This window comes from Rhinolophus sinicus, chromosome 2 (assembly GCF_057876585.1).
Source record: "Rhinolophus sinicus isolate RSI-liver-muscle chromosome 2, RSI-T2T, whole genome shotgun sequence".
Taxonomy (NCBI): domain Eukaryota; kingdom Metazoa; phylum Chordata; class Mammalia; order Chiroptera; family Rhinolophidae; genus Rhinolophus; species Rhinolophus sinicus.
The window spans coordinates 92040973-92185151 of NC_142502.1; the positions used below are offsets into that span (position 1 = coordinate 92040973).

At 41.6% G+C, this 144179-nt stretch overlaps 1 protein-coding gene and 1 pseudogene across 1 annotated transcript; one reads left to right on the top strand and one right to left on the bottom strand.

The window, feature by feature from the left end:
* The first annotated feature begins 2677 nt into the window (after window positions 1-2677).
* TNFRSF21 (TNF receptor superfamily member 21) lies at window positions 2678-69805 on the top strand. The gene is made up of 6 exons (XM_019734754.3): window positions 2678-3157; window positions 21343-21994; window positions 23765-24259; window positions 45168-45433; window positions 66527-66755; window positions 68389-69805. The coding sequence occupies exons 1-6, from the start codon at window positions 3071-3073 to the stop codon at window positions 68616-68618; spliced, it is 1959 nt and encodes a 652-aa protein (XP_019590313.3). The 5' UTR covers window positions 2678-3070; the 3' UTR covers window positions 68619-69805.
* On the bottom strand, window positions 63586-64469 carry LOC109448950 (large ribosomal subunit protein uL13 pseudogene; annotated as a pseudogene).
* Window positions 69806-144179: the final 74374 nt, after the last annotated feature.

The window sequence follows — 144179 nt, forward strand, 5'->3', positions numbered from 1 at the left end:
TTGGCAGGAATAGAAAAAGCCCAAAGCTGGGATGTGTGTGAGGAGAGGAGGAGGTTGTTGAATGATTTTATGGCAAAGATATAGCAAAGCTAATCCTTATGCATTATTGATTTTCTATCCCTTTTCCAGAAAATAAACATGTCTAAGGGGCCATCCTGAAAATGTGGCAATGAGTTAATCAATAGTTGAAGAATTTTTACAAACAGAATGAAAAGCGTTTATACATTTTAATTCAAAGTAATAAAGTTTCACACTATTTAGATTCAAATTATTCATAATCTACTTATCATTCATATTGAGGGACATTCATGTAAATGTTGGCAGGAAATTGAGTGAATTTTTCATCTCTCAAAATGGATATTCAATTTTACCTCGATGTGATCAATGCCACACCAGGAAATGGTGAAATCTGAAAGTGGTGAAAGCACAATTCAAACTTCTTTTAGGTTTCAGGAGGACAGATAGTTGAGAAAGAACTCCTTATACCTGCGTAGTAACCCAAATTCTAAACTCTAAATTTGCAAGTCAGTCAAGTGGATTAACTGACAAACTATGGCTTTGACTCTCCCTTATTTCTTGTAGACCTATGTAACTTCTGAAAAACCAAACAAAAAACTTACGATGGTATTGACCAGTCACTATCATGAAGAAATAATTGAAACTGTTATATCTGGAGACACAATGCATACACCTTACTCTTTAAATTTCTGGAAATAGCTAGAGAGATTCAGTTCTAAACATTCTCCTCTTTCCAAAACTCCATAGTTAGTAGTAATGTTTTCTAGATTTTCTTTGAATTTTACCAGATATAGTTTATGGCTTTTCTCCCCTCCAACATTTCTAGACAATTATTTTCTTTACTGAGAGATGTTTGAAAGAATGGATTGGAATTAAGCCTCATATTTATTTTTAGCATCTTCCAAAGTGTGCACAAAGGTCAAAGCATAATATATTAATAAGAAAACAAATAGTTGGCATCTGTTGTTACATCCAGGAGTACTAGGTACTGAGGCTTGAATCAGATAATTGAGGAAGTTTCTCTTGAAGTAGAAGGGACCAAGGACAGCTAGAAAATAAGCCCAGAACCACAGGGCTCCTGGTGAGTATGGATCAGATGTGCAGAGAGGTAATTTCAATACAGTATGCCACGTACTGTCAGTACCTAGATGATCTACATGCCAATACCAGAAACACAGGAGAAATAGAGAAAGGGATGCCAGGTCCTCTCATATTCAGAAATGTGGGCAACGCCAACCATCCAAGAGGATGCTCTGGCTGTTCTTGTAATGGTGACCCTGGATCTTCTATTTTTGAAATTTTAATCTCTGATGTAATTCGATTTGACTAAGATTTGGCTTGGGACTTTTTCAAAGTTTTTTTTTTTTCCCCCCTTCTTTGCTTCCCTCCCCTCCCACCAAACCTTGATGACTGTTTACCGTACATTTACTACGCACAGCAGTTCCAGTGGTTCTGTTTACTTCGGACCAGTGCACACACCTGGCCCCTTAACTTGGGAGGGTTTTTTTTGCGTCTGTGTGGGAGTCACTCCTGACCCTGGGAAAGATCAGCCTCTGGGAATCGCTTTTCCCTGCAGGTGCCCGGCCAACTTCTCCTTCCTTTGTTCTGCCCTTCTTTGCCTATAAAACGTTTTGGCGATGTTAAGAGCCGTGAGGCAGTCTTCGTGCAGGAGTCCACTGTCTTCCCTGAATGCTGGCATTTTGGAATAAAACCTGCTTCAACACCCCACCCCCCACCCCAACCTCGCCTCTGCAGTGGCTTTCGGACAGCCAGCAACCCGACCTTTTGCGCGCTAACTTACTTCTGAAGCAGCGTGCTACCTTTCTATTCATTCATATCCTACAAAGGCACTTGGAACTCAACTAAAGACCTAACACTTTTTAGGGGTAAGGGTGGGGGAACGTGGGGGCGGGGAGCTTCTTATCTCTGTGCTAATCTGATTCCAAAACTCTGGGTGCTTTAATTAGGGAAATGCACCTGCCCACACATTTCAAGGATTTCCACTGCCGATCCAGGACCGTCCATGGAGTCAACTGTACCGGCCTTCGCGTTTGGAATCCTAGTCTGGATTTCTTTAGCTGCATTCATTAGCCAGGAGGTTTTCAAACTTCGCACCACATTAAAATCACCTGGTGAACTTTTAAAAATCCCAATGCCCAGGCCACACCCTAGTACGATTACATCAGCATCTTTGGGTGGGACCAGACATCAATTTATACGGTATGTTTTAAACTCTCCAGGTGACTCTAAATGCCGCCAAGTTTGAGAACAAACTCACTGGTCTCCTTTCGGCACGCAGGCGACCTAAGTGCTCTATGGCCGTTGGCTGTTTTTAATCACTGAGTCGGAAACAATACAAAGGCGTCTATCGCAGAAATAATTTACTTAGAATCATCCTAGAAAAAAAGTAAATTTGGGTGGGGGCGTGCATGCTTTCGCTGCGCTTTCCTTGGGTCAATAAGCAGCTGCAATTCCCTCAGTGAACGCCGAGGGGCACCCTCTCCCTCCTCGGTCCTCCTGGAACGCCTTCCCATTTCAGATCGCACAAAGAGCGCGGCCTCTTCCCGGGTGACATCACAAAGGGCCGATTCCCCGCCCCTTCGGCGCCACCACGTGTGTCCCCACGCCCGGCGGCCACCGACTTAGTCCCTCGCCGGCCAGTCTGGTCAGCGGAGGAGGGAGGTTGGCAGTGGCTGGAGGCTTCGCTATGGGAAGTTGTTCCTTTGCTCTCCCGCTCCCAGCCCTCCTCCCTAGTTCTCCGCAGCCGTTGTCGGAGGAGAGCATTGGGAGGCGCGGGTTGCAGCCGCCGCTGCCTCTCCCCGCCGGAGCGGCCGCTCCGCTGGGCAGGTGCTGAGAAACTCCAGAGCTTTCGTCGCCACCTCCGTCCTTTGCCCGGCTGCCTTGCTGCCGCAGTGCATATGGGATGTTGGAGGTAGATGGGCTCCCGGCCGGGAAGGCGGCGGTGGATGCGGCGCTGGGCAGAAGCAGCCGCTGATTCCAGCTGCCCGAGAGCCACGCGCTCCCGGCGCCCCTGCGAGCCTCAGGCTCAGCTATGGGGACCTCTGCGAGCGGCAGCACCGCCCTCGCCTCCTGCAGCCGCATCGCCAGAACCACGATGATCGCGGTTTCCCTCCTCCTGGTGAGCGCTCGGGGGTACCGCGGGCGGCGGCCGGGTGGGAGCTGCAGGCGCGGCTCTCCCGGAGCTGGGCGGGTCCCCGGGCCCGGGTTGCGGGAGGCGCGGGGTCGCGCGGGCTGGGTTAGTGGGCTAGTAAGGGAAGGCAACACACTGGAGGGCTCCTACCGGTCATTTGGGGGAGCCGCAGGGCTCAGCTGGGACTCGGGAATGAAGGCGAATTGTTTCCCTTGCTGCGTTGGAGGAGGTGGCCGCCGGGCTTCCTGCGCATTTCAGGGCTTTTTCCTCTCCTCGCCCCCCTGGTGCTCCTACCCATCTCCCCCTCCCCAGGCACTGGCCACTGCCCCCTCCGTGTAGTGTGGGGCCGGAGCTGCGATGTGCGGCGCCGAGGGATGGCCGCGGCCGCCGCTTTGTTGCAGCTGCAGTGTCATGTCTGGATGCTACCGCAGAGCGAAAGAGTGGTACCGGTGCGCGCCGGACACAGGAGACCGCCGGGTGCACCCGCGCCTTGCATTACCTAGCAGGGCGCAAGCCGCTCCTCCCCTATCTCTGCTCCTTGGCTCGGGTGGATCCCAGTTTCTGCACGCCAAAAAAAAAGAACCCTAGGTCCCACTCTCAGGCGCCTCCAGAGCGTCGGCCCCCAGCCAGCCAGAGCGCTGGCACTTGAGTGGGGGCAGGGGGAGAGAGATCTGCATAAAGGAAGACGAATTTTCTCGTCTTATCCACCCCTCCTTTACCTGTGGCCAGGCAGGTGACCCTGCAGGGAGGGTCAGTTTCCATAAACTGCATTCAGCCCAAAGATTTGCCGTATAAGTAGTCCTTTATCACTTACCTGGTCAAAGCCTGAAACCACCCTTGATCCAAAACTTATCCCCAACTTCCCCAGATCCCGTCCCTTTCTTCCTGAATGTTAGAAGGAGGGGTGAGTTAGGTGGAAGAAAATCTCTTTGAGATCAAACCCCAGAGTCACCATAAGCTTCCCATTCCTATCTTTTCATCTCTCCAGGGAAGATGGAGATTCTCAGCTAAAAACCAAATAAGAACAAAAAACAAGAGTCTGTTTTCTTGGCAGGGTTGTGTAAGGGAAAGGCAGGCTTGCTGTCTCCTTCCTGGAAAGGGTTTAATGCCTGGCCAACCAAGATCTGCTTAGATCCCAGGGCATTGCAGTTGCTATGGCCTGGGAATTCATCCTACAGACACTCTGGTTCCCTGTGTGAGTGTGTGTTTTAAGGGGAAGAGAGAGACTAAAGAAAAGTTTGGTGCTGTGAGCATTTTTAATGAGGCGAATCCCAGTCTCCCTTCTCTCTTTTCTGTCCATTTGTAGTAATGGCAAAGCCAAGATTTGCAGTCTTGAAACAAGTGTGGATGGTGAGCAGCAGGGGGTCTCTTTGAGCAGTGAACTTGGATTGACAGTCTTGGTGTGGAGAGAAACCATCTAAATCCATGCAACAATAACCCTAATATCAGTGGAGTTAGATCTATCCTTGAGTTTCCTCCTCACAGCCTTAGATCTACTGCTCTACCCCACCTCATGCCTGCTAGATCTCCCCAACACATCTGATTACTATGCTCCACATGGAGTCCACTCCTAGATTAACTCTTAAGTCAGGGCGATGTTTCCTTCATTTTACCTTTCAGCGTGAGATAGGTGCTTTACATGAGGCCTTGATGTAATCGCAGTGTAGGTTGCTTTAACCAACTGAGAAAGCGCCCAGCACCTTTTCCTAAATCGTTAAACTCAGTTTATGTAAAAACTGTGCATTGGATTTGTAACTGAACACCTGAGAATTTGCATTTGGCTATCTCTTTAAAAAATGAATTATATAGTAGCGCTTAGAAGCAATCTCAAGGTGTCAACCAAAATAGGAGTCCTTAGTCTCCTGCTAACTCTGTTAGAAAGGCTCTTTAATTCATGGAATAGTTGAACCCATTTTCCTGAAGAGTGACTGAGAGGGTGTAGCAACAAGCAGGATGGGGAGGCAATGTCTTTTACTTTCTCTATCCCGACTCTGCAAGCTCCCATCCTCAGTCAGGAGCGGTGTTAATCTATAACGTGATAATGTTGTGACGTGGTCCTAAGGATTATTTATCCCGCTGGGATTCTTGGCCATGTGAAAATGACAGACACCAAGTACTGGAGCCCAGATAAATATGTCAGGCTTCTCAGAACGCTGCTGGGAGAGGTGGAGAGGTATGTGACCTACCCATATGTTGCAGTTAGATTAAAGAATAATGAACCTGATAAAATGTGCTGTTTATAATGGCTTTCAGTTAACTCCTCTTTCAAATATCTCCCTTATCATGTGGCAATATTTGTTGTCATATTTTTGACACTTTTTCTTGTCACGACAGGCTATATAAAACAGAACTTACTATAAGCTTTAAAAAAACTAATACAGGTATACTTGACGTATATATGACATATAGTATGATTCTATTTATTACATGTCAGGTGCTTTCTGTATAGTAGCTTATATACTCTCAACATCTCTGTGAAGCAGATGATGTTAGCTCCATTTTACAGATGAGAAAATGGAGCCTGCAAAAACTTCATTGGTTTGTCGTGGGCCACACAAATGACGGCACTGGGGCTAGAACCTAGGACTGCCTGACTCCTCAGCTCCTGCTTCCCCCACTCCTGAACCACACTGCCTGTTTCACAACTCCAAATTACTAGATGATGAAATGGAACAACAGAGAAGGCACACTGGGGGAAAGTGGAGAATGACGGTCTGATTTGTTGCAGAATATAAATGAGAATTGCACGAGTGCCTTTGCCAGGAAGTGTTCTTGCTGCTTGCTTCTGAAGAATTGTGTCTGCATGGTATTGGGAAGCAAACCATAAACCGAAAGACAAAATACTGCGTGTCCCAGGCCAAAAGTCTGGAAGGAAGATAAATGAGACCTTTAGGTTTGTGCCAGTGTTAAGGAATGACCTGGAAGGGCTTATCCAGTATCATACGACACACTCAGAGATGTCTTTTGCCCTCAGGGAGCTTGCTTTGCCTGGACAGGTAGAACGTTGGCAGTGGGGTCTTCAGAAGAGAAGGGAGCCATAATTGATAAGGAAATGAGGTCTGAAGTTTTGGAAACTGCTATTCTACATGTATTGTGAATTCCACATAGAGGGACATTTGCTGTAAGAGTCTGTTCAGAAGTGTGGTGGCCTAGAATGCACTACATATTAGTGTTTGTCTCTGTCATTGAGACTGGATGTCTAACTTAGTACCACCTCCTGTTTTTCCCTTATCGAAGTTAATTATCTAGTATCTTGGCACTTGACTTTGGCTGTTTGATTAGGCAGGCACAGAGTGTTCTGGTGGGGGCTGAAGTCCTGAATGGATGCGGTGGCATGTTTAAGTAGAACTTTAAATTAGAACTGATATTATATAAAAAGCTTTTCTCATTTCTGTATGCTTTAACTCTACAATCCTAGAGTGGGAAAGCTGGAGGGGAGAAAAAAAAATTAGCCTACACTGAACACCTTCTCTGAGAGAAGCACTGCCCTAGGCAGTGGGAACCCAGGTATGAATTAGGATTTGGGTCTCGCCCGCAGGTACAATGTATTATATATGGTATATAAAATGTACGTGGCCAGCAGTAGTGCTGGTTGGCTTTCATTCTCTTCTATAGAATTGGTGGATGAATGTACTAAAAGCAATACATGAAATGTGGTTGATGTTAAAATCTTTCAACTACTTGAAGTAACTTTGGCTGTTAATCTGAAAGTCAGAGGAAGAAAAATCTTCCATGTTTCAGAATAAGATACATTAGCCTCGGTAGGGAGAATGACATAATCAGCAGACTAGGGAATGCAGACTTGTACTGGAATGCAGGTTTTCTGACTTAACCCAGGAATCTCCCATCCTGTTGTCAAAATGTATAGAATGGGATCAAACTTTTTAATCTGAACAGTTTCTAAAGGCATATGGCTGAATCTACCTCAGGTTCAGTCTAAAACGAACAGAAAAACAAACCTCCGGTGTAAATAAAATACACAAGCAAACTAAACCAGCCAGAAAAAAATTCCTTGTAATGGAATGTATACTAACCTAAATTGAGAAAAAAAGCCCGAGAGTAAACAGGCAGAGATCTAACAATTGACTAAATTACATGTTAGTTTGATTAAATTTGGGCAAAGTTGATCAACTAGCTGGATACGCTAAGCACAGTTAATGCCATATTTTCCAGGACAGTTTGCAGAAGGCTCCTTTCTACAAGTATGTCCTTATTGTATAGGGGCAAGTAGGTGTGACCTACTAGACTGGCTCTAGCAGGTGGCTGTACTTTCTGCATTGTGGATTAGAAGGCAGAGACCTCACACTTGAACTTCACACTTGACTCAGTTCGTGAAGATGAGAGGTAAAGCCTCTTTGGAGACGCCATAGGCAAGTCGCAAATTGGTTTTGTACTCAGCTGGCCCTTTATAAAGCGTGTGAACTATAATTGGCTTAAGTAACTGTTATTAAATTATTTTCTTGGTAACGGGAAATGGTCAGATGCATCATCAGACTTTTTGGGGGGCCAGTATGAATTAAGTGACTTTTCACCATGAAAACTGCAATGCCTGACAAATTCTGGTGGTGCCAGATCACCAGCAACTTCCTGGCAAACTCAGGTGCTTCTCTTCTGTGGCAAGAAGAACCCAGGTTATCCGATGTGTTCGATGACCATTTGGAGCAGACTCAGTCTGGACCACCAGGCACAGGTATGTCTGTTTGACAACATGAAAACTGCAGCCTCACTAGGAGTCAACTTGGTGCCCAAAATTGAATCTCCATTTAGCATTAGCAGGATACTGGGCGTTGTTGCTGCTGGAGTAGCAACTGCTGAGCTTTGATTCTTTAGGAATAGGGGCGAGATCATGAATAAATACCGGCCTTTCCCCAGTGTTTGTATTTGTCAAATATCAAAAATAAACAGGAATCCTAAGTTGGCTTGAATCCTGCCACCTGGCTTTCCTACCACTTCCCATTTCCAGCCTGAGTCCAAGAGGAGAGGAGCTGGGCAGAGGTTATAACCCGGGAGGAACCTGGCAGATGTCTGTGAGTGTGTGCTGGACTTGGGGCTGTAGAGAGGTGGGGCTCACTTTTATTAAGCTGTTGATTCAAAGCAGTAGTGATCTCACTTTTCTTGTGGGGTGCTAAAGGTCACTAGGAACGGTTCACCCTCCCTGGATTTTGGCTATCTGGATTTTTTTTTGTTTTGTTTTTTTAACATGTCAGCATCCTGGCCTTGGAGATGATAGATGTTGGCAGTGGTGGGAAAGTTGCACTCAGACGGACCCCAGACAGGGTGGGTTGTTAAGGCACTGAGCTACAGCCCCATCTTTTCTTTAGCATATTTGAATTATGTGTAAGAATGTTCTAAACAAAAGCAGGAGTGGGGACTTAGTAAGCTAAGTCATTGCAAGGCTCATTATCTGATCTTCATATAATTTCTGCCGCCAGAACTGCTTGGTGGCTCGCTCAGTTGCTTGGAACCATTTGCAAATCTGTTTTGGGAGGAGGAACATGAGTTCAACGGATTTAGGAGAGAGGAGAGGAGTGAGTCCATGAGTCCCGGAATCCAATGAGAGCAGCCATGCTTTCAAGAGGGCTTTAGCACTGAGAACTCAAAGGGGAGGGATATTAGTGGCTGTTAATATTAATCTTTGATATTGATATTATGAGCTCCTGTTTACTGAGTACTTATCATAGATATTGTGTTGCATACCTTCTACAAATGATCTCTGTAAATCTTACACGTCCAAGAGGTAGTAGCCTTAGCCCCATTTTGTGGATTAAGGACTGAGGCTCAAGAGAGGTTACGGTCAAGAAATTGGCAACTGCTAGAGAGAGGATTCAAATCTCAGCGACTGTGGCTTCACGCACACTGCTCTTTTTGCCAAGTTGTGGGTAGGGGACGCATAACCTTAACTTACTGGAATTTTGTTTCCTGTTAAGGGAATGAGTTTACCCGAGAGTTGAACATTCTCTTTCCATCCGATGAGCACTTCTGTTCCATTATGGCACTTGGAAGTTTAGCCAAAACAGCTGATTATAAATTAAGAGCAACCTGTATGTGTGTGTGTGTGTGTGTGTGTGTGTGTGTGTGTGTGTGTGTGTGTGGATTGAAAGGGAGAGGGCGTGGAGTCATTGGCAAGCATTTTCCTATGGTGTGACTCTGACGGGCAATGGTGCCATGGTTAAGACGGAAAGATACTCTTGCAAATTGAAATGTTATAAATAGGGAATGGATACTTTGCTTTCCTGCTCCTTGGGTCATTTTGAAAAATATTTGCTTAGTGAGTAACAGTGTGACATGAGTTCTGCTTACCAATGTAGTTTCACCTCACTTATCCTGAGAAATTGAGGACCTTTTAGGGTTTTCTTTGCTGCCAATCTGATTATTTGTATAGGATTAGTGCATGGGTTGGCATCATCTGTTGTTAGTATTTCCTTTGTTAACTTTCATTTCAGGTCTCTTAGAAACTGGTTTAACTCCATGGCTGTGTGAGGTTTATCACACTCCCTTGTACAGCTCTCCTAAGCAAGCTTTTAAACCTATCTCTTCATAGATTGTAGATACTATAGAAAGGCAAAGGGTGAGAGGAAATTTAATCACTGGTTCAGGGCAAGAGGTTGGAATTCTGATCTCCCAAAGGAACTCTGAGACAAGGCCATTATCTGATTTCCTCCTTAGTATGGCCAGGTCAGCTTAATCAGGATTAAGAGAGGCAGAGGTGGGATGGTTGGGAAGGGGGACCCAAAAGCAAATGGTGACAGGTTCTCAGAATAACTTAATTGGTTATTATTCACTCCTTGCTCTTTTACTTCTAGAAGTCCAGGGCTTCTCTCTCCTCTTGGGTTAAAAATCTGGTCCAGGAAAAATACCAAATCATTCAAGGTTCGGGTGTGCTTCTTTCCTCATTTGGAATGCTCAGGGCTAATGTTGTTATTCCATTTCAACTTCTCAAAGACGACAGACAATGTGCTATTCATCTTTGTGTTTCTGGCTCAATGCCATGACACATAGTAGTTAAGCAGTAAATGATTGTTGAATGAATTCCAGAAGGATCTTGCCCTAAACTAACTCTTCACTCTAGACAAGTTAGAGGGCAGTTGGAGCTTGAGCTATATCTCACTACTGTGAGCTACAATTCAAGGGTATTTGAGTTATTAACAGAGAACAGTTTAGACATAAGCTAGTTGGCAGGCTAGGAGAACCTAGTGGGCACGTGTCTTCCCAATTCATTTCTTTGACAGTGTACACATATTTACATGTAGTTAAAACTAATGTGTGCACACTTGCTTGTAGTCTTCCTCTCTTTATGTAGGTATTTCTGTTACCTTACAGAGATATATTTCTATTTTTCATTTATATTGAATACATCTTTATGGCGCATGTCTTAAATGTCAGGCATTGCTAGACATTGAGTATATGATAGTAAAAGGCTGTTCATGGTTCCTCCTTCTTGAAGTTCATACTTTATCAGGGAAGACAGAAGGAGGGATGGGTAAGAAGGACAAGCTTTCTTAGAGTGGAGGGAAAAGTGTGCCAGTAAGAGGGAACAGCATGTAAACGGCCCAGAGGTAAGAAAGAGCCTTCATGTTCACAGAATAGAAAAAGAGGGCCATGGCTGCTGGTGCTCAGTGAACAGGGGCAAAGGATGTGTGGATTGAGGTTGAAGAGGTAGTCAGAGGCCAGGTCGTACAAGACCTTTAAAAGTGTGAAAGTGTCGGGACATCACTCTGAGTACAGTGGGAAGAAGGGTTATAAATACGGCTTCACTTAGATTTTTTTGAAGATCACTCTGGCAGCTCTGTGAAGAATGGATTAGAGGGGGAAGTGTAGAAGCAGGAGGCCTGCTGGGATCTTTTGCTGTGGGCAGGGGAGAGATGATGGTTGTGGGGTGATTACCAGATAGATCTGAAAGATTCTGAAAAGTTTACTAATGATGAGATATGAGGGGACAGGTGGGGTGGAAGGAAATCGGACATCAAGGCTGATGCCCTGGTTCCTGGGTTGAATCTTTGGTGGTCTGATTACTTTGAAGGGGAATGCTGGGGGAGGAGTGGGTGGGATTGGGGAACCCAAAGTTTAGATGTGTATTAGTAAGTTTGAGGTACACATGGTTCATGTCCGCTCAAGCCTTCAGGCCCGCCATTTTTAATACCCGCCTCTCCTCCCGTTGGCCGTGTGTTGATCCATCCCACTGTGGTCAGATGCTTGGATTGCTTTTCCCCCACTGCAGGCAAGCAGCACTAATGAAGTTGTCTCTGTACAAACCAATTGCTCTTTTTCCTTTTGGATTGTTCCCAAAAGTGAGGTGTATTTGAGGTGCCTCCCCCAAAGATTTGAGGTCACAGGAAATGAATGAACCGTTTCTATGGCTCTTGCTGCATATTTCTAGATTGTCTATAGAACGACAGTTCCTTCAGAGTGCCACCAGCAACCAATAAATGTGCCTTCTATCCCACAAGCCTGCCAGCATTGGAACTCATCATTTTAATTTATTTATGCTGCTTTGCTGTAGATACGTAAGCATCCTTGCTTGTGCAAATCCGCATTCCAGTATTTGCTAGGGATGTCATCATTTAACCTTTGCAATTTCTCCCGTCGCCCTCTGTCTTGACAGTTGAGGGGAATTTGTTGTTAACCTCATTTGCATTGATTCTTTACATTTTCGGTTATAAGCTTGTATTAGCTGTATATGGCTCATACTTTTTCATTCTACGTTTAATATTATTATATTTAATAACACAAAAATTTAGATTAGTATTCTTAAATCCATTTTCTTTTTGTGTCTGAGACTATCTTCTTTGTTGTTGGTGCTAATTTTGTTTTTAATAGTCAGGAATCGATCTCTTTACAGATGGGCTAAATAAACTATTGTGATCACTTTGCATTTTATGTTTGATCTTTTTAATGTTGGGTTTGTTGACTTTTCTGGACTTTAGCGCCATGTTGGTGGTGAGAACTACATCAGTGTCTTCTGCAGGATGTTGATACACGTTGCAGTGAGTAAAGGATCGCATGGTCAAATAAGTTTGGGAAATGCTGGGTCCAATGAGGTCACCATTTTCTGCAGCCCTCTTGCAGGGCTTCTTGGAGCCATCAAGAGGCTAATATTAATTGTGCCTCTCCAAGAGAGGGCTGTAATCAGGAGCATTTCCTAAACTTTTAGACCAGGGATTGGTAAACTTTATCTGTAAAGAGCTACAAAGTAAGTATTTGTGGCTTTGTGGGCCACGTGGTCTCTGTGGAAACTGCTCAACTCAGTCTTTCTAGTACCTTGAAAGCAGCCCTAAGCCACACCTAAAAGAACGGCTGTGGCTTTGTGCCAATAAAACTTGATTTAGGGACACTGAAATTTGAATTTCAAATAATTTTCGTGTGTCACAAAAATATTGTCCTTCTTTTGATCCCCCCCCCACACACACACCCAACTATTTAAAATGTAAAAACCATTCTTAGCTGTGGGCCATAAAAAAGCAGGCCGCTGGCCAGAGTTTGTTCACCCATGTTGTAGACCTTAGGATCATTAACGTCTTGTGGGACTAGATCAGGGAAACTCACTCTGGAAAGCGCTTACTTAAATTCTGTCCCGTTTGTCTAAAGTATACTTCATAGTAAATCCGCTCTCCTCTCTTCTGTGTTCTCATTTGCTGTGCACTAAGTTTATATTTTAAATCAGTTTTGAAACGCTCCCTTGTTTGTCTTTTACCCCATTGTTGTACGGTCTGAATTTTTTGTTTTGTAATACGCTCCAAGTCTAGTAAGGGTATGTTTTCGGATTACAGCTTTTTAAAATCTGGAGTCTTTGACACATTTCTCAGGAAGTGGAAATTGGCATTTTAACTGGGGGAATTTTAAAAGATTCCCGAAGGAATGACGCGAAAATATAGTAAAATGATAAGTAGGATGATAATTAAAATAACTAACATTTATGGAGCACTTAACTTGTGTCACACATGTACGATCCGCTTTATCCGTATTAAAAATTAATTCTGAAACCCTCTTAGGAGAGTAGGTGTTACTATTATCTCCGTTATACTAATGAGGAAACAGAGACACAGGGTTGAGTCCCTTGCCCAGCTCCCCCAGGTAGAACTGTGTCTGCTCAGCATACTCCAGGCTAAAATATTTTGTTTATGCTTTCATGCTGGAGCTGTTGCACTGGCTGGTGTTGTTAGTTTTGCCTTGGTTTCATATAAGGATTCTATAAATTCTTAGTGAGCGTAGAAGAATATTTCCCCAAACCTTTACCACTGTCAGTTAATAAAATGGGTTCTCCGTGTAGGTGAGGGTCTTCACCAATAGAAATGGCAATTGCAGTGGATGGGAGGAGATGAAGTTCTGTGGTCCAAGGACTGAATGCTGAGTGTACACACTCTTTTTTCTGCATTGCAGGTTCCAGGGAAGACAGCATGTGGGTTAATTAAGTCTTGCCCTTTTTTCCCTTTTCCCGGTGTCTCCTAAGCTTGCCTCCTTCCAGTCCTATAGTCAGCACATTCTCGCTTTGGCATTCTCTATATTTGCAGCTTTAACAACAGTCCTCCTTTTGCCCTGGCAACAGACGACTTTTCTCTCTCTCTCTCTCTCTCTCTCTCTCTCTCTCTCTCTCTCTCTCTCTTTAAATCAGAGAGGGTAGTAGGAATTGCAAGAGCCAACCAAATTTATATAACATAACTGGGGACAGTTCTGTTTGTGCTTTGTGGATGCTTTACCTTTAGAGCTTTCCTCTTCATACATTCTTTTTCTCCCTTCAAACTTAGAGAATTCCCCGTAGTCAGTGCCTTGCTGTTACTTATTTAATGTGATGCTCAAAATAAAATGGTCAGAAATTCTGGAGGTGTCTAGCTTTGCCTGGCTTTTGCCTTTTGATCATGTGTTAGCATGTTTTATCGTCACCATCTCAGGAGTCACTTGGTTGCCTTGTCTCTGTTATACTATCCATCGTAACTGAGATTCCTCTTAAAATACTAGTTTTATGCAGCGTTAAAATTTTTGTCCATATTAAACTCATAAGCAGCCTTCCTGCTCATCCGTTATGAATAGACAAAAGGTTATCACTACATTCAGTTTCAACATTTTTTATTAAAAAATGTTTGGAATTTGTAAGAAACAAGAATGACATAAATATGTTATACTTGTAAACTGCAAGAAAATTTTTTTTCCTCATTTGTTTAAAGGATGAGGTCATGGTATAAGAATTGTTAAAAGACAAATTGGCATCAATGTTCTGACATGTATTAGCACTGGCTGCTTTTTATCTTCAGTCAGGCCCATCTCTGTGCCCTAAAGCAGAAGTGAGTGACACTAGGACAGGTATGTGAGTCACCACAGTGAGTGCAGTGATCCTGGAAGCCCTTATAGCTGGCCATTTTAGAGCAACCTCTCTTCCTGCCTGTGACATTTGTTTTGTCCTAGGTTTTACCTTTTAATCACTCAATAAATATTTATAGCGTGCTTACATCCTGTACAGTTTGGATGGTACACTGTTTGCTCATTTATCCGTTATTGTTGGTGAAAGAAGTGTCCTGAATCAATGAACATTTCCAAATAACTAAAGTTTAAGCTCGGATGGAACATAGGTTACTTCTGGAGAACAATCTTATTCTACTGCTTATAATTCTAAACATTGAGTTAGTGTTTGTTTGTTTTTTAATAAAATGGAGGGGGGATGTTTTAAACTCTTCATTACATTTGTTTGTCATCTTAAGCACCATGCTGAGCATAATTCTTATAAGCCCGTTATGGTTCTGTTAAAACAGAATGATATCATCAGGGTCTTTGGAGGTGAAGCGAATGATTTGCCCTTACACCAAAGGAGCCAGACGGCTATGCCTCTGAGTTATGGAGCCTATGTGGTGGAGGCCTTTTGGTTTTCTCGCAGAAGTTGCTTTTATATCTGTGCTCATCTCCAACAATCTCATCTCCCACCACACTTTATTTTGCTGCTTCTAATTATTTACAGTCTGCAAATCCATTCATTCATTTAGTCAACAAACACTTGTCAGGTATGCCTTGAATTGGGTATTGTCCTTGAGTGCTTGGGTAGCCTCTGTATGTAAAAACAGACTCTATCCTTCCCCTCACGGAGCTTGTGGTCCACAGAGGAAGACACACTAAATGGATAAATTTAGTGTGACTATAAAATTATGGGAGTGATATAGGAAAGCAAAAAGGAATGAGGGGAGACAGTGAAACCCAATTTAAGCGAGGAGGAGAGGGGAGGGCGGGCCAGGGGTGGCATTTAGAGGATGTCCTGTCTCGTGTGAAAGATTTTTGCATTTCATTCTGAGTCATGTGGAAAGCCGTTGAGAGTTTTAAGCAGGGATGAAAGTTATCAGATTTGGTGTGTGAGTGAGAGTGGATGCCAGGAAAGAAAGCCAAGAACTGAATACCCACTGATGGATTCTAGAAGAGGCCTGAGGCTTCCTGTGAGGGAGCTCTGGATCCCTTCATTTTTTGGTATTTCTTTTGACTGATCAGTGCAGGTATTGGCAGACTTTTGTTTCCTAAAAGGGTCATATAGTAAATATCTTAAGTTTGCGGGCCATATGGTCTCTTTTGCAACTCTCCAGCCCTGCCATTGTCGCATGAAAGCAGCCATATAGGTAACACCTAAATGAATGGCTGGGTTCCAATAAAACTTATTTGCAAGAACAAGTGGCACGCAGGATTTAGTTTGCTGACCCGTGGCTCAGAGGATGCTTTATTTATTTTGATGCTCTTCATTTTGAGGTGGTTGAGCAAGGGAGGAAGTGCAATCTGCGTGGTTGTCCCTCGCCTTGAACTGCTTACAATCATTATGTGAAGATAAACACATACACTTATGAGGCCATCAACAAACATTACAAGACAATATGTCATTAGGTACCAAAATGACGAACCGAAACAGGAAATGTGATGAACAGTTTGCTCATCTGTTTGGAATCTGGGTGTCTAGGAAATGTTGTAAAGGCTTCATGGCGAAGGTGGAGCTTGACAATTGCAGTAAAACCAGGTCCAACTGATCTTAAGGCAGAGGCTGGACAGGAACACGTGTTGTGTTTTCTAACTCTTTGCCCAGGTATTCGTTTTTCTTCTTTAGGTCTGTTCCTCCCACAGGCAGAAAATACATATATCGTATTAATGTTCATACTATATCGTATTAATACTATGTCATATTAGTAGGGAAGAAGAGGAGTGACAGGTTCCAAGTTATGGGTTGTATGGAGACTTCTTTTGTCCGTGAAGACAGCTGTCTCAAAAGACAGAGCAGCATGGTTGTACCTGTCATTTGGGATGAGAAAGAAAGAAAAGAGAAACTGGGGCGGGGAGTGGGAAGGGGAGGAGGGGAATCTGGAATATAGAAAAATGCACGCATACACTGAAATATGAACAAGCAGGCAATCTGCATGTCCTCAGAAGGAAGTGTCTAAATTAAGGCATATCCATACTGTTGAAAAGAACTTGACCACTATAAAGAATGAAGTAGTCTCTATGTTTTGACACAAAAAGAGTTCAGTGGTGCAGTATTAGAAGATGAACAAAATAAAATCACAGGACAGTATGTATGGCCGGTCCACTTTAGATATGGAAAATGAAATCAAACCCAAAGCAACCGAAACAGTCAACTTAAAGTATGTGTGTATGCGTTACGTGTAAATGCTCAGAAAAGGGTCTGGAAAGATGTGCGTCAAAATGAGTTTCTCTGAGGATGGGTGGATTTGAGCAGATACCTAAACCATTTTATTCTATTTTGTAATTGTTAGAATTATTACAAGAATGTTTGTTTTTGTTATTAAAAACAATAATGAAAAAAGAACAATATTCAAACAAAAAGTGCCAGGTTGGCAAAGAGGTGGGAGGCGGGAGGGGCTCTGATAGGGGAACTGGGCTGTCTCCAGAGTGTTTCTCAGAATCAGAAAAGATTCAAGCCAAAGGGGTCAGGCCTTGGTTCAGTGGGTCCAAAAGTTGGTTGGGCATCAGAATTGCTTGGAAAGCTTAAAAACAACAACAAAACAAAATAAATTCCTGTCCCCACTGCAGACCCACATGATCTCAGGCGATGGGACTGAAGATGTGAATTTTTTCAAAAGCTTCCCAGGTAATTTTGATGCTGTGCTTGAGGCCTGAGTCTTTGGGGGAACCTCTGATTTAATTTTTCTGCCTCTACAAATGAGGGAATTAAGGCTCTTAATCAGGTAGAACTCAGCCTTGGGTGTTGTGGCTCCTGTTCTCTTGCACTTTTCGATGACCGTGTCCCTTGATTCAGGTATTTTCCCTAACAGTAGCTTCTAAGTATCAGCTAAATTTGTGTTTACATTTTATAGGGAACATTATTAAATACTGTTTTTGAACGTGGTCCCCCTCCTCCCTACTACCCATTGCTTCACCCCCAGAGTCATCTTTGGGAATAATTTTTACATTGTTTTAATTTTCTTAGAAACCAGAGGGTTGCCACCAGGCTAATGGAAAAAGCTCTCGTTTTAGGTCACGAGTCTTCAATTGACTAAATGGCCTTAAGAAAATAACATGTCTCAGGTGCCACCTGTGTCTCTGTTAAGGGACAGGGACATTGCCACCTCTTCCTCTTAACAGGGTTTCATTGAGGACGAAGAGCCCAGGGAACAGTTCCTCCAGCTTTGTAGCTCAGATGGGTGTAGCCGTGAACTTTAGAATCGAAGGAGCTCTTAGACAGGTCCCACTAGTACAGTGATTTTCAAACTTTATTTAGGAGTAACCCTTCCTCCTAATGAATTCGTATGTGGAAGTCCCCTTAGTCAATTGGTGAATCAGCAGCTCTGTTTGAAGCAGAGATGGTGAGCTTGGATCCCTACCTCCTGTCCCTGCCCGTGAACCTGAGGTACACCCTCCCAGCCCTTGGGACAGTCCTGAAAACTTTGTTTTGTTTTGTGGTCTCTTGAGTCTGGTTTGAAAACCATTGACTTCTTCCTACTTTTCCTTCCATAGGTAATCATTCCCCAAATCCAGCTGATCTGACCTCGTATCTGTTGCTTTCTCCTCTTTCTATGGCCTCCACTCTAGTCCAGGGCACCCCCAAGTCTACCTTGGCTTTCGTCGTCTAAGTGGGTTTTCTCATCTGATCTCCCCGACACTACTTTCACCTTCCACCCTCAGCCAGACAACTTTTTTTATTCACAAACGTGATTATAAGCCCCTATCCCCAACCTCCTATATAAACAAAGTGACTTCTCATCGTGTTTTGGGTTAGGATCAAATTGCAGAGCTTCTCCACGATTAACTATGGCCTGTGCTGCACCTTGAGGTGTAGAGCTACATGCGCTTTTTAATTCCTGAGCTGACTAACATCCCTTCAGCTTCAGACTTTTGTTCTGGGGCTCCTTCTGCCTAATCCCTCTCCATTCCCCTGCCCAGAGGTAAGTTGTCCTCCATCATTCAGAAGTACCCCAAGACACAGCTCCAACATTCCTCAGCTAGGAAGTGCTGCCAAAACCCCCTCTCACAGGACTCTGTTTCTCTTTCTCAGCAGTCACCTCAATTCTAATTAAGTAATTACTGATGTAATTAGTTGTTTCTGTCTGCCCTGCTTTAAAAGGTATACTCTGCAAGGGTTGGAACAGAGCTTGCAAGGTTCTATCATCAGCCCATGGTACAGTGCCTTGTACACACATAGTAGGTCTTCAATAAATATTCAATGCATTCATACTGTCTAGTTTTTGCACAACTCTCATGTCTAGTGGTCAGCCTAGGTGAGACTGCTGAGGCACCGTGGTGTGTTAGCTCTGTTTCTAGGAGCTGGAATTGCCTCCTGTAGCATGAGGTAATTTAATGGTCCAGTTTTAGAGGCACATCGTCTTAAATGGGTTACCTAGTATGGTGCGGTTTAAAGAGCCCCTGAGCCTTGCTTTAATTAGAAACTTGATCAGTTATTCTAAATGAACAAAGAACTGAAAAATCCACTTAATGAGTGGGGAAATGTGTGGGTTCGATGAGGTTTGGAGGTGGGTTTTGTGTCCTGCTAGGGGGACTTCTGGTAATTCAGTAATCGGAGGGGACAAATGCAGAACCTACATAGTAGCATACCTGATTTAGATTTAGAAGTGTGTACTCTGGGGAAATACCTGAAGCTGTAGGAAGCCGACCCCAACCTGACACCCAGACTCACACACCGTGCACTCGTTCTGCAGAGCCACCCCCTGGGGTGTGTATCTGGCTGCCTGCCCAGCCTCCTCGCACAGGTAGGGGACCAAACTCAAATCCCACAGCACATCAGTGATCTTCCCTGACCACTGCTCTCTGGCCAGATTGTCCATTCTGTTCTCGGCTTTCAGTTAGTTTGCACAAGTGTAATAACCTGCCATTTGGGTTATTTATACATCTTTCAAGCTTCCAGAACACTGCAGCTATCCAAGACTGCTTTTGCTTTTAGAAACTAGACACGCCCGAACTTGGAGAAGTACAGAGCAGAGCCTCTTTTGCAACCTCTTGGGTTGGGTCCTTAGCGTCGGGGAGATTGGGACAAGGTTTGTCTTCGTGTGCTTGCCAAATGGCACTGGGGCTCCCCAAGATGGTAATGAGTTGTCTTTCCTCAATCTGATGCATCTGCTGTGCCTGGAAGACGATGACTGGGGCTGATTTTGCAAAGACAAGGAGCCCTAAGTGAAAAGAGAAGTTATTACAGAATTTGTTATTATCAAACAGATTCATTTTCTTCAGAGTCTAAGATGAAGTTAAGGTTCTTACCAAGAAAATCAACCACAATCCTGTTTTAAAAAATCTCAGATTAAAGAAAAGATGAATAGTCTCATAAACTGAAAATTTGTTTTCAATGTTGGCATTTAACTGGAGGCAGCTCTGGGACCGGGTAAAGGACTTCAAGAGTGATACTTTTGGTTCAAATAGTTAAATTTGACTCTTGGGTTAAATTTCAGGGTACTAAGGAGACAGGAACCCTGACCACTTTGAAAAAATTCTCTTTTTATTCTCAGTTACTGGTACAGTGGCAAATTTCGAAGGAATTTACCCTATTGGGTAGCTGGTAGTTGAGGTAGCCATTATTTTCTTGGCACATAACCTTTCTCCATTTTGTAGAATACAGTGAAAACTTTCTTGTTGGAACCTCTCCATCTTCATTAATGCAGAAAAGCTCTCTTTTAATATTCATTCTTACCTCCTCCCCGCCGCATGCTGAGAAAGACCTCAGGATTTAGTACCGCAAATATAATTTCCCTTTCCCCAAGTTTTCCTTCTGGAAGCTAGTATAAAATTCCATCTAGCTGGGTGAAGTTTCTGTTCTATAAATTAAATTTAAACGTCTGTTGAGTCCTTGCTGAGACCAGCTTTATGCTTGGGCTCCTAGGTGGCTATAGGTCCGTGCTGTATTGACCATGGCCTTCAAAGGCTGAACAAATAGGCTGTGCATCTAAAAGCATCAACTCTGTTGTTTAAAGCACATTAAGATTGCCAAGGGCCTACCTCTGTTTTGCAAAAAGCCCAAAACAAACAGAAAAATACCTGGGGGGGGTGGTGCCAAAAAATGTATATACGCGACTTGTGTTCCTCTTTTGTTATCGGTATATATTGGGTATTACAATTTTAATACAGTTTTTCCTTTCTTAAAAATGTGTCTACATTTTTGGGGCACCCTCTTTATAGCTTTGCAAAGATGAAATATTTGAAAAAACTATGCCATGTTTATCAGTTAACACCAACCGGGTAGTCTGGTGCTATGGAAGTAGCAGCTTGAATATATGCCATCCTACTTCTCAGTTGCTTTGTCCTGGTATCAAGAAATGGTAACTTAACATTTGGGTCATGGAAAGAAAGACAGCTGTTCAGCAAGTTAGTTTCTTCTTGCATTCGGATGTTTGACTTCTATATAGCATTTTTAATATGAGTTATAGAGTGCTTCCATATTGATATTTTCAGTTGATGTTTATAATCAATTGAGAGGTATTGTCAGCTTTTACAGATGGAAGAAAAAGAGGCTGAGGCAAAGGTCAGGCAAGGAACCCAAAGCTTCACCGCTAGTAGGTCAGGCCCTGGGAGGGAATCGGAGTCTTTGTTTCTCTCTTTCTATTGTATTGCAACCTAGTCTTAGGAAGACACAGTACTGGTCAGATCTCTACTAGGAAGGATGATGGTGGTGGTAGAGTGTTCCATCTTTTCTTCATGCTGTTCTTACATAACGTCTTTGTTTTTGTCCGTTCCCCATTCCCTTTTATTTCTTTCAGCTTGGATTCCTTAGCACCACCTCTGCTCAGCCAGAACAGAAGGCCCCAACTATCATCGGCAAATATCACCACGTTGACCGTGCCACCGGCCAGGTGCTAACCTGTGACAAGTGTCCGGCAGGAACCTATGTGTCTGAGCACTGTACCAACACAAGCCTGCGTGTCTGTAGCAGGTGTCCGGTGGGGACTTTTACCAGGCATGAGAATGGCATAGAGAAATGCCATGACTGTAGTCAGCCATGCCCACGACTAATGGTTGAGAAATTACCTTGTGCTGCCTTGACTGACCGAGAATGCACTTGCCCACGTGGCATGTTCCAGTCTAATGGTACCTGTGTCCCCCACACGGTGTGTCCTGTGGGTTGGGGTGTGCGGAAGAAAGGGTCGGAGAACGAGGACGTGCGGTGTAAGCAGTGTGCTCGGGGGACCTTCTCTGATGTGCCTTCTAGTGTGATGAAATGCAAAACATACACAGACTGTCTGAGTCAGAACCTGGTGGTGATCAAGCCAGGCACCAAGGAGGCAGACAACGTCTGTGGCACACTCCCGTCCTTCTCCAGTACAGCCCCATCTTCCTCTGGCACAACCATCTTTTCACGCCCTGAGCACATGGAATCTCATGAAGTCCCTTCCTCAACTTATGTTCCCAAAGGTAACTTAAGCTCCTGAGTTATTTATTTGAGGAAGGCTTTGAGCCCAGTGAAGATACCAACAGTGAGTTTGTACCAAGGATGTTTTCTTCATTTTGTTTAAGTCACCCCTTGATGAAAGGGCCTGTATTTTGTAGCTAATTAAATCTGGCTTCTTTGGACGTTTTAGAAATATTTAGACTCAGAAGTTTTGCAGTTAGGGGCATCAGGTATCTAAAAACTAGGTCACATCAAGCTAGAAAATAAGAACAGAGTGAAACAAGGACAGTGTGTGGCCTTACATAAGTCACTGAACTTCTTCTGGCCTTGGTTTCAAACTTGTCCAATAAATGAATGATTTAGATGTTTAAGGTCCCTTCCAGATTAAAAGTTGTGCGACGTGGAGTTGATCCTGGGCAGAAAGCCAAAAGGTCAGAAGGAGGAAGAAGGAGAGCAAATACCACGATATCTGGAAGGGAGGGATGAGTGAATATTGGACCCAAGGTGGGGCAAAGAAGGAGAAAGAAAGTTAGAAGCTTCAGGACAGGCAAATTTGTATCACATTGAAGGTACCTAGCATTCACATCTGGAAAATAATAATTTTATTTTTTTCGAATGATTTTAACTTGATGCCTTTCATCAGGTATCTCAATTTTCCTCAGAATTCATATTGAACCTCAGGCAGAATATACAATTTAGTATTTATTTTCAAGTCCTTTTTTGTTTGAATTTAATTTTCATGAGATGACAGCCAACTTGAGTTGTGCTTTCTAGTGTAATTTCAAATGTGATCATATTTGACCATAATAATCCTATAACGAGGGCCTTCTTACAATCGCCCTTTTGAAATGAGGAAACAGGCTTAGAGAGCTCAAATGACCTGACCAGGTTTTCTCTGGGGTAGGGCTGATACAGGTGGGGTCCTGTCTCTTGGGACTCAAAATCTCTGGCTCTCACACTTGTTAATGAAGACAACTTGTGGAAACTTCTCTGAAAGAAATCCACTAAACTGCCAGCCCAAATCTTATCTATCTATTAATTGAAGATCCTAAGAAAGTTCTGTCCTGTCTTATTTTATTCACTGACCTGTCTCACCAAACCGTTCATTGGTCAAACGTGAATTTGAGTTTGAGCACTTTTCTTTGTCTTAGTCATAGTCTCAATTTTACCATTGCATCATGAAATAGTCAAAAGGTGGAAGTGGAGGAATAAAGGAATTACTGGACAAAGGAATGAAATTTAAACTAGTGCTCTGAATAGACAGAACAATTAAGAGTTGGTTAAAGCTCTGAACATACATGTGTTTGCTCCGTATGTGAAGCACAGGAGAAGCTGCTGTGGAGTTCAGATGCTGGATCCCTGAGAATGCTCTTGGTTTTGGCACAAGGAAGTGAATGAGTTTAGTTGCGAGGCTTAGTTTTTTTTGTTTTTTTTTTTTTTTAAAGTGTGTTTTTCCAGGACCTGTCAGCTCCTAGTCAATTGTCTTCAATCTAGTTGTGGAGGGCGCAGCTCACACTGACCCATGCGGGGATCGAACCAGCAACCCTGGTGTTACGAGCATCGCGCTTTAACCAACTGAGCCAACCGACCACCCCTAAGCTTAGTTTTTACCTTCCACATAAAGGTGTTTTTCAGGTCTTTATGAAAATGTGCAATATAATTTATTCTTAAGCGCCAAAGGTCATCTCTTCTTTAATTATCTGGCCTGGTTTGGAGAGGACCAGGAAGAGGAGGGAATATGTAGATCCCCAAATATAGAAAAGCTCTTCCCCCCTCCTTACTCTTTTTTCTAGGCATGAACTCAACAGAATCCAACTCTTCTGCCTCTGTTAGACCAAAGGTACCAAGTGGCATCCAGGAAGGGACAGTCCCTGACAACACAAGCTCAGCAAGGTGGGAGGAAGGTGTGAATAAGACCCTCCCAAACCTGCAGGTAGTCAACCACCCGCAAGGCTCCCACCACAGACACATCCTGAAGCTGCTGCCCTCCATGGAGGCCACGGGGGGCGAGAAGACCAGCACACCCATCAAAAGCATCAAGAGGGGCCATCTCAGACAGAACCTACACAAGCATTTTGACATCAACGAGCATCTGCCCTGGATGATTGTGCTTTTCCTGCTGCTGGTGCTCGTCGTGATAGTGGTGTGTAGTATCCGGAAAAGCTCACGGACTCTAAAAAAGGGGCCCCGGCAGGATCCCAGCGCCATTGTGGAAAAGGCAGGGCTGAAGAAATCCGTTACCCCAACCCAGAACCGGGAGAAGTGGGTCTACTACTGCAATGGCCATGGTAAGCTTTCTTTTCTCCGTGCTTACAGAACCCCCTGCCTCTCCTTCCCTAGTCCCTGTTGTCCCTCTGAGGGGACTGAAGGAGTGGGAAATGCAAAGTTCCTTGAATCTCTTTTGTATACCAAGTGCTATTTGAGCTGGCTGTGTCATGAAAAACGAAGTGGTCAGCATTTGATGTGCTGCATTCAGAGAGAATAACCACTCTGCCCTTTTCTCCCCTGGCACATTTAAAGGAGAATGTTTCAGAATGAGACCTGAGAGAGACCTTTAGGGACTTGGTTCAACCTTGTCATTTAATAAGCGAGGAGATCAAGTTCAGAGGTTTGGCTGCATCCTTGACGCAGGCTAGTTGTTTGTTCAGGACAGATGGGACTGACTCCATGTCTCCTGACTGATGGGGCCCTCACTTTTACATTACGAGGCCACTTAAAAAATAGAGGGGGGAAGAACAACTTGTCTTAAGCTTGCTGTTTTGCACCTGAACCTTGTTTTAGATTCCTCTCATGTTTTGCGTATGTACCTTTTTTTCCCCTCCTTATATTTTTAGGATCCAATTTCTATCAGGAGAATAGGAAAGTCCTTTAGACACCCAAAGCTTAATAGGTTGGTGATCATTTGAGGCTGGGCCCTACATGTTCAACATATAGGAGTCAGTGTGTGTTGATGCAAGCTGGAATATTTGTTTTTCCTCTTTTGAAGGCAAAAAATAGTTTATGGAAGTTGTCCCAGCAGCTGTTTCATCTGAAGATGGCAGAGTTTGGACTGTGGCAGTAACTTCCCTTTCTTTAAATCCTGAATGAGATTTCACCCTGAAGTTTTGATAATTCTGTTCAAGTGCCTTCTGTCCCCTTAAAGATAAAGGTGTTAGGTTCACTTTCTACAGAAGTAGTTTGGCCTTTTGTATTGAGTCTTAAAAATGCTTACACTCTTTGGCCCAGCAATTCTATTTTTGTGAGTCTATTACAAAAAGGTATAAACCAGAACTACTAAAAAATAAATGAAAGATTGAAGCACAAAGATCTTAAACTTTTAACTCAGTATTATGTATAATAAAGTTGGAAACAATCAAAGGGATAGCTTTAAGGAAATGACTAAGTAAGTTATGGCCTATCTGTAATACTGTAATATGGACTATTTTGTTGACACTGAAGACTTTTCTTGTTTGTTTTTTTTTTTTTTTTGACTTATGACATAGGAAAATGTTTAAACTATGTTATAAAGAAAAAAACAACCCAGACTGCACCCTTCATATACTATAATCCCAGTTCTCTTAAAACTTTGGAATAAAGACTGGAAGAAAATAATCCAAAATAACAATGATGTTTCTTCAAGTTTGGTGGGGTTTATGTGTGGGATATTTTTGTCTTTTTTTTTTTTTTTTTTAAGTTTTCTTTCCTTTCCCCAAATTTTCTGAAATAAGTACATGCTACTTTTATAATCAGAAATTTGGAGAAAGCGAAGAAACAACAGCAGCTCATTTTGCTTCCCTTTGCTAATTTCTGTGAGTGATCAAACCAAGTAGAAGTCAGACTGAGGTGAACATCCTATGGGGATAGAGCCTGCCAGACTTGAATCAGACCACCCCTTGCTGGCAACCCAGCTAGGGAAGGAAGGCTTCAATTCTCCTCTCCTTTTTAAGGAAACAATTTTTTTACTTGGACATAATTTCAAACTTACGGAAAAATTCCAAGAATACTACAAATACTTGTATACCTGTGCCCAGACTGACCTGTTGTAAACATTTTGCCCTTTATCTTTTTCCCTTTTTGCTTTCTTATGTGCTCTCTTATATAAAAATAGATTTTATAAATTATAAAATATGCATAATATAGAATAGTTTACATAATATTATATTATGTAATATTATATAATATATACTATATATTGTGTATATATATAACATATGTGTGTGTATATATATATATATATATATATATATATATATCCATAAAATACTTTTTTCTGAACCATTTCCTGGCCCTGTATGCCTAGATATTTCAGTGTGTATTTACTAACAATAAAGATATTCTCTTTTAAAAAACATAGTATAGTTTCAGACCTCAATAAATTTAGCATGGATTCAATATTTTAATTTAGTGTCTGTATTCCAGTGGTCTCAACTGACCCAGTAAGGGCCTTCATAGATAGTGTACTTTTTTCCTCTGGTAGAGGATGAGGTCTACGATTCGGTATTTCATTAAATTGCCCTTTAAGTGGCTAGTCAGAACACTTGCTCTGATATATTTAATTAGTAGAAAATTAGTAGAGTACATCCTGCTAGATTAAGTAAATATTTGAAACTCTCCTCTCATTATTCACGTTATCAAAGAAGTGACTCCATTCCGTTAGCAGTTCCATTTATGGATTCGATTCTAGTCAGCTATATTTCTAAACTTTCTTTTGCAGTGTAGTTTTCACAATTCTTGAGAACAGTGGCCTTAGACATTCTTATGATCATGGTAACATGTTAAACTACTATGGTTGTAGTCTTAAAATAATGTTTAATTTTGTAAAAACAATGCAGGTGCCAAATCAAGCAAAGCCCGACCATACTTTCTGTGAAAGCAGTACTTCAGCAATATGCTTTTCCAACTAAATGACAATACAGTGGTTCCCCCTTATTCGTTTCAGTTACTGCGGTCAATCGTGATTTGAAAATATTAAATAGAACATTCCAGAAGTAAACAATTCAGAAGTTCTAAGTTGCTCACTATTCTGAGTTGCGTGATTAAATCTCATACTGTTTTGCTCCATCTGGACTGGGACGTGACTCATTCCTTTGTCCACCATCTCTACGCTATAGACGCTACCTGCTCTTTAGTTACTTGGTAGTTGCCTTGGCCATCAGATTGACTGTCATACTATTGCATATTGCAGTGCTTGTGTTCAAGTCACCCTTATTGTACTTAATAATGGCCCGGAAGTGCAAGAGTAGTGATGCTGGCAATTCGGATACGCCAAAGAGAAGAGCTTCCTTTAAGTGAAAAGGTGAAAGTTCTCAACTTGATAAGGAAAGAAAAAAAATCATATGCTGAGGTTGCTAAGACCTACAGCAAGAACAAATCTTCTATCCATGAAATGGTGAAGAAGGGAAAAGAAATTTGTGTTAATTTGCTGAGAGAGAGAGAGAGAGAGAGAGAGAGAGAGAGACCACTTTCACATAACTTTTATTACAGTATATTATCATGATTGTTCTATTTTATTATTGTTGGTAATCTCTTGTGCCTAATTTATAAATTAAACTTTATCATAAGTATGTGTGCATAGGAGAAAACATAGTAATTACACATAGGATTCATTACTATTTGCAATTTCAAGCATCCAATGGGAGGTCTTGGAATGCATCCTCTGAGGAGAAGGGGACTACTGTAGTCTCATTCTGGTATAACTAGCTTTTTCAACGGTTTAACCTTTCCCCCCAGGGTTTTACTTTGGGATGTTTATATTTAAGGTATTTTTCTAAAGAAGATCTATCTATTCTTTCCAAATTGCTGTTCTCAAAGGTTCAACCAAGTAAAATCCCATTACAGAGCATGGTTCTGTTTAAAAACCAGGTGTTCAGAGAAGCCTCTGGAAACAATATCTTGTTGATCTGATTGCAGTGAGGTCTGGGCAGCAGATAATCCTGTATAATAAGATCTTTTCTGGCCCTTGTCCATTTGACACTGGATTGATCATGAGGAGGAGGGTGGGGATAAAATCGCTTAGCGCTCTGTGTTCTCTATACGAGGTCACATGAGACTTCACTTACGCCTGCCCACCTTAAGCAGACACGCCGTATACTCTTGAGTGCCATGTAGACCCTCAGCACTCTGAAGCTAGACCTCTGGTTCCCGTCTTTCTCACCAACAAGAACCTTTTTATTTGGCTCCCCTCACCCCTCTCTGCCTACCATGGATTTGGGATTTTTAAAGTTGAACTCCACAAAACTGCAATCCTACTTTCATGGAATCCTAGTGTTAGAAGCACAAGATGGGTCCTTATGTGGCTAGGAAGATGGAAAACTGAGGGTGCTATGGTATTTTGAATGCTTCCTTCTTTTCTGAAGTCAATTTTATGTTTGGTAGATTGGGACTGAAGTGTGGTTTCTTGCAATGTGTCTATGTCAGCAACAGGCATTGGAAGTCCCTTCAAAATTTTTACACACACAAATCTTTTTAAGAGTTTATTACTGGACCCAAATATCATAAAGATGTAAGTCTACTGTTAATGTTCAGCTTATGTTTTTGTCATTGAAATAAAACTATTTCTTTTTGTAATATACGCCCAACATTAAGGGGTAAGTGGGGGGTCCAAAATGTTCCATTTAATTTTAAAATTAAGATTAATGCAGGTTTGCCTTAATTGGTAGGTTACATGGAAAATAATATATTTTGTCTGATCTGTTTTGTCACATAAGGCACAAAAGTAAAGATAGTGAAACTTAGTCCATACACAACTGGCTGTACGTTGCACTGAGAAAGTCTCAAGTTATCTCAAAACAGTCAGTTCAGTCACTTCCTTATAACTATGGAAGATACAGAACTGTAGTCCAGTCCCAGTTTGAGATGGGGATGGCTGGGAATAGAACCAACTGCTGTTCTGTCGTTGCCTTTTCTAAAATGGGTCATTCCTATTGACGTTTCCTTCCTTTCTCCCCTCCTCCCCCTTCCTTACCGACTTCTCTCTCTCTTCTCCCCACCCCCTCTCCTTTATTCACCCTTCTCTCTAACTATTTGCAAAAACTATAAAGTTGGGTCCCCAGCAACCTGTTGCACTAGGGGTCTGAGGAGAAGTTTGAAAAGCAGGTAAGGAGTGGAAATTGCCCCGAAACTACTTGTGGAGGAGGTTCTGCAAGGTGATAAAGGGAGTAAGATGTGGGCAGTATATATCTCTTCAATCATATTTCCTTTTTCTTTCAGACGTAAGACTATCAAGGAAAAAAAGGGTGAGACACAAAGGAATTGGATTTATCTTGTTTAAACTGGCTTAGTTCCTAATTAGCGCATTCTTAGTCCTGTACCTTAGGGAGAAGGTAAGCATTTGATCGGGATAGCAATCCATTCTGGTTACTTAAAGTACATGATATATAAAGACAGCGTCTCCTTTAAATTGACTGCAAAGGGGATTGTGAAAGAGCTGGTGCACTGTTTTTCAAGTAGACTGTTTTGTACCTGCAGCAGCAAAAGGGCAAAAGTCTTACTCATTCTATAGATCTAGATGCTAAGATTCGATTTCTTAATTCCTTTAGCTCTTACTGTCTTTCACCATTTCATAGTTTCTGTGTACGTGAGTTGTCTCCCCCCCTTGCCTGGAAGTTCTTAGAGAGCGGACACTGGGTCTTATTGTGTGTCTCCTGTGCCTGGCCAATAGCACAGGGCTCAAGGAGGGGTGGTCCGGAGCTGACCTGGCTTACATGGTAGTCACAGGAAGCAGTAAATTTAAAACTAAAATTAACTAAAGTTAAAAATCCAGTTCCTCACTTGCACCAGCCACAGCTTCAGTGCTCAATAGCCACGCATTGCGTGGAGGTACCATATTGGACAGGACAGACATAGAACATTTCCATCAAACAGTGTTCACTGCATAGCACTGTTGTAGATCACCGTGATTTACCCACTTATCCTTTTCAAGGTTGGATTGTTTTCAAGTCATTGAACTATGGGATTTGTTCCTTTTAATTTACAATAACATGTGGTGTTAGGGATTTAAACAGAGATTTTAAGGTGGGTTCTTTAAACTGAATTGCCATATACTAAAGAAGAATTATTGTTTGAGGTTAAAGGGGGTTTCCATGACAGCAGTGCTTTGAAATATGCAAAAACTGGCTACAGGGAGATTGCTGATATCCCTCCATCTGATTTGCTTCTTTAAAGTGGAACACTGGCCCTGAACACTGGAAAGTAGGGTGATGGGAAGAGAGAAACCCGCTAATTCTCAGGCCAAGGCACCTTTGTAAATGCTTAGCATTTGTGTTTAACCAGAATGGAAATGGATTTGCTTTGCGGGTTGCCTTAATCAGAGAAGCTTGTGGGAGTCATGTGATTGGGTCAAAGGTGGGAAGGAGGGAAAGAGGGAGGCAGTGGAAGCAAGAATTTTGGGGAGGAAAGCAGCATCATAAATTAGAAATTACATCCATAAAACTGGGTCCTAAAATTCTAGATATTCCATTTCCTCACTATTTCAGTGAAGAACTTTTATTTCTCTGGGCCTCTGTTTATAAGGTTAGAAAAAAAATGTTATTAAATGTAGTTAAGAGCAAAGACGCGAAAGCCTGGTTTCATTTGCTAGCTGTGTGATAGAGGGCAAGTTAATGAACCAATCTGTGCCTCATTTGCCTTATGTATAAAATGGGAACACTAATAGCACGTAGTTTGTTGTGAGAACTAGATAAGTAACGGTGCCCAGTGCTTAGTACATTGCTGGCCACGTGACCAGTGGTCCATAGCTGCTAGCAGTGATGACGATGACGGTGGTGGAGAGGATGCATTATCATTGTCAGTCCTCCAATATCACCATCACCTCCATTCTCTCTGCTCATCTCTGGGTTTGTTTCCTGATTCAGTCACAGAAATACTGACTATGAGCAAGGCAAAAATATTCTCCTTTAAAATACACGCAACTATACCTAAAACTGCCACCTTAAAAGAGCATATTAGAAACATGAGTCTGCCGCCGTATCTAATGATTAATTATTAGCTTAATTAATCTCCTTTTGTAGGCAGTGCCCTCTCAAATGGGCAGAAAGCCTCCGAAAATCAAATAAGTGTTTATTGGCTTTATATATGGATATGGCTTTATCCTCTCCCAAATAATAGTTTCTCTAAACTCTCTGTACTGGGGGTCAGCCAACTAGGAAATACTGGGCTTTGAGGGTTGTACAGTCTGTATTACAACTATTCAACTCTGCTTTTGTAGTAGGAAAACAGCCGTAAACTACACATAAAGGTGGGCATAGCTGTGTTCCAATAAAACTTTATTTGCAGAAATAGGTGGCTTGTCCTGTGGGTCACAGTTTACCAGTCCTTGAGCTATACCATAGATTTGCCATCTTTTAGTAGCTTCTTTCTAGCCTCCTGGTGACTTGCACAACTTAGATAAGCAGTCTGGTTTTTCTTAGAGACTTGAATTCTAGCAACTGTTGCTAACCTTACTTTTAGTGTAGTAACTGTTTCCCAGTCTGCTGAAGGGATAAGTAACAAAGCATGATCTTCAGATCTATGTGGGAGGTAGGAAAAGCTGACAGTTATTCTTGTATTTTTCCTTACATGATTGCACAGCTCCTCCGTCTTCTTGTCATAGATATCTGCTTTTACCAGGAGAGCTCAATTTTACCTTGTAGTTGTACCTGCCATGAAGTTGCTACAACTTGTCTCTTAGCCTGGAGCCACAGAGAAGGAGAGGGTAGCTTGGGTACCAGTCTCTCCTCTTATCTTTCATCTATTTGCTCAAGCAACTGATGAAGTTTGAATGGAGAGAGGGCTCACGAGTGGTAGACAGATGCATCTATCTTTAGACTCCAGCTCCACCCCTGCTTTCCTTATATAGAAACTGAGAGGATTAATTGAGTTACATCAAATAGCTTCTTAGTTCAGTACCCAAACACAGAGTGCTACTTGAGGACAGTTGGGAGGAAGGAAGGGACGCAAGATCTGCTACACAGGATAAGGATATCTGAAATTCAGTCCTTTGAAGAAGTATGAGATGATAGAGTGGAGGCATGGGCGCATGCCTCAAAGGTTAGCTTGCAGTACAAAGGGGAAGCTGCAGGCAGCAGAAATAACATTGGGTGAAAAACATTGAAGTCCAGACCTGGTTCTGCTACTAAAAGGCTGGATGATCCTGGGCATAGCACTTTCTCTCTTTGAATCTCCGCTTGGTTTGTAAAATGAGGAGACTTGAACCCATCACAGGAAGGTCACCAGAGTTTGATCAAGGTGACTATTTTGCCATAACAATTTGAGTATACCTGCTGTCACCTGATGTCTGTCAAGGAAACACTGCGCTGATTGGTCTGCCATGTGCTGTAGAGCGGAGTCCAGTGTGTTGCTAGTCAGAGGTAAGAGGTCAAGCTGCATTCCAAACTTATACCAAAGATGGGCTGTGTGCTCACTGCAACACACAAGAGCTTTCCCTCGCGCTTATACTAAAGTCAGGGCAGAAAAACATGTCCACTTCCATCAGGACACACGGTTGGGGAGGACCAAGAGAAGGTGCAATAATTCTGCATGCTTTTAGGGAGAACGTGAGACATTTGTATAGTGTAGTGGAGATTGAGCAGTTATTACAGAACTAAGGTTCTGAATGTTTCAGTTCCTTCAAGTGTGTCACCTTGTTTGCAAAGGAGCTGCAAATGGCTCTCATCCATTTCTGAAGTTTTATGCTGAGGGAGACCTTGGTCTCCTCAGGTGGGCCAGGGAACCCCAACCATTTGCTTCGGTCACAAGGTGGGGCATACCTAGTAAGTGCTTCCTGTGCTTTGGAAAAGTTGCTCAGCTTTTGTCCTGGCTGACAAGTGGCCAGCAGCTCACATCCTAGAGCAGCATGTGGGATACACGTGTGCTGGGAGTACGCCCCTTCCCTTCTAGCTAAGTATTAATAAATAGGGTTAGGCTTTCGCTACACTGAAACCCTTTTTAACTTTCATAGATTCTTCTCTTGGCTCATCAGTATGAACACTGCTCTTCCCAGTAAAGCATTTCTTAAATTACATGTTTGCCACAGATCCATGCTTTTGTACTTCCTTGGGACTCTCTGCTTAAACTTTTAGAAGATAATCCTTGAGGATGGGGAAAATGTCACTCACATAAGGTTGACAGTTTGGGGTAATAGAAACCTTTAACTTTACTTCCAGAAAGGCAATGTCCAAGTCACCTTCAGGGAACAGGCCATAGGCCCTGCCAGGCACTACAGCGGTCCAGGCAAAGCTGTTGTCCACAGGTTTTGTCTTTAGCTATACAACCATGAATTTCTTCAGGGAAAAATGGTCTGACAGACATTAGATTAGAGAAGAATTATTCTCTTGTCTTAGTTCCATATTTCTCTCTATTCTTCTTGTTGCTGTTTGATCTCCTGTTTGAGTTGTTGTATAGATGTTGAATTATTTTCCTTAAGAGAAATCCAATGGTCAGTCTGCCTGGTTCCAAATTAGTTGTGCTTTGGCTGAAGAAGGGGAATAGAGTATATGAGGTCCACATGTCCCGTGTACACTGTGCTATTCTACTCGGAAATGATGGGGGATGTTTGTCACCAGGTTCACCTTTAAGGGATCCCAAGGTAAAGGAAAGATTAGGACATTTAAAAAATGAGGTGTTATTAAACTGCTTAACTTGTGTTATTTTACTGTAATTATATGTATTTGAACACTAAATTGAAGGCACTATGTCTTAGAACCAGGGCTTACTATTACTAGACTTTAGTAATATAACATGTGTTTTAGCTTTAGTTTGGGAATACTTCAAATTGGAGAGCAATGAAGATCATGGAAAATTTAGTCTTTGTGTGTGTGTGTGTGTGTGTGTGTGTGAGTCAGAGTTAAAAGAGACTCATTTAGTCCAATTCTCTCACTTTGCAGAAGCTGAAACTGAGGTCCAGGGAAGAATGGTGACCTTGGGTACAAGGTCATGTTGCCAGTTTTCTTAAAGAGGAGACCAGAATTTGGGTCTCCTGACTCCTGGGACAGTGCCCTTTATAGTTCACATGTTGTCACAAGTGCTGCAGGGTTCTGTTCAGTACAGAGGATATCGTGATTGAAAACAATTACTCGAGTTTCTCGAGAAAATGGAGAGGATGTTTGCCTGCGAGGATACCGGAGGCTGAGGCTGCAGGAGAGAAAGAACTTAGCCCTTTGTCAGGGACTCAGGAGGTAGATGAAGGAGAGGGGATTGAAAGCATGTTCAGAGGAGGAACGTCTCCTAACTTGTGTCTCCCCAGAGTGTCTTCATGATAAGGGTGATGGTCCCTAGATGATAAGTCAGTCAAAGGGGGTGTGGTCCGTGTCTACCTGGGCTGAGCATCTTAATTGGATGATTTCAGACTATGGGAGGTGAAGGAGCTGGTGGCTGGGAGATGAATTTGGAGATCTTGGCTGCAGGTGAAAGTAAAGACATTCTTAAAGCTCTTCAAGCTACACAAAACCTTTGCTACACAAAAGCATTCTCCATTTCTCCTTTCCTTACACCTTCTTAGCCTGTCCCTCCAAGGTTCAAACGCCTTTCTGCTGCTCTTGGTATTCTCTGACTTCATGTCCTTGTCTAGGATAAGTCTATCAACTATTTCTCTGGGTAATGCTTTCTTATCAACACACTAGTTTGGGGAGAAATAATAATACTTCATGTTTATTGAATGTTTACTATGTGTCAGGCACTATTTTCTGGGATTTATATGTATTTTTTTAAATTTAATTCTCAGAACAGCTGTATAATGTCAGGATCATGCCCATTTTACATATTAGGAACATAGGCACGGAAAGGTTACATGACTTGATGAAGGTCACACCTCAAGTCAGTGGGGAACCAAGCAGTTGGCTTTGGATCCTGAGCTGGTAACTAGTGTGCTACACTGATTGTCACTCTGGTCCCTGTCTTTTCAAGAAGTGGGGTGGGATGGGGGTGAGGGCAGAGAGGACCTAGAGCATCATAAATATGTCACTGTAACATTATTTTCCTTTAATTCTATGTGTCTCCCTTTCAATTACCCTGTTAATGGTGAATGGGGGTTGATGGGGAGACATATGCAAATGATTTATATTCAAAGAAGCAACCAAGACTCAGAAAGACAGGGTTAGTAACACTTTGCTTAGCCCTGGGAGGGAGCACACTGGAGTGAAAGATGAGGGCGGAGGGGTCAGATTGGCCCAGGTTTTGAATATGAGCCCTAGCTATGTAACTGTGCTAAACTCCTGAACCTCATTACAATGTTCTCATCTGTAATGTGGACATAACTTCTATGTCAGGGGGTGGTGCAGGAAGATTGAATGAGATCATATGTAACGTTGATAAAGCTGCTCGCTCAGCTTCCCTTTCTTTCTCTTCTCCCACGAGAAAGTCAGGGAGTTAAGCTGTATAGGGAGTGAAGCACTGATGGAGAGCTGAGGTCAGGGAAGAGGGACAGTTATATTTGATTTTCAGCCAAGTAGAAATCCACGAAGGGTCAAATTTCAGGGGTCCTATGGACCAGGAGAAATGTCTGCTGAGAGAACCTCTGTGCTGGGCACTGTGGCCATAACATGTCTTGGAGCCGGAGGGACCAGTACAGAAAGAACTGAACAAGAAAACGACTGTGGCACATGTAGTCTGATTCTCAGCATTCTCGAGGGTGAATGGAAGGGACTTTGCTCACCTGGCCTGCTCCTTTTTTCTAAAATGAGGTTACGAGGTGTTTACTGAGGTGATAGTGCAGCCTGGGGAAAGGGGAGAAGGGAAGCACCCATGCACAGGGGAAAATGGAAACCTCAGTAGGAGACGTGTGGAGTGGGGCAGCATTGGTGGGAGAGGGAAGCTGTGCAAAGGGCCTCGTGGGGCCTGATTTTTGCTCACTTGTATGGTGAAGGCCTTGGATTCAAGTATGGCTAACGTCTCCTTCCATTCTAAAATCCGGTCCTGCAGTGATGCAAAAGCTGAAATGTGAAGTTGAAAACAGCCCACAACCAAACCCTTTCCCATCGCTCAAGCTTGAAACCCAAAAACAAAATGAAAGTGCAGACCAGGTGGCTTGTGGTTGACCCTTTTATTTGCATAGCTTTGATGTGCCAATCTGTATGTAAAGACCAGACTGCTCTTAGGGGAAACAATGCCACCAAAGAACCAGGACAAAATTGGTTTAGTACACATATTTAAAAAGTTCAGACACTGTCCTTGAGCCAAGCTATATTTTAGAACCAGAGTTCCTGGTAACGTATTTTTTATTTCTTTCACACTGTAATTGACTGCTCCAGCAAAACAAAATGTGACATCATCTCACCTTATCTAGCAAACAAACAGAAATGCATCCCTTGTCATCTCTGCTGTCTTTAGGTTTTACTCAGTAACAAGCTTGTTCTTGGTTCAGTCCTTTATGAATCAGGACTTAGGAAAAATGCTTCCTTTCTTCTCGAGTCGTGGTTCCTCCTTTAGGATTGTTTAGGTGTGGAAGAACTTGTCTTTCCTTGGGGGCCGTGAAGGAAATGCATCTCCCAGATTCACAGCTCTGCAGACTTTGTCTTCTCCCCAGGGCCAGCAGTAAGGTCCAGTCCAGTTGTAGGAATGAAGCGTGATTGTGTTTTTTGTATAAATATTTCCCGGAGGTTGCAGTGGTTGGTGAGGTTGACAGATGCTGAGTAACTGGAAGCTGTGCCTTGGACATATGTGAACAATATCAATACAATCTTCCATTGGGTTTCAGGAATGACTGAAGAACACATTTCCGCTGAAGTATTAAAACCACCATATACAGTGTTCAGGAATGAAGGACAAATGAAATGTGTTAGGAATTTGATAATAAGTACCTTCTCCACTTCATTTTTTCTAAACTGAGGTTACGAGGTGTTGGCTACTACCAACACAGGCAAGATCGCGAGGTGATCTGAGCATGCAAAGATGATATAAGCTGTGACGACTGATACATATTTTTAACCTTATAAGAAAGGTTTCTGCTACCATTAAGCCTTCATTGTTTACTTTCCTTTAGCAAAGACTTACGTTTACCAAGTGCCATATCCTGTTGAAGCATTTTAAGAAGATTAACTTAATTTTCTTAACCTATGAGGTAGGCGACTATCATTGCCATTTTAGAGAGGGGGAAACTGATGTACAGAGAATCTTTCCCAAGTGGCAGTGCCAGGTTTTAAACTCGGGCTCCAGTCTGACTCTACACACTGCCCCTTGATTCTTAGAATCTGGATTTATAAAACTCTGGATTTTCATTTTTCCAGGTTAGAAATTTCTGTGGTTTCTGTGGTTGATTTTTTTTTTCTTTTACCATGCTCAAGCAAGAAAAAATTATCTCCCTTATTAGCAAAACCCAGCTTGCTTGTTCTGAAATGAAACAACTACAAAATTGTCACCAATAGAATGAGTTTTCCTCTGTAGGAGTCGCTCCGATTTCCCAGTTTTTCCTTGGCTCGCTGGAAATGGAAACATTCTAAAGCCAGATATCCAATGGCTGACAGCTCCGAGGGCTGTTTTAAAAAAGACGGGCTGTTTCAAAGGAGTCAGGGGTGATGGAGTCCTGCTAATCTAAACTCACATCTGTTGAACTTGGTGGGTTTCTCAGCACCAGGCAGAGGCGGTGGCAGCTGCTGCAACCAAAGAAGCCTTCCTTCCTTTGCCAGAAGCCTCCTTGACTGAAAATTCCAGACAGTCATCCTGTCTGTCAGCCCAAATTTCCTATAGGAAGTAGACTTGAAGTGTAAACACACCGAGAAGTCGGGGCTGAAGGGAGCAGATTATTCCCTTGAAGAGGCTGCTGTGTCCCCACGCTCTGCCCCCAGGGCTGCCCCAGCCACAGTGAGTTTTCGGTGGAAGGAATAGGTGGGCACTTTCCACCTCTACCCACCACCCCTCTGCTTTTTCTACCTTTGCTTCCAGCAATGCCTTTTCCTGCGGACAGCACCTTTCCGTTTAACCTCTTAGGATATTTGCGGACTATAAAGCACACAGAACTGTTGCAGGAGAAAAGCCTCTTATTTGCTATAGCCTAAAAAGCATTTTCTTGTGCAGAGTGGCTAAAGACACAGTGGCTGGAGACAAATAGCCACTGTGGCCTTTGCCCTGGGGCGTCAGAGGCTGCTGTCCTTCCCAGGCCCACCCACTGGTGATTTCTTCCTCTAGGCTTTAGAAGGAAGGTATTTATTTTTTCTAAATGCATATTTTATTCTATAATTTATCTAACCTTTCATTGAATCCACTTGGGATATTGAAAAACAAATTAGCATTTTCACCACGTAGGACTGAAATGCAAAAAAAAAAAAAAAAATCCTTAAAAATTATTGTCCTCAATCAACCTGGTCAAGTATTATGTAAGCGATTTTGCAGAGGATGAGGAATTTCTAGACTTCTGTTCATCATTCTTCAGTGTCACTAACATTGCAGTGTATGTACAGAATTCCACATATTAGGTGTGTTGATGATATATTGAATTTTAAAAACTAGGTGGGTTCAAGTTTATAAATTAGAAAAATAGCGTATTTCATCAAATCTAAGGCACCGTTAATCAATGGTGAGACATACCATTCATTATTTTATACACCACGAAGGAAAAAAACCCTACCGCAACCACGCTATGAAAAGGCATTGATTAAAATATGTGCATTCAGCTGTCTTAGAATCAGTGAAGTATAGGGAGATTTTAGGCACAATCTTGCCTCTTTTCCATAGAGTTTGACAAACATGATTCTAACTGTGTTGGATGGGTCTCAGGTGGAATGAAATAAAAGATTAAGTTTTCCTCACAGCATCAGTGATATCTGTTTCTTCCATCTGGAAAATTGTCTGCTGTTTTGTTTTGATAGTTTGTCATTGGTAAACATTCTGTCTGTTAACTTCATGAGACCTTCACACGGTGGGTTTTAGTAGCTCCCGAGTCGTCCGAGCTTACTTACAGTGATTGTCCATTGAACCTTCGGCTTCAGAAATCAGTTTTTGAGTTTAAAATGAAATCGAAACATTTCCTTTAACTTTTATACCTCAGCTAGGAAAGGAGTCGTTTTTAACTCAGGGCAAACCAAGCTCCCAGTGCTGATAAAGCAGTTTCCTGGGTGATGTGTTGGGAGTGAGCCCTGTTGATAGACCATTTTTTAACCATCCTGTGATATACTGGTTACTGCAAAACACATATACATGTGGGATGGTTGCAGGTCAGATAGACTATTGCCTGGATGGCTTATCTCTGCAGTGGGAGAACCCAGGAGAACTTAGCTTCTTGTGAGCTCTGGTCCCTGACGTGGATATGGTGGACCACCGTCGATGGGAAGAGGACATCTGCAGAAGGAGGAGAGCTTTTTGTACAAGAACTGGGTTCCTGTTCCAGAAAGCTTGGGTTTCATCCATTGGTGACCACATGATGGGCCTTCCTTGTCGTTATTATAGTATGGAGGTATTGCAGGGCCACACGGCAAGGGTGGGATGGCATGTGGCTGCTCAGGTACTCAGTGGCTTGTTACAGATGCTAAGGAGGGCATTCAAGCAAGAGGGGAGAGGTGACAAAAAAGGCTCCCATTCATTCATTCATTCATTCATTCATTCATTCATTCATTCATTCATTCAGAGATACTCTTATCAAGTGCCACACTAGGAGGTACTGGGGATAACAGTAATCAAAGAAGAAGATGGGGGCTTGGGCAGAAGTTGGTGGGAAAAGGCATCTCTGAAGACATGACCATTGTACAGGCAAGAACATCCATTCTAAGAATGCTAAAGCCAGGCTTTTATTCAAATTTCCGAACTTGACCTACATTGTTCTGTATGTTGTATGTGTTGTGTCCATCTTTGCCCTTTCATCTGTAATTTGTAAGCCTGAGGTCAGAGCTCATGCCAGTGAAGAGTGTCCGCCGGGTGTGGCGGGGATCAGGGTGCTGGTTAAAGGGGAAGTAGTCTTGAGCACAAGTAGTCTTGAGCACAGCTCTCCTCTTTTCATGTGTGTATCTCAGGAGACTGCTGTGTGTGTGGAGAAACCAGCACAGGGGTAACCATGGAGTCATCTGTCCTGGGAGAAGGTGGTGCATTAATTACCTCTGCGGCATTTTCTCATTGTTTGTCCCTCTGCTTCTCTTTCCAAAAGGATAATGAGAACTGACATTTGATGAGTATGGGAGATGCAGTAGGGATGCTTGAATCTTTTAACTGATGAGAATTTAGTACCGTGAAAAAGTGTATAAACACATCCATCTCTTCCGTGCATCCTTTCTGTGTGAAGCCCGGTTATACAGTATGGAACCCAGAGTGCAGAGTTGGGGGTTTCAGGTGGCCTTTGTTTCCTTCAGCTCTGTCATCACTGTCCTTCATATCTGTCTCATCCAGGGAAGACTTTAATATGGGTTCTTAACGATGGCACTCATTTCAGATATTTATCTCCAAAAGGAAAGAGCTTTAATACCTTCTCTGATTATAAAAGTTAATTCAGGTTTTTACAAAAAGAGGAGGAACGCTTTTTTGCACCCTGGAGCTCACACTGAGCTTTAAAAAAGATCCTCAAATTAGAGGTGTCACCCAGAGATACTATCTAATTCTGAGTTTTAGAACGCAGTGGAAAATGCCCTTTCTTCCGTAATAACCCGGTCGGTCACCTCATGCCTCTCTTCTTGAGCTTCCTCATGGCAGATCTGGGCAGTGTCAGCAGTGTGTACTCTGGTGACGCCCGGCATGAGGCAGGGGCAGCAGCAGCGTTTTTCCTTATACACTTGCCTTTCTGTGGATGATGCCCCTCTTGTGCAATGGGGCCCTTACTAGTGAGGTTCTGAAAAGCACAGAAAGCCAGGATTCTGGCGCTTGGCTTCATTGTTTAGCACCTACAATCCTGCTGCGAAAACATTTGTCTCTGCAGAGCTGCTCCCACCTTTTAGCTGCACGGCTCCCGTGATATTTGTCAATACAGAAATGGAGGGGACAGGGCCGGAGAACCAGTGTGCACTGAGGTGCTGTGCTTGACGCCATAAATCTCTTTACCACCCTATGAGATAAGAGGTGGTATTTTCATTTTGCTGATGTGGACACTGATATCTTAGAGGTTTGTCGTCCACCCAAGATCATGGAGTTGGACACCGTGTCTTGTGACGACAAAGTTCATGTTCATGATCTTTTCACTATTTGCACCTAAAACTTCACAAGCCATTTACCTGGGGCCAGGGCCACCTTTTCATACATCACTCCCGGCAAGTACAGATGCTGATTTATAGGGCCTGACTCCTTTGATGACTTGTTTAGAACCTTCAGCCATTCCAAGAGTTGGGAATGGACCTGACCTCATAGAAAAAGCAAAGTTAAGCTCCATGCCTCTATCAGCACATCAGTGGGATGAAGGTTGTTTCTTTTCAACTTAATAAAAAAGAGACTTAGCATAATATTCAGCTAAACAATTCAGGTCAATTCAACACATGGTAACTCTCCAGTTTAGATGGAAACTCTTGGAACTCTGATGCAAAGATGACCAAGCAGAGGATTGGTCTCTTTCATTTACTGTCATTTCACATTGAGGTTAATAATTAGAATGGAAACTTTTGTTGTTGTTTTGTGTATGTGTTTTCTTTTAACAAAATGCTTTTCTAAATACTTATGCTATTTTAAATTGCTATAGTTTCAGGGATTGGTGAACTACAGCACATGTCATATCCAGCCCACCATTAGTTTTTGTAAATAAAGTTTTAATTAGAACACAACTATACTTGTTTGTATTGTCTAGGGCTGCTTTCAAGTTTCAACAGCAGAGCTGAGTTTTGCCAGAGATCATACGGTTCTCAAAGTCTAAAATATTTACTGTTGCACTTTGTGGAAAAGTTTGCTGACCTCTTTTTTTTTTAAGGTACCATAGTTTTAAAGAAAAGAAATAAACTTGCTAGCCCCAGAGAAAACTTTCCTAGCATCTGCTTGGAAATAACAGGCCAGGAAGAAGCATACACACCATGGCCAACATTGAGTGCATTCACATGTAGACTAGATGGCCATGCCCTAGAAACATAATTCCAGTGAATAATGACGCACCTCCACGCCATTACATTTCCTGTTAACCACAGTAGAAGCAACACTAACTGGCTGGGTGACCTTGAACTGGACAGCAACCTTTCTACATGACATTCCTCATCAATCAAATCAAACACTTAAAAAATTATCTATATCCCACATAATAGTATGTGCATATATAAAGTATACATAAATAGATGTTATTTAAATGTGTGTTTTATATATATATATATATATATATATATATATATATATATATATATATATATATAGTTTAAACAGGAATGATAAATACCAAATCAAGTAACAAAATAAAACGAAGACCCATTTTTTTTCACCATCTAGTTTAGAAACCAGAACGTTGTAAATAGCTCTGAATTTCCTGCTGTGCACCTATCCCATAATATTCCCCTCCCTCCCCGTAACTACCTCAATTTGGTTTAATCATCCTATTGCTTTTCTCTATAGTTGTATTTAATTTTGCCTAAAACTTTTTTTCTAAAGAAAGAACACTTTCAAAGGCCATCAAATTTTGTGTTTCATTGGTGGTACCACATTTTCTTAGTGACAAACTCTTTTTGTTTTAAAACTTTATAAAGGCTATCGGTCCAGCAAACATGGTAACACAGTGGCTGCTCAATAAATTTTCTTGAAATAGTCTGCACTTTTTTCCTTTCTCCTTGGTGGTCAGGTGGGGACAAGAGGCATCAAACTCACTGGCTGGTTCAGACTGGTCTCAATTTCCCCGGCTGGGGTTTTGTGATTGTGTGCTAGGCTCCAAGGCTATTTCTCCAGAGGGAGCCATTGTCTCTGCCATCTTTAGATTTATCAACTCTGCAGTGGGAGGGGATAGTGGTTTAGAACATTACTGACCAGAGCCGGTTTGTGTGAGTTGACTCCATGTTTTCATAGTAAATGAATAAGGTGAAACTGAATTTGTAGGCCTTAAATTTAGCTTCTAGTCAATTTCATTTGAAGGAAAATCTCATTGTATCTATTCTTTGTGTTTTTCTTTTTTCCTTTATTTTGTGGCTGAAAAAAAAAAGTATAAATGCTGGGTTTTAGAAGAAGGAGCTGTTGTTAAGCTTAAACCTTTTCAACTCTGTAATTACTCTATAAAGGCTGTATATTTGCATCAGAAATGCATGTAGTCTTAAGTTATAGTACCTAGTATATGGAGCATTTCTAATGATGGGGTACTTCCAAAAATAAATCAACTCTATAGAAAATGTTAATCAGCTCATCCCCAGGGACCATAGTGAGTATTTCCATTGTACAAATGAGGAAATGGACATGACAGTTAGTGGTTTGCCCAAAGCCACACTGTCATTGGCATTATGAAGATGTAAGCAATGGACCAACACACAAGAAAACAGTCATGTTTTAATGTAAGACACTGTGGACCTTAGTCAAATTGACCTAAATTAAGATACAGGGACTAACAAGCCTTCTGGTGTTTGGCACAATCTACCACGTTCACCACAAAGAGCTGCCTTAACTCCTCAAAGTTACCTGTGGGGTTTTAAATAGGACACGGGTTCTTGAGGAGTCTGCTTGAAATCAAAAGCTCTGTATCTGGCTAAACATTGTTATAAAAACTGACAAGTAACTGGTTTAAGTATATTTTCACTGCCAAAGAAAATTGTGTGCGAAGTACAATAATGTCTCGATTTGTGGCATTCTTCTTTTACAGTGGACAAGAAAGCAGCCTCCCCTAGGAACTTCTTTTTTTCGAAAACCATTTTCAGGAGGTTGATTCAGAGTGTGTATGCAGGCTTTGAAATCATCTGCCTGATTATAATTTATGGTAGAGGGAGGATTTATATCGAAGAACCACAGAGTCCTCCATTTTCAAAGAAACTTCTAGAATTGCTCTTTTCTTAGGCAAAAATTGATAGCTCAATTTATAAATTTTTCCCTCAACAACTGATTGGAACAAAAAAAATTTTTTTTTCTTAGTTAACCTCTAGTTAATTGAAAAATTCAATTAACTGTAATAGAAATGTCCTCTTTATTCCCCTCTTTTCCTTTCTTCACTGAGCTTCACTTGGTAACATGGCCCCATTTTGTTTATTGAGTAGTAAATATTAAGACATTGTCCAGTATAATAACTCTGTTATCAGGGCCTGTGAGTGTGGCCTCACTGGAAGAAGATATGGTATTGACTCAGAGGCCTCACCTGTCTGTTGTGGTAAATGACCATTGCCCTTATCATGAGGTTACATACACACCCCATGTATATAAATTTGGGCAAGGCCAATGTGTAATTATAGAGAGAAGATGCAGTAAAGAGGAAGACATTTCAAAGCATGCTACTCAGTGAAAGCTGCCCCTCACAGAGGATCAGTCCCGGGTGCCTTTCCTGAGTTTGCAGAGTCCGAGACTTGATTTCAGTGTTTCACCCTGTATTCATTAGATTTGGGGACTGCAGACCCACGCTGAGTTTACAAGTGACTGATAAGCCAGACAATGCATAACATTATCCAGTAAACTGGGCTCAACACCCAACCCATTGTGATATTAGGCAAATTGCTAACTTTTCTAAGTTTTTTCTTACCTGTGCAATTGGAATGTTAATGCTTTATAAAGATGTTCAATGAGCGAATGCCTTAACATAATGCCTGGAATATAATAGCTATTGTTATTATAGTGTCATTTTTTGCTGTTGTCTTCATTATAACTGCTAGTCAATTTAAGAGACTGAATAATAGATCAGAAAATTGCTTCTTGAGCATAAATTAGAGTACAAGAAGTCAGAAGTACTTAAAGGAATGCCTCCATCCGGCTGAAATAGCTGGGTACTGTGTCAGCTGACATAATAGACACCCTTGCCAGAATCTGAACACCCTTTACCCACCCAGACAGTGCTGGATAAACTCCATTGCAGTTTTAACTTGTGGCTTATCTTTTTCTAGATTTCATGAAGTCACCACTTTTTAAATCTGGGAGCCTCTGATTTATTTCTTTCCAGTTGTTTTTAGCAGAATGATTCCTTTGTTTGGGTTTGGCTTCCAAAACATCTTTTAAGGGTGATTTACTATACTTTCAGGATTGCTGCTGCTTCTAGTTCCACATTCAGGAAGTGAAATTCGCAGGAGGGTCCCTAACTCGTCCGCAGGATGGGCCACCTGTGCTAAGTGCTTACAGAAGGCAGTGCATTCCCCCCCGACGTATAACAATCAGCATGCTTTTTTTAGTTCATTGAAACAGAGCGGCCTTAGATAAAATCTTCTCTCACATGCATGTATTTTTTGTCTCCCCCTTTGGTCTCTGGAATAGGTATTGACATCCTGAAGCTGGTCGCAGCACAAGTGGGAAGCCAGTGGAAGGATATCTATCAGTTTCTGTGCAATGCCAGTGAGAGGGAAGTCGCCGCCTTCTCCAACGGGTACACAGCGGACCATGAGCGAGCCTACGCGGCTCTGCAGCACTGGACCATCCGGGGGCCCGAGGCCAGCCTCGCACAGCTCATTAGCGCCCTGCGCCAGCACCGGCGCAATGATGTAGTGGAGAAGATTCGTGGACTGATGGAAGATACGGCCCAGGTAACGTAGTTCAGGTCGTCTGTCTTTCCCGCTAACTTTTTGGTTCCTGTGCTTTCAGATTTTACCAGGTATATGTAATAAGGAAAAGTAACTGGTATTTGGTGTGCGCGCGCGCTCACACACACACACACACACACACACACACACACACACACACAGCCTTCAGGGTGGTAGTTCTCAGTGGCTGTCCATAGAATTATGTAGACAACTTTAAAATGATTCTGATACTTGGACCCCCACTGTAGAACAGTCAAATCAAGATTAAGAATCTATTTGTTTATTTGTTTGTTTATTTTCCTATGCCCTTTCCCCTCTAGAGGATTGTTTTCTGTGATGTGACTTAGGAAGGCTCCATTTTACCCCCTGAGCATGCTGACGGTGCAGTCAGCAGTTAGTAACAGGATTTGTCCTCCCCTGTGGGCTTGTTCAATCCCTACATCAGGTTGGAAGTGAGGGGACCCAGGCCTGTGATTTATTTATAGTCTCTGGTCAATGAGCCATGGCTTTGGAGCCAGACAGTACCGGATTTGTATCCTGGCTTGGACACTTACTAGCTAGGCGATCAAGGGTAAGTTACTTCAACTTTTTCTGCTTGTTATCTCATTTGTAAGCGAACTTTATTTCACAGGGTTAATTAAGACTAGAAATAAAGTATACAAAATGCCTGACACATTGAAAGTGTTCTACAATGGTAGTTATATCTATGATGTAACTCATTATTTCAGCCTTTTCTTAATCATAATATGCTTCCCTGAAAGATCATGAATTAAGTATAAATTTGGGTATTGAATGATATTTCTCACAGACTGTGATTAAAGTTCTGGAACATACTCCCAAAGTAAAAAAAAAAACAAACAAACAAAAGAACTGCCACAGAGACTTGATAAAACCTCTTAAAATTTCAAAGACCATTCTGCCTGTGTTGTTTTCCAGTAATCCAAATTCATTACCTGAATGAGCTAGGACAAAAGTTTTCTTTTATCAGCTCTAATTCACTATTTTTCTGCACCAAATTTTGTATAGCAAGGGACTCAATTTTATATATTTGAAGTCCAAATGCTATTGTCTTTTCATACCAACAATATATAGTGTTTTTTCACTGTTGAAGTAAATACTCATCAGCTGGATATTTTATGTAAGTGATTGGATAAAAATTGATAGGTGCTAATTGACTCTGAAGGTGGCCTTTAAAACTCTTTGGCATATTTGTGACTTCTTTGAAATGTGAAATTTCAGAAAAAGTATTTGCTAGTAGATGCAGTGGTAAACGTTGAAAGGCACACACCAGTGTCTTGTGACTTTGTGAGAAACGAGCTGACTAATTATGATTCACAACTAAGACTAGGCTTTAAGTACCTTATTTCCCCGAAAATAAGACCTAGCCGGACAATCAACTCTAATGCATCTTTTGGAGCAAAAATTAATATAAGACCTGGTCTTATTTTACTATAAGGCCCGGTATAATATAATAAAATATAATATAATACCGGGTCTTGTATTAATTTTTGCTCCAAAAGATGCATTAGAGTTGATTGTCCGGCTAGGTCTTATTTTCGGGGAAACTCAGTAGCTGGATTTGGGGAAAGGAAAGGGAAATATTTAACTTCCAATTAAATAAAATAGCTGCAGTTCGAATAAAGGGAGTTCCTGTGCTTCCTTGGAGTTTTGGCTTTAAGGAAGGGACTGGTTGGGCGAGCAGCAGACTTGAAGAAGGATTTGGATACTTGAGAGTAAGTCACTAGATCTCTTTGGTGGTGCCTACAAGAAAGACGAAATTGGTTTGGATTTTGTTAAATGCAATTTAAGTAGACAGAAAGATTATCATCATAATGTATTGTTAAGGAAAAAGAAAGTTACTGAACTGTGTGTTTTTCATTAGGAAAAGCAAATGTAAACATGGGAAAATATAAACATAGGAAAATGAAAAAGCATAAGTGTTGAGGTTATGCTATTAAGTCTCGATGGTAGAATTAGAAGTGATTTTCTTTTTTTTAAAATCATTTTCTATAATAAAAACATTACTTTTGTGATTTTCAATATTTTTCAAAATGACAAACCTGAAGGGCGTAAGAGAACGGATAGGTAAGGCTTTGTTTTATTGTGATAAATTGAGAGAGGGAACCAGCCTCATTTTAACTTAGGGAGAGCAGACAGTAATTTATGTGACAAGCTATTCTTCCTTATTAGGACTAAATGAGGTTCGTGGTGTTGTGTCAGATTTGCCAAAAACTCACCAAAATTACTTCATTATTGGTTTCTGCAAATCCATCTTATTTCACTGTGTACACTCCGCAATCACTTAGAATTTAGACCCTGTTTTTGGAGTACTTTTCTGGGGGGAGATAGTAATGGTGGTAGACTATAACAAATGACTTTTTTATGTTTTTATGATCGTTCTGTTGAGTGCCCTCAGTGTTTATTGAGCACCTACTTTATTCCAGGCACTGTCATAGTTGCTGGGAACAGTGGGCCCAGTCTCCACGGAGGAGACTGCATATCAAGGAGAATGATTCATAACAAAAACCACTGGGTCAATGAATAGGAAAAAACACCTGGTCCCCAAGTGCCAAACTCTCGTACCTTTTAGTTCTTTCCTTGCTCTATCTCCTCTATAATACAAAAAGATTCTAATGTCTAGTTTATGTTATTTAGTTTTTAAGAAACAGTGGCACCAAAGCATCTTACAGCTTTCTCTTTGGAGCTAGTGTAGCTTATGTGTTAGGATGGAGGCCGAGAAGGCAATATAAAGCTTCTTGTTCCGTATTTTAATAATGTCCGTCATTGTCTAGCAACATTCTGAACCCAACTCTGACTCTTAATAGCCAGCGAACATGGATTTCTGGCTGCCAGCTGTTACTAATCACACAGTATGTAACTGTATGTTCATAGTTTATCTCTGAGATTTGTCGATTCAAACAAGAGAATCAGAATGCAGGGGGCATAATTGAGACTCATTCTTCCCATCTTATGATGGATTTGTATTCTTTGTGTATTGTGGTCCTGCTGGGGATTTGAGACTTTGCCCTAGGAGTTAATGGACTCTTAATGTGTAAAAACGACTGTGTGTGTGTGTGTGTTTAAAAAATGGTTAATGTTTTTTCCTATTCATGAGCCTGAGAGCACCTATCTTATGTTCCACTCAAAGGATTAGCCCATGTGCCTTTTACTTACCTCTGTCCAGAACAGCTTGTCCGTTATTAACCATGGTGGCCCATTAGACATTTTAAAAAAATTAATTAAACACATTCAGAGTCTTGACTTTTTGAAAATTTTATGCATTAAAAATTATATAGTAAAATTCACTTTTTGGGGTACTGTTCTTAGTGTTCTTTTTTTTTTAAGACTTATTTTTTTCGAGCAATTTTAAATTTATAACAAAATTGAGGGGGAGGTACAGAGATTTTCCACATATCCCATGCTCCCACACGGGCATTGCCTCCCTCATTATCAATGTCACTCACCAGAATGGCTTATTTCTGATGTCCTTATACTGACGCAATCATAATTATCCAAAGTCCATTGTTTATCTTAGGGTTCACGCTTGGTGTTATGGGTTTGGACAAATGTATAATTACATATATTCATCGTTATAATATCATACAGAATATTTTCACTGCCCTAAAAATCCTCTACACTCTGCTGTTTATCTCTTTCCCCCTCTCCCACCCCTGGCAACCACTTTTTATTGTCTCCAGAGTTTTGCTTTTTCAGCATCTGATATAGTTGGAATCATACAGTATGTAGCCTTTTCAGACTGGCGTCTTTCACTCAACAATATGCATTTAAGTTTCCTCCATGTCTTTTCATGACTTGATAGCTCATTTGTTTTTAGCATTGAATAATATTTCATTGTCTGGATGTACCACAGTTTCTTTATCCATTCACCCACTTGACTCTTGATTTGAGGTATAAGTCATATTTTTCAGTACTCTCTTCTTTGAAATTCAACACCTGAACTGAACCCAGTTTTGTAGAATTCTATCTATTCTTCCCTACCATGAGCATTTGAAGAGGCAGCAAAGCAGTCGGACAGTAGTTGCAAGTTACTAGGACTTGGCCAAAGCTATTTTAAAAATCAAAACAAAACGAAAACCTAATACAACATTCCAAATTGTATGTTAACCCTTTTTCCAGTCTTTTACTTTGATTTTTTTTTTCCTGTAGCTTTATTTAAAGAAGTCTTTTGTAAGTTGCATATATTTAAGGTTTTTAACAAATCTAGTCTGACAATTACCATTTAATTAGGGAATTTCAATGTGGTTATATTTTTAATGTAACTACTCATATTTGGATTTAAATCTACCATCTTATTTGTTTTATATTTGTCCTGTCTGTCCTCTTTTATTCCCCCCTTTCCTTTCTTGCCTTCTTTTGGAGTAATCAGGTATTTTTTTATTATTCCACGTTTCCTCTTCTATTAGCTTTTTAGTTACACATTTTTTACTTTACTCTTAATGGATACCATGGAGCTTATAATACGCACACTTAAATTATGAGAACCGTTTTATAAATGTCCACTTTTTACTGTTTCCAAACAATATAATAGCCTTAGAAGACTTTAGTCCTATTTATTCTTCTATTGCATTATGTGTTTCATTGTCATGAATTTTAACACTACACATTTCTTAACCCCCAAAAGGCATAATTATTATGGTATTATACGGTCAAGATTCACGTAGATTTACCTGCAGATAAATATGTTCTATTGTTCTACATTCCTCCCTGCAGCTGCAGCTTCTACCTGAGATCATTTTTCTTTGGCCTAAAGAATACTTTCTGTCGGTTTCCAGCAATAAACTCTGTTTTTCTTTGTCTGGAAAATGCCCACTAAATCAGTCGCATTATTTGCCCTTGGTTTTTGAAAGATAGCTAGAAAATAGAATTTAAGTTCAATAGTTATTTTCCTTCAGTACTTTTATGCCTGGGTTTACATTTCGCCTGCTTACAGCAAAGGAGATGATGTGATTTTATTTTTAAATCTGTATTACATAACCAGTGATGTGCGCAATATTGTATCATGTACTTTGGGCAATGCAAAGACAAGTGATTAAGACAAAGTGCCGACAAGGAAGCTTACAGTTGAATGGGAGAAAATACATAATTTAAGGGGTGGGGGGGCGTGCTGGGTGTACAACTAACTAATCAGTCTTTAAGGCTCCAAATCGGAACAGCAGTGCAGAGTTGTGTGCCAGGTTAAATTCATGTCCTGGCATCATCTCACTTTGGTGACGTTATGGCCTCTCTGCCTCAGTTTTTTTGGTGACGTTATGGCCTCTCTGCCTCAGTTTTTTTCCTGAGAAAGTGGGAACACCATGAGTGCGCCTGCCCTGTGAGCTGTTGTGAGAATTATGTAGGACCCACGGTCAGCATTTAGAGAATGTGGCCTATTAATAGTTGCAATTATTCTCATGCTCTGGAGGCAAGAGAGATGGAAGAATGTTCCTAACTAGCTCCACCTCACACACATAATAGATCCTTTAAATCCTGAACACCGAGGGTTACTTAGTGTCAGGTGGAGAGGTGCTCCCAGTTCCAAGACTGCTTAAAGAAGACGGTGGAACTCAAGGATTGCTATCTGGGTTTAGTGCCCAAGAATTGGAAATTCCAGCTAGTTGTAAATATTTATTCCTTACTGCCTGAGCAAATGTTCCTAGGCTGGCAGGGATGTTTTCTCTAGTGAAGAAACAGGTGATGGTATGTATGAAGATAACAGCCTGCTGCTGTCAGAAAAAGGGAAACAAAATTGAAGAACTGAATTTCTAGGTTTTCTTTTGTATGTGTGTTTTCCCCATTTCTTTTAAGGACTTCCTATATTTAGATAGGCTTAAACAGTGCAATTCCCCCCCCCCCCCCCCCCCCCCCGTCCCCTCTTGAAGGGGTGGACTTGATTTTCTCTATAGGAAACCTTGGCCAAACAATTTTGTTAATTCAGATTTTTCTGTTTAAAATGGGATTTCAATTAAATTGAGGTAAATAGCATGTTAAACTGTAAGATATAAAAAAGTGAGGTATTAATGTGATGTTTAGTGGCTAGGTTCAGGAGTAATTGTGATTTGAATTCCAGCATTCTTTTATTGTTTCATTTTGAAAAAGGGAGGAAAAGGAATTTTATGTACATTTAAAAATGATAATATTAAAAGCAACTATAATTTAAAATAATATTAAGTGTTACTTTAGCTGTCTACGTTGACCAGAGATTTACAAATATAAAGAACTCCGGTGCAGGGGAGTTGGGTATTTTATCCTTCTTCCCCTCCTTCCATAAGATTAGATAGATTAAAACTACACTGTAAGTTAAACAACTAGTGGAACTGAAGCCAATATTGTCATTGTTGTTGACTTGTGTGTACTAGAATGATTCTTTGTTAGGGGATCTTAATCCTTTCCAGAAACCATGAAGAACTCTGGGATAGAGTTCTCTCTCGTTCTCTCTCTCTCTCTCTCTCTTTCTCTTTCACTCACTCACTCTTTCTCTTGACTACAGTAGACTCTGTGTTGGAGACTGGGTGGCTTTGCTCAGTATAATCAACTAGGAGATTCTTCACAGTGAGAAGAGCATTGGGCATTCTCTTTGGGCGAGGACAAAACCACTGCTTCTGCTGCTGAGGGAACTACAGTTAACTGATGTTTTGCTTACCAGCTGCAGGATGCAGCTGTCCTTATCTATGGTCTGACTGAGACTAGCTAGTTTCAGAAATTTAATATAGTGAGGTCGAATTGAAGCAAATACCAGCTGTACATTTAACTGTTGGCTTTTTGACCATTCAAATTTGTCTTTGACTTTAATTTGCCAGTTGGTCATCTCTGAGAAAATAGGGATTCTTGTCCTAAGGGCTTCAGATGTTAGCTAAACTTGAATGTATCTAGCCCTTGCCCTCTGTTGCATTACCACATAAATAGAGGGTCATTTAAGGTCAAGTTAGGTAATTTGGAGGGTGTGGTTGCAGGCTCTGGGGTACTTCTGGGATGGTGAGGAGGAGACATTGTAAAAAGATTGTAGTCCACACAATAGGCCCAGGTACATTTTAGGATGCTTGTGTTTAAGGTGGTCATTGTGTACAAAGAAACGATGTCTATGAATAAGCCTTTAGACTTTTAATGACCTTCAGGCTGTTCTACTTATTATAGTTTAAGGTTTCAGTTAGTCAACAACTTTTTGTCACACACCAGCTGTGTGCCTGGTATTATGTAAAGAAGAAAAATGGCCCCTGCCTTTCATAGCTCACTCACTGAGATGGAGACACTTATGCAAATAATTGCACGTCAGTGGGATAATAGAAGTGTGCATGAGGAATTACAAGATAGTATCAGAAGGCAGGGATACCTGAACCTCCAAAATATACATACGAAACAAGAGCAGATACATACTTGTCGATTTGAAAGTTGTTAAAAACAAAAACAGACTGTAGTTTCTTTCAAGAATGTATTTTGGGGGGCGGCTGGATGGCTTAGTTGGTTAGAGCGCGGGCTCTCAACAAGGTTGCTCGTTCAATTGCCATCATGGGATGGTGGGCTGCGCCCCCTGCAACTAAAGATTGAAAACGGCGACTGGACTTGGAGCTGAGCTGCTCCCTCCACAACTAGATTGAAGGACAATGACTTGGAGCTGATGGGTCCTGGAGAAACACACTGTTCCCCAATTAAAAAAAAAAAAAAAAAGACTATTTTGGTCTTCTCCAAGACTTTCCCATCTGGTTTCTGCCCAGGGAGCCCCACCTGCTTTTTCACACTAAGGGATTCTCAAATCTTTGACTCTGCAAAGAAGTTCTGATTTACTTAGAACCTTGTTTTGTTTTGCTCAGTAGCAAAACAAAAGGTTATCAGAAACTTTTCAATGTTCTGCAGTAGTAAACAAAGTACAGGAATAAGGTTGTAATGTGCCACTGACGTCAAGTGCTGGAATTTGAACTTTGAATCTCCAAGAACCAATAGAAGGGACTGACAAATTGAACAATTTGATTTTGTTCTTCTGGATTGGGTTTGAATCTGCTTTTGCCACCCATTGTGTGTCCTTGGGCAAGTTCCTTTACGTCTCCAAGCCTCAGTTTCTTCATAGTTGCCTTGTAAGGGTCTGGTGAGGACTAGAGATGGTGAGTATATATACTAGAGCTAGTGCAATGCCAGCCCTGCACTTGACAGATAGTAGGGGGCTCAGTAAACCTTAGCTACTATTTTCTATGTTAGAATTTGAATTCCACTTTTGCCTTTTTTGACTCAAGAGCAAATAATACCAGTCTACTTTCAATAAATGCACATTAAAGAGAAAGGGAAGCAGCGTTTGCTGAGTGTTGTGTCCCAAACATTTACCGGGTGCTTTACATCTGTGCTTACCTCACAAGCTTCATGGTCCTGCAGAGGTATATGTCGGTAGTAGAGTTGAGATATATTTCTATGTTTTGTTGAATGCTGTGTCAGTTGTAAGATGTACCAGTATTATATATACCACTAAGAAAGAAAGAAAAACAATACCAATTATAGTTGTAAGATCATCCCTATTTCAGAGATGTTAAAATGTAAAAAATATGCATCATAGAATTAATGAAATATGGCAGTTGAGCTTGAGGTATACAGGTTATAAAAAGAAAAATCTGGGAAATAGATTCGATCGTCTTGCTGTCCCTCCCCAACACACACATACACACATGATTTTTTTTTCTTTTCTTTTTTTGGGTAGCCTTTGAGGATGAGATGGTTTAACACAAGCAATTTATTTAGCAAATATTAATGGAACACCCATTGTGTTTTGAGCCCTGTAATTGGCACTGGCACTAGAGGTACTCAGCGAAGCACACATGCACAGAAAACAAAACATAAAAACAGAGAACTATCCCTCCAGATGCTGACAGTTTCATAGGAGGGATAGGTAGGTTAGCCAAGCTTTAGAATATATTCTGTGAAACTGCTATATAGAGGAGGTGAGGTGATATTTTATTTTTTTCCTGAGACATGGTGTCTCAACATTCAGAAAAGCCTGAGTCTATTAGTGGATAACATTTTCCAGCTCTTTAATCCACACCCTTACTGGCTTTCTCAAAAAGTGCATTAGGGGGAAATCAGAATCAATATTGTAAAAAGAAGCTTATTTTCTCCATCAATTACCAGTGCTGAAGATCACATTTTCTTTTCTTTTAAGCCAAAACTCATATCTGGATAAAGCTTAGTAGCTTCCAGTTTTGTCCACGCTTCTCCATCCTATGTTTGTGAGATTGTCTCTTGATCTGTTATAACCAAAGTGCCAGTAGTGGGTACACTCATTGAAGAGGAATTGCATCACGGTTAGAAGTAGGTTTTGTTATACACCAGTTAGTTTCAACATTTTAATTGCTTATTCCTCACTATTTTCTTGAGAGAGACAGCTGTTACTCATGATTTTCCCATTAAAAAATTGTCACAGAGGCAACTTTGAGTTCTCCACATTTGGGCTGAGTCAGGGGATAGGCTAGAATGACCAACCTAAGAATGGCTTATCGCCCCCAAAAAAGGAAACTAGAGGAAAAAAAAGGAAACTTTTTGTGTGTGTTTATAATCACAAAACTTGGTAAGGCTCTTCTGAGAATAATATAAAACACAGAAATCATACAAGAAAGATTTAACTGCTTAGCAGTAAATATACAAGTCAGAAAACATGCAAATCTAAAGACAAAATAATAACGGAGAAGTTGTTTGCAACATAGGATATTTTGTTAAAAAATGAAGAGCTTTTACAAATGAATTAAGAGACCAACAACCCAAAAAGAAAAATGGGCAGTCTGTGAATAAGACAGTTCACAGAAAAAGAAAGGCTCTTAAAGGTATACAGATTTTTTAACTTGATGCAGAATAAGGAAAATTCAAAGTGAAACCTACACTGAGATACAATTTTTACCTCTCAGATGGCAAAGAGGGAAAGGTATGACACCATTCTTGTGTTGTGAGGGAACAGAAAGAACAGCATCGACTGCTAATGGGTGTGTACAGTAAGCGCAGTCCCCATGGAGGCCACCTGGCGTTATCTACCAAAGTACATGTCAGTTGACCACTTGACATTCCACTTCTAGGAATATGTCCATGTATTCCCACATATGTCCCACATATGTGCAGAATGATGCAAGTGCAAGTATTCATTATAGCATTATTTGTAATAACAAAAGAGTGGAAGCAACACAATACCCTTCAGTAGAAGATTGGTTTTGTAAGCCATAGGACATCCATACAGTGGAACAGTATGAACTTGTCAAAAACAGTGAGTCAGCTCTTTATATGCTAACCTCAGAACTGTTTTAAATGGAAAAAGACAAATGTAGAGTAGTGAGTATACTGTGCCACAATCTTGGAAAAAAAATTGTAAAAAACAAAAAAAGAAGAGCTGGGGTGGGGTAGACTATGTGTACCTATTTATTGGTGTAAGGGCAGACTGTCTTTGGAAGACTGCATAGGGAATTGGTAACAGTAGTTAACACTCTGGTGTGGAACTGAGTTGCTGAGATCTGGAAGCCAGAGGTTGAAGTCAGAGGTTAGTGAGACAGTTATTCTTCACGGTGTCCTCTTTTGTACCTTTGGAATTGTGTACCACATATATTTGAATTCTAATGGCACCAATCCAACTAATCATTCTATTAAAGAACGCTAATTTAATCAAATTTGCCAAATTCAAAACCCTTGAATCACAGATGAGCTTGAGCCTTCTTACGTCAAGGTCATGAGTTTTCCTATGAACTTTCTATCCTCCACAGTGACTTAAGATATGCTTATAAGATCCGTGCAACTTTTTCTCATGGTTAGAGTTGTCCAAAGGATTTTTTGGGGAAAGCCTTCCTAATACTATGTTTCATTGAGTGACATTTAGCGAAACCCAAGTCATTTCTAGCAGTGTTATCTCCTCATGTAAGGCTCAATAGTACATTTAAATGTGAGTGGGCTCCGGCTCTGAACCAAGGGAGCCCACGTACTAATCCGCACTTCCTTTGTTGAGAAAGCCAGGGAGTGAGTCAGCTCAGGGCTGTAAATTAGTGTTGATGTCAGCGGCCTGGACAGTTTGCAGACACATGCCCCAGCAGCTGGGCAGGGCACAGTCTCCCTTCCTCCTCCCTCCGGAGCCAGCTGGTTCTTACCAGCTTTGGCAGCTTTGTGCAGCTCTACTTGTTGTGACTTCCTGTGGTTTTTCCCCAGGCATCCAGAGAAGAATTCTCTTGCTTAGGGCAAGGGTTGGCCACCCACACCTTGACTTAAATGTGAGTGGATTTGTAGCCTTTGGGATTCTGTTTTGAAATCCTCTTACAAATGATCAGAATTAGCAGAGGACATATATACACAAGAATATAGCCACTGCCTTGATTAGGGCCTAGGGTACTGAAGGGAGAAACACGCCATGGCCAGCTAACCTAGGCTCAAGTTTAAATGTAGTCTTAAGTGTTAAGGTTGCAGTTGAAACAAAATCCTTTCATTATCCTATGCTTGGACAGATCTAGGGTAGGTAAGAGGTTTTTTTTGTTTTTTTGAAATCCCCAGTGGTTTTGGCATTTTTCAATCAAGTGAATTCTGTGAGCCTCCTGAGTGTTGTGGCTGCTTGCTGGCAGGTTGTGAAAGAAATCATGAGGCAGGTAGAAATTAAGAAGGAAGATTTGTTCAAGTATTAGGTAGAGGTTAGAAAATGTAAGAGGAGCAGGGTGGGAGGGGGTCCACAGTTCCTACAGAAAAAGCTCATCACTAGCTTGGATTAACTGCCTTCAGCCACGTATCTGTTTTAACAACAACAGAAGACAAGACATGGTCTGGAGCAAGACAAGGATCTGAGTCAACAGGTCTCCACCCATTTTACTAGGAGGGCAGGCTCTCCTGTGGAAGAGCATGCCCCAATTTTCCCGCCAAAGCAACATGTAATTCCCTGACTCCACCCAGCAAACTTTAAGTCCTTGGGACAAGGGCTCTCTGGACCTTACTCCTTGCTCTCTCCACCTTTCTCTCTCTCTCCTCCCCCACCCCCTCAGCTAGGCCCGTTCTCTTCCCTGAGAACTATCACTAATCAACCCTGCTTGCATATTAATCAGCTTGCTGACCTTTGGTTCTTCACTGCGTCTGCAAGAAGAACCGGGACTCCAGTAACAAAAGTGAGAGGAGGGTCGGCTGGGCAGAATCTATTAGAGACTACAGCCCTGAGTTTTTGTTTGATCTGAAGTTTTATATTTTCTAACCAGATGTAAATGGCTTCGGCCTGTACGTAATGAAATCTATCACGTTCAACTTGGTCCGTTGGAGTGCGGGAAGGAAGGTGTGGTTAAACTGGTTAGGGCAACCTTGGTATATGTTTTGTAAATTTAAGTTGGAGCCAAGAGTGGATCCTATACAGATGTAAAAACCTCTCCCATGTTACCATGCCAGGCTTGCAAGGCCGAAAGAAACAGAAACATTGAAACTCGTATGCACAATAAATGTATAGTAAACAGAGTCAGGTTTGGTGAAAGGAGGACAAGAAAAAAAAAAAAAAGCTTGCAAAAAGTCCCAAGCTAAATTACACTTCTTAAATGAAATTCTACCAGAAGTCCAAATCTCAAAAAGAGAAGATTTAGTACCACCATTACAATCTACCCTGTCTTGTCACTGAGTGTGAGTGAGTTCGTTCTACAGGCCCTGCTGTTGGCTCCCCGCTCACCTGGGCAGTACATGGTGTTCACTCAGCTCTGCAATCTCTGTGGTCTGGCACAGGGGTTTCCGGGGAAGCTGAGCAGGGCATCTTGGCATTGTACTCCTGTCCCTGCTTCCGTCCCATGATCTCTAATGACTCCAGGGAGATCTAGACAGCATAAGGCCAACAGTGTCTACTTGCCAATCGTTGATTTAGATTTGTGTTAGTGCTGTTCCCTACTTATGCAGTGGAAGCCCCTTCTTGCTCCTTTTCTTGTGGTCTGGGCTGGGCAGCAGAAAAAGAAGGAAAGATCCCAAAAGACTAAACAATCAGAAGACTAGGAAAAGTTTGGGGAATTTTTGTCATAAGGCTATTTGGCTCTTAGCCTACCTTTTTAATTTATTTTCCCAAGGTTTAAAAATAAGACTTACACAACAAAGTAAAGTTGAAAGCACAGTACAAGCACCACCCATAAACCTGCCACCTAGATTCAATAATTATTCACATTTTGTCATTTGGCTTTATAGACTATATATGTGAGTGTATATTTCTAGTTCATATTTCTATTTCTAAGACTTGCTCCAAATTTCTTACAACTGATAACCCTTCTTTTAAGAATTAGCATCTTCCCATTTTCTTCTTTACTTTTTTCTTTTTGTTTGCAAAAAAAAAAATTTGCTGAGTAAATTTGGATTATTCTTGCCCAAATCCCTATTCTGGGTTGCATTCAACAAGAATTCACATTCAAAAAAATAATCTAAGTCATTGTTTCCTGCCATCTGGACTTTAAAGAAACCTGCCTATTTTTTCCTTTTTTGTTGGAGGCAGTATATTTGTGTTGTATTTTTTCTTAATTAAATTTATTGGGATGACAATTGTTAGTAAAATTACATAGATTTCAGGTATACAATTCTGTATTACATCATCTATAAATCCCATTTTGTGTTCATCACCCAGAGTCAGTTCTCCTTCCATCACCATATATTTGATCCCCCTTACCTTCATCTCCCACCCCCCACCCTCCACCCCCCTTACCCTCTGGTAACCACTAAACTATTGTCTGTGTTTATGAGTTTCTGTTTCTCATTTGTTTGTCTTGTTCTTTTGTTGTTTTTGGTTTATATACCACATATCAGTGAAAATCACATGGTTCTCTGCTTTTGCTGTCTGACTTATTTCGCTCAGCATTACACTCTCAAGATCCATCCATGTTGTCACAAATGTTCCTATATCATCTTTTCTTACCGCTGAATAGTATTCCATTGTGTATATATACCACAACTTCTTTATCTATTCATCTATCACAGGACATTTTGGTTGTTTCCATGTCTTGGCCACCGTAAACAAAGCTGCAGTGAACATTGGAGCACACATGTCTTTATCTATAAATGTTTTCAGATTTTTTGGGTAGATACCCAGGAGAGGGATTGCTGGGTCATATGGCAATTCTATTCGTAATTTTTTGAGGAACCTCCACACTGCCTTCCATAACGGCTGCACCAATCTGCATTCCCATCAACAGTGGATGAGGGTTCCTTTGTCTCCGCAGCCTCTCCAACACTTGTTACTATTTGTCTTGTTGATGATAGCCATTCTGACTGGGGTGAGGTGATATCTCATTGTGGTTTTTATTTGCATTTCTCTGATGATTAGTGATGTTGAGCATTTTTTCATATGTCTATTTGCCATTTGTATGTCCTCTTTGGAGAAATGTCTCTTCAAGTCCTCTGCCCATTTTTCAATTGGGTTGTTTGTTTTTTTGTTGTTGAGTTGCATGAGTTCCTTGTATATTCTGGACATTAGCCTCTTATCGGAGACATTGTTTGCAAAAATCTTCTCCCATTTTGTTGGTTGCCTCTTTATTTTGTCGATGGTTTCTTGTGCTGTGCAGAAGCTTTTAAGTTTCATATAGTCCCATTCGTTTATTTTAGCTTTTACTTCCATTGCCTTTGGAGTCAAATTCATAAAATGCTCTTTGAACCCAAGGTCCATAAGTTTAGTGCCTATGTTTTCTTCTATGCAGTTTATTGTGTCAGGTCTTATGCTTAAGTCTTTGATCCATTTTGAATTAACTTTGGTACATGATGACAAATAGCAGTCCAGTTTCATTCTTTTGCACATGGCTATCCAATTCTCCTAGCACCATTTATTGAAGAGGCTGTCTTTGCTCCATTGTATGTTTTTAGCTTCTTGGTCAAAAATTATCTGTCCATATTTATGTGGTTTTATTTCTGGGTTCTCAATTCTATTCCTTTGGTCTATGTGTCTGTTTTTCTGCCAATACCATGCTGTTTTGATTATTGTAGCCCTGTGGTTGCGTTGTATTTTTTAAAGGGAGAAATCATGGTATACAGGTATTCTTCGGTATCTGAACATAGGAACTGAATAAGATTCAGATAAATTTTTTGAGATAGAAGTTGATAACCATAATTATCTGAACACTCATTTATATCTGAATTCCTGTAAACATAGGGACCTAGTAGATTCAGATATCAAGAGATACTTATGGCAAGGAGGATAGTACTTATTTTTATCAAAGCCCAACTGCCCATGCCTACATAAACTTATAGGAGGTCAGGAAATCTAATTTGATCTTGATTACATGAACAGCCGGGTTTAAAGCAGGGGAAACAAGTTTGAAACAGCATAATCCCTAAATAATTGTAGTTACATATTTGTGTCAATACCTTTGAGATAAACCTTTAGTGGAAATGGAATTTGTTTTTTTAAATAGTCACTGATCTGTTAGGATCTGAAATATTTAGTTATTGGTTACAGTTAGTGTCTGGAATTTACAGAATCTCCCACCTTGATCTCAGGACAATCGTCCAGCCAGAGTGTAAGCTCTGCTATTGAGCTTACCCTGCTTCTGGCCCCTTCACTCTGGCTGAGGAGCCAGGGTAGGTCCTTTCAGTCAGGTGATTGTTTATATTGAGTTTACAGGATTTGTCAATTTCTCTCAATGCAGTGGGTCCAAAAGTGACATGGCTCAGCAAAGAGGATTATGTGAAACTAGACAGTTCTGATCTTGAATCCTGGCTCAGTGACCTTGGGTTGGTTACTTAAACCTCTTAGAGCCTCACTTTTCTCATCAGTAAAATGGAGCTAATAAGTGCTACCTTAATAGCAAATAGATTACATGTTTCATGCTGGATCATTTAGCACAGTATTAATAATGGCTTATTTCTTAAAGTCCCTTTTTGTTTACAGGATCTTAGTAGCAAGCTGGTCAACTCAGATGGAATAGCAATTAGTTTCATTCAATTTAGCAAATGGGCTTTTAAAAACCATTATTAATGTGATGGAAATTTTCACAAATGTAACAGAATTCTTCCTTCTTTCTAAGTATTAGATGAGGTCTGGAGGCTTTTCACTGTGTACAGAGCTTTCTTTTTGAGTCTGTCAGGCCTAGCTGGCTACAGAGGGGGAAAAAGGGGAGCTTGGGAGAATCCAACTGGGTAATGGAGCCATGGGGTTAAGTTGAACCATTTTAGCAGATTGGCAAGGAGTATCCAGGCTGAGTAATTAATGCTTCATTTCAGGGGGTCACTGAGGCATCAAAGTTGTTAATTAGTTTTATGAAAACAGATTGTGCAACCACAGGGAGATTGTAATTGGGTAGTAATTGAAAAGAACTCAGTGGTAAACTTTAGTTGAATGAACCAGTTGGGTGTAACTTGGAACGAAAAAGGGGAGTTGGGGTAGTGGCTAGGGTGGGGGTCAAGAATGAAATAGCAATAGTGAGACAAACAATAAATAAGACATCATTTGAACAGACACGACCTAGTCTAACCTTCTTTTCATTTAGAAATGAGGAAACAGGTCTGAGGAGGGAAGTGGTTCTTTTAGACCACCACACAGCTAGTTAGTGGTATATTTCCTTTCTTCCCTTGCAATGATATTCCAGGATGCTCATGACTTCGATTTTTAGGAGTTGACTGTGGGGAACATGAAATGCATACTGAAAAAATGGCTTCTGAGGCCAGAGTTCTTTGGCACATCTCTGTTTGCAGAGTATATTCAGGAATGCTGTTAGATCATAGGAGACAAGAAAAGTAATCTCAAAATCTTCTTTCATGTATATGCCATCCTTGCCATGGGTGAAGCTCGGAAGGATTTTCCTTTACTGTTTGTTCATGGTTCTACCATCCCCAGGGGCTAGAAAAACACTTCAACTTTCCACACTGTGTCATCTGTGGAAAGACCAGGCTACAGGGAAGTGATTGGTTTTGGGTTTGATATTAAAGAGGAGACTTATTTCTGAGCTTCAGTTTTTGGTTGTGATTTGGTTGAGAACCCAGAGTGGGCACTTGGGTTCTGGGGTTCTGGTTGAGGTAGGAGTGAGGGGTTGCAAGGACACAGCCGGAAATGGCTCATTCCATTACACAACCCCCGAATATAAGTTTAATCATTGTTCTCACAAACATGCTACAAACCTGTGTAGCCCAGAAACTCACTCATTTCGATCAATAAATATCCTGTTATACTAATCCATTTGGATGGGTCTTCATACTCTGGTTCTGGGAATCAGAAAAGAAAGTAGGCAGGTCAGCAAGCGAGCTAGGTGTGACTCAGATGTTGAGTCAGGTGAACCATTTATCTCTTCTTTTATCAGTTTGGACTAATAAATACAGTATCTGGAACGACTGAGTGTACTTGCATGGAAACGAATCGGGAAGACATTTGGGGCTCATTTGGCTAAAATAAATTGCATGCTCTTGAAGTTTACACAATAGATCCATCTGTTTTTGGCGGCTCGGGGAGCTCTTTCTTCATTATTCCTGCCCCCTCCCCTTTTGGTCTGCCTTACTGTCTGTCTCTACCTCATTTCTCAATTGAGTCTTGCAAGTTAGCACGATTACCTCATGGCTATAAAACAAAAAGAACCATACTTTTCAAGTGTCTCCAAAGGGACTTCAGATATCTCTCTGGATATATTGCCTTCACTGGTGAAATTTTCCCGGAGGCTGTTCTTTTAAGTCTTAATATCTGTCTCACTGCAACAAGGGGGGGGGGGGGGGGGAAGCCTTGCTCTTTGGTGCCGGGGAACATTTAACAGAAGTATAGAGAGGAGCTCAGCCAAGAAGATGATCTTCCAACTGTCCTGTTTCTTGGCTACCGATATAAATAAGAGCGACTGCAGCCACAACATTTTCAAGTTAGCAGAAGGAAAATATACTTATCAGTGGTGACTGCTTTTAAAAATAACATTTATTGTTTTTCTAATTATAAAAAGTTAAGATGTCCCTGTAGAGAATTTGGAAAGCTCAAAGGAGCATAAGGAATACATTAAGTTACTCATTTTGTGAATGTTTTGATAACTTTATGCTCAAAGCCTTTTGTAAGACGATAAGACCCTCTTCTGTGGAAATCTGCCTTTCTTGTTTAGAGTATCTGTCTTCTCTTTTAGTATCTAAATCTTATAAGTGTTCTGCATTTGCTATAAACTCAGTACTGAACCATGAACTTTCTGAATTAATAAAATAAAAAATTAATTTATTACAAATATCCTGATGACTCAATTTCTGGTTAGAGATACCACAGATGACACAATGCTTGAGTTGCAGTGTTGCAAACCAATTTTGATGGATGTTGTAAATATTAAGGTAAAGGGAGGAAAGAAGTCAGTTTGTGGGAACAAAATTTTTTTTTTTTTGGTGGGGGGAATTAACAGTCAATTTTATTGGGCTCAGACCAGGAATCCATGGGTCTTGAGGACCTCTGTGTATCTGTGTTTTCTTCTCCATGTTCTTTTTGGCCTATTTCCGTAGCCTCATGAGCTGTATTTTTTCTTCTGGTAATGAATCTTGGCCTTCTCCTTCCTCTTCTCCTCCACAGTGGCTGTAACTGCCTGGTACTTCAGCCAACCTCATGAGCCAGGCGCCTTACGTAAGCTAACTTATGTGTAGGCTTCAGGCGCACAACCTTGAGGGCGGCAGGAACCACCATTCGCTTTTTCTTGTCATCGGGTGGTGGGATCCCATCAAACATCTTGAGGGGGTCCAGGGTGACCTAGCCCCTCTTGGTCTTGAGGGGTAGCGTGCCTTGCTCGGTCCGCCAACAGATGCGGCTGGAAGCTCAGCAGTGGTAGGGGCCTAAGGATGGGTTGGGGTTTATCCGCTTGCAGAGGAAGACCAAGTACTTTAACTAGAAATTGCCAGAAATGTTGATGCCCTCACAGCGCACGACTACCACCTTTGGGCCCGGCAGTACCTGCTTGGCCATGATGGCTTCCAGGTGGCCCAGGAGATGACCTCAGGCATGGAGCACCAGACCCTGCCCCTCTGCCATCCTCGACAGCCATCTGGGAAAGCGAGCAATTCTTTTTCTTATAGAAAAAAAATGTAAATAACTTTAGAGAAATCTGAAATTCAACCAACTACTGGTTATCCTGCATAAAGTGAGGAATACCATACTCAGTACCTGAATTAAGATTTTTCTAGAAGAATCATTTTAAATGGTTTCTGGCTGTTGCTGTACTTTTTAGCTCCAATGTGGCAATGCTCAAACCGTTCCTAGGGGCATTTTTCATATTACAAGAGAGCCATCACTTCAGCATTCTGTCTTTACAAGTTATGTTGGAAATCATGTGCTTAATTTCCATTGATAGGATCCTTTGGCAAAAGTGGGGGAAAATTAAATATTTAAAGTTTTGAACTGAGTGCAGGAAATAGGTGGGTGGACTTCTTAGTCTATTGACATGTGATTTGTGGGTGGGAATTTCTTTTTTAAGCAAGAACAGTGCACTATATTGACTGACCATGTGGTCCAATGCAATGTCCCTGAGAAACAGAGTGTAGACAAGTGCTCTTTGTCTGAGTGAATAAAAAACGTGTATTGGCATGAATGGCCATGTGCATTTTTGGGGAGGAGGGGCACATGCCCGGGCCTATTGAATTAAACATTTAAAAGCATATGCATAAGATAAAACTTGTCTGTGGATCAGAAGGGGATCCTCTGGGAATACGTGTTATCCAAGTTTTCAACTTGCACTGGAAGCATAAGCAGTGTGTGGGTGGCTGGATAGAGGAAAAACGCTGTTGGAACCTTAGACGTGTCCCGTAATCAGTGGTCTTCAGAATCTGCAGCCAGTTGCAAGAACCTCTCCGGCCTTAAAGGCTGTAAAAGAGGCCGTCATGTTTGCTTTGTGTGTTTTACAACTATTCAACGTAATGCTTTGCAATGAGGATCAATGTTTTCCTGATGGAGGAGCTTGAAGTTTCTCTTGACATGGGTGAGTGGAGTCATGAGGGTTCTAATGAGTGGTGATTAACAGCTCTGGGAAGAGTGCACATCACTTCCTGAAGCCTGCCCTGTGTGATCTCGCCACCGGGCTTTCAGATTTTCATCTGTGCCGAAGAGCCAATAAAAAGATAAAAGTCAATGGACTGAAAATGCCCCACATGCCTGCCAGAGTTCTAGAGTATAGTGTTGAACAGTAGGGCCAAGTAGAGATGTCAAGCAGACTTGAGATGAGCCCTGGCTTTCACCCTCTCTGTGCTTTAGTCATTTCACCTGGAATGGGGTGCTACCACCTATCACTTCCTCCATCTCCACTGTACACCTGGGACAGCCATGATTATACCTCACCTGACCACTGTTAACAGCATGTCAACTGGTCTCCCTGCTTTGATTCTTGTCTCCCTAAAATCCATTCTCCACACACCAGCCAGAGTGGTCATGAAGCTCACTATCTCCATCGGAAACCATCTTCTTCATTTGCTTCTTTTTTATTGTCTCTCTGGCGCCCACTCCAGAATGCAAGCTTCTCGCGCATGCTCTCCATTATATGCTTAAGAGTTGATACACTGGCTCCAGAGGGGTGGGCCTCACTCCTTCTAGCCGCTTTTGCCTCTGCTGCTCTGTTCTCATTCTTTCAAAGTTTTATTTAATTCCTGAGCTAGTTTGAAATGGGAGTCAGGCAACCAGGATCTAGTCTTAGTTCTGCCACTTACTGGTTGGGAGCATTTAGTTAAGAAAATCACTTAACTTCTCTAGGCCTCTGTTTCTTTATTTGTGAAAAGAAGGTGTATTAGTTTTCTTGGGCTTCCATAATAAAATACCACAGACTGAGAAGCTTAAACAACAGAAATATATTTTCTCACAATTCCAGAGGCTAGATGTAATACACTAGATATTATGTAAGACCTTTTCTGGCTCTACAGAGTTATATTTTAAGTTGGAGATCTTCCTCTTCGCTTCCTTGTCCAGTTCCACTCCTGTGAGGTAACAGCTTGGTACACAAGCTTCCTAATTTTTAATGCTCATACATATCCTCACGTATATTTTTAAAGGATTTAAAAGTGCGTGTGTGGTGTGTTTGTGTGTATGTGTGTATCTAGCAATAACTTAAGAACTGTCAAAATGGGAGAATTTATCTCTAAAATATTAAATGGAACAAAAACTAGCGTCTGAGAAAAGATTTTAGTTTCCTTTTTCCGTATAATTTTTAAGTATATAATAAAACTTTTTTTTTTTGTTCTCTCCTACAGCTGGAAACTGACAAACTGGCTCTCCCGATGAGCCCCAGTCCGCTCAGCCCGAGCCCTATCCCCAGCCCCAACACGAAACTTGAGAATTCCGCTCTCCTGACCGTGGAGCCCTCCCCCCTGGAGAAGAACAAGGGCTTCTTCGTGGATGAGTCTGAGCCCCTTCTTCGCTGTGACTCTACATCCAGCGGCTCCTCTGCATTGAGCAGGACGGGCTCCTTTATTACCAAAGGTGCAGACATTCTTTAAGCCTCCCCCCACCAAAGCCCCCAGGGTTTCTCCCTCTCCACTCCCACAGTCCAGTAGTAGTTGAATCATTCTAGGACAGGAAGACCTGTCCTAGACTGCAAGATAAGGCTGGCCTGAGAGAAAGCACGTCGTTAGCCAGTGGGGACATGCCTAGAAAACCTTTACAGCTCTTCACTGCCTGGCTGAGAGTCTGCCGTCCAGGGTCTCCAGTCACCCTTATCTCCTGAGCTATCAAATGCGTGTTTCAGGGAAGGTCTGATAAAAAGTAGTCTGGCAGGTTTTTTTGAAAATTATTTACCAGGCTTGCAGAGCCAAGGATTTAAAGTACTAACCTATTATGAGTATCTGAAGTACGTATAGGTTTTAGGGACTCAAAGCATAGGTTTTTTAGTGACTTGAATGCAAATTTGCTGTTAAGCTTGATTGCATATAATAATGTTTTAAACATTATGGATTGGTGCTTTGATGTATAATTTGCCACTTTCAGTTTTTAATAGGAGGGTAGAGAATTAGCAAGTACACTAGACTCATGACGTTTTTGTTAGAAATTTTCTAGTTTGTTTAATTCCAGCTATATTTTAGTGAGAGGGTTATGTTTTATGTTATAGTTTATATGTTTATAAAATCTGTTCTATTTTACATATTTATATTTTATACATTTTATACACTTCACGTATTTATATTTACTTAAAATTTGTGTAAAATGTATTTTAGTGTGTACTTTGTTACATATTATATTATAGAGAAAGCTTTTTATACTAGTAATAAAAGTTATAATTCCTTACTCCATTGTAAGGTGTGACCCAAGAAACACTGTTTTCTTGTGTGCTTTTGCTCTTAGCAGTTTAGTCTTAAAATATAGCAACATAGTTAGAAAGTCATATAAGCACATTACAAGTGACTTGGAATTTTTGAGGGGAAAGGGTGGGAAGTTTTTATTTTGTTTTAGTTTTTCAGTTTTTTAACACGTTGCGTACGGCGGGGTTTAAATCCCTCATACCCCTCTGTTCCGGCAGGTTTTTAAAAGAAACTACTTTAAAATGCACTCTTCTCTTTAAAGCGTAAATGCTTCTATGTCATTTATTATTTTTCTATAAATAATAGATTCTACAAATAAATTATTCTATAAATTATTCTATAAATAATTATTCTACAAATAATTCAATAAAATATGCAAAGTAAAAAGAGTCAACAGTAAAAACGAGAATTCTCGTTATCCGTCCTTAACGCATGGCTCAGAAAAAAAACGAAGATTCTCGTGATCCGTATGCAACGTGTTAAAATATTATAGCATTCTCCGGAGTTTTAGAAGAATTTAGAAGAAGTTCTTTAGGTGTAGCAGACGTCATGTCAAAGGACACATCAACAACGCGTTCAAGTTCAATTAGATCCTTGTCTGATCCACATTGGGCAAATCTTGTTATTGTGTGCACAATGCAAGTAATACAATGCAAGTACAATACAATCCTGTGTTGTTTGAAAGGTGCCAGAGGTCCTCTCCCTCTCTTTGGGGTGGGGTGGGGATAGACTGGGGAGGCAGGAGCTATCACTCTTCCTTCTCCTCCATGACCGCCCAGTGCAGTCCCTTTACAGCTGTCCCCTTCTCTTCCCTGCAGAAAAGAAGGACACAGTGTTGCGTCAGGTACGCCTGGACCCCTGCGACTTACAGCCTATTTTTGATGATATGCTCCACATTCTGAATCCAGAGGAGCTGCGAGTGATTGAAGAGATCCCTCAGGCTGAGGACAAGCTGGACCGGCTATTTGAAATTATTGGAGTGAAGAGCCAGGAAGCCAGCCAGACCCTCCTGGACTCTGTTTATAGCCATCTTCCCGACTTACTGTAGAACTCAAGGGATGCTGCACTCTGGAAATGACTCATTTTAGGGACAGGGTGTTTTGTTTTGTTTTGTGTGTGTGTGTGTGTGTGTGTGTGTGTGTGTGTGTGTGTAACAGAGTATATGGCCAGTGTTTTGAGCTTTCTTGTTTTCTTTTTTTTGAACCCTTCTGGGAAGTTAGTTTATAAACCTTTTCAAGGTGTAACTGTTGCAAAATACCCACCACTGACGTTTTTTAGGTTCCATATTTTCTGTTTTGCCTTACGTATTTTCAAAATTATTCTGTGCACTTTAAATTCACTTAAACGTGCCACAAATGCAGTGTGACTATTCCAGCACGCTGGATTGTGAGCCTTTTCTTTAAAAATGTAATGCCATCTTGTGAATTCTGTACGCTGTCGTCATGTCTCAGATCCACACCTACTTGTTTTATTCTTACTATTTTTTTTTTTTTTAATTATATGTCATTTACGGATTTTTCTTAAGGGTTAAGGAAATGTAAGACCCCACTGAGTTACTGTAATTCAATTAGATTTTGAGTTATCTTTTTAATATGCCTTGTTGTATAGTTCATATTCATGGCAGAAACTTGACCACACTGTTGCTGATTGTGCGGTTTTCATCTGGACACCGTGTAGAATGCTTGAGTACTTGTGCTCCTCTTACACCAATATGCTCTGGGCTGGAGACATGAAATCCTCGCGCCATCAGAACTTGCTATTTAAGTGGCTTCACAACTAGGCCACCAAAAAACTTGAACTTCATCTTTTAGGGATTGAGCTGTTTTGGAACATATTGCTGCACTTTGGAAAGTCACCATTGAGTGCCAGCGGCACCTTTTCCATAGGGAATTTGCCCAGCTTTGCTTTGAAGATGTCTTGTTTTTTTTTATACACACATAGTTGATAGGTCCAGTCTGCCCTCCGAGACCACCAGCACTTGGTCTTGGTGGATGCCTTCATTACCTGATCAATTTAAGTAAAAATGTCTGCAGCTGTAAGGACTCTTGTCTGATATATTTGCAACTATGCTCCCACTTATAAACATACTCTCTAAAGCTCAGTTGCCAGATTCTAATGCAAAGGTGGTGTGGAATCCCTTTGTGTGGGCAGGGTTTGTGGATAGTGGTAAGGGACTGATATCAGAAAAATGCCTTCAAGTGTACTAATTTATTAATAAATATTAGGTGTTTGTTACTTGAGTCGTTTGTGTATATTTATTTAATCCTTGCCTTGTACATGTGCCTAAGTTACAACTCTTTGAAAATATGTATATTCTAAAAACCTCATAATTCTAATCTATATCATGTAAATCAGCAAAGGTTTGTGTCTGAAAAAGTACCAGGAGATTCACAGAAAAAGACTACCAAGCATGAAATGACCAAGCGTTTTCTAGTCTTTGGGGGTAAGCCTGAGGCTCCTGTTTTGAGATTGTTCCTATTTTAAGAAATGAGGATTTGGGGGTGGAGAGGTACAAATGGTAAGTAGGCCTTGGAATGTATTCATCTTACTCATTTCCACCTAAGAAATTTACCACTTGTGGGACGGTCTATAAAAGTTCACAGGCTTCTCTATATGAAACCTCACTGCCCCCGAGTAATTTCAAGGGTCTTTCTTGGCAGTAAGGCAGAGTGAAATCTTATGGTAGGCTATATTACATTATATTTATTATATTTCATATGTTATCACATTGCTTAGCTTGGGAACCCTGGCTCTATAGAATTTCCAATGGCCAGAACCTTAGCAATTTTGAGTTCCTATTTCAATGAGAAACTGGAAATAGAGAACCCTGTCTGAACACCTTGAAACCCATGTCAGTGACATTACGGGGGTTTTCTGGTTTCATCCACTTCCACGTGGATGGTTTCTAGAGAACTATCCTGGTATTTGGTTTCACTGGTTCTCAGGCTAGGTTTTCCCTCTTTTGTTGACAGAAGATAGGAACTCTTCACATACACACAGGCACACACAAAGCAAACTAAAATGGGTCATAGATGGTAGTGGGAAAGACAGATTTTGTATTTCAGAGGATTTCAGGACTGCCACTTACTGTGGGCATGGAAAACAATGAATGAATGCAAAAATGTTATGGTTATTAAGTTTGTAAATTATTTGTAGCTTGGGGATGCTTTTATTAATTAATTTTTACCCAGCTTTATACTTTCCAAAGTGCTTTTTACATTATCTTACTGAATCCTTACAAGTATCCTGTAAGATAGGTACTATTACTGTACCCATACAATATGAGAAATAGGCTCATAAAGGTTAAGGAGCTTGCTTAAGGCCCCACAGCATAGTTCTAGAGATCAGACTTGAATCTGAATCCAGCCAAGGCTGTGTATGCAGGACTAAACTAGAACATCTCTGGGCTCAAACAGTGGGTGATGAGATCACAGGGATGATATTTATCTGGGTCATAAGTAAAGCCCTATAGTTAAGTTCAACACATAATTGTGAAAATATAGGAGTGGGGTGTGTGGGGACAGAGCCCCAGAAAGTAGTTTACAGGCTCTCGGCCTCACGTGGAGGGGTGCTGGCTCGGGTAGTAGATGGCCATCAGCTGCGACTGATTGGCCGTCAGCTGTAGCCATTGAGCCATTAGCCACTAATATAACTGCTGCGGCTATGAAGGAGAGCTGAGGAGAGTGGAGGAGAGTGAAAGAGAGTCGCCGGTGGGTTGCAGACAAAAGGGACAGCAGGTCGCACGTCCAGTGAACCCAGCCTCCAGTGAGACCGTAGTGGTATGACTCCCCTGCCTATGGCTCCGTGGGTGTTCCTTTTTGGCCTCACCATATCCTGCGTTCTTGTATGGGGAGCGGGACCAGAGACCCCGCAGGCTTCCCCGCACGACAGGGTGGCATCTCTTAGAGACCCAGAGGGAAAGGGACATAGGAGTCGTGGTTAAACGGAAGCTTAATACTGAGTTAACATGATACATAGCTTTTCCAAAAACAAAACGATAGAATGCAACCTCCAGCTGCAGGATTAAAAAGTATAATAATGTTCTGATCAGAGTTGATAGTCTCATTTGTATACCGTGTTGCTCACTTTGGAGGTTCTCTCTGCTTTGAGCTGCCGTACTTTGAGGGGTATGCTGGACTGGAAGGTATCCAACGTGGGGGTAACCAGAAGAGTAAGAAACAGAACGAGGAGCGATTGTTGGGGAATCTAAGCCTGATGGTAAAGATCATATAGGCAAGGGAAAGACTACCTTCAGTTCCTTAAAGGGTTAAGGAAGAGCATTTTTCTCTAGAGAGTAATATTGTTTCCTCCAGGCCAACTTAGGCTCAATGCAGAGCAGCTTTTAAACAATTAAATTGGGCTGCTTTTCAAAGGAGATAGCATGATGCCTACTCTGGGACAAGGAGAGCGTGCGTCAGTGGTTCACCACCTTTTGTATAAACAACCAGATTCCCAGAGATGATGAATCAGGAAGTTTGTGGTGAAGTCCAGAACGAACTTCACACTTCTTTTCTTGAAACCCTCGTTGGGCCACACTTTGAGAAAGTGCTGTAGATCCTTGCCACTGGGGACTGGGGACCAGCAGAATCACAAAACCTGGGAACGTGTGAGAAATGCATAATTTCAGGCCGCTTTGCTGTGCTCTTTAAACTTGACCGAACAAATGAAACACCTGGGTATCTTGTTAAACTGCAGATCCTGTTTCAGTTGTTAGGTGAGGGGGCTACCGAGGTGAGATGGATGCCGCTGGTCTCCAGATCCCACCGAGTAGCCTGGGATTATGCGTCGGTTTCACGCAAAGAGTAGAGATAATAGGGGAGCGTACACCAATCCCACACGAGAGAAGTAAATAATTCCTGATGATCCAAAGAAACTTCCAGAGTTAAGCAATCCTGGGCAAAATCTACAGCAGTAGTTCTCAGTCCTGGTTGTACGTTGGAATGAAAAGCGGGGGAGCTTGGAAAGTGCAATGCTTAGGCCATACACCAGACCGATTACATAAGAATCTCGGGATGGGACATAGGCATCTGCATTGTTTTGAAGCTCCCCAGAAGATTCTGATGTGGAGTCAGCTTGGAGAACCACTGATTTAAGAGCTTGTGATGGGAGTGTTTTTTTCTCAAGCCTCACTCCAGATCTGATGGATAAATCTTACAGGGAGTTAACCTGGAGATCTGCAATTATGATTTTCCTATAGCCAGCCCCACTCAATTCTGCAGACTTGCTTTGGGACTCACAACCCTATGGCAAATGTTTATGCTCTGTTAAGAATTGATACATTTCCAAGCACGATGGGACAACATCTTGGAGGTTAATTGCGTTGATGAACCCACCTGCAACGAATCAATTCGTGATTTTGAGCATAATGTACAGGGTATGATTAATCAAGAATATTTGGGAAGTGATGTTATTCTGATTTGTGTTTCTATATATATTTGAGTGAAGTTTTTCTAATTTTCAAAGAAATGAAGTAACATGTAATGAATTGTAAAACGGAACTGACTATGTCATGGAATCTCAGAGTTCTGTAGCAGCTGGGCTATCGGAGCATCAATCTCACCGCACAGTCCTGTAGATGCAACAGGTACCTACCTTGCACTTTGACTTGAGAAAGGTAAATGTGATCTCTTGTTTAGTAGAATTGTGGGCCTTACCTGTGGAAGGCAACTTGGATGTCATCTAGAGAGTCTGTGGTTTTTAGGTGGGACGACAGGCCTGAGCATGGTTGCTTACTCCTCGCCGTCACTCTTTTATAATTCCAAGATACTTCCTTTTGCCTCTTTTCTTGAAAGTAAGTAGAAAATATAATCAATCAGTTGAGCAGGAATTATTTGAATTAGAAATCTAAACAGTTTTTTACCCTATTTGACTCCAAGTAACTGCATATGTGAAACACATTTGGATGCTAGAGTCTTGTTATTTACAAAATATAGATATTCATAAAATTTCTTGCAAGGATATACAAGAAACATGTTAAGGGATGCCTCTAGGGAGAGGAACAGGCTGTCCAGGAGACAGGAAGAGGAAAGGAAGGACATGTTTTTTGCATGATTTGTTCTTTGGAGTCTTTTGAGTTTTGCACAATGTGTATGAAATCACAAATTAAAAATAATAAATTAAAATCATTTTTAGACTATTTCTACAGCATCCAGGGAATGTACATCCATGAAAACCAAGGTAAGAGTTACATGAACCAGACTTAAAATGTGAGTAATAGCTTTGGGAGGAGCATTTTAGTACAATCGACAAAGGGAATCAGCTCCTTACCCTGCTGCTCTCCAGAAGTGGCAACACCATTCTCAACCCCTTTGTTATTTTAAATCCTTTTCCTGGATTTGGCTCTGAAACAAAGTAATACAAAAGTCAAATGGAGAAAATTCAAAATTAGAAAGTGAGAGAGGAGCATAGCTATTTTCTGGCCAATCTTCTTATATTTCTCAACACAAGAATTGCTCACAATTAACATCTTCGTGAGGAAAAAGGTCAAAGATTTCTTAAGAGTCTTTTAGTAGTTCCTTATCTCTCCAAAGGAGATGCTTCTGCAATGGCATTGTCTTGTTTTTGTTCACCTACTGCCTTATACACAGCAAAATGATAAATACAAAATCTCATGGGGAAGAAAAAAGAGGCAAAAAGATAGCTCATTTGCAATAGTCCTATGAGAATATTTTCTCATTCTCCCAGGAAGCGTAGAACAGCCAATTTCACACCAGGTTTTGGTACATTTTGTTTGAATATAGTGTACCTGCCAACAGAAATATTCATTTTATCACTCTCCCCATCCACCTGTGAAATATTTGACCACCTACCACGGGCTGGGCACTATGCTAGAAGCAGGAAATACAAAGAATTATTCCATACACAATCAAAACTACCAACGGGAATAAGGCATATGTCTGTACAGAGCTGTGTCCTCAGCATCTGCCATGGTACCTGGGACGTGGTAGGTACTGAGTCACTATATGTTGACTAAATGAATGCATGCCGGCTCCTGACCTCAGGTTCACAGCTTGGTAAGGGAAAGAAACAAGTGGTCATTACAATCAAATGTGTCCAAGTGAAGTGATGGAAATACAAAGAGGGCATTAAGAGAGTCTGAAACCAAATATGAATCAGGGAAAAATTTGCAAAATTCCCTAGTGTAAGCCGTCCTTCTTATTAATTTCAAAGAAAATTAATGTCAAAAGTAAAGGGCTGAAAGTTGCAGTTCCATGCCTTTCAAAGCTTTGGGAAGTGAGATAGGTTGAAAAGGGAAAGAAAACCAGAAGGGAAATATAGGTATAGTGTAGAATTACTATATAAGCAAGGAGTTCATGTCATTTATACATTGGTTGTTCCACCATTTCTCAGGTGTGTTGTTAACCGTCATGATGACACAGGAAGCCAGTCCTGTGACTGCTTGTATATGTCACATATTCAGAGGACAGCATGTGTATGCTCTTCATAGAACTCCTATAAAGTATCCAAAACAATTGATATTATTCACTCTTTAATCTTAACCTGAATTTTATGATGTAGGAACCATTGTTATTCCTATTGTACTGATGAAGAAACTGAGGCACAGACTGTGACTTCCCCAGTCACACAGCCAGTAAGCAGTGGAGACAGGAAGGCTAGCTAGCTGTAGAACTGAGTCAGCCAGGCATGGTCCCAAAGGGCAATTAAGGTGGAGTAGAACCCTGCCTTTCTAGCCTCTCATCTGGGCTCCACCAAAGTTGAATTGTGTTTGTTTTCGTTTTGGCTTTCTCCTCATTCAGCAAAAGATTACTTGACTTTGAAATAAGACACAAGAAATTTCAAAAGTAATGCCGATAGTTCTTCTCTCCCCTTCGCCCAGTTTCTCCCAAGGATAACTTCTTACGTAGCCATACACATCACCAAAATCAGGAAACTGACAATGTTATTAACTAAACTACAGACCTCACTCAGTTCACATCAGTTTTTACATGTGCTTTCATTTTTGTTTTGGTGTCTAGTACTACGAAATTTTATCACAAGTGTAGATTCATGTAAGCACCATCACAGTCAGAATACAGAACTGCTGCATCACAAAGAAACTCCCTCTTTGCTACCCTTTCATATGCCTTTTCTCCTCACTCTAAATAAACCCTGGCAACTGTTCTCCATCACTGTAGTGATGGAGAGTGTTATTTATTTGTCACTTAGAGAGTGTTATGTAAATGGAATCATACAGGATGTAATCTGCTGAGATTGTTTCTTTTTCACTCAGCATAATTACCTTGAGATCTAACTAAATTGTTAACGTCTATCAACAATTTGTTCTTTGTTACTACTGAGTGGTATTCCATGATAAGGTTGCGTTAACAGTTTAATGATTCACGCATTGAAAGACCTTTGGACCGTTTCAGTTTGGGGTTATTACAAGTAAAGCTGCTATGATGACCGCTTGTGTACAGGTTTTTGTGTGCAAGTAAGGTTTCATTTCTTTAGGGTAAATACCCAGGTGGAGGGTTGCTGGGTGGTATGCTAAATGCATGTTTAATTTTACAGCAAACTATCAAACTTTCACAGTGGTGGTACCATTGTATGTTCACAGATCCTTGCTAGTCCTTAATATTGTATTTTATTTTTTAATTTAAAATACATTATTTACAATTTTATTAAAATCGTTTATATATGTATATTTTAAATGAGGTTTAGTTTATTATTATTTTATCTTACAGAGCAAAGTTTTGGTGCCAGATTTAAACATTCTTTTTTTTTCTTCTTTTTTGTTGTTATCTCACTGTTGTTTTTTTTTTTTTATTAGTTTCAGGTGCACAAGACAAAGTAATACTTAGACATTTATCTTTTATATCCCTCACATTGTGTGAACCCCTTTCCCCACCATCCACTAACCCTCTGACATCACAAAATCGTTTATATTTTTATTTTAGTCATTCTAATATGTGTGTGGTGATACAAACTTGAATTTATAAAGTGTTGAACAAATGCCAAGGAAGAATTTAAAATTAAAAAGTGCTATCTCTCTGATACTCCTATCTAGTTCCTATAATTTCATTCTTTTTCTTCTTTTAAAATTTTATTTATTGTGATAATAATACTTCACATGAACTTTACCCTCTTAATACATTTTTAAGTGTCCAGTACAGTATAATTGACCGTAGGTACAATGTTATACAGCAGATTTCTAGAACTAATTCATCTTCTATAACTGAAATGTATGCCTCTTGATTAGTAACTGTCCTTTTTCTCCCTCCCTCTAGCCCTTGGCAACCACTATCTACTTTTTGATTCTACGAATTTGGCTACTTTGCATACTTCATATAAATGGGATCATGCACTATTCATCTTTCTATAACTGTCTTGTTTCATCATGTCCTGAAGGTTCATCATGTTGTCACATATTGCAGAATTTCCTTCTTTGTTTTTTTTTTTTTGTCTGAACATATATGTACATACATATATACCAGCTTTTCCTTATCCATTCTTCTGTCAGTTGACATTTAGGTTGTTTCCATCATCTTGGCTATTGTGAATAATGCTGCAATGAACGCGGGAGTGCTAATATCTCTTTGAAATCCTGATTTCAATTCTTTTGGATAAATAAATGTCCAGAAGTGGAATGCCTGGGACATAAAGTAGTTCTATTTTTAATTTTTTGAGGAACCTTCATACTGCTTTCCATAGTGGCTGCACCAGTCTGCAATCCCACCAACAGTGTACAAGGGTTCCTTTTTCTCCACAGCCTCGTCAACACTTGTTATCTTTTAACTTTTTGGTAATAGCCATCCTTACAGGTGTGAGGTAATAGCTCAGTATGGTTTTGCTTTGCATTTCCCTGATGATTAGTGATATCAAATATCTTTTTTATATACCTGTTGGCCATTTGTGTGTCTTCTGAAATGTCTATTCAACTCTTTAGCCCATTTGAAAATTGGGTTATTAGTTTTTTTGGTTTCTAGTTTTTTGTTATTGAGTTATAGGAGTTCCTTATATATTTTGGAAATTAATCTGTTATCAGATACATGATTTGCAAATGTTTTCTCCCATTCCATGGGTTGCCTTTTCACTCTGTCGATTGCTTTCTTTGCTGTGTAGAAGCTTTTCAGTTTGGTGTATACCACTTACCTATTTTTGCTTTTGTTGTCTGTGCTTTTGGTGTCATCTCCATGAGATGATTGCCAAGATCAATGTCAAAAGGCTCTCTCCCCCTATGTTTTCTTCTAGGAGTTTTATAGTTTCAGGTCTTATGTTTAAATCTTTAATCCATTTGAAGTTCATTTCATTTTCGTGTATGGTATGAGACAAGGGTTCGCTCTCTTTGTGATATTTAGGGGACTCTTGGCTCCCTTGCTGCTTCTAAGTTCTGACAGAGAGAATTTTGTTCAGGTGGCTCCAGATGAGTATCACAGAACGGAATTGAAATCACTCAGCATTTCCCACATGGTGTTCCGGGGACCTTCTGGTGACATGTCGAATATTTCACCGAGAAAACTTCTGCAGGCCAACAAATTTTTAAAAAGCTATATACTCTGCCCCCTCCCCCTATCCCTTTAATATCACTATGCTCATTAGTAGCACATTAAAGGACTTGAAAAGTCCTGTAATGAAGTGTTTCCCAAATTCACATGATCATGAAATAAACATTTCAAAATTTAAAAAATTTGTTTTTACAAATGCCTATTGTATCATAGAATAGTAATTTTCTACAGATGAGTCTAGAAGATGCTGAGGTAGATGATAACATTGTGGCATCCTGGAAAGCACAGTGGATTTGGGGCCAGAAGTCCTGGGACCACAGCTGCTGTTGGTTAAGGCTAGGATGGTCTAAGTACATTTGAGCCAACTATCTGAATAAGGTAATATCCCAGTCGCTCAAGAGGCCCTGAGAGTTCCATGGAAGCAAAACATGTAAGACGTACGCTGTTACCATGGTCAGGTCAAACTCTGGGTCAGAGACCAGCATCCAGACATATAAGAAAGAAAATCGATACCAGAGAAAAGCAATTAGAAGTGATAATGTGAGGTGCTGATAAGTGAGGCAACACTTTGGCAGGGCCAGACATTTCACCTTCACTTTCTCCTTGGTCAGAAACCAAGTCCAGGGTCACAAGTGAGGCTTCAGGCCTGGCGGAGCTGGAACAGACTAGGGAACTGTGGGATTATGAGCCCAGGCTGAGCTGTGGAATCAAGACAGAGACTGAAGGTCCAGATGGGAGCCCAGCTGGCAGAAACGAGGTCAGACAATTAAGTTCATGATCTCATCCTTAAAAAGTGCTACCTACCTCATTATTGAATACAACTATGGTCACCTTCGAAGTACTCCCCTTCGGAAGCGATGCACTGACCCCAGCACCTAGTCCACCCTTCAAAGCAACTTTGGAACTCTTTTTCTGGAATGGCCATCAGAGCTGTCATCATATTACCCTTGATGTCCTGAATGTCATCAAAATGTCTTCCTTCCAATATTTCCTTTATCTTCGGGTAAAGAAAGAAGTCATTGGGGGCCAGATCAGCTGAGTGGGGAGGGTGTTCCAATACAGTTATTTGTTTACTGGCTAAAAACTCCCTCACACAGTGCCCTTGAGCTGGTGCATTGTCGTGATGCAAGAATTGTTGGCGAAAAGTTCAGGTCGTGTAAATTTTTCACGCAGCCTTTTCAGCACTTCCAAATAGTAAACTTGGTTAGTTGTCCAGTTAGTACAAATTCATAATGAATAATCCCTCTGATATCAAAAAAGTTTAGCAACATCATTGCAACAAGTTCACGAATTTAATTGCCCAACCTTGTGTATAGTGGCGGGATTCCAGATGATATGTGTCCCAGGGATCTAGAACTTGTAGGTCACAAGGACCATTTTCAAGGCCTTACACTTTACAATCCAGTGGCAGCTCCAGGCAGGAGAAGGGTGGGAGATCAGCCAATGCCCAAAGAGCAGAATGTTAGTATGAGAAGAAAGCTAGCAGCATGTGTTGGGCAAGCAGCCCCTGAAAGATTAGAAATAGAGATTGGCGTAAGAGTAGAAGGATTAAAGACAGGGATTTTAGGCTGTATAGATCCCTCCCCAACAGCCCTTCTTCTCTAAGATCAGCTCTATCCCTGGAGTTTTTTTTTTTTTAATCGGGGAACAGTGTGTTTCTCCAGGGCCCATCAGCTCCAAGTTGTTGTCCTTCAATCTAGTTATGGAGGGCGCAGCTCAGCTCCAAGTCCAATCGCCGTTTTCAATCTTAGTTGCAGGGGGCACAGCCCACAATCCCATGCAGGAATTGAACTGGCCACCTTGCTGCCAAGAGCTCTTGCTCTAACCAACTGAGCCATCCAACCACCCTGATCTATCCCTGGAGTTGGAGGCACACCTGAGTTTATAGATGAAGGTGAGAGGTGGAGGGATGGCAGCCAAGCAAGACAGTACAATCAGGGCATCGAAATCCATGGACCACAAATGAGGAAAACAGGTGAGTGAGCCCCTGACTCAGATGGAGAACAAATGGGTGGAAATGAAGTCACGTCTGGATGCAGGGGAACTGGCACTGTCCTGTGTCGTGTGGGGAGTCATGCGGGAGACCCTGCTCACTGCGCCATGTGTCACACGGGGTGTCATGCGGGGTCTCTGGTCCCGCTCCCCACATAAGAATGCAGGATATGGTGAGGCCAAAAAGGAACACCCACGGAGACATAGATGGGGCGTCACACTACTATAGTCTCGCTGGCGGCTGGGTTGGAGACACAGGAAGCAGGGGCCATCTACTTCTCTCTGCCAACAACCTGCTATCTACTTCTCTCTGCCAACCAACCTCACTTGCTAGCTGTAATCCATCGTGCTAACTGCAATCCGCTCTTGCTAGCTCAGCCACCATCTTCTTGCTAGCCCCCATTTTCTGCTAGCGTAGCCACGGCAGTTATATTAGTGGCCAAAGGCTCACTGGTTACAGCTGACGGCCAACTAGCCACAGCTGATGGCCATCCAATCACAGTTGATGGCCATTTACTACCCGAGTGAGCACCTTTCCACATGAGGGCGAGAGCCTGGAAACTGCACTCCTGGCTCCGTCCCCACACCTGGAACAAGATTCTTGGACTCTAAATCTAAATCTCATAAGTATGAAACTAGATCTCAATATGGTCAAATTCTCCTCTCCACCACCCACACTGGTCACTGAGTCAAAAAGTTTGGTTAACTTTTTAAAAAAATAATTATAAATTTAGCAGCTCCAGATATCTGTGGCCCAAGGGACTAGAGTATTATGCAAATAGAATGAACATTAGAGGTCATTTAATCACACTTCTCCAAAGCTCTCTATTGCATACTTCATTGCAATTCAAATTCATGACCTCTGGAATTTAAAGGCCTCGTCCCTCCAGCCCTTGAGCTCTGAAACCAGTCAAGTGCAGCAACTCAAGTGCAAAGTGTACAATTTTCACCTGGCAAACAATTTGGGGCAGTGGTGATAGCCAGAATAGATAATTCCATGGCAATGATTATCTAGCTACACCACTCCAATTCAGCAGCTAGTTGGCAACTCTGGATTTCATTATGAGTTCTACAAATCTAGCTCAAAGTCTGAGCTACATGATTGAACAGCTCTTGTGCTATGAAGTGAACGTTTCCAAATATATTTCCATAGGTGCATTGCAGATACAGTCAACCTAATAAAAATAATAGCCACAATAAAAACGATATATCTGCATTACCATCCTCCTGTCTCAATTAGCATTTGTTTTGTTGCACCAAGTGAAACAAATATATAAAAACAATAAGCTTTGGTCTAGTTTCTGTTCTGACTATTTTCCAGGAAAGCAAATGTTTGCAAACTAAATAAATGTGCGTACCCTGGATAATATTCTTAGTCTGACATATAGTTTCTATGTCAAGAAACAATCTTTGGGCGAGGTACCAGTCCTCAGTAAACTATGGAAGAGATATGTTGGTCTTGGGAGGTAATGTTCTCCTAGGAGACTGTAGAAGTTGAAAGTGCTACATTGAATCCAGGTGTTTCCATCTTCTCAGGACCCCTCTCTCCTACCAGCTCTACTCCCAACAGCCCCACCGAATCCAATCGGGATTGTCCTCCAAGGTTTGGACTGTACTTAACTCTACATTTTCAATCCTCATTCTTGTCCTGCCTTTATCACTCACGTTTGTTGGTCCAGTCACATGGTCCATTTTGAAGTTCCCCAAATAGGCCCAAATTTCCTTCACAGAGCCTGGCTGGGGCTGCTTTCTCTGCCTAGAATGCCCTTGTTGCACTCCCAACTACTTCCCACCTCCTCCTTAACTGGCAAATTCATTCTTACGCTTCAAGACTCAGCTGCACTCATCCCCCTCCTGTCAGCTCTCAGCCTCCAATGTCTGCTAAGTGTTCTCAGCTCATTTTTATTTTGTCTACTATATGCCAGGAGCTGTGCCCAGCAAACATTGATAGGATTAATAAAAGGAAGTTATTAGGAAGTTAGGAGATTGGTTAGGGAGGAAGGCAGGACATGAAGAAGAGACGGAGGTAGGAAGGTAAGCCAGATGTCATATGGAGCACTAGAACATAGAACATTAAATTCAGTAAGATGGCTCTTGCTAGCCAGATGTTTCCGATTCAATTGGAGTTGATGAGGCAAACCCAAGTGGGGCTATTAAAGCTACAAGTTACAAGGCATCATATTCACCAGCAGTGATAAAGAATAAACTGTGTAAATGTAAAGTGGAGAAGCAACTAAAATGGAGTAGAATTAGTCACTTTCTACCCATCTCGGGAACTTATTTTCCTCTTTGCCATGCTCTAGCCCTTGTTTTAGGAGAAGATTTACGTAAAATGTATGTGCCCCTTCTCTCTTGTATTTCTTTAGAAATATCCTCATCATGCAATGATACAATGTTTTGGATTTGCTTCAAAATAATTTGTGGTTGAGTAGAGAGTGAGTGGGCTATACACAAAACAAGCTTGGCTATTAATTGATTATTATTGAATCTGGGCAATGGATACACTGAGATTTACAATAAAGAATGCAAAATAAATACTCATTGGGAACCACGAGTTCTGCTTTGGTTAAATAATTTACCAGGCTAAGTTAAATACTACCTGAATGTTTGTATATGCCTTCAAGCAAATTTAATGCACATGTGAAATGTGTCAGATACTTGATAAGGCATAAGATATTTCTCATGATAAATGCAACTATCCCTGTATTTCCTGCTTCCTCCTGAACCTGAATCCAATTGTCCTGGACCCCGATTCAGTTCAGGGATGATTTATTTGAAGGGAGATGGTGAGAGTCGTGAATGGCTCCACAGCCAAGAAATGGACATAGCTTCTCCTCTCATTGGATGACACTGAGGGCCTCTTACATATTAAATATCCATTTAACATGGGGACTGCTGTGCTATATCCCTTATATGGTGTCACTCATCTACTAGCCTTAGATATGGAAATTAAGGCACAGAGAGGTTAAATAACTTGTACAATACACATGGCAAGTTAGGGATAGACTGAAGATTTGAACTTTAGGGTGTCAGACCCCAAAGCCGATTCGTTAATCACTAAGAAACACCTACGTCAGCCCTACAATGCTTTGCTGCATCCACTGAATTTGTTCTGATACGTTCCCGTCATCAAATACCGGCTTTAGGAAAAATGTTATCACTCTCCTCCCATTTTAAAGGTTATTTTTTTTCTTTCTTTCTTGTATATCTGATGCTGGATTGCCTTAGGTTAAATATGATTACTCTTAGTTCCCAGATATAATTTCCCCCCACAGCTAAGTTATTTTTGGTTCTGGGGTCATTGAGATCGCCAATTAGGGTATGTGGTAACATAACGGCAAAGGAAAATGAAGAGAAGGATGTAGATGAATCAGCTGCTCTCTTAAGAAATTACTGATGCCCCCCCCTCCTTCTTTCTGAATCCAGCTCATCAAAGAAGCAGAGAAGGCAAAAGACAGTAATAGCTAACATTTGTTGAGCACCCAATGGATTCTCATGTTAAGCACGTTACATTCATTTTCTTATTTAACTTTTCAAACAACCCAGTGGGGTAGACACTATTATTTCCATTTTGCAGATGAGGAACTGAGGCAAAGAGAAGTTAAGGGCCTGCTTCAGATCACGCAGCGAGTGAGCATCATAGGAGAGCTTTGCACCAGGGCTGCTATGTACAGTTCTGCAGGTTGGGCACACCTCTTCCTCATAGGCACAAAGTCGCCATATGGACCAGTGAACACAGGTCCCAGGGACTTGAGCGTCAGAGCATTGACTTTTGATACTGCTGCCCAGGCATAAGCCTGGGCTTTTTACAGGGCACACACTCTACACTCCTTGGTGTACATTGGATTATTACAAAAACATTTTGAGAAGCGAGAGGTCAATGTAGATGAAAGAAGAGGAATTTATGGAAGAAATAAGCGTGAGCCACAGCTTGGTGGGTAGGTAGATTATTTTTTGGCAGCAGGAGTAGACAGGATTTCTTAGGGGAAGAGTAGAGGGAAAAAGGCATCAGAGTTAGATTGAACTTAGAAGGTGCAGGGAAGAGGGAGGAGGCAGTCTTGAGTAAATCAGGTGTGTAGGTGAGGGGAGGGCTAAGGAAAGGCCGAATGGTGAGGCAGAACTGAACTGGGCCGGCCTAGAATGAAGAAGAGCAGTTTAGACTTGAAGTGGGAGGCAAGATGGAGCCAGGAGAGTGATCTGACCCAGTAAGGGGTGAGATGAAAGCATTTTATAGGAGGATTAGGCTTGCTGAGGCACCTGCTGTCTTGGTCTTAGACAGGTTCAGACCAAGGCTGACGAGAAGTCCCGAAGGAACTGTCATGTCCTGAGTTTGGCCCAGCTTTGGTTCCAAGTTGCAGTTATGGCAGCCTCTTTAGGAAGGTTGGAATTATCTAGGAGGGTTTGTCTGGTCTCTGGGACTCATCCTAACTCTAACGTTGCTTCTATGCTACCGTTCACCTTACATTTCTAGGTAATGTAAACCAAAGACCTCAGGAGGCTGGGGTTTTCTGAGGTAACTCCCAGAACCTGTTTTCCTCCCCTGCTGAGAAGAGAGATTCATTGCTAAACTTGGCCAGGGGACTTTGCAGTCATACGTCCATGGCTGACTCTTTGGCTCACCTTGCCTTCTCTTTGGCTCACCTCATCTGCCCCTCTCCTCTTGTGCGGCCCTTTCTCCCACCTGTTCATACATTGCACTTACGTAAACCTTCTCCACCCCTCTCTGGCTTCTTTATGTGGAGATTCTGAGGAGAAATTCCACTGCGAGCCTCAGTGGCAAGGTTTGGAAAGACACTGTGTGCTGCCAAGCCTTGGATGGTGACTTAATGAGAGGGTGAGCCTCATTACTCCTGCTCTCTCTCATTGGCGGTGTTTTATAGGTGACAAAGAAGGCTCCCCATGGGCATTTGTGCTCCACCCCAAGGCTTGGGTTGCGGTTCTTGCCCAGCCATAGCCTGGTCCAAGCTCTGCACCATCTCCAGCCCCACTTCTCTACTGGTGTAACGGTGGCCTTGGGCTTCTTGCTCTCTAACTCCTCTCCAGCTCCAGCCATTAGAATTCCCTGAGAACCTTCTCAGTGCATTAGCTAAGGTGGAATCCTCACTCTAATCACGACTGTGGCTGCTCAGTGAAGGCACATGAGGGCAGTCGCCAAATAGGAACCACTCCTGCAAACAACAGTTACACACGTGCTCGCGCGTGCACACATGCACACACACATCCCTTTTCTTCCTGGGACTCTGACCCCTCTCTCTGCAGAGAAGATGAATTTAAATATCATTTCCCCCAAGAAGCTTCAGGGACTGTATTACCAGTGTCCTCATTACCAAAACCCTCTTGCATCATGTTAAGGCCTGGGATTGTGACAAAGCCAAGGGAAATATCACGTTGCATGTACTTGTGTGGTCCCTGAGTCACGATCTCCTGGTTCCTCTGCTCTGCCCTAGTTCCTTGAATTTCCAGACTCTCTTCTCTGCGATTCTGGCATCACAACAGCAATAGTCAATCGGAGATGGATACACAGGGTGCTCGTTGGCATGGCTCATGGTGCTGTCCCACAGCAGCGGAGGTGAGGGCTTCAGCTTAAGGAAGATGTCAGTCTGGTTAAGGGAGACAGGTAACCAACCCGACAGAGAAGTTTATGTGGCAACTACCAAGTGAGGGAGAGGTTTTCAGTGCCACGGGAGTCTTCAGGAAGCTGGGGAGCTGATAGGTTCAGGGAAAGTTTCCAGGGGATGTGTCTGTAGGGGAGATGTGAAGGATTGGGAGCATTTGGTAAGTGGAGTGGACATGGGGAGATTTCTCCAGAGAACATGGGCCAATATGCATGTGAGAAAGAGGAGGTCCAGAAGCCTGGACTTGCTTGTTGGAGGCAGAGGTTCATGGGCAGTGGGAGGTGATGTTGGAGAGAGAGAAGGAGGCATCAGTCAAAGGCACTGGAAAGGGGGGGGGCAGGTGTGTGTGTGTGTGTGTGTGTGTGTGTGTGAGAGAGAGAGAGAGAGAGAGAGAGAGAGAGAGAGAGAGAGAGAAAGAGAGAGAGAGAGAGACAGGGAGAGAGACAGGGAGAGAGACAGAGAGAGAGAGAGAGAGAGAGAGAAAGAGAGAGAGAGAGAGACAGGGAGAGAGACAGGGAGAGAGACAGAGAGAGAGAGAGAGAGCTTGAGAGAGAGAACACACTGAAGCAAGAGGGGAGAGAGGACACTGTGTGTAAACGTTAGTGCTTAATAAATGCTGCTGTATGGAATTGGAGGGGAGAGCAGAAATCACAAGCTGTAATGTACCAGGACTACCACGCATTCCCTTTCTTGTTGGACTCTGCACCAAACAAGTCAGCACCATCTCGTCACCTCCGCAGCAACAGAAATACTGGCAAAATGAGGGAGCAATTTGGAAGTCAATTTCTTTGGAGATAGTTTGGCTCTCTCTTGTCCTAAGATTCTTTTGTTCCTCCTAGTCTTGGGTTTATTAGCTTTGCCTCGCAGCAAGGTTATACACAGCACCCAGAACCCTGAGTCAAGCACCGTATAAGCAGCAACCCTTGAGAGGACGATTGGTTCCACATTAAACGGTCACAGTGAAGACACACAAAGGTCTCCTGAGTTTGAACCAGCACTGCCATGGTCAGTGATGAATGGAAGGTGACATATACCATCTTTCCCAAGGACCTGAGCTTTCACTTCTGTTCAACTATCAACCAATTAATCAAACAAGTACGAACTGAATATCTATTATGCTGTTCAGTATTTGGAGGCAGCCTCCTGTCTGTCCTTTGATACCCCAGGAATTCTAACTCTTATTTGAGCTTGGATCTGCCTTTGTTCCAGAATCACTTAATTTTTCTTAACTATTTTTATTCCTTTCTTTGGAAACTGAAGAAATAGCTCTGACCTAAATGCTCATGGGGCAAGTAGAGAAATTGGATAATTAAGAATCAGTACAAAAGATTCTTTAGTTATTGAATTCTCTAGTGATTTTGGACTGCATGGATATTTTTCTCCTCATTTTAAAGATGTGAAATATTTCACATCAATAGAAAAGAATAGAGTAATATTATGATCACCTGGGCACCCATATCTAGTTTGTCAGATATTAACATGTAGCCATAGATGCTTCAGAATTTTCTTTTTTAAAGAAATGGAACTTTGTACTTTAATACCAATTCTATTACATGACCTAGGGATGAGTTGGTTATCTCTGTGCTTTGTCTTTAAAATGCGGTGAACAGTGGGTCTTTGGAAGCGGGGAGGTGAAAAAGTTTCAGATTTTGTTGCAGAAATTATGAAATACGCTTAAGAGAAATTCTAAAATATTTTAAAACTAGAGTTTATGAATTTTCCTATTACTAATTAAACAGTTTAAGTTGACCTTAATTTTCTCAACTACTAAAACTTCTGAAAGGTTTTGACAGTCTTTCTGTCTACAACATAATAAATTCATCCAGCATTCTAAACATTGTCCTATCTCTTTAAATCAGCCATATTCAAATGATCATCAGAAACTTAGAATTTAAGAATATGACTTATTCTTTTGGTTTCAACCCTTAGAAACACAGAAGTTCAGTGTCACTTTTCTGTTTTGGCTTGCTTTAACAATTTCCTAGGTTGGTCTTTGGAAAGGGAGAGCAATATGTGAGTAGTTAACTCAGCCTCATTAATGAGTTGCTACTTGAGTGCTCTGAGCTTAAAAACTGAGTGGGTTGTTTCACCTGAATCAGAAAGTGGGTTTGCAGAGTATTCATTCATATACAGAACCAAGCTGATAATGATTTTTTAATAGAATATGTAAAACATGTGAGTAATAGTGAAAATATTTTGAGAGGTTAAAGACTACACTAGCAAATCCTAAGATTTTTCATTCTCACTTTAAAAATCATTGTCTCCAAGGACAAAGATTATGTCATGCATGGCATGTGCTTATGTCATTGCAAGGTAGAGAACAGTCAGTCAAGTTCAATTTGGATGACAACAGTGCCCAAAGCCCTTAATTGGGGTCTAGGAGAAATTCAAAGATGATTAAATACACAGCTAGTTTGTCATCAAGTTGTATAGTTAGGGAGACAGGTGTGTACAACTAAATAGATTACAATGTAGCAAGAAGCAAGTGCTATAATGGATGTACAAAGGAAATTTCATATATCAGTGAGATGGGAACAGTTTTCTAATTCAACAAAGATTTATGTGGCAAATGCTGAATAATCCATTCTAACTGCCAGGAGTTCAGGGAAGCTCAAGATACTGTGGTATTTGATTTAGTTCTGAGAAATGTCTAGTACTTCAGTAGGAAGAGAATTGGGGGTGATGGTATAGGCACGTAGGGAAAGAAGCAGAAGAGGAGGAAACTGGAACAGAATGAACAAATGGTATAAAGACATAGCGGGGTTTTGAATTTCCATAAAGATTTGTCTACAGATCTTCAGCGCACCTTCCATTCATTTCTCTCTCCACTGTCATTTAGCTTTCTATATCACTTGCTCAAAAGGCTCTGGCCAGGTCATCAAAGATGTCTCCATTCTCAATCCAATGGATGTTCTTTAGTCCTCCTCTTATTTGACCTCTTGGCAACAAGGAGACTGTGGTTCACTCTTGCCTTCTCACTCATCCCTTGCTTCTGTAATAACTTGTTTTTCCTCCTTTTTCTCTGATTTCTATTCTCAGTTATCTATACTCTTGCCATCCCTTCTTGCCCCAAGTCTTCATGCATATACTTTTTCTGTCTTAATAGCAAACCACCTCTCTGTACTATATCTGAATACTTCTTATTTAGCCTTCAGGTATCAGCTCGATTCTTACTTCCCTCAGGTAGCCTTCCCTATCTTCCTACTTCCTAAATCTTGCCTGTTTACAGTTAGGAGCATCTAGATGAATGCTCACGGTACCCAGCTAGCTTCTTAGATTAGTACTTACCACATTTTATTTTCACTGCTTGTATCATGTAAATCTAAACACAGAAGTCATGTTCTCCATTGTATTTCCTATACTGAGGAAAGTGTTGAGCTAATACCAAGGACTTAACAAACTTCTTGAATGAATCCTTCTTGAATCAAGTGGCATCAACAAATCTGGGTTGGTTAGAACAGGGTATATATAAAAGACGGTGAAGGAAAAAGACGTTGGGGACAGAATCTTGGCTTTCAAGCTAAAAAGTTTTAACTCTATCCTATACACACAGTTGACACTTGGAAGAGATCTGAACCTGCGAATGACATGTCCTAGAGTCAGTGTAGTAGTCTGTTCTGTTAACTGCTGTAGTGTGACCCATGAAGTGAGGCGCCCAGGCTAGTCTGGTTGAGTAGCTCTAAGAACAGAAAGATGGTGATCAATTGGAGAGGCATGATGACAGAAGGTGTGTTGGGGGATGATGAAAGAGAGGAAAGCACTGGAAGCAATTCTAAGCATTTTCTTGTACTTCATTGCCCTTCACTAGGAGAAAGGGGGCAGAGGGAGAGCCAGGTTTAGAAGGAAAAGAGTGAGCTGATTTTTTTGATATAGTTTGTTTGAACTGGCACGATATTTTGGAGATATTATCAAAAGACATTTGGAAATTACAGCCTTAGCTCAGAGTAGGTTTGAGCAATACATGTGAAGTTGAGAGACTTTGAAAAGAGATAATGGTTGAAGATATGAGAGTCACCAGGAAGAGGGGGAAAAAAGGAAAAGAGTTAAGGACTGCACGTGGGACCTTGAAGACATCCCACCTTTTTGGTGGAGGAACACAAAGCCAGCAAAGAACAAATGAAGAGATTTTTCAAAAAGAAAAAGGCAGTCACACTTAAATATTATGTGGCCAGAGTCAGCATGTGGAAAAGTAACTTGGCAGTTGGTAGATAGCAGGGCAAAGATGAAGAGAAGATAACAATCTGACATAGATTTCAAGAGAGGAGAGATTGTTGAGTTTAGGAGGTAAAAATTAATGCAAAACTGGTCCGAAGGCAAGTGGGGCAGAGGGTAATGAGAATATGCCCACTTCTTGACTGGAGCAGTGAAGAAGGAGGCAAACTCTTCTGAGAAGGTGAAAAGCTAGGTTAAGGAGAAAGATAGGGGCCAGCCTGCTGGCTCAGGTGGTTGGAGCGCTGTGCTCCTAACGCCGAGGTCACCTGTTCGATTTCCACAGGGGTCAGTGAGCTGCGCCCTCTACAGCTAAGATCGTGAACAACGGCTCTTCCTGGAGCTGGGCTGCCTTGAGCAGCCAGAGGTTGGTGTGGGCTGCTGTGGGCTACTGTGTACTACCAGGAGCGGCCGACAGCCATCATGAGTGGCTGACAAAAAAAAAAAAAGAAAAAGAAAAAGAAAGATAAGCTTTCAGTAGGGGAAGGAAATGAAAGGGGGGAGGAAAAGATGGAAGTGTTCAGAGCAAAGGTCCAAAGCATAAAGGAATTTATTGACAATGGAATGAGAGCTCCTAAGGGTACAGTAGCAAGGTTCAGCCAGGCAATAAATTCTCATTGAGTCAAGTAAGTCGGACATACAGTGCATCCATCAGCTATCTGCCACAGAAATGTAAATTATGGGTCTGTTAACTTCTATCGTAGTTCACTACATGTTTCATAAAGATGACCATGAATTAGCAATCAGCATTCCACCTTCCTTATTTTTATTCTTTCAGAGAATCACCCTCCTTCTATTATTTTCTTTAAATGGACTCATTGTTTTCTTATTCTCATTCTAGGCAATAATATCCATAAAAATCACTAGTTTATACTGAACATTTTCAGGCCATGTGAATCAAATACACTATTAAAATGCAAAAGGTTTAAATAGGTGGAGTATGGGCTCTGGCGCCTGACAACTTGAGTCAAATGTCATCTAAACCACTTACTAGCTGTGTGACCTTGGGCAACTTAAATTTTCTGTGCCTCAGTTTTCTCTTACATAAAATCAGATGTAGAGTTGCTGGATAGTCCAGCCCACTATAGTCTCCTCCTTCTCTCAAACTTTTTTTTTTAAACTTCAACTTTTTTTTTTTTTTGAATTATTGGGGAATGTTGGGGAACAGTGTGTTTGTCAAGTCGTTGTTTTCAATCTGGTTGTGGAGGGCACAGCTCACTGGCCCATGTGGGACTTGAACCGTCAACCTTGGTGTTATGAGCACCGTGCTCCAACCACTGAGACAACCGGTCACCCACTGGTGGCTCAGCTCCAAGCTCAAGCTGTTGTCTCTCACTGGCCCATGTGGGATTTGAACCGGTGACCTTGGTGTTAAGAGCTCGCGCTCTAACCAACTGAGCCATCCGGCCGCCCTCTCAAACTTTTTAGTAGCTCTTTCTATCTTGTTTTCTGTGTAATTTATTTGTCCCGGATCATGTACTACCTTCACTCTTTTTCATTCCAGGAAATTTACTGAGCACTTACTATGTGTCAATCACTGGGGGTACATAACGATAAAGACCCAGGCCCCTCTCAAGGAACCCATAGCCTGCTTTAGAAGGACTTGACAGACTGACGAACTGACCACTATGGTAAAGAGAGCACCTTTAATATAAACCTCAGAGAGTAGCTGTGATCATAGGGAAGTCCTACCAGAGTTGTGATGCTCAAATTCAGAGTCAGAGGATCAGTGGGAATCAACTTCATAGACATGGAGGGTGGGATCTAGGCAGAGGGAGCAGACTATGGGATTAGAAGGCACTGAGGTTGGATGGCACAGTACATTTAGAAAACAACTAAGTGTTTCCCAATGGTTGGAGCATAGGGCAGGGAATAAGATCAGAGCAAGCAGGATTGGATTATGAGGGGGTCTTATAAACTGTATTAAATGCCCAGACTTTATAAACAGGATGGGGTTTAAAGCCCAGATTCTAGAACTATATTTAAGGGTTTAAACCCTCCTTACCCTATTTACTAGCTGGTATCCTTGAGTAAGGAACAAAATTATCTATGTCTCAGTTTTACCATCTGTAAAATGGGGATAATACAAGTAATTATACATTTACCTTTTATCAGGTACTATACGTAAAGTACTGAAGACAATATCTAGCACGTGGTAACTTACAAAATAATTATTATTGATTATAGAAGGATCATTTAAGGACCAAATAAGGGAGTAACATGGTTACATTTGAGTCTTAGAAGGATCACTCTAAGAGGAGCATAGAGGATGACTTAGAGAGCCATGAAAACCAGAGTCAGGAAAATGATAGGAGGAAACTGTAGTAATTTAGCAGTGAAGTAATGAGGGTATTGAAGAGGCAGATGGAGGAGGGGCAGACATAAAATAAGTTAAGAAGAAGGCATATAAGACTTGATGGCTCATCAGATGGGAGGTGTGAGGGTGAAGGAGAAGGTACTTAATGCTCAGTGTTTTGATGTGAACACTTGGATTTCTATTTGTGCCACTAAACCAAAACAGGGGAAATCATGGGTTTGGGAGTCAAAGTGGGCCTGGGGACCAGTCTCGCTTTTATTGAATTAGTCATGGAACCTCAGCTAAGTTACTTCACCAGGCTGAGGTTTGATGTCTCCCCCTAGAAAATGGGGTTGATAAAGTCAACTTTGCAGAGTTATGAAGGTTGAAATGAGGTTGAGTAAGAAATGGATCTCACACACCGCCTGACACACACACACAGCAAGCACTCAGTGAAATCGGGTAATGATGATGGTTTGGGGTTTGAATGTGCCGAATCCCAGGTCCCTGAAGAATATCTTTGTGGACAAAACATCTCCTCAAACAAAAGGTATCTTAGACTGTGTGCACTGATCAAGAGCTATACTTTCAACCTCATGGCATTCTTATTTTGATTTGCTAGCTCACTTCAGAGGACTTGGGACTGTCATTGACTTGTTAAAACTCCAAGGCTTACCTTGATTAATTGACAAGAAAGAAGCCACTTAGATTTGGACAAGTGGAGAGGGCAGGAGGGTGAGGAACGCTCCTTGTGCCCTGAGGAGTGATGATTCAGTAAATAGAAGGAATGTCACTATCTGTAGTTAAGACTCAAGGTGCCTTTTCACCAGTCCTTTCTTCCCAGACCAGTGAGACCTTGGTTCACATTTCAAATCTCAGCCCAAAGAGTTTCAAAGAAAAACACTCTCTCCTTAGCTCTGGTGGATAAAGGAAAAGCAGACTCAATGCTGCATGTCAATGCACTGGATGGTTGCTGTCCTTTTCCCCATGTGGAAAGTTTCTCCCCATGTCTAGAAAGTTTCCAAGCTCTGAGTGAGCCCTCCTGATTGAAGACGACATGAACTTCAAAAGCAGTGCATCACGGTCTTTGATGTTTATTGAGTTGAATTTGGTGAATTACAAGGAGCGCCATTTCCAGTTCATGCTCAGGGCAGGTCCTGGATTTTAAACAAAAAGGGGTGAAACTCTTCTGGAATCTGTGGACTGCCTGGTTGATCAGATAAGAAGCAAAAGGGAATTTTTCTGAGGGGATTTCAAAGATTTTAGTATAAACAAGCTGAGAAGCCTGTAGCTGAGTTTGAACTTTCCTTCGACTCCTGGCCTGCATGTTGCCTTTTGGGTAAACACCAGCTATTTCTCTGACTTAGCTCTGACATATAAAAGCCTTCTGAGGGTCTGTCTTCATTGCCAGAATTATATAAAGAGAAAGTAATGTACACTCTCTGTAGCATTCAGGAGCTGGGTTTCAACATATAATGAGTTGATCTATTTTCATTTTATTTTGTATATCAATAATATTCACTATAAGGTCAAATCAATACTAATCAACAATACTTAATTATGAACTAGATTCAAATTGAGATCTAACTGACCATTACTGGACATCTATAACCAACTGTCATTCCATACATGTCATCACATTTAATCACATTAATCTTCATAACCTATTAGTGAGATAGGCATTATTAATTAATCTTGTTCTAGAAGGAAGAAACTGAGATTCAAGGTCACTCAGCTAATTTCTTACTCAAACTATAACCACAAGAAATACTTTAAAAAATATGTTGTTTTTATATAGTGAAACTCACATCTACATGAACAAATGTAGAAAAATTTACAAACAATATATTTTTAAAATTGTAAGTTAAGGGTAGTGAGATGAACTGTAAACTACTTGAGACCTTAGGCTATGTCCTTGTTTTGTTTTTTATTCCCAGGTCCCAGTAGGAAGAGAGATTTTATAAATGTTTTTGGAATAACATGGGTGAATAATAATGATTATTTTGTGCCTTGGATAAATGTATACGTTTGCAGAAAATACTAGAATTTCAGAACTGGAAGGGATCTTAGAAACAGCTACACCAGTGGTTCTCAAACTTCAACCTGTAGCACTAGAATACTGTGTTTCCCAGCCCCTCAGAGTTTCTGGTTCACAGGCTCTGGAATGGGCCTAAGCATTTGCATTTCTAACAAGTTCCCAGGGACAGCTGATGCTGCTGTGCTGGCCCAGGGATCACACTTTGAGAATCACTAGTTGGCAACAATAATAACTATTGTTTATTAAGGGCTTATTATGTCCTAGACACTTGGCTAAGTCCATTACTTATATTTCATCATTTAATCCTTACCAGATTAAGGATGGTGACATTATTAGCATCCCTATTTATTTATTAAAAAAATGAAAAACAGAGAAGTTTATTTTGCCCAGCTTCACCTAGCTAAAGATTGGTGGAACCAGGGTAATGAACTCTGGCAGTCTGATGCTAGATCCGGCACTCTTATATTATGTTATAAGACCTCAAGCAGTGAAGGGCCCCTGGCATCAGTCCAGATGAGGAAATGGTGGCCCCCAAGAAGTGACTCACCCGAGGTCACACAATGAATTGGAATAAGAGTGTGAATGAGGACACAGACTTCCTCATACTAAATTCTGTCCCCCAGAGACGCTATCATTAGATGTGCTGTATCCACTGCCCTAGAGTGTGTCCTCTCCTGGGCCAGTTGGACAAATGTTTGCAGAGAGGCAGCATACTGCAGTGGACAGAACACTTCGGCCTTAGCCCAAGTCCCTCACCACTGACAGCTTCATGAGTTTGAGCAGGGCTCTTATCTTTCAGAGCTGGCTTCCTCGTCTATACAGGGGAGTGTGGTAAGCAGGATAATGACCTCCGCTAACTAATCCGAATCCCTGGCACCTATAAATATGTTAACGTAAATGGCAACAGGGGATTTGCACATGCGATTAAGGGTCTTGAGTTGGGTAGATTACCCTGTATTATCCAGGTGGGCCCAATGTGATCACAAGTCCTTATAAGTGAAAGAGAGGCAGAAGAGTCTGAGCCAGAGAAGCAGACGTGACCACAGAAGCAGACGTCAGAGCGATATGATTGCTGTCTTTGAAGATGGAAAGGGATTGTCAGCCTAGGAATGCAGGCTCCTCTACAAGTTGGAAAAGGCAAGGAACTTAGTCTCTTCAGAGCTTCCAGAAGGAGCACAGCCCTGCCGACACGTGGGTTTTAAGCCCTTAAGACCCTTTTTGGACTTCTGACCTCCAGAAATGTAAGATAATGTTTATTTGTGTTGTTTTAAACCACTAAGTTTGTGGTAATTTGTTAGATTAGCAGTAGGAAACTAATATGGGGGTGGGGACAGAGCCAGCAGTGCAGTTTCCAGGCTCTTGGCCTCACGTGAAAGCTGCTGGCTCCGGTAGTAAATGGCCATCAACTGTGATTGGATGGCCATCAGCTGTGACTAGTTGGCCATCAGTTGTAACCATTTAGCCATTGGCCACTAATATAACTGCTGTGGCTACACTAGCAGAAAATGGGGGCTAGCAAGAAGATGGTGGCTGAGCCTGCAAGCGGCGCAGTGAGGGTTGCGAACAGTGTGGCTCCTGCTTCCCGTGTCTCCAACCCAGCCGCCAGCGAGGGTATAGTGTTATGACTCCCCTACCTATGGCTCCATGGGTGTTCCTTTTTGGCCTCGCCATGTCCTGTATTCTTATGTGGGGAGTGGGACCAGAGACCCCAGAAGAGACCCCGCCTGTCACCCTGCACGACAGGGGGGCAAATAATAACTGCCCTGTCTACCTCTTAGAGCTGCTGAGAGAGTCAGAAGAGATCATTTATGTGGTGTCACTTTAAATACTGTCACCCACTATCCAAATGTAAGGCTGTCATTAATACTTGAGACAGGAAGCATGGATAGATAAGCAGAGTGGTGTGCTGGTAAATGTTTAATAACCCGTTCTCAGGATCAGGGTGGAGTGGGAAGAGCCCTCATCTGTAGCATTTACCTATTTCCATGGTATGAACACTCACCAAGGCCCATCTCAAGCTACAATGTGAAGTCACTGAAAAAGGAGTTGGGAAAAGATATACATCATTGTAGAAGCTAAAGCCAGCGACACCACAAAACAAACGATGCATAGAAAATGTTCATTCCAGTGAGATCTCAACATAATTGTTGCACAGGAAGGCCAGAACATTACTGCGAACCCGAAGATAATATGAGGGAAACAACCTTTCAGAATCTGCACTGAGTTTGTAATTTTTGGAATGAGAATACATGTTATTCTGTGCCTTGAATAAGGACAGATCAAGGTGGGGGAGGGTGGCATGTGACCAAAAGGTAAAAACATCCAGTTATAAATTCTGGGCTGTAATGTACAGCATGGTAACTGTAATTACACTTGATCTTAGCCAAAAGGCCGAGAAGCGATGGTAACTATAATTAGTAACACTGTATTATGTATTTAAGTTACTAAGGGAGATCTTTAAACTTCTGCTCATAAGAAAAAAATTGTAACTGTGTGAGGTGACAGATGTTAATCAAACTGTGGTCATCATTTCACAATATGTACATTGATCAAATTATTATGTTATACACCTTGGACTAATACAATGTTATATGTCAATTATATCTCAATAAAACAAACAAAAAAGGAGTGAATGGAATCCCTGTATAGCCTCAAAAAGAATTCAAGTTTGGTTGAAGGAAGAGTCTCCTAAATGCAAGAACTGTTCTTATAAGGATAAGTTCCTATAAAGAAAACAAATGCGGGGACCTGGGAAATAGGTTCTCTTGAAATGTGGCCTCTTAGGGTGGCAGGGAGGTTCCATCCAGCAAGTATAAATCGGGCACACACTGTTTCCCAGTGCTGGGCTCGTGAAAAGGTGCGATGACAACAGGTAGACATGACCCCTATCCTCAAAGAGCTCATGAGCTAGTCCAGCATTTCTTAGACATCAGTCACTTGTGCCTCATACTTATGTCTTCTGCGTAATATATCACCTATACTTATACTTTCAAGCTGAACATTTTAAATATAAAGTACTAGAACTGGATTTGGCTGGATAGACAAGAAACCCAACCAGAGTGGCCTAACCAAACTTGGGGATTGTTTTTCATGTAATAGAGAGACTACCATTAAGAAGTGCAGCACAAGGTCAGCTGCTCAAGGAAACAGCCTCTTTCTTCCTTTCTTCTCTACCATCTTTAGCATCTGCATGGTCCAAAGTGTCTGTACCTTGTCCAGCCATTTCACCTAGTTTTCAAGCAGAAGGTGGAGGTTGGTGGTAGAGGGGGATGATGGAGGAGAATTAAAGGGAAAAAAAGGTATCTGCCAGCTGTCTGACCCTTTTTATCAGGGACATAATAATTTTCCCCAAAATTCCTAGCCAATAGACTTTTGCTTACATTTCATTGGCCAGAAATTGGTCACATGCCATCCATAGCTGCAAGGGAGTCTGGGGAGATTAATATTTTTAACTGGGAATATGGCTACCTGAATAAACATGGGTTCTGTGAATAAAGTAAGATGATGAGATAGTCTAGGCAACTCGCAAAACTCTATCACAATATCTATGCACTAAGTTTTACTTAGGAAATATCTGTATAATTGTACTTGCTGGGCTAATTGGACTAATGCATGTTAAATTGTAAAACAAAAAATAAAACACAAAATACATAGCTATGAAGAATTTAAATATCAGATTTTGGAAACTGGACTGTCAGTACCAGTGTTTTTCTGGAGCGCTTTATGGGGATGTAGAATTTGCTGAATCCCTTCTTAGGCCACAGGGCTTACTCGGGCTCCACTGAGAGATGATTTTCAAGGACACATGGCAGAAACTGGCTCTGAGATATAAGATCAGGAAGCAGGCATTTAAACTTTTTAAAATTGAGGTATAATTAATATACAATAAAATAAATCTTAAGTGTACTGTTTGAGTTTTAACAAACGTATACCCTCTGAAACCAACACCCCAATCAAGAGATGACTATTTCCATCACACCAGAAAATTGCCTCATGCTCCTTTCTAGTCAACCATTCCTCCACCTCAGGAGGAAACCATTATTCTGACTTCTATCTCCATAAATTAGTTTTGCTGAACAGGTATCATTGAGCCACATTCAGTGTAGTCAAGATAAAAAAAATATTAATGAGGGCCGGACCGGTAGCTCAGGCAGTTAGAGCTCCATGCTCCTAACTCCGAAGGCTGCTGGTTCGATTCCCACATGGGCCAGTGGGCTCTCAACCACAAGGTTGCCAGTTCAACATCTCGAGTCCCGCAAGGGATGGTGGGCAGCGCCCCCTGCAACTAAGATTGAACACGGCACCTTGAGCTGAGCTGCCGCTGAGCTCACAGATGGCTCAGTTGGTTGGAGGGCGTCCTCTCAACCACAAGGTTGCCGGTTTGACTCCCGCAAGGGATGGTGGGCTGCGTACCCTGCAACTAGCAATGGCAACTGGACCTGGAGCTGAGCTGCGCCCTCCACAACTAAGACTGAAAGGACAATAACTTGAAGCTGAACGGCACCCTCCACAACTAAGATTGAAAGGACAACAACTTGACTTGGAAAAAAGGCCTGGAAGTACACACTGTTCCCCAACAAAGTACTGTTCCCTTTCCCCAATAAAATCTTAAAAAAATATATTAATGAGCTTAACATCATCATTACAGAAGAAATTTGCCCACTTTTCAAGATATGCAGTACCTGGCAAATAGCAGATACCAACAAACAGCAGTTGCTTTGGTTGTGTTGGTGTCCAGGACTGTCCTTTCTCTGGCCAGAAAAGGTTTCCATCTACACCCTGCCTAAAGGACTCTCCTCCCCCAGTGCACATCATTCACAAAGCTCTTCAGTATTGAGATTGTGGGTATGATTATAAATGAGCCCTAACTCTCTCCAGAGCATCATATCAGATAGATGCATAAACCGGGTGAATGCCTGTGTGGTGGGTGAGTTTGCTCCTCAGGATGAAGAACTCTGGGAACATGCAGAAAGACCAGGTGCTCTCCAGTGAGTCATTGGTAACAACAGACAATGCACAATGCATGCTTAACCACTTTTACTGTCTCGACTCCAAAGTCTCCACCACGTCCGCCCTCCGCAGGTGGAAAAACTGCATGAGAAGACATATTTTTGCAAACAAGATAAGGTTAGAATGATTGTTGCTATGACCCAGGTACTTATCAGGAAAACATTTTCAGTGCAATCATGAGTGAGCTTGTTAAATCACTGTTGTCTTTTCTCTTACAATGGAGGTGCACACTTTTGTAGCCTTTTTGGTGAAAACAAGAACAAAATGGATGTGGTTCCTGGAACACTGATAGCTACCATGTTTCCCCGAAAATAAGACATAGCCAGACAATCAGCTCTAATGAATCTTTTGGAGCAAAAATTAATATAAGACCTGGTATTGTATTGCATTGTATTGTATTGTATTGTATTGTATTGTATTGTATTGTATTGTATTGTATTGTATTGTATTATATTATAAAGACTGGGTCTTATATTATAGTAAAATAAGACTGGGTCTTATATTCATTTTTGCTCCAAAAGATGCATTAGAGCTGATTATCCGGCTAGGTCTTATTTTAGGGGAAACAGAGTAGCTGAAGCCAAATGCATCCTTGTCCAATAAAATGCACCTGGCCTATTGGGTTCCCAGTCACATTAGTTACACGGGCTGGGGAGGTCCACACAGGGCTGTCCACACAGCATCTGGCTAACTGACCAGCTTTGTGATGTCTGCTGCTCTCCTCACCTTCAGTCCCAAATGTTTCTGGAAACTGTTAGCTATGGCTTGGGCAGGTAGTATTCTCGAAAGGTTGTACCTTTCCTCATTATTCTTAATTAAGTTGTTCTTAATTAAGCTCATAGGACTCAGTCTGGCATTCTACTCCCTGGCCCGTCTGTTCCCAGCCAACTGTTGTCACTGGCTTCTACCCTGTGTACACCTTGTTCTTCTCTAATTAGTAGAATGCAATAGGCATGGATTCTAGAGACAGAAAACCCAGAGTTTTAACACAGCTCAATTCATTATTTTTAGCTAGAGTAAGCTATAACTTTATATTTCCCCACCTCCATGCCTTTGCTCACACCAGTACCATGGCCTGAAATGCCACCTCTTCTCCTTCACATATAGGCAAATTCTATTTACCTTCTAAGGTTAAGTGCAAATATCATCTTTCAGCCCTTCCGAACTACACAGCTCGGTGGAATCTTTTCTTTTGACTTAACTCAACATTCTATCTGTTTTTTTTATCTTGGTTTTGATTGTTTCTAGAACGGTCTCTCTCTTCTGCATTTCTACCTCGAATCTCTGTCATAAAACCTATTACACAGTAGGGTTGCCAGATAAAATACAGGACACCCTGTTAAGTTTGAATTTCAGATAAACAGTGTGTAAATTTGTTTACTATAGTATGGTCCAAATTTTGTACAGGGTAAATACTTATATTAAAATTTTTCTTTCATTTATATGAAATTAAAATTGAACTGAGCAACCTGCATATTGTGTGTGTGTGTGTGTGTGTGTGTGTGTGTGTGTGTGTGTGTAATGGGAGAAGAAATAAGTCATTTTGGCATCTCCTATTTATCCAGGCACAGTTGGATGGGTGACCATCAGCAAACTCACTCAAATTGGACATGTATTTATTGTTACTACGCTACGTGCAAAGAATACCCTCACTGACTTTAATTGTGCCTCAATGCTCTATCAGGTACTGTTAGATACTTGGCTTATATTGTCCCATTGAATGCTCACAAGAGCTCCATGAGTTAGATGTTTTTATCTCAATTTTGTGGATGAGGAAACAAAAAGAGTGAGATTAATAAATTTCTCAAAGGCCACAGTGCTGATAATTTACAGCTGCAGTTCAAACCCAGTTTCCTGACCTCCGCCCTCAAGCTCTTTTCTCCAATACCAGTGGTTCTTCACCCTGGCTGCACATTAGAATCAACCCAGCAAGCTTTTCCAATGTACTAATGTCTGGACCCCACCCTCAGGATTCTGATTTAATTATTTTTGACAATCATTGCCATTATATTGCCCTCCCATTTACTAGGATATAAAACAGAAGGATCAAACGCTATCTGATTTGATTCCCCTAGGGTCCCCACTTACGGAGCTTGGGGCCAAAGCTTTCCTATGATTCGTACTCAGGGATTATTTGTCTCAATTGCTGTGATTGAGCCTCAGTATATACTCGTGTGTGCTCTGTATAACTAAAGAAGTGTGGCTAAAACTGCTCAAAAGTGTCTAAGCAGAAGCAACAGCATGGCCTGCTCTCCTGCTCTCTGAAAAGTGTTCTTAAAAAAAAATGTCTTGGTGACTTTTCCCCCCCAAGTTTGCTTTACATTGCTTTCTTTGGGAATCTTTTGCTACATATTACGCAGTTTGCGGAGACAGGTTTTTTATTTGTTGATTTTCACTCCGTGGACTACTTTATCTTTCTCTAGTCAGGATAGGCACAGGGTAAGGCTATATGATTTGTCTTCTGTGCTCAATAGAATTTGTTTTCCTTTTTGTTTCCATTTCAGTCTAAGGATTTTGACGATTATATTCACTTTTCTCTTTTCTTTTGTCTTCATGATACCTTAGAAAGTCTTCCCCACCAAAAAACTTGTCATGGGCCATCCATTCATGATCGATATTTGCAGTTGATCTTTGTTTCAATACTATCGGCCGACTCATTAGGACTGTGATCTTTGCCCAGTTTTATTTTGGGAAATTTTCAGTTGTTTTCATTGCTAAATAAGGCATAATAAAATCTATGATTCCTGATTTCCAGGAAAATGTATTTATTAAACAAAATTGGTATGTTTATTGATTTAATCTGTCTCCTCTAATAAAACTGTAAGCTCTTCTGGGCACCAAGTCTGTTTTGATTACCACTGTGTATCTGGTGCCTAGAATCATGGTGGGAGTTAGTAGGTGCTCAGTAAATATTGTTGGACTGTTGACTATTGAATTGGTTTGGGAGTCAGACATGCTGCGTTCTGAGCTTCTGCTGCACCACTTAAAAACAAGCGGTGTGTTTGTGACCTTCAGCGAGTCATTTAACTTCTCTGACCTTTCTTTTCTATATGAGGTTGGACGATTAAATTTGCAAACTCATCCTAGAAAAAGTGTTAAATACGTCATTGTTGAATATCACTACAGTCACCTTCGAAGTACTCCCCTTGGGAAGCTGTGCACCAATGCCAGTGCCTAGTCCACCCTTCAAAGCCATTTTGGAATTCTTTTCCTGGGATGGCCATCAAAGCTGTCATCGTATTACCCTTGATGTCCTGAATGTCATCAAAATGTCTTCCTTTCAATATTTCCTTTATTTTCGGTGAAGAAAGAAGTCATTGGGGGCCAGATCAGGTGAGTAGGGAGGGTGTTCCAATACAGTTATTTGTTTACTGGCTAAAAACTCCCTCAAAGACAGTGCCATGTGAGCTGGTGCATTGTCGTGATGCAAGAGCCATGAATTGTTGGCAAAAAGTTCAGGTCGTGTAACTTTTTCACACAGCCTTTTCAGCACTTCCAAATAGTAAATGTGGTTAACTGTTTGTCCAGTTGATACAAGTTCATAATGAATAATCCCTCTGAGATCAAAAAAGTTGAGCAACATTGTTGCAACAAGTTTGCCAACTTAATTTTCAGACCATTTGTAAAATAATGACAATCCTCATTATCATTATATGGTTGTTGTGAAGATTGGGGGTGGTGAAAAAGGGGAAGGGAGTAAGAAGTACAAATAGGCTGTTACACTGTAGTCATGGGGTTTAGCATGAGGAATATAGTCAATAATATTGTAAAGGAACGTGCATTTAAAGAAATCAGTTCAATACCATACACACAGAAGATCCTCGCAAGTGTTCACAAAGATGATGTTACCTAGAAACACTGACTTGCACAGCAATATTCTTGGGAACCAGAAATATAGTCCAAAATTAAGAGCCACTCACTTAAAAAAAAATAATAACTATTCAACTCCAATGAGGCAAATTATTGATAAAGTAGAAGGTGGTCCACTTCTATATATTTTGACTTTCTATGTATTTTCATCCTGTTGTGGGTTTCTCCTTATGTAGAAAAAAACAAGTCAATTTAATTCATGCTCAGGCATGAGTGACTTCAGGGGTTGTTCTAGGGAGGAATAATTGTATTTTAAAAGGGTCCAAAGTAAGACTCATGGGCACATTCAAGACCTGTGCATTTCATTGTATGTACATGATACATTAAAAAAGGAACTGTAAACAAATATTGACCTCTAGTTAATGATGTGCATGCTGCAGAATTTGGGGGTGAAGTGAATTTACTCTGAAATCCATAAAAAATACGATGCATTGGGGGATGGTTAGATGCCTCAATGTGTGATAAAGCAAATACAGCAAAAGATGCTTGTTGTAGAATCTAGGTTTCAGAGGTGTTCACTGTAAACTTCTATCAGTATTTCTATATATTTGACATTTTTCATAATAAAATCTTGGGCATAAAAGGAAGTTGGGAGACCTGAGGGAATGGTAACACCTAAACCCAAGGAGGACTCACTCACGCTGGATTTCAGACATGCGATCAGTGCTTGTTAGTATCTATATTTTTGGAAGACTTCTCTGGTTTTATTTTAATCATAGCCCATAGGAAACCTCCAACACTACCACTGACCCAGATAAACAAAAATAAGCTCTGAAGTGGGAAAATAGCAATGGAAAACACATGGAGAATGGGAGCTAGAAGGAGACTATTCCTAGGAACTTTGGGGAATAACTAAGTTGTTAGAATCCCAGGCCACCAGTGCTGCTGGGACAACATGAGACTCTCATCTCTGGCTTTTAGACCATGTATTATACCTATTAGCATATGGGTGGAGCATGTTATTAATAATTGACCATTTGGTAGAGAATTATGAAAAGAATTACACGTAGGCCATTTCCTTGGCAAGGTATTTAGGATCCTAATGAGGGTTTTTGGAATGGTAGTTTTTTTCTTGTTGTGGAAAGACATAATCCTTAAAAAAAAAAAAAAGAGGATTTGATAAATTTGAGACTATGTGTCTACTTCCTGCAAGTTAGAATGGTTTGGAAATGTGGTTATAGGGTAAAGATAGGTTTTAGGTTTATATACATGTAAATAATCAAGAACATGCCTTGATAATCTTAGGAAATGAGTGTGTTCTCTTGGCCATCGGAGGTTGCTGATGGGGTGTCATCAGACTTAAAAAATAAGACAGAAATGAGTACCCATGCTATTGTGCATCTAGACAAAAGGGCCATGCTATCATCATTAGCTCACTCAAGTGGTTGTTGTGAGGCCATTATTTGTCTCTTTCTTCTATTTGCACAAATGGAAACACCCACAGGGTTTATTAAAAGCAGATGTATTAAATATCAACACTAAAAACTGGTTTAACCAGGAAACAAGGAACATTAACACAGAGAAAAAAAGGAGAGAATGAACAGGAGCCAGGGACAGAGTTATGTGTCAACCTGCAGGAATCCTAGCCAGGAAAAAAGCATCTGCATCAAGGTCATAGCCAGGTACCGTCACAGAGGCTAGAGAGCAAATGACCCTCATTTCATTACTGTTTGTTCAAAAAACAGAAACTCAGACACAGACAACAGCTGAGTGGTTACCAGAGGTTAAGGGGGGGAGTGAGGGCGTGTGGGGGGGGGTAGAAGAGGGAAAAGGGGGTCAAACATATGGTGATGGAAGGAGAACTGACTGGGTGAACACAGTGCAAAATATAGATGATGTATTATGGAAATGTACACTTGAAACCTCATAATTTTACTAACCAAGGTCACCCCCATACATTAAATAAATAAGTGAAAGAAAGAAAGAAAGAAAGAAAGAAAGAAAGAAAGAAAGAAAGAAAGAAAGAAAGAAAGAAAGAAAGAAAGAAAGAAAGAAAGAAAGGAGAGCCAGCTTCCTGCCTGGGTTATTTGAAGTCTCCTTTATGATCTCAGGACTCCTAACAGCAGAGCGTGTACTTTAGGGCAGGTTGCAGCTGGCAAGATGATTCCACTTTACGCTGTGAAGTGCACCGGGCCCTGCTCATACAGACAACACCCTGCGGGGGTTACAAAGATCCCCTCTTGGTGGATGAATTACAAAAATATGTCCCTTCCTCTGGGCAGGCACCAGAATTGGGGAGGAAAGTGGTAGCTGGATTTCAAATCCCATGTCACCCCCAATTGGGTCCGTTTGTGGAGGGCACAACCTCGGTGATGGTACACGGTGGCTCTGTAAAGCTTCTACTACAGGTGTGTTTCCCTTTCACCCATGAGGAAGCCAAGTCCTAGAAGACTAAAACACCTTATTTAAGGTGACAACCTAAATGGTGAGACTTTTCTTGGGAGGCAAACTATTCCCATAGTGGGTCGTCATCAGCATCACTGTATAGAGAACCCACTACATCCAAAGAGCTCTGCGGGGTCCTAGGGCGTGGGCTACATAGATGCCTAGATGTTTCAAATCTAATTTTGGAGTTGGGCAGTGCATACTGCCTGAGTATGGTAGGCGGTGAGAGTTATGGCAGCTCCCGAGAGGGAATGAAGAATCACTCTTTTCTGGTTCAAGTAGAGAAGGTTGCCCTGAGAAGGGAAGACGAGCTGAGTGAAGAATGAGAAGGTCTTAGAAAACCAGAGAAGACCACGCAGGATGGCATGGGGAGAAAACTGTGAGCAATGGTGCAGAGAGAGTCTCCATTAGAGAATTGTGGGTTAAGTATTAATATATTACCCCACCCACATAACAGAGATACATTTTAATGAGGAATTTCTGGGCATGTTGCCATAAAATATTTCTCCAACTTTTGGAATTACAGGTATGGCAGGAAGAGTTTATATTTGCTATCTATTATGGTGCAATAGATTTCCCCAAGCTTAGCAGCTTTAAACAGCAGAGCTTTAGCTCACACATTTTCGAAGGGTCAGGAATTCAGGAGCTGCTTAGCTGAGGAGGTCTGGCTTGGTGTTTCCTCGAGTTTGCAGTCCAGATATTGGGCAGGTCTGTGTCATCTGAAGCCTTGGCTTCTAAGCTCACTTACATGGCTGTTGGCAGGAGGCCTCCGTTTCATGGGTCTCTCCATAAGCAAGGACTCTCCCAACATGGCAGCTGGCTTCCCCCAGAACGAGGGATCGAAGAAAGAAAGAGCAAACAGGTGGCTTTAACTATCTAGTCTCGGACAAAGCATCACTTCTGCTGTATTTTACTGGTCACTCAGACCCTCCTTGATGCAACGGGGAAGAGAATTATACAAGGGAATAAATTCCAGAATACCTACCTGGCACCATCTCAAATGCTGGTACCATTGAATTCATATTTTGGGGAGACTAGAGCTTTGAAAACGTATACCAGAGGTTACAAGTGACCTGGATATCTTAAAACTTCTTCTTTAGAGCATCTTAAAAACTCTGCATTAAATATTTTAAAAATGTAGTTTTAGATGTATCACTATGCTGACTGGAAGGTTAGAGGCAAGATAAACAAACAAATAAGGAAGCATAAATTGAGAGAGACAAGTGTTTAAGCTGAAGGCTCCCCTGGGGGCATATGTTTACCTCCAGGTGACTCAGAGAGTTGGTTTTAATATCAGTATGGCAATCGTGAAAAATCTAGTGGAACATAAGATGTCAGATCTGAGACTCCCTTATAAATTACCTTGGACCCCAAAGGATGTCTCCTAAAGGACAGTTTAAGTCAGAAATTCTGCAACTTCATTTGGAAAGCCTGGCTCTAAATAGCAAGAGGAAAAGTCTGAGAATTTATAACCACAGGTTAACCTTTACGGAGCCTCGCAGCCAAATCGACACTTGTGTGGTTTGAAAAACGTCAGTTGATAATTTGTTTTAATGTGGCCCATACTTGGTAGTAATCTCAGTCTAGAAACAAATCACATCCTTGCTGAAGGGATCACCTTTATCATAGGCCTCAAAGATTCCCAGACACAAAATTCCATCCAACGGGAGTTCACAATTAAAAAAGAATCACAGTTCCCTTGAGGAAACAAGGCCTCCTGGAGAGAGAACCTGCAAAACAACAGACCACAGATCCAGGTTGACAAACACTTCAGCTATTTGGTGATTGATAATGGAATAAATTTACTATACTTAATATGCTCGACGAAGAAAAGATGTTATCAAATGGATGAGAAAAGAAAAAAGAGACTATCAAAAATGACTAGGCCTTTTTGATCACCAAATAGAACCTTCAGACATGAACACGAAAATTAATAAAAGTCAAAAATGATTGCATTTTAAAGGGTAACATGTAAGTACCCACAGGGTATTTTTTTACATTTGCCTGTTGGCTCAGAAGGCCTAAAATATTCACTATCTGGCCCTTTATAGAAAAATTTTGCTGATCCCTCTGTAGAGACACTTGCACAGGAGGCCTTGGTCAGCCTAAGGTGAAGACGCAGGGTGTAGCCCCACAGGCAGGGCTAACACTGTAGAGCAGGTGGCAGGAAGGGGTTGAATGAGGGAAGCCAGAGAAGACTCAGCTGGACACAGTCGTGGGCCTTGCCACTGAAAGGAGGCTGGTTTTACGTATCCATAAATATAGCTGGATGGACACCTTGAGTGACCCCAGAGGAATGTCGGACCCAGAAGACTTGCCTTCTTAACTTTTATGTATGGGGTGGGGGAAATAAATTGTAGTTGCCCTGGAACTTCAAGAGTTTAATGCATGAGTGTGGGGAAGTCTGGCGCAGAGAGATATTGGCCCATGGATGTAATTAGTAAACAATTATGGATGGCATTCTGCAAATAGAACACATTAAGAAGGAGAGGGACAAAGGGGATTTCTTTGCCTGAATCACGTGTCTCAGCTGCATATCCTCAGGTGCTCTCTGATTGCCAAATGTGGATCAAGGCCAAGCGGTTTTTATGGCCATTTGCTAGGTCCGGATGTTTCTGAACACCAAGTGCTAACATGTTTGCCGTTGGGAGGACCAAGGGAGGGGCAAGGGTGCTGGCAGGAAGCTTTGAGATGACCCCAGGGTGGCATGAACTGCAGGAGGGGAAGTGATTTGGGGAAAGGAAAGCAAGAGGCTCACCACACATGCCCCAGGGTTTTCCATTGAAGATGGACACCACACCCAGTCTGTCCAAGGGCCCCTGAGCATGTGTTCGTTTCTTGCTTGTTCTCTAGAATTAGTCAGCAAGGATGGAATCACAGAAAAAGGCACTCGGCCATGAGCAACCATTTTCTGAGCCTCCATTATATGCCAGGTGCTTTAAACATCAATCTCATAGAGTAGACATGAGCCTCCCCATTTTGCAGATGAAGAAACTGAGGCCTTGATAGGAGCATTAAGAACTGTGTCCAGGGCCACAAAGTGAGTTAGCAATGAATTCAGATCCCACTCCAATAGATATGTCTTGCTCCAAAAGTCAACTCTTTCTTCCCTACCAAGTATGTGTAGCCAGGAGCCACATGGAGAGAACACCCTCACTCCTCTGGCAAGAATAGAAGGAAAAACAGAAAACTAAGCTGTCCTGCTGTCCTGACCTTCCCTCATGCCTTTGTCTGATGTCCAGGGTTACTGTGCCAAATAGAGCAATTGCCCCTCCCCCGCCAATGTCTGTAGTGACCTATACGGCTTTTTCTGTGTGCCATATTAACTCTATCCTCAGTATAACAAATGGATGAACTCTCTCTCTCTCTCTCTGTCTCTCTCTCTCTCTCTCTCTGTCTCTCTCTCTCTCTCTCTCTCTCTCTCTCTCTCTCTCTCTCACACACACACACACAGACACACACAAAGTTCTGTTATCAGAAAGTTGCTATTAAAATAGTTACATGTAGGGAGTGGAGAGGTGCAAAGAAGTCTGCCGAGATTTCCTACAGGGAAAGTAATTAGGCACAAGGACGGCCAAGAGAGCCTAAGCCTGATGCTGGCGGGGTGGATGGCCGGCTCAGAATAGGAGGAAGATTCTAGTAAGATATAAAGAGTGAATCAACGTGACAACTCCTGAGTAGGGAGGGCAGGCCTGAGGCCAGTCTGTGGAGACAGACTTTATTCACAGATGTCACGGTTATCTGGAACACCAGGTCTAGATCTCACCTTCTGCTTCAGAATGAGTCACCCCAAGATGTGCCTCTGTGGTATATAGATTATTTTGTTCTAAAGGCAATCAAGACCCTGCATGCTCACAAGAAACTTTTACCTCTCCCTTAAAGAGTTTTAATTAGGCGTCTTGCCCATCATAAGAGTTATCATCAGAAATAACTTTATCACCTGTCTATAGGGCAGGGCAAACTTCTAACTACTAAACATCTGCTCTTTTTATCGCCCTATAATGACCTTCCCTCCCCCCCTGGAGCCCCAAGATGCCTTGTTCAGAACTAAGTGTCCTTAGTTCAGAATGCCGAATATCCCTCATTTTAACTTTCTGTACTTGAACCTCTCATGTATATGAGGTCTCTGACTCTCTCATAGTGGGATTCCCTTGCATAGGTATGTAATTAAATTTGGTTATTTTCTTTTGTTAATCTGTCTCAACGATTTAATTATTAGACCACCTAAAAGAACACGGAGGGGTAGAGGAAAATTTCTCCCTCCCCTACAGACCAAAAGTACAAAGAGAATTCTAGCTAGGGGTAGAGGGAAGGAAGAGGGACAGCTTTTTTACGGTAAATGCCCTGAGGGTGTCATGCTAAGTGAGATTAGTCCCACTGAGAAAGACAAATACCGTATGATCTCACTTATATGTGAAATCTAAAAAAAGCAACTCATAGAAACAGAGGACAGATTGGTAGTTGTCAGAGGCAGGGGTTGAGGGGTGGGGAAAATGGGTGAAGGTGGTCAAAAAGTACAAACACCCAGCTGTAAGATGGATAAATCCTGGGGGTGTAATGTACAGAGTGGTGATTATAATTGACAGTACTGGACTGTATATTTGAAAGTTGCTGGGAGAGTAAGTTTTAAAAGTTCCTGTCACAAGAAAAAAAAATTGTAACTATGTGTGGTGATAGATGTTAACTAAACATACTGTGGTACTCATTTCACAATATGCTACGTGTATTAAATCATTATGCTGTAGATCTTAAACGAATACAATGTTACATGTCAAGTATATTTCAATAAAACTTGAAAAAAAAATATTACATATAGTTATTATATAATTTATTATCTAGATTATGTTATAGATATATTTTATACATTTATTATATATATTATATAGTCATGTGCTGTATAATGACATTTCGGTCAGTGACGGACCACATATACAGTGGCGGCCTCACAAGACTATAACGGAGCAGAAACGTTCCTACCGACTAGTGACGTCATAGCCATCCTAACATCCTAGAGTAATGCATGACTTATGTGTTTGTGGTGACGCAGATAGAAACAAACCTCCTGCACTGCCAGTCGTATAAAAGGATAGCACGTACAATACTGTACAGCACATAATACTTGCCAATAATAATAAACAACTATGTTACTGGTTTATGCATTTACTACACTATACTTCTTATCATTATTTTAGAGCGTACTGCTTCTACTAACAAAAATTTGTTTTCTGTAAGACAATATGCTGGGTTACACCAGCAGCAGCCTTATACAGCTCTTGCTTCCTGCATCTCTTGATTGCGTGATTTTCTCTTGTGTTGGATTTAATCTTGTGTTTTGTACAATAACGTATGGTACAGGCTTGCCACCTAGGAGCCATAGGCTAAGCCCTGTAGCCTAGGAGTGTAGCAGGTTAGACCACGTAGGTGTGTGTAAGTGCATTCTGTGATGTTCACACAATGACAAAATCGCCTAACGATGCATTTCTAAGAAGGTATCCCTGTCGTGAAGTGGCACATGACAGTATATGTAGAGACTAGAGACAGCCCTGGGAAGACCAGGAAGAAACAAAGGAGAACTTACAAGTTGTTCAGACATTGGCAATGTAATGACGAGTGGGCTGGAAGTGATGGATGAAACACAGGACCAGCTTTGTGGATGTATTGCATGGGCCATAGGGTCCTGCACTCAGGACGGTGCACTTGGTTTAATGCTCTGCAGTGGTACTCTTAAAATTCTTAATAAGTTTTGAACAAAGGGTCCCACATGTACGTGTTGCACTGCTCCCCACAAATTATATAACCCATCCTGAATGGACAGGTTGTGTCCTTTGGAGAAATTTGGGTGAGAAGTGACAGCGAGAGTTATTGCCACAAAAACCCAGATAGTGTTCCCCAAAGTCCCCTGATCTTCTCCCATCCATGACTGACCTTAGGAGCCGGGGACTCAGATTTCTGCTTTTCACAGTTACATAAAGGCAATGGGAAAAGTGCTGATTGCACAGAGCTAAAGAAGCTGCCCAGTGAAAACAGTATCGGGCTCATTCAGGGCCTTCAGGCTAAGTTTCATTACCCTCTGTAACATGAACCCGTGTCTCCACGGCTGACTAAGAAGTTAAGTAATGTGACTGTTCTGGCAAGGCCTTCCTCCTCACAGAAAGAATGTGCACCTACCATGTTTCCCCGAAAATAAGACCTAGCCAGACAATCAGCTCTAATGTGTCTTTTGGAGCAGAAATTAATATAAGACCCCATCTTATTTAACTATAATATAAGACCAGGTATAATATAATGTAATATATCATATCATATCATATCATATCATATCATATCATATCATATCATATCATATCATGTAATGTGATATAATATAATATAATATTGGGTCTTATAATTTTTTCCTCAAAAGACGCTTTAGAACTGATTGTCTGGCTAGGTCTTATTTTTGGGGAAACACAGTATAGTGGGTGATCTCCCTAAGGCATGAGATGGTGAGTCAAATGCATTTGGCAGGGAAGGATCACCAGAAGTGAGCTGGGGAGTAGGTGACGAGGCCGCATTTAGGGCTCTGGGGCTGGGCTTGGCCAAACTGCATGTCAGTACCAGACCTAGAGAAATTCACAGCAGCACATGGGATTCCTGGCAGGCCAATTTCAAAGCATATTTCAACTTTATGTAACCTTATCTCCTCTTTCTCCAGGAAGTCCCGGACTCTCCAATGACAAAACTTCCTAATTTGCAGTTTAGTTTTTTAGGGGGTTGAAAGCTGGTAAACCCTGGGAAATAATGCTGTCCAACAGTCTTCTTGCTGCTTTTTTTTTTTTTTAGATGAAAATACTGTTCCTGTAATTCCTCATGGCCTGCAACCTAGATGATTTTAGTCAACAGTTTTTTTCTTTTCCCACTTGCCACACACACACGTGCACTGGCATACTCTGTATTCTTCCCTCTTTCTTTTTAAACGAGCCCCACTTTTTCTGGGGAAATTTTTCCTTCCCTATTCCATGTGGTCTGCTTAGGACCAATGATGCTCATGGCACAGTGTCATCCCAATGGTCGAGCCCCGAACAGCCTGTCCGTTAGTCCTGGTTACCACGATCCCCAGAACTGATTTCCTTCCCATCCATCTGAGTGTGGAACACTGTTTTTTGTGTGTTTGTTTGTTTTTATCCTTTGAGCTATCCAGGACCTAACACTCAACTTTTTTTTTTTAACTTATGTTTTTCAGGGTCAATTTATTTTGTTTATGATCAAAGACACTAATTGATATGGGAGAAAATGCCATTTTAGAGGGCCTGGACCATCTCAACCCAATTTTCTTAAAAGTGATAACATCATAATCACTTTCCTCATATTGAAATTCCCTTAGGGGGCAAAATGTATTATGTAGGAGAGTAAAGGCTGACTGCAGTGAAGAATCACCCAATTCTTCTTACTCTAGGAATTCAGGCCCTATAAGCAGCAAAACTTCTTAACTTGCTATGTGATTTCTCAGATGGTTGGCACAATAAAGCTGACAAGTAGAATTGACAGAACAGTTTGCAGCCTGTGTACCCCTTGGGGGTTTGTGAAGCAAAGAGAGACCATCCAGCCATTCTGGTCATTGCCAGCTGTGGGGTGGGGTGGGGTGGCAGGAATCACTGTGAATGTGAGCAGGTACACAGGAAACTCATAGGGAGGATGCTGGCAGCTTAGTATTAGGAAGGAAGGAAGGGAGGGAGAGGGAGAAAGGAAAGAGAGAGTGAAAGTTCACAATCAAATGGTATTTCTTTGGCATTGACTTGGAGATAATTCTATTCTTTATCATCATTAATAAATAGAAAAAATGAAAATTAAATTTGTAAACAGTGCCAAATAAGATACTGTGATTAATATTCATGAAGAACCGAGTAAAAAGAACCGAGTAAAATTAAAAATGATCTAGACGAACTGAATGGTCTTGTAGAAACTAGGTGGTATTCCTTTGAAAGAAAGGTTTTTTTCCCTTTCAAAAATTTAAAAGATTATTCATGATTTAGGGAAGAAAGAAGATAGCACATTATAATAGAAAGCGTAGGGACTTCGAAGCCAGATAGATTTGCACTCAAGCTCAGCTGTACTACTGCTACCATTATTACTATGATCCTGGCAAATGGCATTGGATAAGAATGCTTTGGGTTGCAGTTACAGAAAGCCCAACTAGCAGTTGCTTTAACCATAAATGAACATTTCCTTACCTCTCCCAACAACAAGTCTAAAGGTGGTTGGTTCCAATGTATATACAATACCTCAAATCCTGGATAATTTGATGGGGACCAGTAACTAAAGAAAATGGGTAAAACATATTTTGACAAGGGACATTAACCGTTGGTTGATTTTATTTTATTATGATCTATTATAGTACATTTTCACATTATTTTAATAGGAAGCATTTTTGCATGTTATGATAAAATTTTTGATACAAACAAAAATTTTCCCTATTTCCTTTCTGTTTTTAGTCACTTAGGTATTATTTCCTCTCTATCCACCCACCACCCCTCTGTAATAAATAAAGTAGAAAAAACACCTTTGTATAGAAAGAACTTTCCATTCACAGACAGCTCTATGACCTTGGACAAGTCAATTCACCTCTATGATCTCAGTTTTCCTACCTGTAAAATGAGCTGGTTAAATTCAACAGGTTCTAAGGTCACTTTCAGTTCTGAATTTCAGTGATTCGAAGACATGCATGACCTAGTGTGTGACCCCTCTCCAACCCTTGTTACCTGACTCTGGTCTCCCACTCTTCTTACTCATCCACCTCTGTCTCCTGTTCTCTTTGTGATCAATACCAGTTCATGCTCTGGTTCCTGACTGAGCAAGCAGTCTCCTGACACTGTTATGAAACTCCTATGTTTCACTCCAAACCCTTTCCCAGAAGCCTGAAAAAAAATATATCTGGGCTTCCCAGGACACAATTCTCTCACAGACCCTGGAAGTTGACTTATTTTGATGACCTCTGCCTGATGCAGATAAAAATGAAAGACTATGCTTGATGGTTTATATGATCAGTATGGTCACCAGTTCATCTAAATATCAGCTGTGCTCTCCAAGTCCTTCCTGGCTTAGAGGGAATTCTACTTGGTGAACTCCAAGGCCAATTGCCCATGCTTTAAATCCCCAAATAGCAATGCCTAATGCATATTTGATCCTGATGCAGGAGAAAAATTTCTAGCAGTTTTCTTAAAGCTACTGAAAGGAACTCCATACTACATTCAAAAGAGGAACCTACTTTTGATGACTGGTACAGTTACACAAGGTGGTAGAGAAATTTTGAGTAGTTTGTGGAGAAACAGCATCAGCTATTTTGAGCATTGGTTAGGAAGTTTCAAGGTGGCAGTGTGATTGAAGGGGGAAAAGTAAAAATGATTCATATATCTGGACAAGTTATAAAGTCATAACTCAAGAGCAGGTGAGGCTCACACAGGCATGGCTCCAGAGGGTTAAGTTCAGATCTTTATTAGGTGCTGTAATGACCATGACCAGGGAACATCAGAGTGTAACAGAAGGGGAGGTAGGACTCATTTGAATAATGGATAATTTGGGCAGACCCAGAACTCACTGAAGATTGATCGTTCATATGGAAGAACTCCCAAGGGAAAATCTGGGAAAATATGTTAGAGAAACAAATATCTGGGCCTCAAATCAAAATGAAATGGAAATGAGTATACAAGTATGAGTATATACATATATTAGCCAAGGAACCCAAACACCTGAATTATGTGTCAGACCACAGTGTTACTTTTCTATAAGAGCGCTGAAGGAAAGACAATAATAACAAATGCTTGTATAGCACTTACTCTATGCTAGGCACTGTCCTAAGCACTTGAATTTATTAGCTTATTTAGTTCTTATACCGAGGTCACGTAAAGAGAAGGCTTACACGTTGGATGAATCATCCATTTGGGAATTGAAGTTAACCTAAATGATAGCAGGGCGTGAGGCAGAGAGGAAAGTGGTGGGCCAGGGATCAAAACCTGTAAAGATGGAAAAACCACTAGGAGACTGGTAAGGGAGAAAAATAACGAGAGGTAGAAAGTATCTTAACTAACTCTCTGAATACTTTCGTACTCATTCATGTATTCATTCGACATTTATTGAGATTTGTTATAGGGTATACCAGTGTTCAGCTTCATCGATAATGCCAGGTTATTTTAAATGGTGTTTGTACTTGTAGTCCAACCAGCAACATCTACACGATCCAATTGATGCTGATTACTGCAACACTTGATCTTGACAGTGTTTTTAATTTTTGACATTTCAAATAATTTTGCACCTAGCGATATCATATTGTGACTTCATTTTTATTTCTTTCAACATTCTTGCAGATGTTTGCTAGTAGGAGTGTATAAGAATGTTTATAGCAGCACAATTCATAATAGCAAGCAAAACTGGAGACAACTCAAATGTCCATTGAAGAGAGAATGGATAAAATATTCGGATATCCTTACAATGCAATATTATACAGCAGAAAAATTAAAGCATTACTGCTATGAATAGGAATATGGATAAATTAGATGGAAAAAAAGCAAGTTCCAGGAGAAGTCTACAGTATGATATATATTTTTATAAAGTTCAAAAGCCAAGACAGTGTATTGCTTAGGCCTACATACATATGATGAAACAGATTTATTTTTTAAAGCAAGGAAATGAGAAACAGGAAACTCGAGATCGAGGTTATCTCAGTGTGGGGAGGAAGGAGAATGAGATAAGGAAAGAGTACACTTAGATTAAGTTAGTGACAATATTCTCATTCTTGACTTGGGTAGTAGGTTCATGGATGTTTATTATAAAAATAATCAAATTCAAGAAAATAAATAAAATAAAAGAGGGACATACATGGATGAGTATTGATAGTATTTCAAGAGCCACATATTACAAATGCTTCAATTCTGTGTGCATGATTCAGGAAAACAAAATAAAACACTGAGCTCCTAGTGAGAGCTAGATCTATGCTCTAGATTTATTCTGCAATAACAAGCAACTCTTAACTCTTAGTGAGTTACAGCTACAAAGGTTTGTTTCTTGCTCCACTATGGCTCAACAGAGGGTTTTTCTTCACTCAGGGACCTGAGTTGGTAGAACAACCAACATTCTGAATGTTGGTAATTACCATATGCTTTGATCTCTCTACCATTCAATAGATTCTCAGCTTTTTCTCCTTTAATTTCTAGCCCTGGGTTCAATGAATGGAAAAAAAGTAGCTGGGAAGGGTCAATTATGAGACACGCCAAACACAATACCAAATAAAACATTAGAGTGGAAGACTTAGATTGAAATGCTCCTAGATATGGAATTTTTAATTTCCAATGATATTTTATTCACACACACACGCGCACACACACACACACACACACACACACACATCCTCTCCTATGCATTAGGGTCAGTTCCCATAGTTTACTCAGAATTTCCAGCTCTGGTCACACTCAATAAAAGGATTCTTAACTGGTGGTTCCATTAAATACAATCAAAATGATCCATAGTTCTTTAACACGCGATCTGAGCTTCCTCAGGTTTCTGCTGATTTGTTTAACGTTTCCTTCATAATTCCATCAAATCAATTAGTAACTGGCAAAAGCCAGGACGTACGAGAGCTTTTCGGGGTATCAAGCCAATTTAGAGATCTCTCAATACAGGTAATTAGAGGATTATTTTCTTCAGCCAGATTTATTCTCTGATAAATGTGCACAATTTTTTTTTTTTTTTTTTAAACTTAGTAGGACTCCCTTTCACTCATCCCCTAATTGATTCACTCACATAGGTTCTTCACATTGTGAGTTTCTGCATAACTAATGATGACTCTCAAGTTTTTCAATCACTTACTCAATAAATACTTGCACTAATACTTTTCTAGAGGTTACATGTGTAAAACATAAGATTTATAGTGGCATGGCACTTAGTGTGTGCTCAACTGTTATTCTTAAGTACAAATGGGATTCTACTTAGAAATTATCACCATTGACCACAGTTACAATGGATTTTACAAGTTTCCCCACTGCAGCATTGTAACTATTTGTCCTTCAGTGACAGAAATTTTGAAATAAAAACCAAAGGAGTCACACAGAGTTTAGTTTGAGATTGGGGAGGCTGGATAGGAAAAGTGAAAAATCCCTTCAGAATTTGTAGAAAATGAAGACCACCTCCTTTCCCATTCCTCTCCTCGCAGGGTACCCCCCTAGATGGTGCTCTAGGAAAATAATCATCCGTTGATGTGGATGGAGAAGTCTCTGAAAAGGTGTTTACAGAAGTTTGGGGGAGTCTTTCTTCTTCTTGTCATAATCATTCCTCCCCTTGTGAAATATTGTCCTATCATCCTGCACATTACTGAGTCTAAGATGCAACAGGAAAATGCTCCTGTATTTCCTTCAAAATAGACTTTCAGCTTGTGACAAAAGGAGCAAAATGTCTACCTTCCATTTCCCACTTCAAAGGCTCCAATCTCAGGGACAAGAGCCTGGTATCTCTGCTTTGTCCAACTCCCCCACGCTGACCTAATTTGCAAACCCCTGGAGCTCTCTTGTGCAACTTTCCCATGTGAACGTATTTATCTTCCTTAACAGTCAACTCAATTAATTCTGAAGAATGCTCCCCCAAGCTCTGTTGATAATCTATTCCAGTACTGAATTATTATTGCAATTGCAAAGTTCCTAAAATAGTTTAGATTTCTCGTGCAGCTGCAATCACCTCTCACTGTGTTTAAAACCCTTCCTTGTCTTCCCATTGCTCTTGAGCTAAAGTTGTTGCTGTGGTTTTGGAGACCCTGCATGATTCCGCTTCTGTCTGCCTCCCTAGCCTCATGTAGGGTTCTTGCACTTCCCCTGCTCAGCCCCTTCACTCTCAAGGATCCAGTCTACTTGTATTTTCTCCTCCTGGATACCTCTTCCTCTACTTCTAATTCCTTTTCTTATTCGGTCTCATCTTGGTAAATTATCAAGGAGCATGATTGCTGAATCGTACAATATGAGTATGTTGAGTTTTGTAAGAAACTGCCAAACTCTCTTCCAAAGTGGCTGTACCATTTTGCATTTTCACCAGCAATGAATGAGAGTTCCTGGGCACCACATTCTTTAGACCAGTATTTGGTTTTGTCAGTGTCCTGAATTTATACCATTCTAATAGGTGTGCAGTGTTATCTCATTGTAGTTTTAATTTGCATTTTTCTTTGATGATCTGTGATGTGGGGCCTCTTTTCATATGCTTATTTGCCACCTGTGTGTCTCCATTAGTGTGGTTTCTGTTAAGATCTTTGGCCCACTTTTAAACCAGGTTGTTTGTTTTCTTATTGTAGAGGTTTTTCTTTTGTATATATTAGATAGCAGGCTTTTATTAGATGGTGAACATTTTCTCCCAGTCTGTGATTTGTCTTCTCATTCTCCTCACATTGTTTTTCACAGAGCAGAAATTTCTAATTTTAATGAAGTCCAGCTTATCAGTAGTTTCTTTCATGGATCATGCCTTTGGTGTTGTATCTAAAAAAGTCATCACCACACCCAAGGTCATCTAGATTTTCTCCTATGTTATCTTCTAGGAACCTCTTTCATTTTCAGATAAGAAAACTGAGGGACAGAGAAGTAAAGTAATGTTCTCAGTCACTTAGTAGCTGAGGAAAAAAAGGCCAAAATCTTTGTGTCCTGAACCTCCACACAGTGCCTTCACACAGCTCACCTCAAAGTCTCCCTGACCCTATCCTTGACTTAGTCCACAAAATATTTCTGAAACAAACAGTCCTTTTCTGGGAACACAGCCTTCCAGTGTGAGCTGTCCGGACTTGGTCCTCTAAAGCTCCTTAGCTTGTATTAGTTCTTCCATCTCCTTATACAATAAAGATAGCATCTGCAGTGGATGATGTAATGTGTCACCTAGGTCCCTCGGTAACACTGAAGGACTCTGTTCCCCCAGCTGCAGGGAGGATTGTCCACAGAGCCTTTAGCTGTCAATTCTCTTCAAAATTATTTCTTAAGGGTCACCTTGCTCCAATTGAAGATCCCCCTCCTGAGTTAGCCTGTATCCTCCCAACTCTATAAGTTATTCCAGACTCAGAACTGCCCAAGAAGTCAACTGAAGTTTGTTGAGATTTCCTTATAGCCCAGCTTCTCTCTCTGTGCAATCCTGCTTCTTTCCCTTTTTTTCCCATAGGTATTAATCTCAAGAGCAACCTGTAATACATTTCCAGCATGCTACTCTCTGTTTCAGAGTCTGCTTCATGGAAAACCAGTCCATGACAGTTGGTGCCAGGAGCGGTTTGAGAAACCAGATGCTAAGATGAGATTTTGTATCTGGATCACTTGCTGCTCAGTTGGCAATGAGGACCTCCACCAACCACCAGATAGTACCTGGCACAAGACAGCCACGCTAAGCACCAAAGAAGAATCACAACACAGACCCTAGGATTCTGGAGCAAGACCATGCCAACTCTAACAAATACTAATACACCTCTTTAAAAATAGCTTCTGACATGCTACTAAGCCCTGGTAGAGGTGGAATGACTGATCATGAACAGAATTCTGTCAGACCCACCAAGCCACAAGGTTGGACAGTCCCAGCAACCATCCTTTGCAAGATGGAGGTAGCACATGAGGGACTGAGCATGAGCAGGACAAGAGGACACAAGCAAGGTATTTGAACAAGTAGCCTAGAACTTCATGCCATCCATCACTTTTACAATAGAACCTCTCAGCTCATGCCTATGACCACATGGATCCATAACAACTAGCTGATGAGGTGAAAACCTGACTTGATTCAAGGATGGTGTGGCCATATATGTAAGCTCAAATCACAATCCTAGCAGGGGTAATTAACCATGATTATCAGGATAAAGTATAGTTTCTGTTACAAAATGGAGGCAGAAAAAAATATTTGTGACCCAAGTGATTTACTTGGATGCCTCTTGATTCTCCCTTGTCCAATGATAGAAGAGTGAAGCAGCCATAGTCTGACAAAGGCAGGATGCCCAGGGGTGAGATTCCTTAGGGATGAAGACATGGGTAATGCCACCAAGTAAGTCACCAAGACCCCAGAAGAGCTAGCCAGGAAGGAGGGGAATCTACAATGGTTGAAGAGGAGGGAAATAATTAGTATCAGAAGTGACTCTGAAACCAAGTCTAACCTTCCCTCAGGAGAATCTCCCCATCCATCACAACTCACCCTAGAATCCTAGAGGAGATGCTTCCAGAACTTAAAGTCGGGGGTCCAAGCGGTATAAAGGAAATACTAGTATATGCTATGATGTACTGCCCAGATCCCTTTTTACCACTGAAGGGCTTATCCTTCCATTTTCTGGGAATCCTGTGTGCAGATACTCTCAGCTATTTGCAATATTTGCCTTGACCAAAGAAAGTTGCCTTTCTGAAGGCCACATACCTCCTTTCTGCAGCAGCCCACATCCAAAGACTGAGGGAAAGTGTCTTTGAAGAATACTGGTTTTTTAAGTGATGGCTGTGTCCTCAAAACACAGGAAGCACTTTGCATGTGGTAGTTTATTAATACATTTCTGTTTATTTGAACTGGAAGCTAGTAAGGCATGAATGTCTGAAGTGTTTATGGTTAATACCAAAGCAAGGCGCCAGCTGGCCTGGCAGGGAAGCCTCCAGGCTTGGAGCTGGCCTTGGGGTAGGGGTAGGTTGAGGCTAAGGAATTTAATGAGCGAGCCTACCAAGAGCCTTCAAACAAGTCAATCCCCTTCCCCTTTGAAACCTTACAGCACTTGCAGTATATGCCATGGAGTGTAATAATTTAATATCTTAATTTGTGATCACTGTTTCCATAAAAGTATATAAGCTTTGATTTCTGGTCAAGATGGTGAAGAAGGTAAATGCTGTGCTTATCTCCTCTCACAACCACATCAAACTTACAACTGAACTACAGAACAACCATCATTGAGAATTGCCTAAAGTCTGAACCAAAGCCCTATAACTAAGGACATATAGGAGAAGCCACCTTGAGACTGGTAGGAAGGGTGGAGATGTGGAATGGGCTCGTCCACACCCTTGTGTGACAATTAAAAGTTCAGAGGGGTATCTTGGCTGCGGAAGTTCCCTAGGGGAGCGAGGGGTCCCATTCCACATCAGGCTCCCCAGCACAGGGTTCCAGTGCCAGGGAGAGAAGTCCCCATAACTTCTGGCTGTGAAAACTATTGGGGATGGTGGCCAAGTGAGATAAGCGCAGCTTTAGTCCCATGTGCTCCTCTTAAAGGGACTGTGCACAGACTTACTTGCTGATGGACTCACTAACTCTGAGCTCCAGCATTGGGGCAGCAGCTTGAAAGGCACCAGCGACGTACAGAGAGGAACTGAAGTGCCTGGCTCATGGCAAGAGCTGGAAGGGCAGCTTTCTCCAGGACAGAGGAGCTGGCAGAAGCCATTATTTCTTTGTTGAGCCCTTCCCACTCCCAGTGTACAGATGCAGGTGGCCACCATATCTAAGTCTCCATCAACCTGGCTAATACCTTTCATTTTCCCTGCTCTGGTGATTCCTGGAGACCCTGCCCCATCCAATTTTTGGGCAAACCCAAGCTACTTCCAGTGGCTTTTCTATACAAGCAGCCTGTCATGGCTCATGCTGTAGACTTTCCTAAAAGCTCTCAAAGGTTCACAAAACCCAAAGCAGCAGCTGGCTTCAGCATGTCCCATACCTATTTCTGAGCAGCCCTAAGCCCAGCACTAGCCACAGTGACTGGGCCTCTTGAAGCACCTCCAAGCCCAGCATGGTTGATGCCCATCTGTGGATTGCTTTGTGGCTCATGCCAGGAGGCCCCAGGTAGGGCACAGGCTGTGGCTGAACTTGCCTTGCAGCAGGGCCTCTCCCAGGAGGCCCTGGGAATCAGCATGCCTGGAGGCCAGCTTTGGACAGAGCTGAGGCATCACCCAGCCACCTCCAAGGGCAGACTGGGAAGGCATTAGAGCCTTGCTAAAGTGAATCCTGCTCTGTAGGGTGAGCCCCTCTGCAATAGCTCCTCCACTGTAATCATGGCCAGTCCTCACAAACAATCAGCCTGAAGCTCAACCCCTCCCATTAACATGAAAACATCAGCCAAGACTCAACTACAACAGGAAGGTACACACAACCCTCACAAAGGAAACACCTGTAGGACCCAGTTCTGGTGACCAGGGAGACTGCTCCACGTCTCCCCAGGACACCAACTACCTAAGGCCACTCTACTAAGACCAGGAGGCATAGCAGCCCTACCCACTACATAAAAACAAACACAGGGAGGCAGCCAAAATGGGGAGACAAAGAAACATGTCCCAAATAAAAAACAGGACAAAGCTCTAGAATAAGAACTAGACAAAATGGAGGAAAGCAATGTACTAGACACAGAGTTCAAAACACTGGTTGTAAGGAAGCTCAAAAATTTCAGGGAGAACTTCAACAAAGAGATAGAAAACATAAAAAAGAACCAGTCAGAAATAATACAATAACTAAAATACAATACAATAACTGAAATAGAATACAATAACTGAAAATAAGAATACATTAGAGGGAATCAATAGTAGATTAGATGAAGCAGGGGACTGAATCAGTGATTTGGAAGATAAAGTAGCAGAAAACACCCAAACAGAACAGCAAAAAGAAAAAAAGAATCCAAAAAATGATAGTTTAAGGGGTCTCTGGGACAACATCAAATGTACCAACATTTGCGTCATAGGGATACCAGAAGGAAAAGAGAGAGAGCAAGGACTTGAAAACCTATTTCAAGAAATAATGACGGGAAGCTTCCCTAACCTGGTGAAGGAAATAGACATACAAGCCCAGGAAGCGCAGAGAGTCCCAAACAAGATGGACCCAAAGAGGCCCATATGTTCATTGCACCATTGTTTACAACGGCCAAGATATGGAGACAGCCTTTGTATGTGTTGATGGGTGAATGGATAAAGAGGAGGTGGTACATATATATAATGGAATACTGCTTGGCCAGGGAAGGGAATGGGTTCTTGCGATCTGTGGTGGCATGGATGGACCTGGAAGGTGTCGTTCTAAGTGGAGTATGTCAGACAGAGAAAGACAGGTGCACTGTGACTTTGCTTATATGTGGAATCTAAAGAATAAAATGAACAAACAAACAACATGGAAACAAACTCATAAAAACAGAGAACATTTTGGTCCTTGCCAGATGGGAAGCAGGTTAGAGGGGTGGGTGAAAAACAGGAAGGGATTAAAAAGTACAAATTTGTTGTTACAACGTAGTCATGGGGATGTAGGGTATAGCCTAAGGAATATAGTCAATAATATTGTGATGACTAAGTATGGTGTCATATTGGTACTAGATTTGTTGGGTGATAGATGGGAGGGGGTTGGAGGCAGGGTAAAAAAAGGTAAAGGGATTAAGAAGTACAAGTTGGCAGTTACAAAATAGTCATGGGGATGTAAAGTAAAGCATAGGGAATATTGTCAATAATATGGTAATAACTACGTAAGGTGCTAGGTTGGTACTAGACCTGTCAGGGGGATCACTTCTTAAATTATATCTAACCACTATGCTGTATACCTGAAATTACTATAAAATAGTATCGAACATCAAAAAAACTGACTTCTAATACCATAAAGTATTTATATGTTAATATATGCCAAAATACTTGGGGAAAAAAAGTATGTAAGCTTTTCTAACATAAGGACCAGTTTTAAAACATCTCTATTTTCTACAGCACCTGGCATGGTACCGAGGAGTTAGAAGATGCCCATCAAATGACCTCTAATCTAGCTAGTGGGTACAGTTTATATCCCCAAATTCCCAGGTGTGGTGGCAGAGCAGGTTTTACTTTAGTTTACTGAGTATCTGCCATATGGAAAAACACTGGGGGAAAGGTGCCACAGATGAAGGGGAGAAAAAACAATAACACCATGATCCCGAAGGTGGCATACTTCCCTCTTGCTTCTCTCAATCTCCCTGTTTGAATTTCAACACAAGAAGTAAAAGATTTCTTTGTTCCTTTCTAGATCAGGAGTGAGTCAGCATCAAGGTTTTTGTTTGTTTGTTTGTTTAGCAGAACCATCTTCCATATTCCTAGAATCATGAGATCTTGGCAAAAATACCCTCAACTGAAAAAATAAAAAAAACCTGAAAGAAAAAAATAGCTGAAAAAAAGGAAGGCTTTCCTTCTCTATTTGCTTCTCAGACTTTTGAAATTGATCCAATGCCTAAAATTTAGTAGTGGTTGTAGTTTTAAAAATCCCTGGTTTATGTAAATAGGGGTAACACTCAGGGAATTTTTTTGGGCAGAACTCTGGAATTCCCTGTGTTTTCTGGCTGCAGGCTTTTCGTTTATAGTCCATTAAAATTTTACCTCAACGACTATGGCCTGACAGTGTAAGAATTATGCTTGCTTCATTTTGCTCCACATTTAAAATCCATCCTGGGAGGAATGTTATTTTCCTGTTGCAGTTTGCTAGTGGTGTTGCTGTAAGATATATTAAGATGAATGAGATATGGCTGTGCCTGAATCTCTGGCTTGTCAGCTAAAGAAATAAATTCTGTATGTGATTAAATGGAGTAAACCAGTTTAAGGAGGAAGCAGCCAGCATCTGCATTTCTCTAAATACCCCAAAGCGAACACCCTGGATTTTACAAGATAAAATCTTGGTTTAGCTGCATGTGGCCATCCTGTGTGTGCTCTGATAGGGCAGGCCTTGTTCATAAATTTTATTTTACCATGGTAGGAACTTTGGAATCAAAAGTTCTGGGATCAAATAAGAGTTCAGCTAGATCCCACCTATATAACTTTGATTCCATGTTCTCTTACTGGCTCGATTTCCTCATTTATGAAACCGAAACAAAAGAGATGATATTATAGGGGTTGTGAGAATTAAGAGAAGCATGTAAGTCATCTGGCATCGAGCATAGCCCAGAGCGGGAATTTAAATTTGTTTGAGAGCAAGGTCTTCATTTTGCCAGTGAGGACAAACGGCATAGGAGGTGGGGAGAAAGGGCCCCAGTGATAGCTGTGGGCTGGGGAAATCGCTAAACATGGATCAATGCCTCCCGACCCCAGTGACTGAGGAATGTGGAGTTCGATTCATGTGGGTGAGATTCTTGTACCTCAGTGTCAATTTTCTTCTCCTGTGAGAGGCTGGTGTGTAGGAGCCTGACTCAGAGAAACTATGCTATCCGGCAGCACATGACCTAATTCCTGGAACCGTCAGTTTGCCCTTAGAAGGTCACGTCTCTGATAAGTAAAGCCCCTTCCTCATTCCGCTCTCTCCTTCCTCATTCACTCCCCGCCCAGTTTACCCTAATCCATATAATCTTGTAGCTGCAATAAAAAATTTGAGGCTTGATCAGAACTTTGTCTTGCCTCCATTTCTTCGCGCCTCCTATTTTCTCTTTTCAGGGTGTCTCCCTTCGGTCCCTGTTGAATGCCCCGCTGGTCGGGGCACTGGTGAACTAGTTTTTAAGGGCCAGCGGAGGCAACCACGTGATGAAGTCCACTAAAGAATGCTGCTTGGTTTTTAGCGTCAGCCTAGTACCCACTTCCATTCTTTATGTGGATATTGCGAGTACAGTTCGTAAGTAACACATTAGTATACAAGCCTTAGATAGAGAAATACCCAGTTAGAATCCAGGCCCTTCCTTTGTAGCCAGCATCTGGTGAAAAAAAAAAAAGAAAAAAAAAAAACTTCTCCAGGAAAAGAAAGAGAAACACCTGACACTCACCTGTGACACCTGCTTAGTGAAGAGCAAATGTATTTTTTTCTTTTCATTCTTTTGTTACCATATAAATAAAGAGGCTACTGAGATTTCACAAGCGGGCCTGGCTCTGCAGTGGGCAGAGAAACAAGCACAATTCCCGTGGGCAACACTGAGTGAGTTTTCCTTTTTTCCCATTATTGTTGACTGAAGCAATCAATGGCTTTGGGTTTCTATTTAACCTCACTTTTTCCTCTCCCAACCCTCCGAACTTCCCAGTGCCCTCTTTGAAAATTCATGGGTCAGCATAATTCTGCTCTGGGATCTGGAGCCAAAGTAAAGTTTGTGTGGTTGGTGTTGCCACCTTACCCTCAAATCTGGGCTCTGTCTTGGCACCAAGCTGACATTTAACACATGTCTAGAGCAAATGACAAAGAGTCAGTGTGACCTAACACTGCAATTCCCAAATGTCAGGCTCTCTCAGGGCATGGTAAACTGGGTCACTCTTCCTGGGTTGGATGCTTTGGGGGAAGGCTTGAACTTGTCTGGGGCCCTCGCTGAAGAGGGCAATGGCTGAAGTTGGGAAGCGGGCAGAGAGGAGGAACATCTGCCAGCCCACGTGAAAAAGGCAGCATTACATGGGTACACAACAAATCCCCAAACCCCTCAGTCAGGCAGACCCAGGAGGGCTGAGTGGTAACACCATGTTCCATTCCCTCCAGGCACCCCACAAACTGCATCTTTCTTCCGTGGTTTCCCTGCCACCGTGCTCGTCTAAAGAAGGTTTCAGCTGCTAATATTGTTTTAAAAAACGTGTAAGGAATCGATTGATGTATGCTTCCCAGCAGTAACTCTGCCCTGTTAGAGTCCCTCTTGGTGGATTTTCTTTAATACTGAGGGTGGTGAGAATACTCTTCTAAAGCCACTCCCGGGATCCTCCACATTCTTCTAAGTGCAAAAGGACAGGAAGTCTCTCCTTATATTCCTCCCGTGCTCGATTTTCCAGCGGAGCTGAGAATGCACGTGCTGTTACTCATGGGCCCTTGGGGGCAGGGTTTTGTTGGAGTGTTTTTAAATCAGGGCAGTAACATCAGTGAGCATACCGGTGACTGCTGTGCTGCCACTGAAGGCAGATGCCTGGTAGCCACATGAGGTCCTTCCTGAGAAGCACTTGTCTAAGACTGCTCTTCTTGTTTGAAGAAGGGAGACTAAGAAAATAGCAAATGCAGAGTTAGGGGCCCTTCATCAAACCCCCTTGAGAACAATTGGCCTCATGCACTGGTTCTCAAAATTTTGTGTGCATCATATTCACCACGGTGGCTTGGTTATACACAGGTTACTCCCTAGGCCTCACCCCCAGAGTTTCTGATTCAGTAGGTCTGGGTGGGGTCTAAAAATTTACATTTTTAACAAATTCCTGTTAAACCAGTTGCTGCTGCTGGTTTGAGGACTGTACTTGGAGAATCACTGGCTATTGCATTGTTCCCTAACCTGCTATCGGCCCCAAAATGTAATGGAAAGACCGGGCTGTGGGGTTTGGATCTAGAGAGACGTGAGTTCAAAGCTTGTCCCATTCCTTTTTACCTGTATGACCTTGAGTAAGTTATTTAACTCTGCTGAGAATTAGTTCCCTCATGTGTGTTACTACACCAACCTATGAGGTAATTTGTATAAAGCCCCTATGCACAGTGCTTGGCAAATAGTAGGTGTTTGAAAAACATTCATCTCTCTTATCAGTCACTCTTCTCATTGCCTTACGAATACCATTTGAAAGTTTGCTTTAATTGGGAATGCTAGACTAGAATAATGTTTCCAAATCTTAACTATGCATTAGAGTTCCTGAAAAAGTTTAAAATGATCCATGTTCTTGTTCATTTTTCACTCACTGAATCACAACCTGTGGGGATGAGCCCGAGAGGCCAGAGAGTCTGAGCTCTATGGGGATTCTGAGGTGCAGCCTTGCTACCTCTCCAGTGATGTCTTACTGCAGGATTTCCACCCACCTGACTCAGTGACTGCTCTTTTAGCCCTTGGAGGGGCTCCTAGCTCTTTCCTCACAGGGGCCTTTGTACAAAACATTCCCTCTGCCTCTCAGAGGGAATGCCCTTTCCTCTGCCCTTTCCTCACCTTTTGCTTAATAAACTCCTATCCTACTCTTTCTTCAGCTGTCAACTCAATTACCATTTTTTCAAGGAAGCTTTGACCATCTTACTAGGCCTGAATATTATATGCTATCATAAAACAGTGAACAGCTACTTATATGTTTACATTCAATTACATTTTGATTTATATCAATACCTCTACTGAACTATAAAGTTCCATGAGAGTAACGTCCATGTCCACTTTTTTTCCTTACACCTGTGTAGCAGATGTTTATCAGGTAATGTGGTCACCCAGTATTTTTGAACCGCCTTCTTAAGTTTATTTCATTATGAGTCCCACATCTTTGAGAAAGAATCTAGAACTCACACACATATCTCCCCTCGCAACTAGAGTTCAGGCAAGTTGACCAGGCTCTACCAGTCACACTAACCTGCGTGACACTGTCCGAGGAGGGACTACACGAAGAAGCAGGTACCATGAGGAATCCATCATTTGGCCAGGATGGTGGGGAGGGCATAAAGCTTTTTTGGGGGACTGTCATGGTGAAGGATCTGTCATTGGATATCCAGTGTCATTGGGACAATCTGTTTGTTTTATTCATACCTAGGTGGGCACTGGGCTCTGCCTGGCGACGGCCTGTGGTTTGACTACAATATGTTCATGGATCAATAGCCTCCAAACCAGATTCTCTGACACTCCTGCAGATTCTGGGAGATAATTAATGTAGATGAATTGTTCAACTCTTCAGATTAAACCAGCTGGAATGGGTTTGCAACTAAGAATCTCTGCAATTATATTATATGCCTGGTATCTAGCATAGTGCAAAGCATATAGCAGGTGTTCTGCAATATTTGTTGAATGAAATAGTTTAGTAAGATTTTAAACGCTGCATAGAAAGTGACGAGGATTTATCCTCACAAACTTGTTCATATCATCTACTCTGGTGAACTGTATAATCCCTCAAGATATTTGCTGCCCCTGCTTGGGGAGGATTAAATTTATCTGCCTCATTGACATAGGCTTGGCCATGTCTTGCTTTGGCCATTTGAGCAGAAATGATGTATATCAATTCTGAGCAGAAGCTTTAAGAGCCAGCATGTGATGTTCTATGTTCTCTCTACTAAGAGTCAAACAATATTCCAAAAACAGGTTACTCTTTTAGCGGGTGTCCCAGAGACAATGCCATGTAGAGCCAAGATGAAGCTGGCCTGCAATTAACATGCAGCACGATGGAGCTACAAGTCATTAAGATGTTGCCATTGTTTGTTTCCATGGCATAACCTAACCTGCCCTGACGGACACTCTCATATATAGAGGAAGACACTACGAACAAACGATAGTTAAGACAGGATTTGAATCCCAGCATTTTAACCTCAAAGCCCATCCCATCTTAACCATATGCTAACCCCTACCCAGCTTAATTAGGAAGACAAAAGAAAAAATCATCACCAGTCATTTATATAATTATAAATAAGTTAGAAATAGCCATACACCCAGAAGATATTTAAAGCGTTATTAAACAGCACTTTCTAAGACAACATGCAAATGTACTTGGAGACTAAGATAAGAGGATAATTTTCTAAGTAACGAAATTAACCTCAGAAAATACAAAGATGGGAAAGAGAACAACCACCACAAAATACATCGAAAAACTTATTAAAGATCTATCCACCCACCTTCTTGTCTCCGACACCTGCTGACCACTGCTGAAAATGTCGGGCTTAGATTAATTCATGGGTGAATTGTTTCAAATCTTTGTGTAACAGATAATTCCCATGCTATTTAAACTGTTCCAGAGCACTGAGAAGTATACACAGCTTTCAAATTATTTTCAGAAATCCAAAGTAACATTGTTCCACAGCCTTACAAAGATAGCACTAAGAAAGAAACCTGTCGTTCAATCTCATTTAAGAGTAAGGATGACAAATCCTAAATTAAATGTTAAAAATACATAATTCAGCAAAACATTAAAATACAGCAGGTGAATTCATTTTTTAAAACTAAGGATAACTCAGTGCTTGACATATATTATGATAATGCACTATACTAATATAAATTAAAGGAAAAAACGTTCATCTCAATCAATGGCCAAAAGACATTTAATGAAATTAAATGTTTAGTTCTGAATTAAAAATACAGACAAACACACAAATGCATAGGAAAACTATAATAGATGAATATTTTCTTCATCAAACAACAATAACAAAGATATTTCCAACCCTAAGTCAGCATTAGACTTAAGGGAAAACGCTAGAAACTTTTAAAGACAAGGTTTCCCACTCTCAGACATTGTTTGCTATGCAATCTATTACAGTTAGAAAGAAGTATGAATAAGAGATATAAATATTATATCAAGAAAACTAATAAAAATAATTTAAAATTATTAAAACAATAAGAGATCTCAAATATATACTTTTTTTACAAAAGTAATAAGGACACACACACACACACACACACACACACACACAACTTGTTTCCGTCTAAAATGGAATAAGAGGGACTAAATTTATTTTCCTGACTGAAACAACCAAAACTGATGAAATATATGAAACAACAGTTTTTGAAACAATGGACATCTGGCAATGAAGGACAGTGATTCCTGAGAGACAGAAAATAAATATTATAAATCATAAAATTGCTCTAGCCTACTGCTTCTAGAGAGTTTTCAGGCTGTGGTGGAGGGAAGGGAAACCAAGCAGAGCTCAGCTGACTACATGAGTTGAGGAGATTGTTCATGGAAAGAGTGAAAATTCAGAGAATAAAAGAAATCTTTAAAAATCTATGATTAAAATCTTCAAAGAGTCAAGTGCAGTTACTGCATCTGTAGAATAAGACTAACATCCTAGTGAAAAGAGCAGTCAAAGACAAGAAAGAATTCTTGGAAGTTTGAAATAGGAGACAAGGAATATAAAGGAAGGTTGGAAGATAAAGTTGGAGAAATCTTGGCTGTAAAACAAAAAGACAAAGAGAGATCCAAGATAGCAGAGTAGAAAAACGCTATGCCTTCATCCTTCCATGAACATATTAAAATTACTACTAAATTACAGCACAATCTACCTGGAGAACCATCTGAAGTCTAGCCAAACAGAAGTCCTATAACTGAAAATATAATGAAGCTACCTCGAGACTGGTAGGAGGGGCAGAGGCGCGGAGTGGCCCCCAAACCTCTCTGTGGCAGTGGAGAATCAGGAGGGATATCTTGGCTGGGGAGGTTACCCCCAGAGGAGCGAAGGACCCCAGCTCGCCACAGCAGGCTACCCAGTCCACAGTACTGCTACTGGGAAGAGGAACCCCCACAATATCTGGCTGTGAAAAACAGTGGGGATTCTAACCATTCAGGTGGGATGGAAGGCTGCGGGAAACCCAGATATCCCCTAAAATGCCCGCACACAGACTCACCTACTCGGAGGCACGCACTTTGGACTCCAGCAGAGGGACGGTGACTCAGGGGGCCTCAGAAACATACGCAGGGCAGACTCAGGTGTGTGGCTTCAGGGGGAGGACTGGAGGCCAGTCGGCATTTTCCTGCCAGCTGCATGGGTTCTTCCTCCCGTGCAGCCAGCATGCAGGCGCCATGTTTCCTTTGTTGAGCCCGCCCCCACAGGCCAACTCTGAATCTGATTGGGCTGGTGAGCTCTACTGTCCTACCCTCCTGACTCAGCTGGGAACCCACCCAACCCAAATTGTCCAACACCAGAGGTACTTTCTCCCAGAGCAGCCAGACCTGCCTGAATTGTGCTTTCTTGGAAAACTGTTAAAGTCTGCAGGCCCCAGGTGGGTAGCAAATGGCCTAGGTGCACTCTGAGCCTTTTGCTGAGTAACTCCAGGCTCAGCACTGGCACAAAACCAGAGTGTACGTTAACCTGGTGACCACAATTCTTCCCTCTCTAGTGACTCCCTGACACCCTGCCTTACCCAACTCATGTACCGCATGAGGCTTTATTTATCGGGGGCTGAACCTTAAGGGAGCTGGCAGATGGCAGCAGGCCTCTGGGTGTTCTGGCTTTTTGTGGAGCTACCCCAGGCCTGGCACTGGTGGCAGTCATCCTCACTTCTAAGCGTGGCCTCTCCGATGTGCCTCCAGTTTTAGCACAGGCAGTGAACAACCATGGATCTCTTTGTAATTCCTACCAGGTAGTCCCTGAAGTCATAGGCAGTGGCTAATCTGAGCCTGCAATGGAACCCCTCCCAAGAAATTATGAATAATAAAATGGCAATAGTTATACATCTATCAATAATTACTTTCAATGTAAATGGATTAAATACTCCAATCAAAAGACATAGGAGGGCTGAATTGATAAGAAAACAAAACCCTTACATCTGCTGCCTACAAGAGACTCACTTCAGTTTGAAGAAACACACAGACAAAGAGTAAAGGGATGGAAAAAGATATTTCATGAAAATGGAAATGAAAAAAAAGCTAGTTTAGCAATAATTATACCAGACAAAATGGACTTTAAAACAAAGGCTATAAGAAGAAACAACAAAAGACCCAGTAATCCCACTTCAGGGTATTTATCAGAAAAAACGCAATACGCTATTTTGAGGGGACACGTGCATCCATATGGTCATTGCAGCATTGTTTAAAATGGCCACGATATGGAGGCAGCCTGGGAGTCCATCAATGGAAGAATGGATAAAGAGGAGATGGTACATATGTACAATGGAAACTTGCGTGGCTATGGAAGAGAAGGGGTTGTTGCCAACTGCAGCAGCATGGATGGACCTGGAACATGTTGTGCTGAGTAGAGTATGTCAGTCAGAGAGAGACAGATGCAATGTGATTTTGCTTATACCGTGTTTCCCTGAAAATAAGACATAACCAGAAAATAAGCCCTAGCATGATTTTTCAGGATGACATCCCCTGAACATAAGCCCTAATACGTCTTTTGGAGCAAAAATATAAGACCTGGTCTTATCTTTGGGCAAACACACTATGTGGACACTAAGAATAAAATTAACAAACAAAACAGAAACAAACTCTTAGATACAGAAAACATTTTGATGGCTGCCAGATGGGAGGGGTGTTGGAGGTATGAGTGAAAGAAGAGGAAGGGATTAAGAAGTACGAATTGTTACAAAGTAGTTCTGGGAATATAGGGTATAGCATAAGGGATATTGTAATAACCATGTATGGTGTCAGATGGGTGCTAGATTTGTTGGGATGATAGGAGGAGGTTGTTGGGGGCAGGGTGAAAAAGGTGAGGCGATTAAAAAGTACAAACTGGTAGTTACAAAATAGTCATGGGGATGTAAAGCATAGGGAATATAATCAATAATATGGTAATAACTATTATAACTAGGTGGGTACTAGACTGTTTAGGGGGATCACTTCTTAAATTATATGAATGTCTAATCACTGTGCTGCACACCTGAAACTAATATAAAATAATGTTGAATGTTAACTAATTGATAAATTTAAAAAGGGAGGAAAGGGGAATAAGAGGTCCAAATTTCCAGGTATAAAACAAATAAGTCATGGGGATGTGATGTACTCATACAGCATGGGACATATAGCCAATAATATTGTTTTTCTTTTTCAAGTTTGATTTTTTTTTTATTGGGAAAGGAGAACAGGACTTTATTGGGGAACAGTGTGTACTTTCAGGACTTTTTTCCAAGTCAAGTTGTTGTCTTTTCTATCTTAGTTGCAGGGGGTGCAGCCCATCAAACCTTGCGGGACTCGAGGAGTTGAACCAGCAACCTTGTGGTTGAGAGCCCACTGGCCCATGTGGGAATTGAACCGGCAGAACTGGAGCATGGAGCTCCAACTGCCTGAGCCACCGGGGCAGCCCCAGCCAATAATATTGTGATAGCTTGGTACAGTGTCAGATGGTTGCCGGACTTATCATGGTGATAATTTGTTTAGGTATATAAATGTTGAATAACTATGGTGTACCCCTGAAACTAATATAATATTGTATGTTAGCTATATTTTTAATAAAACTCTTTAAAAAAACTAAAAGTAATACAAAAAGAGACAAAACCAACTTAAAAAGTAGAGATTAAAAATAGAAAACTTGGAGGATCAATATAGTGGATAATAAGAATTCCATAAATAGAAACAAACAAACAAACAAACAAACAAAACGCTGAGAGGAGGGAAAAGGGTATTAAAATAATATAAGTAACATCTTGCAAGAGAATAATTTGAGTTTTTTGATAGAAAGAACTCATCCAGGATCCAGTACAATGAAAGTAGAAAAGACTCATACCAATGTGCTTCATCATGAACTATCCATACACTGGGCATGAAGAGAAAAATCCTAGAAGTTTCCAGGAGAAAAAAACAGACCATTTCCAGGAGAACAAGAAAAAAAAAGGTATTTGTCTTCTCAATATGAAAATGGGAAGCAAAAAAGACAATGAAGAAGCAAATTCACAATTCTAAGGAAATTATTAGTATCATTATTATTTTTGTGGAGGAGGAGCTGAATTCTATATCCAGGCAAAGTAACAGAACAGGGATAAGAGTAGAATAAGGATACACAAGTATTTCACAATAAGACTGGCAATGTCTCAAAAAATTTATTCCTTGTAAAGTATTTCTCAAATGATTCTGTAGGATGTGCATCTCAAAATTAAGCAATTAGACAAAGAAAGAGGAAAACATGGGATCAGAAATATAGAGATGGGAGGGCAAGTCCCCAGAGCACAGTATAGCAAATAGTTCTCAGCGGAAGAGGATGAAGGATGGCCCAGGTGAGATTTCATTAGGAAAAAGAAATGGAACTGATAGATGTTCTGAGGGAAATGCCTACATGGAAATAGAGCTCAGAGAAGGTTTATCATTCTTTTGGAGGGCTCTTTCTGCTATACCCGTCTACTTTGCTAGAGATACGGTGGTTGGTCATGTGCAAGTCTGGTTCCCAACTGGGAACCCTCTTTTGGAGATCTCCTCCCTGTTCTCAGTTTTGTTTTCCTGTGTTGTGCACCCTCATCTTCCAACTAGCCGCCTCCCAAGACATAAATGAGGGGTAATTTATTCCAACATTCCCAAGAGCAGTTTGCTTTTCCACAGGGTCTGTTATAGAAATATGTGGGGATTTCAGACCAGTCTGAAAGGGAAGCTCTTTTATCCACAGGTGTGTACACTCCCCTGGTTGGCGAGGCTGACAGGCACCACTGTGCTCAATCCTGCCCACAGCAGGACTGTCACGATGGATGCTGCATTTACTGTTCTTCTCCCCTTTGCTCCTTTCCCCTTGGTACTCCCTTCCCCTTCTCAGTACTGACACGAGAGAGGCCCCACACACTCCCCCACTATAGGAATTTTAAGTCTCCTTTTCCCTAGTTTCTTAGCTCCCTAGTTCCGGATCTTCATCACCTTTCAGATCAGCTTTTGAATCTTAAACAGAAGACTGTTTCTAGCCTGACTCATAGAAGTTGCCTACCACCTGTTCCAGGATGTTCTGGGCCCAGCTCCTGGGTGAACAATGCCACCTGAATGACCATCTGAATGACCAGTGTGGGGACAGAGCCAGGAGAACAGTTTCCAGGCTCTTGGCCTCACGTGGAAAAGTGCTGGCTCAGGTAGTAGATGGCCAACAGCTGTAGCCCTTGAGCCATTGGCCACTAATATAACTGCCGCGGCTGCGTTAGGGAGGGAAGTCGAGTAGAGAGTTGGTCGGTTGGCAGAAAGCGGACAGCAGGTCGCACGTCGTGTGAATCCAGCCTCCAGTGAGACTATAGTGGTATGACTCCCCTACCTATGGCTCCGTGGGTGTTCCTTTTTGGCCTAGCCACATCCTGCATTCTTATGTGGGGAGCGGGACCAGAGGCCCCGCAGGCCGCCGCTCACGACAAGTTAAACCAGAGGAAAAGGCCATAGGCTCCATGAAGCCAAACAGAATTTCCATCATACAGCTACCTTGCATCAGTGGCTTTGGGTCCTGCTTCTTGGGCCAATACTGTTAACTCTGTTTAACCAAAATCTATCTCTCCTCATCTAGGGGCTGATGGGATACAAATGATGCCCCAGCAAGACTTCCAGTACATCCTGTCCAAAGAGCTCAACATCGCTGTCATACAGGGGGACCCTGCTCGCTGTGCCATGTGTCCTGCGGGGCGGCCTGCAGAGTCTCAGCTCCCGCTCCCCACATAAGAATGCAGGACACAGTGAGGCCAAAAAGGAACACCCAGGGAGCCATATATGGGGGAGTCATACCACTATACTCTCGCTGGCGGCATCTGCCTCTCTGCAATCCGCTCTTGCTAGCTCAGCCACCATCTTCTTGCTAGCCCCCATTTGCTGCTAGTGTAGCCACAGAAGTTATATTAGTGGCCAGTGGCTCACTGGTTACAGCTGACGGCCAACTAGCCACAGCTGATGGCCATCCAATCACAGCTGATGGCCATTTACTACCTGAGCCAGCACATTTCTACGTGAGGACAAGAGCCTGGAAACTGCTCTCTGGGGTGCTGTCCCCACAATGGCTTTCTGGGTGGATCCCGAGACCCCCTTCCCCTCATCTAAGATCAAATAGGGTGACAGCCCATAAATCCCTGATAGGTAGGGACAACGGCCACATTCAGCAGGAAGCAGATACAGAAGAGACCTCCTGCCCCGCAACGTCCCATAAAGATTTATGGGGATCACGTCTCTCAAGGGGGACATAAAGCAGGCAGTTAGAGACAGGAATTGGGTATCTGATATGCCCAAACACGTCAGGTAACATTCCTGCACGTCCAACACGGCATATGAAGAGCAACTGCCCAGAAGACCTCCCCTTTCCACCCAGACCTCTCCCTTATCCACTATAACCATCAACCACTATGAGGAAGCGAAAGGATACAAAATACCTCACTAGATTAGGCTGATCACTCCCACCTGCGCAGTAAGACCTACAATGACCTTCATCTCACCTTAGCCTCATTATACCATCATTATAATATCATACATATGCCCGGAAGTTCATTAATATCATTGTAACAGACTGAATTCTGGGAGGGAACATGCGTCGTCTAAAAAGATGAGGGAATAGCCTCTTGCCAATCACAGGTGCCAATCAAGTGACCCCACACCTAGGGAGGACTAGCCCATTCTAGAGAAAATGAAAAAAAAAAGTCCTCGCCAGTTGGCGCCTTTTGAGCCACGCTGTTGCTTGGGCCTGCTCCTATCTCTTTGGAGTGCACTTTTGCTTCTAATAAACTGCTCTTTCAACACTGTATTTCTGGGTCTCATTCAATGCTTTGCTCGAGACACCAAGAACCTGGACAGCACACCGAGAAGGGTCTGTTCTCTGGTAACAGCACCACTCAGTTCTTCCTACCTACAACTCACATTGCTCTAAGTGCCTGCAACATGAAGTCATGTAGCTGGCCTGATCCCAGCACCCTACTACCCCTTTCCAGAGTGTTCCCACAAGAGATTTAGAGCCAGTCTTGCCTTTTCCTCCACATGCCTCCAATAACTGGCTGGGTTCAGTCAATTCCTGGGTATTTTCCCACAACAGACATCTTCAGGGTAACTCTGTAAAACCTAGATCAGCTGCTGTAACCAAGACGATCCACTTCATTAACTTTAATTGCATCCCCATCACTTCCAATAAATACCTTTCCAAAATACCACCTCCAAGACACGTAGCTGCCTAACAGTTAATTCCCCCCCTCCTCTATTTGGTTCCACAAATTGGATTTCCTCACCAGAGTCACTGCCCAACTTCATATCTAAATGATTTAAGGCAAAGTCAATCAAACATGATGGACTTCAAAAGAGTAGGTCCCAGTTTTCCATGCAAAGAATCTGAGATATCTGCTTCAAACAGCTCTTTTAGCTCCCACGTTCTAGAAAAATTGGTGATTCTACCTCTTGGCCCATCCTGGAGCTCAGCTCCCCCCACCTCCCTTCACCAACAGCTTTGTAAATTAGGCAGAGTCATTAGCATTTTTACAGTCTCAAACCATTCATAGAAATATCCCTTTTTGTCCTTTAAAAGCCAAGTAATATTAGAATAATTTTGCAGTGACATTCAGGTGTCTTATTTAAATAAGAGGAAGGAAAGCTATTAGTCTCATATCCATTTTTAAGGGGGTGAAAGTGCATCTTTAAGGAATTGTGAGAGAGAATATTTCCATTTAGAAATCATTCAAGTTTTTTTCTGACATGTCGTGCATAATATCAATTATCCATTTTTCTTTTCTCTTTGTGTTATCTTCAAAATTCTTCCTGACTGTGAAGCTAACTTTAATCTTCTGCTTTGTTTCAAGGCTTGTATTAAATTAATTTCCTTTTCTGTCATTTGGAAATCACTAATTAGCAAGCAGAAATTAAATTTAAAAATTAAACTTCTCTGTACGGTAGATTTTCCCAAGCCCGTTAGAACTTGCTGGTGATACAAATGGGATCTCTTGTAAAAACCTTCACTTGGGGCTGTGTTGTGGTGGCCAGACAGACAAAATGCATTTGGGGCCCATAGTGAATAACAGATATCAGGTGCTATAAATCTACTCTTTTTTCCCCTGCATGGTGAGATGTCCGAGTTCTTAAAGCCCGGGTCTTGGAAAGAGGACGACAAATATTCCAAGTCCAGGGGACAAAGGAATTTGATATAATACTTCTGATAATTATAGAATTCAAGACTAGAAGGGTCCAAAGATATCATTTAACTCCTTCTACTTTAAAGATTAGGAAGACGAAATGTAAAGTGAGTTATGAGTGAAGCTCGTAGGGGTTTACAGGTCTGGTTAGGTTTCCCTGTGAGTACTTTTCTTCAATGCGCCACACTCTGAATACCGGCACTGGTATGTATGATGCAGTTTCATGCAGCTTGTTCTGAATTTCAGTCGATTGCTCCTCACACGGTGTTTGTTCTCTCAAGTCTCCCCCAATACTACAGTTCATTCCTTTCTGATGGCTGTTTTCTTCTATCTTTGTTTTCCTCCTATCTTTTATTTTCGTTCTCTCTGGTTCCTTTTGCTTGTTAAAAGCACTGATATTTTATTTAGGCAAAGGCCTGAATAAAGAGCAAGGTGATAGACGTAAGGGTCGTGATAAAGGCGAGGCTGTTGATAATGAACACGATACCTGCACGCCCATGGTTCTTTTCAGCAAGCAAAGCTCTTTCAAGTTCGTTTTCTTATTCCGTCATCACAACCCGGGGAAATGAGTCTGGTTGATATAATTCTTGCCATCTTTACATGGGAACAAAGGCTTGGGTAAGTTGATGATGCGCCTAAGGACCCTACTCCAGGAAAGGAGACGAAATCAGGATCCCCACCTACATTTTAGGGCTGTGAGCCCAGGACGATGTGAGTACTGCTTCTCAGGTGTGCTCTTCAGGTCAGAGGCTGCATCAAAAGGTACATCAGTGCCAGGTAGTACAAGGTGATTGAACTATCATAAAGTTTTGGATAAACGTAGGGGAAAAACCCAATATTGACAGGTCAATAAAATATGGGAAGAGTTCACTAGAGGAGACTGTGTAATCTCCCCTGTACCAGAAGCAGCAGGTTCCCAGTTATTTCCTGAAGCATTTCAACATGTCTTTCCAGAAGGCAATGTGGCAATATGTATCAAAAACATTAGAGATGTGACTAATATTAATCCTGGGCTAGTTACTCAGTATCTTCAAAGTCAGTTTCTTCCTCTGTAAATAATAGTGTTTGCGGGAGGATTAAATACAGTAATGTGAGTACCCGGACATAAAGAGTGCACTCAGTAAATACTGCCAATGTCTATTAGACAGTCATTGAAAATTTTATAAAATATGTTATTACATGGTAAGATGTTTGTGATTCATTGTGTTTTTAAAAAACAAGTTAGAAAATATTAAGGAAAGAATGATTTATTTTGTTGAAGTGCATATATATATATATATATATATACATGGGGGAGAGAGTTATGACTGTTTTCAGTTTTCTTATTTTTGCTTATCTGTTTAAATCTTTTTTTCCAACAATGAACATGTAGTTCATGTGAAAAAATTATAGTTATTTTTTAAATTCCAGGCTTTCTTGCTGCCTCCTCCTTCTCCTCAGTTTTTCAGATCTGTGCTTCAGGGCACTAGAAACAGACATCATTCCCTAAACCCTCGGTTAACAAGTGTTATTGAGCATGCACTCTAGGCCAGGCCCTGGTCTGGGCACCGGCTGTAGAGGCAAACAAGATGGACAAAGCTGCCCTCAAAGAGCTTACATTGGAGAGGAAAACTCAAAATAAATAGGGAAAGAAGGGAGAGTAGATGCCACATCCTAATGAGGTGGGTATCATTCTCGCAATATTCACCGCCTACTCTGCCAAGCACCCTGCACTCTGAGGTCCAACACCACTTATTTGGATAAAGGCTGCTTATCTCTTGTTAAACTGCATGATCTCCTCAGGGGTGTCTGGATTGGTACCGTATACCTTAGTATGAGTCATTTCCTGAAAGCAGATTGTCTGACCCTGAAGGAGAAAAGGGGAGGGAGTGAAAGCACACCCAAGAAGAGATGGGGGTGAAGGAATCTGATTTCATAGTCTTGCCACTTTCAGAAAAGTCGAGGACATGAAGACGCGTGGGGGTGGGGTGGGGCTTCGGTGTGCGTGCTGTTGACACTAAAGTGGAGAGTGGGCATGACAGTGGGGTCACACGCCATGCACTTTTTTGAGGTTTCCATGAACTGATCTTGGTTCTAGCAGTTTTCCCAGAGATCTGAAAACCAGTGTCATCTTCCCTTCGCTGTCCCTCTCCCAGTGCTTTCTTTTTGTTCTGTGTTTCAGAAGTGAATTCATTTTTGAAGTGTTATTTAAATGTTACCAAAGCCATAAGGCTTGGTAAATATTTATTGGATGAATCGAATGAATGCACAAATGAAAGTAAAATTTATTACACATGGGTGCCACTTAGCCATCCATTTACACTGGGATTTCACTCAACAGCAAATTGCCATGGCAACAGCCAGATCCAATCCCCTGCCATGGTTGTGCTCGATTCCCACCCTCACCTCTGGACCACAGCACTCGGAAGGAGGCAGAGCCTGGATCTGAACATATTTGAGCCAGTGGGTGAAAGAGAGGAGATAGCTACCAATCTGACTGACTCGGTAGGGCCAAAACGGTGGTAACCGTGCAATGCTCTTGTAGAGAAGGAAGGAATCTTTGATTTTTCTGAAGCAAAGGGGAGAACCAGGAGAAAGAGAAACATGTTTGGATGGCAAAGCTTTCAAATACCAGCTAGGTGTTTAACAGTTGAGTTGAATTTCATGTATTTCAGTTGAATGCCTGTAGGAGTCTCTCCACCTCCCACCCCTCTCTTCCCCCACAAGCCAGACTCAGACTCAGTTGTCTTTTAAGGATCTTGATTGTAGACCATTTAGAGACATGACAGCAATCACAATAATTCCTGAAGCATGCATCCTCCCCTCCTGTAAACTTCACCCAGCAACGTGGGTATTCTAATCCCCTCCTCATTCTAGCCATATCCGGTGCCCTTTATTGTTTCTCTAACAACTTGAGAGCAAGAGGATGGGGGATGGGCGGCGCTGTAAAAGGGGCAAACAAAATGAATTACAGCAAAGGTGTGTGGCTGGCAGAATTGACACAGTAGAAGGTGGAGGGGCTTGATCTTACATGGACTTTTTTTGTATTTCTCACGTTCATCTGTCTTAATATTCTGGGCTGTTTTACTTCTCACATCTGCACTAAGCAGACAGAGTTGAACATTGATAACTCTCCCCATTTTTTAGAAAGATTGCTCAAAGAAGAGCAAAGAGTGAAGAATAACTTTTCCTAAATCATGAGGTGTGACGAAATTATTTTTAGATACTTTGCACTTTTACTCTGTTATTATTATTTGTATCCAGTGTTCCAGTAGTACTGGTGAGGTCACTGGTACCAGGCACCTCTCACTGAGAACATGCTGTTATTTTGTTTTAAAATGTCCAGTCTTAATACATGACAGAGTTGAGGCATTGGGTCCTGCCTTCTACAATTTCCTCATTCTTCTCCACATGTATTTCTTTGTCAAGATCCTTTTTGGTTGTTGTTGTTTAGTTCCCCATCAAGAGTGAATAAGTTATAGAACGCACCCCTATGGAGTATCATGCATTAATTTTCAACAATTAAATTTTCAACAATGCAAAAATAATTTTTTTTTTAGATCTCCCAATATTTATTGTGCCTGAACTGTATTCCGGGCACTGATCTAGGCCTTTGGAAAACTGAGTAGACAGATGAAAACCTCTGGGGACATTCTAGATGAGGGAGAAACAGTAACGACTAAACACTGTAAATTAGGAAAATTACATACTATGCCAGACGGTGACAACTACTGTGAGCAAAATAAAGTGGAGGTCAGGGGATGCTAGAGGGGGGCTTAGCATTTTAATTTTAAAGTATGGTTTGCAGGGTGGGCCACACCGAGAAAGTGATACTTGACCAAAGGGTTGGAGGAAATGGACAGCGTCATGGTGACATCTGTGCAAGGCACCCCAAACAGAGGAGGCAGGCTGTTAGCCAAGGCCCTTGGTTGGGGGCAGAGTGGCTGGTGTGTTTGAGAAACATGAGCAGGGGGCTGGGGCTCAGACTGGAACACACTGGCAAAGGGGTCGGCGGTGGGGAGCTCAGATGAGGCAATGGGACAGGGCTTGGGGGGTGGGGTAAGGACTTTTTGAGGCAAAGGGGAGTGTTTAGACGGTTTAGATAGAGAAGGGACGTGCATCTTTTGTTTTAGAAAAACCCTGAAGGGCACAGGAAGCCCACTTAAGAAGGTACTGCCAGAATCCAGGCTAGAGATGACGCTGCTCAGACCTGGGTGACCCAGGAACGGGCAAGCAGTCAGATTCTGGATGTGTTGTGAAAGTACTGCGAATAGGATTTCTTGATGGATTGGATATGGGGTCAACTTTTAAAATCTCCACGTCACCCACATGTGTATACTTGCGTGGTTATACTGAAGCATGGTAGGTGGAGAATGCACCAAAGTGTGAATAACAGTTTACTGGAGGGCAGGGAAGCGGGGAGGGGAGGACAGTTGGGGTTTTATAGGTATACATTTCAATGCTGTTTGGCCTGTTGCAAATCACACTGCTTCTTTTTGTAGTGTGAAAGCAAAAAATCAGTAACTTAGTTGTAAAAAAAGATTATCCCCGATGCTGCTTTGACTCACCCTGACCTATGTTTACATATTGGTGGGGCTCACGGAACAGAACCCTGGCGCGTTCCCGACCCACAAAGCAGGGCTTTGGCTGCCTGCGTTGGCTTTGATCACCACCTGCCAAGTGCTCGGCCCTGCAGGGAGCAGGGTGTACCCTTGGCCCCGTATCTATTCAACACAAATAACGAGAAGAAAATGTCATCTCTGAACACTTTTGCTGCCTCTGGTGGCACACAGAGGAATGCCTCGTGTCATCGGGGTGGCCTTATGTCTGTGGCTACACAGTTGCTTCTTAATATCTGGTGTCATTAACACTGAAAAAAGAATGAAGCCGGATATGCCCCAGCCTCTAAGCCAAGAGATGGGTGAGCAGTGGGCTGCCAACATTTCCTTCCCTTGAAATGTCCTTTTTACGTTCTCTTTTCGCTCCGTTTCTTTTTAGCTATTGCAGGTCTGGTGAAGCCGAGATGACAATCCCAGGAGACAGCTGTGCTTTCTGTCCTGTGACTGCCCTCCATAAACATTCCTGCTGTGCTCACAGAATTATCATCACGGTGAAAGGAAGGGATACTTTCTATAGTGCAAGGAGTTCTGTAGCCTTTGTTTACCCTATTGGAGAGGGGCAGGGAGGGGCAGGATGCTTTCCATATTCTGTAGAGAAATATCTCCAATGTGCTTCAAAATATTTGTCACCCACACAGAGAAACCTGCCCATCCTCACCGGGAGCCTTGGAAAGGAGGACACAGAAATGACCGCGGGGAAGCATTTCCTCTCACCTGTCGGTCCCAACAGCAATTCTAGAGAGTGGCTTTCTTTGTCTCCTAGGCCAAGATCTCCGCTTTCTGCATTTTTGCATCAGATTTTGCCCTGTGTTTTGCCTAATCTGATAAATGCAAACTTGAATGAAACAATATCATTTCTCCAAGATCCCAAGGT

Bases quoted from the DNA above. Each gene is read 5' to 3' on its own strand.
- TNFRSF21 (XM_019734754.3), top strand. From the start codon at position 3,071: ATGGGGACCTCTGCGAGCGGCAGCACCGCCCTCGCCTCCTGCAGCCGC. The intron at 3,158-21,342 runs GTGAGCGCTCGG...TATTTCTTTCAG, and splicing joins TCGCGGTTTCCCTCCTCCTG to CTTGGATTCCTTAGCACCAC. The intron at 45,434-66,526 runs GTAACGTAGTTC...TCTCTCCTACAG, and splicing joins TGATGGAAGATACGGCCCAG to CTGGAAACTGACAAACTGGC.